The sequence below is a fragment of the Megalops cyprinoides genome, chromosome 2 (genome assembly GCF_013368585.1).
Source record: "Megalops cyprinoides isolate fMegCyp1 chromosome 2, fMegCyp1.pri, whole genome shotgun sequence".
In the NCBI taxonomy this organism is placed as follows: domain Eukaryota; kingdom Metazoa; phylum Chordata; class Actinopteri; order Elopiformes; family Megalopidae; genus Megalops; species Megalops cyprinoides.
The window spans coordinates 58,038,376-58,182,554 of record NC_050584.1 but is presented as its reverse complement, the minus strand read 5'-3'; the positions used below and the strand labels follow the sequence as shown (position 1 = coordinate 58,182,554).

The window sequence follows — 144,179 nt, the reverse complement described above, 5'->3', positions numbered from 1 at the left end:
TATCACATTGGCATTTACAGGTCCTAGAAGGATGGACAATTATTGTAATGCATCGTTAACGATAGAGGTTTCACCGGTGTCTAAAAGCAGTGTGACTGCAGCCTGAAGTGAGATTTTAGCATTGCCGCAATTAGAGGCCTTGGCAATTTCAGCGCGGGCTCAGCGGGAGGTAGCACGGTGTAGTCGGACATAGACACGGAATCCGGGCCTGTAGAGGAGGCTTGTGGGTTCTTTCAGCTCCTTACTGCTTAGCAAAACAAAGAGGAAAGAAAAAAAAAAAATCAGATTATACGTGGACGTGTTCCACTCAGATATCTGGCGGAGGTGGCGGCTGAATTTCAATAACCGATGACATTGCGCGCATTCGTAATGAGAGGGCGCGCGCACTCTCGGAGTTCTCTGCATTAACACGTTGAGACCAGATAACCTTCTACCTTTGGCTAATATATTAACTTCAGGATCCCACCCACCCACCCCCCCCGTTTGTGCTGGAGACAGACAGCCACATCAAAAAAGCTGCCAGACTCACACATCTGTGTGGAAAATGAATTGTCTCACCGAGCCCTCCGACTCAAGGATTCACTTGTAAAGAATGCGGTTTTTATTGGATGAACAGACTAATGTACCATGCAATGTAGTAGCAGTAGCATTTTATGCAACATTGAAAGAGCCAATTAATTTGCATAATTCAGCGAGTGGTTGCCATGACTTTAAGGTGGGCCAGGCAGCTCAGCAGCCGCGTCTGCCCCACGCATTCTGATAAATTAATCATTCCTGCCGCACAATTAATTACACTTATGACAAACTGAACCTTCTGCCCACCCACGGGTCCTGAAATTTTACAGCCGGGGTCTGATATTAATGCTTTCTAAAACCCGATGATTTACAGCGACGAGTACCTTAACAGGGGCGGACGCCTAAGGCTGAATAAAATTAATATTTTGTTTTCCATCTGGAGGCATCAGTTAAATTAATGAGGGAAGGAGGCCCACGGTAAGGCAGAACAGGGATCAATCTGCGCCTTTTAAATAGTGCTACTGTTTGCTCGAGGTAAGGCAGTGTCGCGCCTCTGAAGCTTGGCTGCTCTGCCAGGGATCGCTACTGTAAGCGAGTAATAACGTTTACATGCCTACACAATGTTGCGTTGTGGTGTACACCTCCACCCAGCTAATTACTGTTCAATTGCAATGCCAGCCTTTTTTTTTTTCCTTGTCTCCGACACTAAGTGAATCGCATTAGCAAGAGCGTCGTGCACTGGTAATAAATGCTGTCAGCTTTGCTGGCAGTGAGGAAATTTTGTTTCGCGAGGGGCGCGAATTGTTTTGAACATCTGGGCTTTACGAGCCTGGCATCAAATGGAATAAAAATTGAAGGCGCTCTGAAAAGGAGCCAATAACACAGGAAGAGGGGCCGGTTAATCAAGACGCCACACCCAGAGAATGACCTTTAATGGTCTACAGGCTGAAACGCACTGAGCACTCACGGAGACACAGACGAGAGACACACAGATGTAAGCTGGTGAGAATATTTCAGTTGCTCGTGATGCAAAAATTAGATTGGAGGAACAGCGCAGGAAAAGACCTAAACGTCACAGCGCTCCAGAGGAATGCAACCCAGCAGACAATTCTGACTTCTCTGGATCTGAGTAGCCAACAGAACATTGCCGGGAAAAGTGCAAAGGAGGATGGATTTTGTAAATATGTTGTCTAGGAAAACAAAGAAAACCAATCTGACAAATCGTACTAGTACTTTTCATTACATGCTCTTATTTGCCCCCTCTCCACAATGGATGCCCAAAATCATTTTTGGTCACTGACAAAAGTGCATTTTTTTTCATATTGCATTAGCAACATTGTTGTATTACACAGAATGCTTAAATAAGTAAATAGGTAAATATTTTTACATGTTTTCTAGACAGATCAGACTCTAGTCCTTTTGTGCTGCAAAAAAGCATCTCACTGCACATGCTCCATGTTTTCCACTCTGGGAGAAGAAGAAGAAGAAGAAGAAGAGAAATGGAGATGGTTGCATGCGAGCACCGGCTCTTTCATATTCATTTGTGGCTCTGGTGCATCCTAATGTTGCGTTTTAGTCACTCATTTACTGAGGCCTGGGAGAGAGACAGCACAGCCGGGCGGGGCAGCTGGGGCTGGGGTGGGGGTGTGTGATGAGGCCCTCCCGCGGCTCCATCACTGGCCAATCATGTGCCCCCCCCCCCCCCCCCCCCCCCAAGTCACCCACTATCTCTGCTGCCTCACAGGGCAGCCCAGAGAAGGTAGTCCTCGTCTCTTTGAAGTATCACTTCAATTACGGGCTTTGACCCCGGGGGTCAGCCCTTGATTATTTACACAAAGCCAGTGTAATTCTGCTGGAAAGCCTGGCTTTGGCCATGATTACAAAGCTCAAGCCAACTCTAGTGGAGTGAATTTCAGATGAGTCCTTCTATGATGTTGACCTGCGTTTGATAGGGTTAGACAGGGTTTGAAAAGATTTACTTATTTGTCTGCTTTCTTCCACCCGCGTGCACACAGACACACACACACACGCACTCTGCTTAAATAAAAGGATTACTTAAGCAGAATGCAATGGTGTGTTGGTGGTGTGTATGTGTGTGGGGGGTTGCTTTGACATGCTATGCCATAGAGATGGTATGTTACCATTATGTTCTCAAAAATATAATGATCAAAATCTGAAATGGTAGTTTATATGAACAAACTTTGACAAAATGGCGTGATTTGAAAATGGATATGGGCAGGCTTGAACTGTGTGTGTGTGTGTGTGTGTGAAAGGGAGGGAGCTTTCCACACAAGACAACCTCCTGACAGTACTGATAGATGTATTAAGTGATATGAGTGCTTGTATTAATCTCTAAACAGTGGTTTACCGTTCCAATATTGTTTACAGATATCATAAAAGCTTGTCTCTCTTTGTGTTCTTTCTACTTGGCTGGCTGGATATATTCACAGCACTTTAAAATTGATCTAGTCAAATGGCATTGAATAATAGATTGTGGCGTTGACCAGGAGATGTTTACTTACCCTTTTAAAGCAATTTTACATCTCAGCCCAGCTGGGGTTCCCCACTGCCTCTTTTTATTTTTTTATGAAGTGAAGTTGAAACAAAGCCGAGAATGGAAATCGGAGCTATTTAAAAAAATAAAACACTTCTCTCCTGTTTGTACATTCCGAGTCAGATCACCCACATCAACTCAAGCATGAGGCAAATGAAAAATATGACTGTTCATAATCTGAACGAGGCCTGCATACGGCAAGGCCATAAAAGTTGCAACTGCCAGCTCAGGTGGAAAAAATGTTGGAGTAAAAAATGTATTCAATAAATAGAAAAGCCAGCATGGGGCTGCAAAGTGTGCATGAGACACTGGTTTGGAGATTGGAGTAATGGAACGGGAGGTAGATGGAGCATGAGTGTACATTAAACAGCAGTGTTCGTCGTTTGTGGCGTAAAGCAGTCCTCTGGGAATATAACTCTTAACTATCTTCATATTCTTTCAATTTAAGGGAACTGCCTCTTCTGTCATCATTTTTATTTTGTTTAGATGAGGAGACGTGAATATTTTAATCGCGTGGAGGCACGGCGCCGTTCGCCCATTCCTCACATTTTTACGCTGGAAAATGTACTGTGGCAACAACGTCAGTTGCTGTGAGAAATTTGCAATCCTCCTGTTTTGCCATTAGAAGAAAACAGACATTATTTCATTAACCATTATTCATTTTATATATCCTAGTGTTATCAGGTTTTGGGTTATTCCAAAGTACAATGCTTTGAAATGGAAGAAAAATGAGCTGGTTTGAATGTTTAGATGCAAAGCTGTCTTGTGACAGTTACCTTAGCTAATGACTTTTGCTGAATCTTTTAGATGGCCTGTTTGACAATATGGGGTGTCACTGAGATAAAATACCATGTTTTGAGCTTGCAGCAGTGCAGCATAGTGGTAAGGAACAGGCTTATAACTGAAAGGTTGTTGGTTCGATTCTCCCCTAGGGCACTGCTACTGTACCCTTGGGCAAGGTATTCAACCCAGAATATCCAACAGAATGTTGGAGCCTTGATTTGTAAAATGACGAATGTGTTAGCTGGTTTTAAGTTAGAATGCCACTTTAGTGAAAATGCAAATTGTTGTGAAAAGTAATCAATGAAAATGAGTCTTTCCATGGACTGTTAAACATTGGTGGCAAAGCAGATTGCAAAATGGTTGAAGGTGAAGCCCCCCTACTGTCAAAAGAAGTTATGGTTACCTCACTGAAGTGTGCAATAATGGTGAATTATGGAAACTGATGCTTTTCATGGACTGAAATGTTCACAGTGAATAGTCAGCATTCACTAGTGACAATAGTGGCTGCTAATATCCAAATGACATTCAGAAAGCCCTTGTAAAATTAGAAATTACATTGTGTTTACTGGGCGAGATTATTAAACACCAAGGTGAAAGGTAACCATGAAATAGGTACCCTTGTAGCATACATGGCCCCAATTAAAATGGAGAGACTCAGAAATTAACATTAGTCAAATAATTATTTTGCATTTGAGTTAGTTAAGAACATTAGCTGTGCCATGGCATTGTAGACCACACAGCACACTGACATTCAAATGATTAATGTGAGTCATATGACTTTTCAATTCAATGCTCAATTGATAAAACTGCATAAAGACTTGCACATTTAAATTGGTTATTGTTCCATATTCAAAGAATTTAGTCAATGGCATCTCTTAATTAAATGCGAAAAAAAAAAAAAAAAACATTGTCACATGTCAAATTGTTTCATTTGAAACTTCAAGAATTCAACATTCAAGAATCAACCCTCTGCCATCTCAGATGGATGTAATTCTTACAAGCAGAGTTTATAATGAATAAACAAATGAAATGAAGTTGTTTTTCCTAGATATGCTTTAGTCAAAATAAATTTCTGAAAAGTACATAGGGTTTCACTCCCTGCGCCGAACATTTATGATCTAAGTACCCAAGCAATTTGACATAATCATCTGCAGTATTGCCATTTTGATAAATTTCCTTCTGGCTGCTGAAAAAAAAAATATTGGCGTTCGGTAAGATTTCCAAACCCAGTCGGTATACCATTATGAATGGAAAATTAGGATTCACCATGTCACCGTGTATCACCAGTTTATGCTCTTCGGAGAATAGGCACTACTCCAGTGATGTCATCCAAGTAACTTGGTGACCTGATATATCACAGGGTGGCTGAGAGCAGCTCCTGCCATCCCTGTACCCATCCCTATATCCCTGGTAGGGCAAAATTTGTTTGATCCATCACTGTTGGCCCCCAGTCATTGTCAGCTTATGAAATGGCAGGGATCAAACCCAGGCTGTAGAACTTATTTCCATAGGAACTGTGTAAGGAATATCCACAACTGGCGACAATGAAGCCTAATCCATTGATGTGAACCCACAGCCCTCTAGCACGTAAGAATGCACTCAAAACAAATGGTACCAGAGTAAGGTTTAAGCCTGGTTAAAAATAACCATGTCACACAATTGGATTGCCACACCTTTTTGGTATTAATGATATTCCTGTTGACATGAAGGGACACTTCACCAGAAGGACTCGTGACTGCATCACGAGCAAGCACCGCAATCTGCTTGGGTGATTCTGTCATAAGTGTAGTCATAGAGACCACAATCTTGATTTTAATTTCAGAGTGACTAGGGCTAATATCTGGATTTATGATCCACTGTCTCAAGTTGTGAAGAAGTCTCATTGAATCAAGTGAAAAGGCAATTTCATAATGGGCTTGAAAAGATTGAAAAGCCAGGCTCGCTTTTCTTCCAGCTCTCCTTTCACTTTATGCCTCTGAACATTCAGTGCTCTTGCAATTTGCCCTACATAGAAAAAAAATCCATTTCAAACATTGCGTTTAAATAAGGATCACCCACCTGCACTTGACTTCATTTTTACGGAACTAAATTGCATTTAATGTAATGGCATTACCTTTCTGCACCTCACATGAAAATTTAAATTGGAACAATATTAGACAGATGACCCCTAATATCTCTTTTATTTTCAAATTCATATATATATATATATATATATGAACCTGGGTGACCACAGGAGTGCTGCAGGTGGTAGGGGGGACTCTGTTATTAATTATTTTTAATAAACCATTATTAGCACTTCTTCATAGATAGTGTCTCTCCTTTTGTTAAGAATCCTTCCTTTCTTGTCCCTCTCTAAAGGGGACCTGATTTTCATGAGTATTCTTGAGTTTGATATTCAATCCATAACTAATCAACATTAAGACCATTAGTGATGCACTGTGAAGGAGAGCCTTTACCTGTCCCCCAAAACTGTATTGTCCCAATGTGATAATTATTGCAAAGTTAGATGTTTAAGCCATCTAAAACAGGCAGATGCTATTTTATCAATGTCATTCTAAACACAAGTGGCTGGTTCACGTACACAAACAGTGACAATTACACATTAAACAATTAAACCTTAACAAGCTACACCTGCCCTAATTAGATGCAGAGCAAATACAGGTATGTGGCTGCTGTTAAGAGCACACTTTTGAGAGTGGTTCAGTTTGTTGTTGTGATGATTTTGCTCTGGCTGGTTACCTTGTTTTATGTTTTTTTTTTTTTTAATTAATTATTTGGCTTTTTTTGGTAAGTTTGGTTTTTTTGAGAGGCATTGCCCAGCTTGTCCACACCCACATTTGCCATTCGCCCACTCAATGACCAATTGACTGGCTTCCTAAAATAATAGCAGTACGTTCATTTTACCAATAGATGAAAGACTATGCATTAATAAGGGTAGGCGCAGATTAGTAGTCTATGGCTCTGAATTACTCATGTGCTCCTCAACATTAACATTTTGATTAAAAAATATATGTTTTATAACGGGTCATTGTGCAAAACATGCTTTCTTCACACATACCGCACTGATGAGCCAGAACTTTGGAGACAAGGCATCAGATAGGATTTTTGGAATTTGAAGTGAAGACTGTTAGACTATTAGAAATTTACTGTAGAAATTACTGTAGGGAATATGTATATAGTTTATTGTGTATCCACAAAAAATCTTTAAGCACATAAAAGAGCCAAATTAGGAATTGCTATTCAGCATTCCTAAATTCTTTTGGGTAACTTCTGAAGACAATGTGAACTCTCAGTCCGTGTGTCCATTTAAGTCTGTATTTTAGCTAGCTGTACCTGCATTTGAACTCAACTACCTAAGCAAGTGATGCTGCTGATTTTGAAACCTGCTTGATAATGTTGCATCTTGACATTTGTGAACCTGCCATACAATGCAGCCCTCTAATCAAATGTAATGGAATATATACAGCCTTGTAGCCGCAGTTGTGTATATACTTATTGGTTGTACACTTGGAAATATAAGAAGTGGTATAGGAGGTACACATTGTCATTTGTTATAAACTCCTCTTATGTCAATTGTGCGAAGTGTGATGACATAAGATGTGAGAAGATGTCATAAGTTTTATGTGTGGTTGTCTTACATGCTTTATGGTGCAGTCGGGATGTGTCATTTAATCTGTGTTGTAACAAATATAAACAGCTATGTCACACATTATAAAGCTCTGTTGCAGCTGCTATGTAGTGTATATGTTTATGCAGTGAATATGAACGTTTTATGAATGCTCCATGTAGACAGAGGTAAAGTAAATTGTTACCCAGTTTTTGGTGAATCACATGTTTGATAGCTACAGCTTTGATTTCTATATTGGTCAGGTCATATCTTTAATAACACAACGATCTCTACTGCAATGCTTTTCAATCAGAGCTGACACATCTTTGGATTTTTATTCATTTCTGAGCGTATTCATTACCCCTTCCACCGCTGATTTTAGAGAGGAAATCGATTTGAATGTGCAAGTACTGTATCAGTCAAGGCGGAAAATACTATCTTTCTCTGTCAACCTCCCATTTACAGTGGAATAAAGGAACCTCCCTCCCCAGTGCTTTCCATCTTATTATTCCATGTAGAGATGGTTCAGTGGGAGATGAACTTTCTTTCACACTGTGTGTTTTGTGGAGGAAAAAATCTTACAATACTGTTATGATGGATGGTAATTTTTCCCAAGGAAGCACAGCAAAATGATTACATGTCTGGCAACTCCTTGGCTTAAATAATGCAGAGCATTTTACAGTTTTTAATGTTTTACAGGTAAATGATATAAACACTTTGAATGATCACTTGCATTTCATTTCTGACAATAGCTGGCTGCTCTGTATTTACTCTGTCTCACAACCCAAGCAAATATAAACTTGTCTTTATTTTTAATTTTATGCTGATCGGCTTTTGCCTGTTAGACATTACAGCATTGATCGAAATGAGAGTGAATATTGATGTAGTCAAACTGTAATGAACATCTTACTGTAATACTTGGTTGTTATTGTTGTTGTATGATTTGAGTAGAATTATGAACAGTAGAACCTTGTAAATCTGTCAAATCCTTTGTCCCCTCAATCTGCAATCTTATAATATCATTCCATTTGTCTCTTGGGAAAAAGCAATCACTGCAAAAGTTTACATGGCAAATATGACTCCATAGCCTCCTGAGTAAAACAGAATCATTTATGGCATTTGTGCACACATAATAACGGATTGTCGTTAAATACAGAGCTCATTACAATAGTGTACGACCAATGTTAACGCATACAATGCATATCCTTAAGCACGGGAAGCCATGGAGCAGAGACTTCCTTTAGGTTTCTGCAGCCAGCCTTTTGCACTTGGCTATTAAACACAATGAATATGTCCTTTGTTATTAACATCTGTTCATCAGGGATCGGGCCTCAGCTAATCACCCTTCACACCTTCTGTTTCTGCAGGGGAGGGGAGGCAATCAAGGGCATCATTTGGCAGCTGGCTGGGGCCACTAATGTGTTTCCCCTTCCTTTTTTTTCCCTTTCTACCTCTCTCCTCTGTTCTTCTCTCCTTTCACCTTTCTTTTCCCTCACTCTCTCTGGCTCCCTCATAAAGCCGGACTCCTTTTGAGACCTCGTCTCTTGCGGGTTTTGTTTGACTCGCACCGCGATAAACATTTTTGGATATGTCATGTTTTTATCCTTTTTTATGTCAGTCACTGTCCTCTGACACACTGTATGTATGTCTATGTCTTTTTGAAATGGAAACTGTATAGCATTTCCTCTATGCAAAGTTATTACTGTTTATATGCAAGTGAAAATTTTGACTCAACACATTCAGAGGTATATTTCTGTGTATTCAAATTATCCAATGGTCACAGTCAATTGACCAAATGAATGGAATCTCATGGACTATGGAAGAATATGCATAAGGATAAGTTCAGCATATTTTCAGTAATATTTCATGGATGCTGCGCACATCAACATGCAATTCTTTAGCTGGCATCACCGTTCCCTTCTGTATTAGGTGTAAACCTAAGGAATGTCCATGACTTTTTAAATCAGAGACAGTATCCATGCCCTGAGAAGATTTAGTGTCAGTATAAGATGACAAAAAGGAATTGGTTCAACGTAGAGGTAATCAAACCGCTGAGATTTTAACTGATTTGGTCAAACCAAATATGTATTCTAATATTCTAAATAATAAATTCTAATCATGTAATTGTTATTCATCTCTTTTGACTTGCATGTATGTTCTTGTGTGGGTGTGTGTGCACATACTTGTGAGTGTGTGCAAGTGTGTGTGTGGGTGTGCATGTGTATTAACTTGGGTAGATGCTTATGTGTGTGAGTGTGTGTGTGTGTGTGTGTGTGTGTGTGTGTGGGTGTATGTTTATGCACGTGTGTGTGTGTGCCTGCACTCTTTCCAGCCATATGATATGTATTTTCTCATCAGCTCATGCCAGCGACTGCAGCACTCGCTGGTCCAGAATTTATTCTTTGTCAGCTCCGAGTTCCCAAACACATTGCGTCTCCTTCTGTCACCCATAGGAAGAAGCTCCCCAGCATCTGCGTTCAGGATCTTTATGTCTAAATCAGCACTCTTCCTCCTGACAGGGGAAAAAAAGGAGAGGGGCCACTTTGAGTGAGTGCGGAGAGAGCAGGAGAGAGAGTGAAGCCTGTTCTTTCTCTATTGTGAAAGGCCATTTCAACACGTTGCCCTGTCATGTGTGGGGATGGAAGGGGAAATTTTTTTGAAAGTACGCCTGTCAAGCTCTTTGAAAAAGATACGCGCAGAGAAATGTCAGTTTACTCTCGGAGTGCTGTTTAAGACAATGTGTACCAGGGGGTTTTGACAGGGCTAATTACTGTCATTCGCATCAAAGTCTAAGCAATTCCTATCTGTTAGAATGACAGTTTTTTTTGGTGGGTTTTTTATTACATTTTTTTTGATAATGAGTTCTGCTGTCTCTTTGTCTCTGCATGCTGTTGGCTGGATTTTAATGGAAGGAAGAGGCACGTTGTTGACCCCAAATATAACCGCATGCAGACAACAAAAGCCCTTTGCCATATGGTGCATGGTCTGTACTGTGAGTACAGGGTTGGACTCTTGCCTGGTTGTTGGGGGGTAAGCGCTGATGATGTTCCTCTGCTTAGTACACTGACGAGGGGTGTGCAAAAAAGGACATGTGCCCGGGTCCATTTTGTGAAGGGTTTTTTTTTTTTTTAATTTTTTTTACAACTTTGCTTTGGATGGCTTTAATTGTGATGCTGCACCAGTGTCACACTTATGGATTCCACAGGAGCTGTGAAGGTGGAGGAAGTGCCTCCTCCTTCCAAATCAATTTTTTTCTCTCTTCTTTTGCACGTCTAATTGACCACGAGGCACGAGTGGGACATGGGGCCAGTGTAAAACAAGTGGGCCTACCACTGCAATTACCCCGCGCACCTCTGATGAAATATCTATCACACCCAGTAAAGCAAGCCCACCCCCGGCTGCGATCTTGATACTTCTAATTAAAGTGTTTTGCAGGATAGGAGGATCATTAATGAGGCATCGGGTCTTCAAGGTCATTTCCGCTTTCCCCTGTTTTTTTTTTTTTTTTTTGTTTGTTCCTTCTAATCGAAAAATGTTGACTCAGGCTGTCTCCATCTGTTTACCCAAGGGCAGCATGGCCACATACAGATTTGACTTTTCAATCCCAGATCTGCTTTTTCAAGCAATGTGAGAGAAGAATAGTGCAAAATGGCGAAATATGCTTTATGAAAGGTGTCACTGCATCACTGCAATTTTACTCAAAGTTCATCAAACATATACAACAGTTTTGTATTTGAAAGAAAATAACAATTACAACAATTCCTATACTAACTATATTCCTATACTAACTAACTATAATGTATCAATAAAGCCACACATATTTGGTGACAAAGATACTGTAACTGCATGTATGGTGTCCAGAAAAACAGAAGCCCTGGACAAAGCTCAAGGCAATGTGATAGGGGTCTAGGTGGTAATACATGCCTTCTCTGTTCTCTCCTTGCTCTTTGTGCATAGATTTGAGGAGGTGGTGGTCTGGGGATTCCTTGGGTCTGAAATGGCATCCCTCTCCATGCTGTTGCTCTGATGGATACCCTCTAAAAGATGGCCGAGATGCATTGCTGGAAGAAGGGCTGGCATAACGCCTGAATTGGGATGTAGGGAGAGGTACTGGTGTAACTCCTGTATTAGGATGTAGGAGGATGGACTGGTATAACTCCTGTATTAGGAGGCTGGGGGAGGAGCTTGTGTAACTCCTGTGTTGGGATGTAGAGAGAACGGCTGGTGTAACTCCTGATTTGGGATTTTGTGAAAAGGGTTGGTGTAACTTCTGTATTGGGAATTGGAAGGAGCTGCTGTTGAATTTGTTTTAGAATGTTGAAGGGAGAGCTTATGTGCTCCCCCTCTTAGAATATTGGGGTTAGAGCTGATACCGTTCCTCTGTTGGGATGTTGCCTTCACAGTGGGTGTGCTCCCTCTGTTAAGATATTGGCTGGACAGTGAATCTGCTCCCTTTGTTAGGACGTTCACAATAGTGTTTTGGGAGTTTTGATGTCTAGGCTGTCCTCTCGCATTTCTCTTTGACCCAGGCACAGGTCTCCTGGGTACACAGCATTTGGTCTGAAGCCCCCATGAAGCCAAGCTCCAGAAGTGAAACATACTTCCTTTCTGTTTACCAGACAAGTGATGCTGTTACCATCTTCCCTGAGTTAGGAGAAATGTTAGGCTGCTTTCCACTTTCACCCTACCATCTGAGACGTACACCAAGAACACATTAGAAGAGATCAAGTGCTTTCTTCATTTCAAATGATTTGATTTTCTTCTTGCATACACTGTAAGCAATCAGCCAAATATATCATATTGGCTGTAGCCTAACGTTTGAAATGTTAGTGTTCATACGAGACCAGGCAACTGTGCGTAATGTGTGTCTGCATATACTTCAGCTTTTGGGTATGCGTGATGGTTAATATTTATGAAACCTGTACTATCTCAGGATTTTTATTTTCAAAGACCATAGCAAAATAACCCTGCATTGTTCAGTTCCTCGGTGTGCCTGCTTCTGCTGGCAGAAGTAGCATTTTTCAGAAAGCAATCATATGTCTGATATTAGTGAACAATGCCAATTTTTGTCACAGCTCACAAAGTCCACATTTTACCTCCTCTTGCACAGACCATAAATTTTATTGTTTAAAAATCACGCTGCCTATCCTTAATTGACTTCATTTCTTTCCCATTGACCTAACTGCCCATGGTAACTGTCATATAGCCTTCTCCTTCCTCCCCAGCCCTACAGCATATGAATTCACTACCCATGGCCTGTAGAAGAATGCTTTTCATTTTCATTGTGCTCCGCACTTCCATTTCAATCTTAATGGACACTCCTGTGTAATAACTAGGAGCCTATTTTCATTGCGGCAGATATTTGTCTGCCAAAAATAAAGGACAATACATTCATATATGAATAGGGCATTTAGATCACCTCAGTGTCATTTTCTTTTTCATATTCAAGAAATAGCGTGTTGTGTATTTCTCTTTAAAAACCAGTACGACGCAAACAGATACCCTGACACACACACACACACACATACACACAAACAGATAGCTTGGGTGAAGCTCAGGCCAAGTGTCATAAAGTAAAAGCAGTGTTTGTTTGAGTGAAAATAAGATCGTGTTGTATATGACATAGAGGTGATGGTGTTTATCCTGGAGCTCTCACACCAGCCACGAGCCCTTGAGTCACTTTTCAAATACAGGGGGCATCACTGCCCCTATCCTCTCAGTATGTGAAACAGTGAGGGGTCAAACACATTGCCCACCAGCTCCATCCCAACGCCATTAAGGAGCTAAAGGTGCCATTAGACACCCGAAGTGTGGTGCAAGGCTCCGGGTGCGAGTCGTCCAGCGGGCCATCCTGCAGCGCGCACATGCCCAGCGCAGCCTCACTCAGCTAGAGTGTGGAGGCGCGGGGAGAGGAAGAAGACGGGTGACCACACGGCCGGCCCAACCTGCCCAAGCCGCAGGCCCCCTTTCAGACAGCAGGCCAGCTCTCCATCACCTCACATTATAATGACTGGGAGAGGAGTGCTGGCGAAGCTTGGAGCGTCACGCTCAGCCAGGTGTCGGTTGCACATTACCGCCACACACCGCCGGCTCCCGCGAGGCAATCCAGACGAGCACCAACAGCAACAGCAAAAACTGCTTACCCACGAGGCCGAGGGGATTCGCACTTCCTCAGAAATCACCGGGCAGGTGGATGAAAAGGATCTGTTTCAACGCGGTTTGCAAAGTGTCAGACGTGAAGGATGTCTCCACTTTGTCCCGCCCCCAGCAGAGGTATGGTGTGGCGGCATGGAAATACATGTAATGTGCCTTCTGCCTCTATTTCAAGATCCAACCAGCATTTAGGAAATGGTACAAAAGAGGTTTAGCATTTATATACAGGACACACCTACAGGACTCTCAAACCACAATTTTGGGTAAATAACAAAAAACAACAGTTATACATTTTTGATCATTAATTAAACAAAATAAATAATACAGTACAGGGTATAGGCATATAGTTCTTCAGCTTGGAGTCCAAAGAAGGTGTTGCACCTTGTCATTGGCAGAGGTTAATGATAGGTAATGGGTTTTTCATACCTTAGGATAGGATGGATTTGTTGATTGTGTAACTAATTTATAAAAATTCTCATTCTAAATGTTCATTTAGAACTTCAGTAATAATAATAATAATCATAGCAATAATAATAATAATAATAATAATAACCTGACAGTTCCATAAAAGCATTGGAGATTAATGTAATACAACAATGTCATTCTCATCATTGTGGGACCATCCCCTATCTCTGTATTACGTATTATGATAAAGTATTGTTTCAGTTATTTTTCTATTCTGCTTTGGGGTCTGTTGAATACATATCTTGAATTCTTTGGCTGACCTCTGACAATATGATTTGACCTGGAAATGCCAGGTGACTTACTGGCAGACACAGGCTATTTTTAATGAGTCTGTAGCAAACTCAATGGAAGTGAAGAAATTCATTCATCTAATATTCAGATGAAATAAGTCGTACCTGCTTTTGCATGGTATCCATTAGTAGTTAGCAAATGTTGCTGGTTTTATATACATATATCAGTTGAAGTTGAACTCTTTGACAGGCCCATTGAAAAGGACCTGGTCCCCACATGCAGGTCATGCTGTCCACGCCTCAGTGTCCTCTCGTTTTAACTTTTCGTTGGGGGTCAATCTCAAAAACCTGAACAAAGGGAAGTGTGACCCTCGTGGCTTTTGGTGCTGTGTTTTACGCATAGCCCCCCCACCCCACCCCACCCAGCCATCACCTCCACCCATAGCCCCCGCACAATCTGGAGAGGGTTGAGGGGGAAACAATGTATCTAAGTGAAGTCAGCTCAGCAGGTGGAGGATCAAACAGGTCCCAGAACGGGGGGGCACCTTGGGGGGTCGGACAGGGATCACAGGCTTGCAGCGGTGCTGCACTCACTTTGACCCGCAGTTAAAGCAGGCCTGTTCCACACCATTGCTCCTCCCCTGTAAAAACAACACCCCAGCAGCCCCCCATACCCCGACCGCAGCACCCCAGTCACACAAACACTGGCTTTATGAGTTCCCATTTCCAAAAAATAAATGCCCCGACATGTGAGGGAAGCGTGTCGGGGCACATGTGTGTGGGGGGTACGCCCGCAAGGGGTGACAAGGCCGGGTTGTGAGCGACCGGGCCACGCATACGGGTGGCTGCTCGTGTGTGTGCGTGAAGGTGCGCATTTTCTGTGTTTTAATGTTTAACTTTGCTAATGCAGCTGGTTTTGTTTCATTCAGTTTCAATTTCACAGTTTGTTATTCTGCCTCAAAATTCGTGGCACAGACAGTCTTCTAGCCCCGGTCAGAATTTCAAAGCGGTGGTGTACGTCAGAGCGGCAAGCCCCGCCCCTGTCCCTTTCTCGGTGATAAACGAGTCAAACTTGACCCGCCATTTGACCGAGACAGCGGATTGAAAAGGTCTTTTCAGACTGATGGCTGTTTCTTTGTGGAAGCATGTTAAGTGAAAGGCATTTGGTCACAGCGCTTAAGTATCAAAAGAGCATATGGAATGCAAGACATGCTCCCAATGTGCCAAGCAGATTTTCTAATACAAACACCACCACTCTGGCACTCCGTTCAGAGACTCCAACACACCTTGTGACCAGTTTGGTTGCGCACAACTGTGTTGCACTCTTACTGAAGCCAAGCTGTAAATGTATGAAATGAAGGCGCACAAATGCCTCTCAGTCCAGCCATTGTGAAGTTGTTGGTGAAACACCTCAACCTAATGAACAAGTTATCCATTTTGCTGAACTGTAGGATTCTGAAGGGTTTTCTGTAATCCTACAGAACACCATACGTCAGGGCTGTGAACGCTCCTTTTGGGGGAATGATTAGGAACATGATCTGTACATTGGATATAAGTGAACGGGAGATTTATGGTTGGAAGTGAGAGGGTTTCTCTGTGGGCGGTGCGGGTCAAGCAGAGTTCATTCAAAGTTCAACTAGAAGTACAAACCACACATCATGGAGATAAATGTTTGTGAAGTACCAAAAAAAGTAAAAGTATTTCTGACAAACATTTGCCTGTGCTTTTTTAGTTCTGTGTGAGTGAAAGTGATCGTGGGGCTTTGTAAGGCCCACTGGGATGAGGAGGGCTGACCTACTTGGGAAATGAAAAAATTCCCCTGTAGCTCTTATGATACTTTCGGATATTGCATGTTCACCACATTGGCCACCAACAGCAGATTACAGCAGGAAGCTGTTTTTATATAACAAAGAAGGGAATCTCATGACATGGAGCTGGCTTCAAAGTTTCATGGCTTGGTTTGTGTAGGCCTACTTATTTTCTTTTATTCAGAAACATTTGTCTTTCTTATTTTATTTAGTCTTATGTCTTATTCTAGATTTTAACTAAGCTCTGTGAGTGTACATGTGTACTGATTATGTGTGTGCACATCCATCTACTGTTGGTACGGTGGTATGTACATATAGTACCTTTTTGTTTCTGATCACGTAAATACATGCTCCTAATAGTGGCTATTATTTGCAGCTTTTTCTCATTGTCTCTGTCTTTCTGGGTATGTATTTCAGTGTGTCTGTTTATATGTTTTTACATGTGTTAGTGGAGAGTGCATGTCTGTGGTGTATGCGTATGTCTATGTTTGTTCTTAGATGCATATATGTGGGGGTGCATTTCTGTGATCTGTGTTTGGTGTGCGTGTTGAATGTGTGTGTGTGTGTTTATGGATATGGATATTTGTGGATGTGCACACGTGTGTGTTTTTGTGTTTGTGGATGTGCGTGTGTGTGTGTGTGTTTGTAGTGGTGTGTGTGTGTGTGTGTTTGTTCTTAGGTGCCTGTATATGTGTGTGTGTGTGTGTGTGTGTGACTGATGGGAGGCTTGTGCCTGATGACAAACACATCAGAGGAATCAGTGTCTGCCGCCGCCCGAGTTGTCCTGGGGTGATGTTTCTGATTATTCCTAATGATGTAATCAAGGCTCTCAGAGTGCCGCCTAAACCTGCACTGAGCTTACAGTCAGAAAGAGGCCCAGCAGACACCGGCAACAAAACAGGAACTGAAGGCCAAAGCGCCGTTTACCATTCCAAAGTAGTCTTACAATGGGCTTTTTCCTCGAAGACTTTAAACTAAACAAAAAAAAAAAAAGAAATCCAATAAAGAATATCCTGCTTTTCAAAGACACAGAGCAAACACTTTCATCAAAGCTGGCAGACAAAGAAAGATCACAAGGCACAGTGCTGGCCATGATTCTCTGTTTCATCATTTCCAGAAAGGCAAAAAAAGAAGAGGAAAAACAGAGAAACCGAGAAACAAAAAAGAGTGGCTGTGCATTCTGATGATGACACACAATCACTCCATATAAATTAAGCTGGTATTTTTGTGAAAATAGAAATAAAAGAGGGAGAAAAAAGGAGGAAAAATCTGAGCAAGGACATCTGTAGAAGTGCCTTTGATTGTAATTGACAAGAAGCCCATTTTGGGGTCGGGGGTTCGGGGGGGTTGATTGGGGGGCTGATTATACCGTGATTTGATTTGGTGATATGAACTTGAGTTTCTAATGGTGATTTCTCCAGAAGTTGGGGTTGGGGGGTGGTTGTCTATAGAAAGGCACCCGTGAATCCCTTCTGGCAGGTTTGGCCTTTAGCTAGCCGGTGATGATCTCTAGTTCTACAGAGCAGTTACTTTGAAGGGTGCGCAAAGAGCAACATATATGACAGTGAATACTGGGAGGCTCCGGGCCTAATCTTGCTGTGTCGGACTTGCCTCGTGTCCTCGACGGTCATTTATTCCTCATTCTCCCCTTGAAGCTTTGAGGTAGCTCAACTGATTAAAGTACACTTCTCGCGGATGTTGACCCGGAGGGCAGGGGAGCCTTCTGGAGAACACTATGTTACAGGGGGACCTGTTGTTCTAGCCCCTGTTCAGGTAGCTGTTTTCCTTCTTTTAACCACCAAGGATTGAATTATATTCACAATGTATGTGTTATATGTATTGTGAATAGACAAATATATAATTTTGCTCCCTCAAATTATTATTCTGTTCTGTTTTCCAAACAGCATGTGGTATATATAGGCCGCAGTGTAGCATACTGTTTAGGGATGGTAAGATTCACTGATTCGCATCGGTGCACCGGCATAAAAGTTCATGATGCGATTGCCCCGATTGAAAAAGTGTGCACCGGATACAATTTGGGATGAACTGGGGATGCATTGTTTCTAACATCTTTGCATCGGTAAAATCTGATTTATTGATATATGATTATTAGTAGAGGCCCTATGCCTTTATTATTTAGAAATGTGACCCATAATTTGTGACCAATAAATTTATATTTAGATTGATTCCTCCTCTCAAAACTGTTTCTCAAGCGCGCTCTCTCATCTCCACTGCTGTCAGTGGCCAAGTCTCGTGCGAGTTGGAGGCGTGTCCGGGTGAGTCACAGGTTATCATGGAAGAGGAGGAGCTGCAGTACTAGAGAAACAAACATGTGAAGTAAAAATGGCACTTTTTTAGTTAATTTATGATTTGCTGTCTGCTTAAGAAGAACCAAAGAAATAAAATCAATCTATCTGTACCATTGAATTGCATGGCATCATATTCTTTTGCATCGCATCGTATCGTGTTGAATGGGTCGTATCGCATTGTGTTGAATCAAATCGTGTCGAATCGCACCGCATGGCAATAGGGGTGAATCATATTGTATCGCATTAGTAGTTGCTTCATATGTATCTTTAATGTAATCGGATAGTTGGCAATGCATCGAGATGTGTATCACATCGGCCTGTGATGGAGATGCACATCCCCAATACTGGTTAAGTAGCAGAACTTGTAACCGAAAGGTTGCCAATTTGTTTCCCCACTGAGGCACTGCTGCTGTACCCTTGGGCAAGGTACTTAACCCACAATTGTCTCAGTAATTATCCAGCTATATAAATGGATAACGTTGTCAAAAACTGTAACTGATGTAAGTCACTCTGGATAAGAGCATCTGCTAAATGCCAATACTGTAATGCAATATATAAACAAGTATCACAAGACAAGCATTGCTTTGCTTATAACATTGTTTCATGAAACAAAAACCAGTGATAAAATTTCATTCAGTACACATCCTGTGCAAGCCATTTGTGTCAATGTAGTCTGTCCACTGATATGTTTTTGAGATTTTCCATGGTAATGGTAAATGTTATTAAGGTCACAGATTCCATTGAGTTTTGGTTGTGTAGCTTGGTGGTTGTGTACTCCTGTCTGTCAGCTTCATAGGTGCTGTGTCAGCATGTGTATGTGTCTCTGTGTGTTTATAAATCTTTGGTAGTGTAAATGCCAGCATGGGGTCTCCTGAGGCACATCAAAGATCCTGTTTTTTTGCAGAGATAAACCTGTGGAAAGAAAGAGAAGGAGTAGCTGGTCTGAGTGTGTGGTGAGAGTAAAGGCCCTGTGATAGTGCCAGACCTCTGCTTATGCCAGGTGTGCTACTTCTTCCCTGACAGGATGCAAAGCTCACCAAGCGTACAAGGAAAACCTCCAGGAACGGAGGGACGAGGCCGTCAATGGGCGTCTGTTCAATTTTTATCTCAAAGAAAAACACAGAAATAAATGTTAATGCTCCTTACAGAATAAACTTAATTTTTAATGAACTGTGCCTAGTTGGGGCAGCCATATTGCACAGCCCTACTGGAACATATTGGGAGGGAACATTATGTACACATCCACCGCACAGAAAATTAAAACTACGGCATCGCGCATGTTCGTTCCGTTTCATGAATCCAAGAAATGTAGCGGTACTTAATCGCAAGCATATGGCCATTTTAGGACAGTGTACGCGCCCGCGATCTAGCGGCAGAATAAGCAGTCCATAAAAACGTCAAGACCTTGTTAAATATTTATGTAGATGAACGAAATAAAAAATGAACGGTGTGAGCGCACGGTTTAATAATAACGCACCCAGAGCTAAATCGTTTAACATCGCTCTTTTTTTTTTGACTCCAGAAGATTCATCATGGTCGCAAGTTACCTGGAGAAGTGCCTTATTTGTAAGCAATATTACATGCGCAATTTTTAGGAGGAAAGGCAATCATCTCCTGGCATTGCGTGGACAACGAGGTGTACGTGCTCTGAAATCAGTCAGGAGGCAGGGATGATTAGGAGGCCGTTAATCAAGCCCTTCAGATTGCTATCATTAGGCCCTATCTGTTTCCTTCAGCTCACACTGACTGGCCAGAGGCTCATGAATATTTAAGCAGGTGAAATGTATCTAGATCAAGACTCAAGCATTTAGGGTCTGAAAAGCAGAATTAACACACCTCACTGCATTCTTTCTGTAGTAAGATCCCTTTTTTTCTTTGAACGCAGAATGAACAGAAGAACAAAGACTGAAAGGATTTCCAAAAAAGAACACTTGCATCAATGATGGAAACTGATTGAGAATGATAAGAACACATTCCCTATATATATATATATATATATATATACATATATATATATATATATATATATATATATATATATATGGAAAGGAAATATTATGTTAGTGAAAGCAATATTATTTCCATTTGGATACTCACAATGAAAGCAACAATTTATACAAAATTAAATACAAAGATAAAAAGATTGCATTTTATATACAATAATACTATATAATATGTATTTGTGCTCACAGAATGAAAAGCGTAACTCTGCCTACTCACATGCCACCAGCCTGACACTGTTCTACTCTTGCCAAGGGCCTTTGTTCACAGATTCACATTAGTCTGCTGTCCTTTTCGCTTACCTCAGCAGAATGAAAGCTTGAGACAAATGAGTGATGTGGAGCGAGAGAGTGAGTGAGTGCCGGGGCAGTTGGAGACTGACATGCACGCAGACGGTGACACCTGAATGTCACCCTGAGGGTCGAGGTCCTCAGATCCAGGGTGAACTGACACTCTTTTGATGGGGGGGGGGGGGGGGGGGGGTGCTTAACCTCAAACACTATGAATGTCAATCTCTGTAAGGGGTAATGTATAGTCCATAAAATGTTTAGTATTGCAGGTTATGCTGGATAAGCACATGTATCCAATGAATAGGAATAACACACAAATATAAATTTCAAAAAGTGTAATGTTCTTCCACTGACCTAACTGGCATCCCTGATTTCATGCCCAGTGTGGCCCAGTGTGGCCTTTCTGTGCCTATCATTGACCAATCAGGCCTGTTCCTCCATAGCATATGGAACATGACATGACAAAAGCTTGTATGCCTATTACATACCACACTATCATATTCCAGGACAAAGCAAACATATAGTTTCGATGAAAATATCTGCATTTCCATTTGCAATGAAAAATGACTTAATGGCATTCTGATGTTATTGATTTGCAAAGACAGTGAGAATTGTGCGGTGCTCTCCATGATAGGAACAGCATGTTAGATTGTCACCTAGGCGCTTTCCCTCTGGAAGAGTGAAAGATCAGCTTCAGGCCTGACCAGACTGCTGTTCTTGCACGCTCTCTAATGGCCACAGTCGGAACTGAAAGGCACCCAGTGCAGAAGATTTACATCACGCCCAACAACCAGAGAACACATGAAAATAAATGCTTGTTCGGCATTATATGTGTACACATCATTTGAAATAGCATACAGCTGTTATGTATATATGTGGTCATTTGAAGCCATTTGACCATAGATGGCATTCGACAGCAATAACTGTTTTTTTTGTCGAATGCATATTATTACGATTATTACTGTTATTATTGAGGAATGTATTTGAACAGACACGGAGGCTGTGTTCTGACCTGGTAATGCAGTATGCATGAGATTGTTCATACTGTGTACTGCATTGTTCTTTTCAATGTGTAAACCGAAGCAACACAGCGGCTCTCTGATCCCCCCAAACACATGGCTACAGAGAGAAAGAGGAGGGGAAGTCTCACTCAATGGCACAGATCCTGGCTGGATAATCAGCATGTAGCAGCCTGAAGCTGGACCACTGGTGGTCTCCCTGTGCCGATTTCCACAAGATTTCACTGTCCCCTTTTAACGCGTTCCTCCTGAATTTTACACACGCGCCCCTTACGCGTCTGCTCAGTGGCCCTCTTCTAATCAGCGCTAAAGAGCTACAGTGACGTCCCGTTTCGTTTGAAGTCACGTCCCCCTTGCACATGGGAACTCAGACGCTGACTGGAAACGTACAGCCTTTCTCTCTGAAGAGAGAAAGGCTGTACAAGTTCTAAATCTGGGTATTAAAAGGAGAGGAAGAACAGAAAAGTGTGCGCGGGGGTGTTTCTCTACAACCGGAGTTCAGCGTAAGACCGCGCTGCCCCTGCTCGCGGACACTGTAACGTCTGTATTTAGCGTCACGCGCCCCGCGCCCCTGGCTTTGATGTGCGGCGCTTCCCTCCTGCGTCTTTATGCTTGCTGAGCAGCTGAGGCCGCTCCTTTGGCTCTGGGCCTCATTTGGAGGCGCGGGGCGGCAGCTGTCCTCCTCCCTTTGAAGTCGACTCAGTGTCCCGGGCTGTTTTTGTCACAGAAACCGGCCCACAAGAAAAAAAAAAAAAAAAAAAAAAGAACAAGAAAAGAATACCGTATATCTGATTTACATTTGGTTTCCTAACAGGGGAAACGTCGTTTGAAATGCAAGAGAGAATATCAAGGAACGGCCGCATCTTGGCCCTTTTGTGACCACGAGGCCTCTGCCTGGTTGCCTGCGTGATCAAAGTTTTGATTTTACTACTGTATTTTTTATCACTGCGACATGAGTTAAATGAGGTCTGTTTTTGAGATGCTCATTTATAAGGTTCTCTTTCATCTGCATACCGCAGAACACACACACACAGACGCCAGCAAAAAAACTGATAATGTAATTATACTTTCTTTAAATGGAATTTACCAGACTTACCAGACTTATCAATACCTAAGTGTGTTGTTACGTTAGAAATATGAGACCTTTGATAAGCCTGCATGTGATGTTACTGCTCCAGTCATTTCAAAGACATAGCTGCCTCTATTGTACAGTAATGTGTTTTCTCTGTGATGTTTATGCATGTATACTTCCCTGCTATGCACATGTTTGCCAGAGATAGGAACAGACCTATATGTGTCTGAAATACTTCTCATGTAATGCCACCCCCATTCCCTTCCCCGGTGGACCTGCTTATAGAAAGTCCTCCAGCCCAGCAAGGTGAGACAGAAGCTGTTGAGTGTGTGACCTGTAAGGTGTGATGAGTGGAAGCCGGTCACACTGCAGTGAAGTCCGCTAATCTCTGCACTCCTCACCTCCTAGACTGATTCTCAGACCTGTGGACCTTGCAGAGAGAGGGGGATGATGGAGAGGGGTGACTTGTCTGAGTGCGTGCCTGTGGGCGGGTGTGAATCTATGTGCGGATGTGTGCAGATGTGAGGGTGTGAATATATGGGTGTGTGTGTGAAGACATGTGTGGCCTGTGTGTATGTGCATATGTGTGTGTGTGTGTGTGTGTGTGTGTGTGTGTGTGCATGCGTACGATAGAGAGTGCGTGTGTGGTCTGTATGTATATGGGTGTGTTTGTGTGTGTGTGTGTGTGTGTGTATGCATGTGTGTGTGTGTGTGCATGAAGACATGTGTGGCCTGTGTGCATGTGTGTATGTGCATATGTGTGCGCGCGCGCCCGTGTGTGTGTGTGTGTGTGTGTGTGCATGCATATGATAGAGAGAGAGTGCATGTGTGGTCTGTATGTATATGGGTGTGTTTGTGTGTGTGTGTGTGCACGTGTGAGTTCATGTGTGGTCTGTATGTATATGCATATATGTGTGTATGTTGTGCGTGCTTGGGGGTGGTGAGGTGGTGGATTAGTTTTGGACACAGGTCCAGTTCAGGCTGATATCAGGGTCTGACATGAAGCACCATGGCGCTAGCCACAGGGACGCGGCCAGCAGTGCCACCGAAGTGTGACAGACTAATGACAGAGAGGCAGGGGTAAAGCTTTGAGTAGCAGTTCATCTTTACTGTTAGCCTTAAACCCCTTGCGCAAGCAACCTATATATGTGGGGCCTAATGGTCTTTATCATAAATATCAACACTGCAAAGGTTATATTTAGATGTATATTTCTTTGTTGTCCCATTTAGTTACATAGCGGATGCCTTTGACTGATGTTGTTTTCCGATCCACGGAAGCACCTTGATGGAAGAGGCTTACTTGTAAATAACAAGCGGATTACGTGAGGGGTAATTTTGTGGCAAATGAAATATCTGTACTTGTGTAAAGGTTAGCTCGCGATAACGTATGTACAAGTCCTTTTGCGTTTACTCCTCTGTATTCTCCTTTTTTATTCAGGCTGATGAAAGGCTCCGGGCCGCCACAGGCGCTGCTGCAAAGGTGTGCGTTGCGGCTGTGCGCTGCTGACTTGACATTTCGAATGAAACCGGCAATCAATCTGCCGTGAAGCCACGTCTGCAGCCGGAGAGTGGTTTTCAACCGCTAAGCATCCGTGCGTGTCAGTTTCAAACACTGGGCTCTGAGCAGCATCTAAAGCATCCTGAAACAGAGGACAGCGCAGTTAATACGCCGGCTTCTCGTGAGGACATTAGACGTATTGATCAGTTGCTAATCAAACCTATTCAGCACTCCCGTGATGCCCGGTGGCATTACGTCATTCACATGTGCCACGTCCATAATGGCCTTGTTGAGTGACACCAATAAACACTCTTAAGACAGACCTCAGGAGCTATTGTAAATCTCCATCAGTGACCTTTCATTGTTGGAGGAGTTAATGGGTCATTAGGGACGACACTAATGAATGACCCTGACACGGCAGTGTGTGACCAGTGGCTTGGTGTCAGAGCCTCCGGAAGGAGGCAGAGATTAAGTCTGCCAGAATTAGGAGAGAATGATGAAGGCCCTTTTAACATATAGAAGAAAAAAAAATCATGCAATCGATATTCATAGAGGAAGGTGGCATTTTTTTTTTGTTTCAGTTTTTCTAGTGTGCTGCACTTTACTGTAGTGTATTGGAAAATTGTGTTTGTAATAGTTACTCTAAGAAGATTCTTCAGAATTTCATGCAATCATATGTATCAGAGCTGTGCTGAAGACTGAACACTTTGTGATTGATTGATTATATCTAAAAATATCTCTATCATTGGTATTGACTGTTCTATTACTGTTCTATATATAATGAATAGTCTGGTTGTACGCGCAAAAAGAGCATGTGCAGGATCGGGAACCAGGTGGTTTCTGTAATAATGAGGCTTCCTGTGTTTGATATGCACCAGATCATGAAATAGCACGTGCTTACCATGTGGGCCATGTAATTATAAGGACGTTGAATGATCACTGCCAGTGTCTCCAGTATTTCCTGAATATTTCTCCTCTGATGTGCTTTTGTACAAGGTCCTCTCCATGGGCACCAAGACAGCATGCTGTCTGTCTATCCATCTGTCCATTTAGCGACTGTCCATCTGTCCACCTCTCTGTCTTCTGTCTAATTGACTGTCTGTCTGACATTCTTCCTGTCTGCTTGTCTATACGTCTACCAGTCTGTCCATCTGCCAGTCAATCTATTTGACTGACTGTCTGTCATTCTTTCTGTCTGCATGTCCATCTGCCTATAATGTCATATTATTATTGACTGATTGTACATTCGTCTGGCTGACTATATTCCCATCCATTTGTCTGACTATACGTACATCCATCTGTTTGACCCTCTATTCGCCTGTCTGTCTGTCTGTCTGTCTGTCCGTCCGTGTGTCCGGCTGTCTGCTGGCCTGCAGAAAGAGTGAGACAGCTGATGAGGCCAGGTAATCCATGAGGCTGATGCATGATGCCTTCCGCAGCAGAGCACCAGCAGAGTGCGCTCACCGAGGCCCCGCTGAGCCCCAGAGCCGGGCCTGTCAAGCCGAGAGGCAGAGTGATGGAGAGCTCCCTCCACAGTGCACTGCACCCTGGGTCTTCACCTCAGCGGCCCCGCGTTCACTTTCACAATGGCCGTGCATTTGGGACTCCTGGTCACCTGAGCCTATAGATGCGGTGTGTGTGTGTGTGTGTGTGTGTGTGTGTGTGCTTGTTTGTGTGAGTGTGTGTGCTTAAGTGTGTGTGTTTATCATGCTTGCCTGCGTATTGGAATAACTCGCTTGCTATGCCCACTCTGTCTCCATCTATCCATGCTTCAGTTTGGAGCTTATGCTCCATCTCTTCTCTCGTTCTCTCTCTCCCTCTCTCTCTGGCTGTGCTAAAAGGTTAAGGGGAGGCGAGGAGAATTTTTTTTTTTGTTACCTTCAGGGTCAGGGAACTAGCTGAAAGCAGATTATGATATTTCCCATAGTCAATCAATTGTTGGTCTCAGGGGTTTCAGCTATTTCCATTACTGCTTGAAAACTCCAGTGCGGCCATTAGTTTTTTTTTTTTTTCCCCCCAAATCCTTTAACCTACTCAGCCAACAGCATCCAGAAGATTCTGTCCTGGGAAGACTGTTCCAGTGGAGCAGGGGCCTCCCTGCAGAACTGTCAGCTAATGTCCTATGGAACGTGAAATATAATACAAACCCAACTGCGATTGATAAAGACAGATATTATTTTTATTAATAATAATATTTATACAGTGGATATCACTGGAGAAAAAACTTTACAAAATCAAAGGATAATAACAGGCCAAAGGTGGAATCTGAGAGACTAATAATGACCATATACCAAAGCAGACTTTGTTGGCAGACTGGTTTGATTTGCAGACTAGTTTTGTCCAGATGCTGATGAAGGAGCAGTAACTGTATTGTGTTCATAATGGGCTCTGCTTATTCGAAGCCTCTGACACTGATTTCAGTTAGAGTCACAGGCAGGAAGTTAACAGCTCTGTTTGACCCTCCTCGATCAGCCTTTACGGTCAGAACGGAAAATAAAACAGGAGATGATAATTCTAACAAGAGCGGAACATTAAAAAACATTTCTCCGGGGGGAATGGAAATTGCAGGCTGGCCCAGTAAGCAGCAGCCTATGACAGGGAACAAATGTAAATTAGAGATGGAGTACTTGCTACTTGACAGATGTAATAGTCTAAGTGATTTGAAATTAGCCGCAACCCACAGGCTGCGAGAGGAGAACACGTTTCTCCTCCCCATCATAAACCTGTCCCCCGGGACTCATTAGGAAGAGAGGGAGAAACAACAACAACTTCCGTAATTGATACCGAGTTGGAAATATGACACTTGTTTAATGATTCTTAAACAAATCTTAAAAAAAAGAAGAAGAAGAAAAAAAATAAACAGATACCTGGCCAAAATGAATTAACTGAGAGACAACGTACAGTCATTTTGAAAATGAAATAATGGAACAGTATTAGAGGGCGCCGTGGTAAATATTTTATCGGCTGGATGTACCCCCGGAGACTACCGCGAATGACAGGATCATAAAGAATAGGTCAAACATTCGATTCGCTCCTGCATATTCAACAGTTCATTAACAATTAAGAGGAGCACGCCATCATTACTTCTGGAAAGAAAATTGTTTCTTCAGAAAGAGGAAATGTAATAAAAATGAACAATTTACAACTGAAGAACAAATGGTTTTGACATGACATTTAGTTCAGCGATCAGCCATCAGTTGCGTAGAACTGCATTTTGATTGCAGTACTCTATCAAACCGCTCCACACAGGAATATGGTAGTTTGTATAATGAGCCTGGTCTTGTATGAGAACCTGGTGCTCAAGACAATCAAATCTTGCAATGAGAACAGACATGCAGTAAAATCTGGTGTTCCTGCTAAGATAGCCAATACTGAGTACAGCTGACAGTCATCTTTTTACTCTCTCTAACAATAAGGACACTCAGAAACAGGTCTTGCATTTACAATGTTTTCATCATAAGGGGATGTGTTCGAATTTTTCTTATGTTCCAAATAGATCAGGTGTAATAGACATCTGTTTGTGTGTACAGAGGTATGTTTCAGTTGCACTGGGACATTAACATACTGCTAGTGCTCTCTACTCATCAACACCCTTGGCAAAGAGACTTGGTTGAAGCCATCCTGAAGATCTATGTATGATCTACGATCTATGTTGTTCAATGCTCTGGGAGCACTGGCAAACAACACGTGGTCCATTGTGAAAAAAAATATTCTTGGAAAATAAGTCAAATATAACTTCTGTGTCTGTGTCTCACTGCCTTCCCTGTCTAATTCAGACATAAATACTTTGGAGTGGGTGGGGGGCAAGGAGGTCTGCACTGCGTGATTCATTTAATTGTTAGATACACCATTACATTTGTATATTTTTTTAATAAATTATTAATGGTAGTGATTATTCATTATAATTGATTCAATGTGTATATATGTGTACTGTTAATAATAGTCATTATTATTATTTTTAATGATTAAGTACCTTGTTTAAGGGTCCAGTGGTAGCGCCCTGAGAGACTCAACTCTGCAACCTTTTGGGTTCAGTTTCAACCCTACTGCTGCACGGTAGTTAAAGTGTGTGGAACACAACGGCAGCCTGTGTAAGAGTGCTGTCTGGATAAAAGGAAGAGCTATAACAATAATAACAGTAGTGATAGTAAACCTGTAGCATATCCACTGATGATATACTGCATTAGTGTCATTTAGCAGATGCTCTTATCAAGAGCGACTTACATAGGTTACAGTTTTATCCGTTTTATCAGCTGGATGTTTACTGAGGCAATTTTGGGTTAAGTACCTTGCCCAAGGGTACAGTAGCAGTGCCCCAGCGGGGAACTGAACCAGCAACCCTTCGGTTACGAGCTCTGATCCCTACCACTATGCCACACTGTTGCTGATGTATTTGAATTCGAGGCCTCATCAGAGAGCAGGGCCTCGCCTCTCAGAGCTCCCAGGACTGTCTGCTTGAGGAGGTGGAGCCGTGCTTGCGGCGCCGGGCCCGCACCTGATTACTCTGCAGTTCTGGACAGTTCGCCGGGCAGCGGGAGCCCGAGCGTATGGACTGGGGGGAAAAATGACATCAGATGCCTCTCTGCCCAACAACAGGTGCTCTGGCATGGAACCCGGCCTGCTCCTCACTGCGTCAATGACATCAGATCAGACCTCCGTTTAATTACAAACTACTTACTCTCGTTCCTCAGCGCTAAGGCATGTTGGGTAGAGACTGTGTGCCGGCGCTGGGGTGAGGATCATCGCAGTCTCAGATCGTGACCGTACCAGGCCAAAGAGTAGCTGGCAATCCTTTCAGATTTTTCTCTCTCTGTGATTTTTTTCTGTTCTCACTTGGCAGCATAAGGTTTGAAGCGCACCCTTCTACACAGAGCCAAGAGAATGTTAAAATAACACCTCATAATGTTTGACGTAAGTATTCCTGATTGTTATGTAAGCCGTGGAACAGCAAACTTTTAAATTTTTAATCTGTCTTATTTTTGTAAAATAGATTAAGGTGAAAGAATATAGTTTTGTTGTGGGTCACAGGCTTCCTTCTGAATTTTCTGTCTCCTGCCAGTTGTTTCCAAGTATGTAGCCTTTAATATTTCAGGTCATTTTTTAGTGAAATTGCCAATCCTGTTTAAATCCTGTTTTGATATTTAGCCCCAACAGCAATGACGATATTTCAATATATATATAAGGAATGTTTCTCAGTATCCAATTGCACATTCCTTTTGAGACCCAATTTCATGGCATCAAAGATTCTGGAAATTAAATTAATCAGAGCAGCAACTGTGATGCGTGGTTTTACAGGAATTCAGCAGAAAGTATTATAAGATAAACTGCTGTTTAGAAAGGAAAAAAACATATTCTGAAATATTTGCATGGAACAATCATCTCTCACCTAACTCATTTTGTAATGATGTGAATGTTGTCTACAACCATTAAAATTATTGCTATACATTATGGAAATGGTTTTAAATCAATTTTGGTTTGAATGTAAAACACTACAGACATGCAACATGAAAAAACACTTTTTTGGATCACTTTAGAGTTTTCTTCAAGCAAAACACATTCCATATCAAGATATGGCTGAGTAAAAAGCTGTAGTCAAAAAAAAAAAAACTAAAACCATTTTCACATTAAGGTTTCACTGTAAATAAAACACAGGCATTTGGGAAATGGTCCAGTGAATTGGATAGGGTATTAAAAACATAAAGTCAGTAGAGAGCTAAGCTGAGGATAACTACTTCAGTAAATATCAGTCTATTTTTTACTGGTTCCAGACTTCATTAACTCTGCAGCTGCCCAGTCCAGCAGGTACAGTTTCACACCCGGTAGGGTTTCGCTCTTCATGGTGAGACTTGTGTGAAGCATATTATATTTCTGGACTTCCTTATCTATGTAAATTTTGTAATTCCATACATAGGAAGCATGACGCTTTTGGCTATAGACTTCATACCTGCCCCCCCCATGCCCACTGACACCTGAGAATGTAACACCTTCAACACACTTTCTGCAACGGTCGCATTGCTACAATATTAGAGGACTGTTCTGATTATGTTGCCAGCCTACTGTGAGGCTGCTGAGGCTCCAGGATTCCTCAAGCAGATTTCCCTGTGTTTTGTAATTCAGCTCTTTCTTCCGTTTCCAAAGCTGTGAGGTAAAACATCTCCAGACAGTCCGGCTGTTTGGTTCCGCCTGACTGTTGGGACTATGACTGTTGAGGCCGCTTAGATTGTCACGCTGCTTCAGAGGCAGTTTTCCCCAGGTGAGGCTGGCTGGCGCACCCACAAGCGGGTGGGGAATCTGCCGCTGTCCGTCTCCACGCTGCCGACTGCTTAATCCCCTCACACAGCCCAGCCTCGTGCAGACATGGCTCAGGGGCACAGAGAGGACATAATTATACAGTAATATCAGACGTCCTCGAAAGGACAAACACAAATCATTACAGTACAGCTCTTTCTATACGTTAGAAACCCCAGTAAGACCCAATGACTAAGCGTGAGGCTAAAAACACAGGGGGAGAAAAAAAAAAAACATACAGAGGTCACCTTTCCAAAGGTGCTGAAAACATAATACCTCCAATGTACAAATTAGTTTGACGGTTGGTTAACTGCCCAGTGCTTCTACCACAGCGTGAGCGGTCCTTCATTGTTGTTGTTGTTGTTTTGTTTGTTCTGTTAATCTTCGGAAGGTGGGTGGCTAGTGTTACAGTTTATTAACGAAACAGACGCTATTTTTATTGCGTGTCTGTGCATGTGAAGACGTGATCCGAAGAGAGGAAATGGAAGTAGCAGTTTCATTATTTTGTTAAAAAAAAAAAAAAACAGGGGGGAGCTCTGAGTGGAAACGTTGAACAGATTTAGGTGCAGCATTTGGATGACCATATGGAACTCGTACAGGCGGCTGGAGACCATGCAGCTCTGAAATCTGATCACTATCTCCCCAGTGACAGCTGGAGTCTTTACACCATCAGAAAATTTGGAGACTTCTAATTTGTCATAACCACCTCCTGTGGAAAAGAAATATGTTGTAGAATTAGGTAAGCGAGGTCGGAAAACACAGAGCCTAACAAAATAAAAAAAGCAAGCTGCTTTGTACTTTATAAAAGTTCTCGCCATGCTTTTTTTTCCTCATGGCCAGAAAAAAATACAGCTTATAAGACAAATTAAAATTTATATGTGGAGATATTTCCAATTGTTCAGCTGAACAGTGGAGTGAAATATTCTTCAGAGTGGTGTGTGACTGTTGGAGACAATGCATCACAATAATGATTTTATCTTATACACACAGATACGCACACACACACACACACACACACACACACACCTGCACAAATTCAATGTTGTGTGTGAAAATGCCCCCCAAAAAATGGAGCGTCCTCTGTAGAATGCAGCAGCCAAATGAGGGACATCAATTCCTGTTGTCTGAGGCCCATGCTGCTACTGCCAGCTGGAGTATTTAAACTGAGGAGGTCTTGGCCCGATAACCATTTTACCATCATACAGCTGAGCATGTCCTGTGTGAATCCAGAACCTGTCTATCAAGCCTGAGCACTCTATAAACATCCCTTAGAGTGTTTGTAGATACTTGCCTGTGAGTAAATAGCAAATTAATATTTCATGGAACTGTTTTTATTCTTACTTTGTCTTCCTGTTACATCTTGTAACGCCCCCATTTGTCTGAAAAGGCCGTGTACCTTAGGCTTCTCAACCAGAAAATGTCTCCTCTCTCGACATCTCTTGTCGTCAAAGTGATTTCTGCCTGACGGCACAATTCCTTTGTCATTGTTTAAAACCAGTGTTTCAAAACAGAGTGCACCTTCTTTTTGTCTGACGTAATTGTTTTGCCCCGGTACCATTTTGCTTCATTCGTCGTGTATTTCTTTGTTGATGTGTTTCTGTGTATATGTGCAAATCACAAAGAGTTATACAGTAATTATGAGATATATAGTCTATATAATCCTGTCTAAACAATTATTCTCATTATTATTAGCAGCAGTGGTATTTTTTGTCATTTACAAATATTACTGATAATAACACTAAAATACTCAATACATGCTCTCTTTTCTTGAAAGTATATGCATTTCAGTCATAGAGACCAGTATTTAAACCATTTTTATATAACGTAAAAAATACTATGTTATGCACTTAAGAGCAAAAAGAGCCAAGTTAGTAGCAGCGTTTCTGGAGGGAGATGGCTAAAGCGTTTTGTTGTTGTGTAGTAATGCCTTCTAATGCTGATGGCGGAATCTCCACAGGCAGTCTGGTAATTCTCAGGTGGGCTCTCCCAAGGTATTTGCTGAATTAAGTGGGTATGGCTTTGAGGTTTTTAAAGTGCGCCGTAGCCAGGAGATTGCCGCTGTACCGTGACATTGCTCTGTTGTAAGTGTTCTTCGGCGGTGCATATTTTCCTTTGACAAAGCAGAAAGATGCCATCAAAACCAATGGGCCCCGATGTTCGCGGCAAAGCACGGCTGAGCTCCACAACCGCTGACAAGAATGAAGCTGGTACCACTTGGGACAAGAGGAGGCCGCAAAATGCATAACTAGGCACCAGGGATGACTTTAAAAAGCAATAGTCTGGAGACAAAAGGGTATCACAGGAGGGAGACGCTATCATCGCCAGCCATGTTTGGTTTTCTACAAAGTCAAAGGGTTTTTTTGTTTGCGCATGTTTTTTCTTGGCAACAAGAATTTTTTTTAAGCTCGTAACTATCTGAGCCATACACATTGAACAATTTAAGGAAATTACATTTACATCTGCAGGAACGCCTGCATGTGAAAAAAAATTGCCCTTTATCTTGAATGTGGGAGAACACCTATTGTAGAAAGCTGTTATTTGGATTTTATTTTAAAGCTATTTAAATTGAGTGTACCAAATGAACCAACTCCACTTAGTAGGACGAACTATGTTGTCCCGTAAAACGTATTACTCGAGACAAGTGCTGCAATGGGCTCGTTTTTATTTACTTCATATTTTTTTCTTTTGAAATAATCCTGTCAAAGCAGGTCCAGCAGTCCAGGAGCCCATCACCCTGGTTTGTGGATAAATAATACAAAAAAAAAAGTTTCGTGTTTGCAGAGCGCAACAAGGAGAGGGGAAAGGGAATGAAAGAAAGGTCTGAAAATGTCTTTGAAATCCTGGGCAGCACACACAGACCCCGGCTTCACTGTAACTTCCATATGCAGCTTAGACCCGGAGTATGGATTTAATCCGCTCTCTGATAAAGGTCAAAGCTCCTAAGAGCTTTATTTCTCAGCTCCACATCAAAGTGTAAATCCGCTGATTGCCCGGGCTGAATAGGGAGACAACAAGGCTCCATTTGTAGGCGGTTTCTATGGCTCAGTGTGTATAAAACCCTGCGTGGACGGGCCATAATGCCCAGGTTTTCTATTAGGGCCCCCGGATCAATGCGCTGCCTGACCTTTGCATTGTGCTGGCGGCTCCGCCCGTGATGTCATGCAATCTATCTGGAGCTCCACTTAAAGGGGCGAGAGAAAGGGAGCCTCAGTCCCACACCGTCCTCCCACTGAGAGACAGAAAAGACAGCATTAAAGCATCATCTACAAATGTATCCACCTGAGGAAGATTTCCCCCTGTCATTTCCTGAGATTAGGGCCTGATTCCTATCATATTATACAGAGCAACAGAGAGACAGACAGATAGATTGATCTATCTATATGCGATATTTGTCTGTGTGTGGCTGTATATCAGACATGTACTCAAGAATAGATGATGTTACACATTAGAGATATGCCCTTTTTGACTTAGCGAATTATACTGAAGACATACCCGGTTAAATAGGTGGAACCTGAACTCTAAATGACAAGGCATTCTAATAACTTTTATTCTCATTCTGCTTCCAATTAACAGCTTAAACATCCAAACAAAACCTGTGATGACTGTTGCGGTATCTGCTGTAATGGCCCAGTGTTTTGAAAACAGTATTCAATCTTGAACCAACATGTGAAGTAATTATCTCTATCACAGCATTGTGAGCTGTTTATTTCTGCAGTTAAATTTTGCAAAAACCTAAGAGCAGATGAAAAAAAGAGAGAAAAAGGAGAAAGTGGAAAAAAAGGAGAAAAGATTCCCATTGTAATTCAGAAATAAAAGGTCTCCTTTGTAGTGAGGCGAGAGGAAGCCAGCTGGTAGGCTCTTCTTTCTATAGAAAGGGAGAGACTTTGACAGAGTTGGAGAGTTGCATTTGAATAGAAATCTAAAGAGGGAGGCGTGAACCATTTGTTTTTCCATGTTTGTGTTTGCTGTCAACATGCCTGTCTGTGTTATGTGGCTGCCCCTTCACCGCACAAAGTGACTGGCCCTCAGACATAATGGGGGGAAGTGACAGGGAGAGCGGTCTAAAGAGCACGCGGGAGTCATCTTTGTGGGCGGCTTTGTCATGGCGACAGATGTTATAATTGCCAACTGATGGATAGGTTGTCAAAGAGGTCATTAGGGCTCAGAGGCCTCGCGACGCCAAAAAGCCTGCCAACGGCAGAGAAGGGGTTAAATAATGACTGGGGGGGGGGGATAGAACGCGTCAGTCCGTGGATGGATGGGGACGCGGGTCAAATAACAACCTATTCATTGGATACGGACTGATTTCGAAATGAGGAAGGGGTGGGACGGGTAGGGGGGGTGGGTATTGTAACATCAATCGGTGCGTGTTTGTGAGGCGGTCCCATTTTGACAGGGGTGTGGCTGCTGTGGGGGGGGGGGGGGGGTTGGGGGGGTGCAGTAGTAGCATTTGACAGAGGCGTGCAGGGGCCACTTGCTTGTGGTTTCACAAACATTAGCTTGTGCAGGTACGCACTCTAATGCACAACACCAGCACGTGCGCAATAAAGAAAAAAATGACATCAAATCCAAGTTGACATTGTTGGTGATAGCTGGAGTGTATTACCATGATGGAGGTGTCTCCAGGGAAGGGCCAAAGGGGACAGTAACTAAACTATAATATTTCAGGTGTGTTATTAGTGTCATAACTAAACTACACAATGGCATGGGGGGAGTGTCTCTGTGTTGTTTGCTAAAAAATAATTAATCTGAAGGATGCGCTGGTGGTACATTACAGTTATTTCTGTTCACATACAAGTTCCTCTAATAGCTGTGAGACAAAGATGTGAGAGATATTGCTCACTGATGTGCTTTAGCAGTGGAAAAAATAGGGCCATGAGCCTGCGTTTGCTGGTATCAAGGGTATCTCACTGTACATCTCCAAACAATAAGGGGTATTTTTGTCTGTGATCCCATGTCATTGTTACCACACATGTAAATACAGATTCAATGCCAGAAGGGCTCCTTTTTTTAGTCATGGCCTATCCAAGGAGGTCTATTCTCTGGTGGCAAGTCAGAGGTAATTTAGGTCTGTGTCACAGTTATATAAAGTGTCACTCTACACCAAAGTGAATTGTCAGTTTGTTTGTACAAGCCCCGAGATTACGTAAGGCCTCCCCAAATGGTCCCTGGGGGTTAATTAGGACAGATGATCCACTCTCCAAACAAAGGGAACTGGTGGCTACAGCAGCCAAGGGAACCACATAATTAACAGTTATAAAGTACTTTCGTTTGTTAATTTAATTAGTTCGTCCTTTTGGTGGTTATCTTGAATTGAAGAGGGACATTATATAACACCGTTACATTGATTTCATCTTCTTTTTCATGATAATGGGACACTTCTCGCATAATTCACATTTAAAGATGTAACTTTAAATAGGTTTTTTAATCTTACTTTTTAATCACTTTCAGCTGAAAAATTATTTCATACATAGACTGTACAGCATACTTCTTCTCTTTTATTACATATAGAGAAAAAAGATGTAAAAATATGAAGCTATTGGATGAAAAAAAAAATCTTCCAAATGTCTGAGCATACCCCTTATTCTCTCTATAATGGTGCACACTTTTGATCCCATTGATCTAAAGCCCCAACATGGGCCACAGTGAAAACAAAGGAACAGAAGTTCGGGTCTAAATCACTATCAATTATTGTGCTCTGATCAGAAGGAGAGCTTTTGAAGTTTAGTCAAACTGCTTCCTTTTCTCCGTCCCTTTGTCACTGCCAGGAGTCCCACCTCCGTGCTCAAATTCCTCTCTCCGCTTTCGCCGGTGAAATGATTAAAATGCAGCGATCTTATTTTACAGCTCCACTTGAAGTATCGAGAATAACGAGTGCATGAAATTCTATGTGATATGTCTTAAAAAATGACTTTGCTTTAATCTGTGACACCTCTGAACATCGGCGTGTGCTTTTCTGGATGCTTTGATAATCAGCCGCTCACACTTTCATTTCCAAACCCACTCTGGAGGTGCTGTACCAAGACAACAGACAGACGTCCCCCAGGGCCTCAGTCTGTCAGGAGTTTTGATACATTTTAGCTCACACCCAAGAAGGAAATAGAGTGCTTAAACGTAGTCTATGTGGAATATCTGATCTCCTCTGAATGCATAAAATAACAGCAGCATACACTGTTGCTCTATTTTTAACCAGTTCATTACACAACTATCAATACAGCACAATAGATATTGCAGTATATGCAGCATATAGACAGCCCACTGCTGACACCAATAAATATGTGTACCATGCAGACATAATTCAAGAGTGGCTGTCTCACTGTAGTGTGAATGTAGAGTTTGTTTTCCTGCAAGGACACTCTTTCTGCTTCCATTCAGAATTCTTTTGAATGATTCTGAAGATCATTGGACTGTGATTATTATCTTTATGTTGGAATCAGACTGAATAAGCGGTGCATTTATTACTCTGTTTCCACTCTACTCTGTGTTGGCCCTTACCCTCAACATTCTAACGAAGGCATTGTCTGTAAGACAGAAAAAAAAGTAACCAAAATTTAAAATGAAAAAGTAAAGTGAGTAACTACATGAGACATAATTTACAGTTACCAGATGGCTGATTATTAATTTCTGTAAGAAGCGCTATTCCTAATTGCCAAGCAATCAGTTTTCCTATGAATGGGTTAATTAGAGGAACGGGCTTAAATCAGGAGAACACCTGTTACTCCAATATTGTATATCTGGACGCCTCACAAACCACACTTTTCTGTGGATTGAATGTGTGATTGAGTGCACCTGCGAGTGAACACTTCACACTTCTTTTATTCCTCATTGGGTGAAATCAAAGAAGTCCACAAACACACTTGCAGGCGTGCTTGCAAGCATGTGCACCATAGAGTGCAGAAATAAGACCCCAAAATTACATTTCTCATATTAAGACAAAATAGGCCCTAAATGTCACTAAACTTGATTCAATATGTTGTGTGTGAAAGAAGATAATACCTGATTAAATTTTCTGGTGTCCTACTGGGTTGATTGGTTAGATAGATTGAACTTGGGTTGTAGTCTCTTATAGCCCAATGCCTTTGTGTAAATTAATTTTAATGCCATTCACAACATAAGTGAGCAAACAACCCTAACAATTGGTCTGTAAAGTATTGCAGATATTCCTTATTATGGTTCATGGACCTTTATCATGGGAAAATAAAATAAGTAGTCATGCACTACTTTGGGGTGGCACAATATATTATGTAGACAAACTTCTAATATACCTGGGTATACAGTACTGTACAATAACTTGGAATAAACTACTATTTGGTCATGGCTAATATATATGCCTCTGAGTTGTAGGTAAGTTCGTACACCTCATATCTCTCAACAGAACAACACCTGCTCCCTCCCCCCCATGTGCGGAATCTTTGGTGAAGATATGTGCCCGAGTGATACTTGTCTGAAATTAAAAGCCCTTGAAGGCCCTGCAGTGTTAAAAAAAGACAGTGCATGGCACACAGATTCAGCAAAAATAAAATGAAATTAAACACAGATAAGATGAATCCAATCGGGGAGCGGGGGGGGAGGGGGTTGAAAGGCTTTTGTTTTTGTTACGCTGGCAGACCTGCAAGGCGGAGATTGCCCTGGAGCTGGGCGGGGGACTGTGGGAGAGTGGGGCTCCGTGTGGGGAGTGCAGCCCAGGCAGGTGTGGGGAGGCCTGTGGTTGGAGGGCTTAAATTAGCAGCGAGATGACAACCCCCATTAGGAGGGATTAGGGGAGCGAGGGCCCTGCTGGCAGGGAGAAACACACTGGCAGGGCATCCGTCACGCAGGGGGGCTCAAGGCGACATGGCACAAGTCATTCGGCCCGCCATACCTCCGTGTGCTACCGTTAGCACGTCTTCAGCACACACTACAAATGCATACTTTTGGAGTTTTTTTTTTTGTGCCTGTACATGGGGCCCTTTTTTCCCCATAAATCATAATTAAAAATCCAACACCTACAGTTGAGATCACTCAAAAAGAAGAGCTTTGATTCTTTTTTTTTTGGGGGTGGGGGAGGGGGCAGTAAGGCTTTCTATGAGGATAAGAATTTTTTTTTTTTTAATCTGCGTCCCTGCTCTGCGTGGCAGTCATTGCCGGAGCACACCATGGAGAAGTTGTCCGTAATCGCCCTCCTTTGAGCTAATTTAAAAAGACAGCGCCCAGGTCTGGAAGTGCAATAACTGAGAGGCCCAATCACTGTGGAAGTCCTCGCAGAGCGTCTCTCTGTCTGCAGGATTGTGCAAACGTCAGAGCGCCGCGAGGAGAATGAATGGCTTACTGGCTGCTGGCAGCAGCGGGGCTTTGTCCGAGCAACATTCCCAAGTTCTGGAGGCGAGGGAAATAAAGAGTCCCTACATGTTTAACAACAGGGTCCACAATCCGATTAAAAAATCTCCTTGTTTTATGATTTACATACATTTACATCCTAATAACCCATGTGATAAAACAGCGGTAGGTGAGTCCCGGTGCCGTGGAGCTATGAGTTACAGTTTACGTGAGGTAGGAACGCTCTGTTCTCCTGCCCAAAAAAAGTCAGCGTAATTGGAAAGATGTCCCACGCAAAGTATATTGTGAGTGCCGGGCGCTCAGTCTTGCTTCTCTGGATCGGCCGTGTTTGGCCACGCGACCGTCGTAAATGTGTCATCTCTCCCATGGAAGCTTACAAACAGGAACTTTATAACTCTGCCACCTGCTGAACGGGAGCTTGAGATCAGTGCGGGACGAGGGGGTAATATCTCCTCTGAAATAGACTGATGACAGCCCCCAGATAGTCACAAGAATAGCACAACATGTTCGGCTGAGCCGGGGCCAGAGAACAAAGACCATCTCCTTTCCAAGAAAACTCAGCCATCCAGACCAGTCACCGCAGTTCTAAAAATGGATTTCATGACATGAGCCAATATGTAATCTGTATGAAATAAAAATATTGTCCAGGTGTCAATGTGCTGCTTTAAAATGCCAATTAATAACATCAATACACGTATCAAGAAATCAATCTAATTAATAAATAAACAACTACAACAATAATAATAATAATAATACTAGAAAAGGTGTACTGTTTGTGGGTGTTGGAGGCTCTCGATGATTATGCAGTGATTATTAAGTGAGGGCTAGAACAGTTCGGGCGCAGCAAGGGTGATTGTAACAGCTTCAAATGAAAAGAGTGACGGGGGAGACAGGCGGCGTTGGATGGCACCGTTTGGTATTTCACGAAAAAGCTCCAGAGAGGCGGCCGCCTCGAGCGATCGGCGGTGGTTGAAAACGGCGGAGAGGGGAGGGTCCCCCCCCCCCTCAGCAGCCCGGGCCCTTTTCTCTCTCCCCCGCGCGCGCGGCTCCCTCGCCGCAACAGGAAATCAAACAATTATCAGGAGGGGAGACGCGGGGTCCTGCTTTGCCCTCTGGCGCTGGTAAACATGGCAATTGTGTTTGGAAACGTCGCCGTTGCCGTGTCGCACGCGCGCGGGGCTTCTGGCGGCTGGATTCCTTTCCGTTACATCTCCCCGGCCCTGGGCTCTGCGAACGGCCGCTGCCACCACCGCGGCGGCGTCCCGTGGAAAGAGGCAGGCGGAAACGAGCAAACAGAACCCGCACGCCGGGGTTTCCTGGCAGAGCTCGGTGCCTCAAAATCCCCCCCTCCACCCAAAAAAAAACACCCAAAGTGAAAACCTCTGTTTTAGCTTTAATGTTGGACAGGACAGCCCAGGACAGCCCCTGCCTACCTCCAAGAACTCATCCAGCCCTACACACCAGCCCGACCCCTACGCTCAGCAGCAACTGGACGCCTTGCTCCCTGCATGGTCAAGGCAGGAGGTGCCCGTTCTGCCAGACATCGGCGTTTCGCCTACATCGCTCCCCAGTGGTGGAACGAACTCCCGGTCTCGCTACGGACAGCTCCTTCACCCCAGTCCTTCAGACGGGGCCTGAAGACGCACCTCTTCAGACTCTACCTGGACTGACCCAGCACACCATTGCTGCCCCCCCCCCCCCCCCCCCCCCCCCCCGCCCATCAGTGCTGTAAATTGCTGTGCTTTTTAAAAATTGCTGTGCTTTTTAAATTGTGCTTTTAAATTGTCTCTTGTTGCCGCCTTAACCCTGACGCTCATTGTGCCGTTTTGAAGTTGTTGAAGTTTGCCGTTCGAAAGTATATCGTACTAGTTGCCCTTTAGGCTGTAATTGTAAAAATCTGATAGTACTGCGTCCTCAAACAGACCTTGCTCTCAGCTGAGAACTGTCTCATTGTGGAACTGTACACATCCTGTCCCCGTACTGTCGCTGTACCTACTGTATGCACTTTTGTAAGTCGCTTTGGATAAAAGCGTCTGCTAAATAAATAAATGTAAATGTAAATGTAAATGTTGGAAATGTTTGTGCTTGGCAAACCTTTGTTGGTGCGTGGTTTTGGCCCTCTTTTCTTCTCAGTTAAGCAAGATGTTCCAGCATGTTTCTCAACTTTGTTGAGGTGCAAACATGCAAACAAATGCAATCAGTTTAACTGTACTGAGGAACTACTGTACAGTTATGATTTATGACATTTGATGGATTATACTGCACAGTTTATGTGCATAGAATACAAATATTGTAATAGGCTCTTATTACTATCACCAAAAGCAAATTATTTATATCACTTTTCAAATTTTAAACATTGGTTTGCCAAAATATTTCCTGTTAGTATCTGAAGATAGACTTTGCCATTTGATTTAAGGGCATGCTTCAAAGCAGCTCACTCTCCACAGCTCCAAGGCCTTAAATGCACTAAGAAAAGACCAAACAAACAACAACTTATTCACTTTTGCGGAGACATGTTTAAGGTTCCCCATATGGGCTTTGGGCTACATCGAATGCCTCTAATGCCTAACGCTTACATGAGTTTCTCAATGTCCTCTTGAAGCAGAATAGCGCTTTCTAAGTGGAATTCGTAACTATGGGGTCCCATCACAGCGAGGAGTTCAGTGTACATAAAAGAACAGTGTGGTTTGGGACATCGCATTCGGGACCGGGGCATCCCAGTTCAGTGTCTTAATGGAGGGAGAAAAACACACTTACATTAATATAAAACAAAACCACACCAGCTGGGAGGAAACTTTAGAGACAGTCTTGCTGCAGTTGCAGTGTTACAGAACTACTGTTCTTTCTTACAGCGTGCGCAAACGCTCTGCCATTTACCACGCTTTTCTTTCTATTTTTTTATCTTGAAAATAAGATGGTTTATTTTCATTTTTATTGTCATATTTAGCTTTACATTAACTGACCAGTCACTGCCATTCATTTTGCAATTTTTTTAAAATGATTATTTATGGAAATGCTTAGTAAAGAATTATGAATTTTCTGATGATGACCATTTCTCTTCTGTACTGGTTTGTATTTGACTGTCAGCAGAATTATTGTTGTAAAATGGCTTTCATTCAGTTTGAGTCATTGTTGGCATTTTATATACAATACAATGAAATATTAAAATACTATACAACTGTGTGCTTTATATGTTTTTTTTTTCATAATAATAGAGTACACAAACAATCTTTGGTCACTGGCAAAAGTAGGAAACTTCTTAACTTAAATTATTGTTGTAACATTTGACTCATAAACATTTGCTTTTCCTTTTTTGATGGATATAGTGGAACAATAAGGGGATAAAAATGTAAAGTAAGTAATTTAGGATTGTGTCTCTTACAAATAGTCAAATATTGGAGGAATTTTTTAAAAAATATTTGACAAAGGTGACTTTGTGAAGATGATATGATTGCTCACACTCTGAAACTAGAAGTAATAACTAATCATTAATATAAACACACCATTTATTTAATATATATTTATTTCTTAGAGCTGTGTATGACAATTATTTTTTACATTGACAAATAAGTACGTGAACCAAAAAATCCAATAACCTCAATGAAATCACTGATGCAAACCATTCAACTGACAGATTTATTACCAAAATGACAATTCCAAATTTATGAACATATGTAATTTAATATCCAGTCAGTGAAATAACAATACCACTGTTCAGATGTCGTGGATATTAGTGATCCACCTTTTCTCTTCCTGCAAAAGTTCAAGTAGTAGGCAGTTTTGAAGGCTAGTTTTGTAGACAGCTGAGAAATTTCTTTTCCTGCCTTTCAAAAAATTTTAATCATAGTCCTGACATATTGTGATACTTAAAAAAAAATAATAAGGTCGGGACCATTGACTCATTACAGCTACAAATAATTTTGGCCTCATAATTTAAATGAGGTTTTTCATTTTAACATTTGTATAATCATATTGTCTAATGTTGTCAGGGCATGCAAAATTCTAAAATGTATGTTATTAATGCCTACTGTTTATGCTTATCAAGGGTCAAGGAGATGAGCTGAAAAAAAATGTTTAACATGTAGACTTATTTATTTTTCCTCTCTTTTAATTCAATTATTAACTAGAAATTTAATGCATTAAATTCCTTTATGTAACAGCATGCAAGATTCTGAAATTAGATTTTCAAAATGAAAACACCACTGTATATGACAAGTGAAATTAACTATGCAACTTTGAGCAATTACACTAATCCAATGTAAACCAGGCTAAAAATCGTTTAAGTCTTATTTTGTGCAATAACAGATTGTCAGGCCTGCTCAAATGAAAGGTATTTACACAGCGTGCATTAGGGCCAAAAGATATGAGGAATATATATCCAATATACCCAGACTGAGTTGGGAGATTATCGAATTAGACATCATAGGAGGTCTATCTGGGTGGGTGTTTTTATATCTTACATTTTCCATCTAGTTTATATCACTTTCTTTTTTCCTGTCTTCTTAAGAATGATTGACTACTCAGAAGGAAATGTCCTTAAATGTCCCCCGGATCCAGTAGGCAATATTCTTGCATGTGAGGTTTGGTCATACAATTCCACTTTAGGCCTGGGAAGCTGTGCAGTACATATATGCTTTAACAGGATAGTAGAGGGTCGATTTATTCTTTGACAATATTCAAAGTTTATCGAATAGTTGATGTCAGGGTTCTCTGTTCCTATAAAATGGTCTGATTTGGCATCCTTATGGATTCCTTGTGATGAAATACAGTCCGTAGAGAAAGGCCTGCTCCTGGAAATGAGCGTCCGATACGAGTCATTTAATCTGTGGGAAACATGGTTTCAGTGCAGAATTGCCAGAAATCCACCCCATACTGAATTTTACTACATTAAGTGCATTTGCAGAATATGAGAATAACACAAGGCCACATAAATCTAACACACAAAAATCAGGCTGTATGAAAATGAGAATAATTTCAGCCGTTGTCTCCCGGAGCCCTGACATAGAATGAGACCTTCAACAATGACTTTGTATGGAGTCTATGTCCAATACACATGGCTGTACTCCTTCTCCTGCCTGGTGTGTGTGTGTGTGTGTGTGTTTGTGTGTGTATTTGTGTGCATGTTCGCACATGTGTGTATATGTTCATGTGTGTGTGTGTGTGTGTACGTGTGTGTGTGTGTGTGTGTGTGTGTACGTGTGTGTGTGTGTGTGTGTTTGTGTATTTTTGTACATATGCTTGCTCCCGTGCATACCTGTGTGTATATGTGTGTCTGTGTGTGCTTGTTCACGTGCATGAGTGTATGTGCGTATTTGTTTGCGCATTTGCATCTACGTCTATAATGCAGCACCTCTTGAGATAAACGTTCCTCTGTCCCCTGGTGGCCGGTGCTGGCTAGAGACACAGAACCACCCTCAAAGCTGGACCCAAAGCTGGCCCAAGAGAAAGACACAGGGCTTGCTGTACAGCTCTGCTCCTGCAACCCACAGCACATTGCAGGGCCGTGATGTGGAGCGCGCGATTGCCGTGATTGATGTTCTGTGTTCTACTGCCCTCCAATGGCGGCAGGTTTAACACAAAGCTCCACATGGCCCTCGCCTGTGGTGACTGGCTGACACAAAGCACTTGGGCGCGAGACTGTCCAATCCGGGCGAAATATTCTGGCTGATTTCCAGGGCCTCAGTTTTCAGTTTTCAGTCTTCGGTTGACTGTTTTGTGATAAACATCGCTATCAACTCTGCTCAACTGCAGAAGAGAGAAGAAAAAAATATGCCAACAAATTTTATTATTTTAGTGTTTTTTTTTTTTTCTTATAGATCACGAGTCACAAGTAACTATGGTTCTAGTTATCATGTATGGGATTCAGATAAATGGGTTTATTAAACGACCAAATACTGGGTATGGACAGATTTCCAGGCTGAAACAGTGGCACATGCTCAAGGCAGTGCGCTTTAAAGCCCAGATGCCGTTATCACAAAGGCAGGGCAGGGCAGCCTTTGATGGCTGTGAGTGATTGATTTCAAGCTTGACTAGCTCTGATAGAGTCACCTCAGGAGGTGCCCGGCAATGAGATGTCTGCGGCAGAAGTTTGGAAAGGCGATGAAGACGGACAGAGAAATCACTGGACACCCGGCAGCTTCACTCCCTTGCTCTGTATTCACAGACTCGCTCAGGACTGCAGATATTCTAAAGCCGGGCTGTCATATCTGCCTGTGACACGTCTCCTTAGTAATATTTAGTAAGATGCCTAAAAACATAAAACAAGGCATGATTGTTTTTTTTTTCTTTTTGCAAATGTATGTTGCATCTCTTCCCTTTTCCAGCATTTTAATTTTTCATAATAATCCTAGAGCATACAGTAATAGTACTACAACTACTACTTCTTCTTATTATTATTATTATGCACACCTACGAAGAGGTAAAAAAAAAAAAGTTTCACTCTGGATGTAAAACACCATCATGAAGTTGAACATATGGTCATTCCAAAGCATGATTCACGATGCTTCCCGGTGGTGACGTTACAGTGCCCTGTGGTCAGCTTGCAAATTTTTCTCTGCAGCTGAACTTTCAGTGACTCTACCTCGCACAGGGTTCAAGAGGGCAATGCGCACTCGAAGATGCGTCTGCTGTGAGATCATTACTAGAGCTGTCGACGTGTCCTTGCAGAATTCTGCAACCGATTAAACGTTTAAAGCAAACCTCCTGATTTTCAGTCACTTGCCACGGGACTGGCATGGGCGCTCAAATGTCATTACAGAGGTTAAATTCCCTTTACCGTCGTCTCGTAACGTGACAAGGAGGGAAGACTTATCGTCGTACTAATCAGAAGTGTGCAGGTCTTCAAAATCCAATTATGTTTGCATTTCTAATCACACAGTATAATTGCGAAAAATAAATAAATCAAGTGCGGCTTCACAATAGCGATGGAATTACCATCGTAATGCAGCCGTATTAATCACCGGGATGACATGAAACTCCGGGCAAGTACAGTTCAGCTAGCTCCTTCATTTGAATAATTAACGTCTTAAAAAAACGCTTCAGAGTTTCTTTCCTCCTCCACTCCGCCTTTTAATCGCCACTTTATTTATGCACTGAAGTTGGAGCCATGCATAATTTATCAGATAGGTTTACACGCATTTATGAAATTGTCTCAAATCAAATTACAACCGTACATTTATTCAGGATTAAAATTTAATGCGTCTTGTGATGTCGGAGATTGTTTCTGAAATTGATGCCGTTAATTGTGCGGTGGCGGAGTGCAGCTCAGTTCATTACGCCGCCGCGAAGCATACGCCACGCAGCGAGTCCTAGAGCACAAAATAAAAACGCTCGCAATAATGAACGTGGAACTGTGGCTGTACAAATGATTGCCTTTGATAACAGAGCGTCTCCTGTATTAAAATAAACTGGTCTTTGAAAAAGAAAAAAAAGGAAAACGTTCCAACTACTGAATATTAAAACAAGGCATAGAGTGCAGTACTGCAGTATAGCCACCAGGATGGGTGGGGCCCAGCAACTTCCCTCATCTGCCTCCTCACCCCAACCAGAAAGCAGTGACCACTCCCAAATTTCATGCCCAAAGAAAGCTTTGAGAGGGTCCCATAAAGAGGAAGAGTGTAGCACTAGCAATACAAAGCTTCTGGACACCAGGTTACACCGTGCTGAGTGTAGCACTAACATTAGAGGGCATCTGGGCAGTAGGTTACACAGCACAGAGTGCAGCATTAGCAATAGAAAGTGTCTGGACACTAGGTTACACAGCACAGGATGTAGCACTAGCAGCAAAAGGCATATGGGTGGTAGGTTACACAGCGCAGAGTGTAACAGCAGTGTAGCAGCAGTGTAGAGGGCAACGGAGCAGCAGGTGACTTAGTGGGGAGGGCAATGTAACAGCACTGTAGAGTTGAGAGTAGAGCAGTAGATCACATTCATTCACAGACATGCGTAGCTGTAGCAGTAGAGTTGATTCAGGCAGGCTATCAACAGCAGAGTGGTATTGGCAATAACAGTACTGTGGAAGGGAGAGGGGCGGTAGATTAGTTAGAGTGTGTGGTACAAGAGTACTATAGAAGGGAAGAACGCATTAGCTACGGTGTGTTGTATAACAGTTGTGTAGAAGTAAGAGAGACAGTAGGTTAGTTAGTGGAGAGTTCTTTAACAGGAGTGTGGAAAGGAAAAGGGCAGTGCATTAGTTTGAGTGTATATCAGCAGAAGGGGCAGTAGATTTGTTAGCATGGAGTTACATAACAGTAGTGTAGAAGGGGAAGGAGAAATAGATTCCAGTGTGTAGTGTAGTGTAGTGTAGTAGTGTAAAAGGGAGATTGAGAGTTGATTGGCTAGTATAGAGTAGAATAACTGTAGGGAAGAATGGGTAAGGGCAGTACATTTGTTTGAGTGTGTAGTATAACAGTAATATAGAAAATAAATTGGCACTAGAGTTGTTAGCATAGAGTAATTTAGCAGTAGTGTAGAAGCGTGATTGAAAAAATAGATTGGTTCCAGTGTGTAGTGTAATAGTAGTGTAAAAGGGAGAAAGACAGTTTATTAGCTAGGAGAGAGTGCTGTAACTGTAGTGTAAAAGGGAGAAAGGCGGTACATTAGTTGGAGTGTGTAATATATCAATAGCATAGAAAAGAAAGGTGCAGTAGATTTGTTAGCAGAGAGTTGCATAAGAGTTGTGTAGAAGGGTGAGGAGCAATAGATTAGTTCCAGTGTGTAGTGTAATTGTAGAGTAGAAGGGAGGGAGATAGTTGATTGGCTAGTAGAAAGCAGTGTAATTGTAGTGTAGAAGGAAAAAGGGCAGTACATTTGTTTGAGTGTGCAGTATATCAGTAGGTTAGAAGAGGGACACAGCACAGAGTAGTCTGACAGTACTGTGCGAGTGAGAGAGGCAGTAGATTAGTTTTGAGGGAGTAGTGTAACAGTAGTGTACAAGGGAAATAGGCAGTAGATTAATTCAGAAAGAGGGGTTTGACAGTAATATAGAAGGGAGAGAGGCAGTAGATTAGTTGGGTATGGGGGGCGGAGGGGCTAGGAGTGGGGAGTCGGGCATGTGGCCCCCGACGTTGCCCAGACGGCCGAGGGTCAAAGCAAATAAAGAGAAGCACCCCCTGCCTAGGAGTTCATCCTGTCTGCTCCCCGCGGTTGCACCATCCTGAAGGGCTCTCCTTCTTTTTCGGCCTCTGTCGCCGCTGTTGAGACACGAGGTCAAGGCTCTGTGCTTTCTTCTCCTCTGTTTTACCTTAAACCATCGGTCAACAATACACCCCCATTCATCCAGGGCACCCAGTGTGGCTTCTCATTTGGGTTCAGACGGTAAAGCCCCCCCCCCCCTTTCCAACACACACTCACACACACACACACACACACACACACACACACACACACACAAATACACACATCACAGATGGCTTGAAAAACAGGCTAGTAATGAGATCCAGAGACATGTTTTTAATACAAGGGTGAAGAAATCTATTTAAAATGGAGCACGAAGATACTCAAGTTCTGGCACATGTTTGGTAGGTACCTAATGTTTTATTGGCCATGTGCATTCCGGTATTTACTTCAGTAAGAAAATAACTTAAAAATAGTGGCTTCCCTCCATCTGATCATGGTTTAAACACATGGATCAGAGCAACTGCACCATAAGTAAGGGAAGTTCCAGAAAGAAAGACACATCTGGAACATTTTGGACAACTGACTGACACTAAAACTTGTTAATTAAAAAATTAAAAAAGCTTTTTTTGAGGTTAGTGCCATCCAGATGTCATACTGGCAAAATTCTTTGTTCACTGTGAACACCCCCCACACCCCAACCGCACATTTTTTACAGCCAATGTCAGGTCCATGTTTCCGATGTAAAGCAAGACCCACTGAGTTAAATTGATCAGCTAATACCTCAGTGTGTACGCCTCAGACTAAAAGCATGCCGAAGACACAGAGACTTCAGCCTGCCGTCTTCTCTCTGCCCTCATGCTGGTAGAATTCCCAGCTCTCCCTGCAGGTAGCTAGCCATAGCAGGCCCTTGCAACATGTGTTTTCTTCCCTTGGCTAGGTCAGCGTGGGGTCGTTCGCTTATTCACGGTGATATAGCGCTGCGCTCAGAGCTGGATGCTTGTCATAAGCGTGTTCTAAGCTTCTCCTCTTAACACATAAGGAATTCCAGCCATCCGTTACACATACAGAACACCTCAATGCCCCCAAGCGTTTCTCATTTGAACCAGTTTCTAACTCAGCCGTTAACATGCCTCATTTGAGCATTTTTTTTTATTTAATTATTTATTTTGTTTAAGGAGATCTTTTGAACTGCCAGCTATGGATATTCACTCTGATCTGACAGAAAACTCACAGGAAAAACAGAAATAAGAGGCTCATGGCAGTTTTACGGTTTTGAAAACAAGAGGAAAATTACCTCTGAGTGACATTTTACACGTGGGTTTATTGCTGAAATTACGATGAATGGTTGCTACCTTCCATCCCAAAATGGAACAGAGGGTACACAACAGACATGAAAGATATGTTTAAATACTGCTGTGATGTTTGATAGATTAGTAGTGGCAAAAGTAGCAATAGTAGTAGTAGTATTTCACTCTCTGCTGTGAGAGCTAAAGTATTGCTCAATATATTCTCAAAATTCATTTAACATTCATTAAACATTGACAACATTTTTCCTGATAATATGCTCGTAGCAATATTGCAAAAGTGTGAAATGACAGTTTGTCTGAATAGTACCCATCAATTTTTCCCATCTTAGAGGCAAAGTACTTCTCTGTGTTCAGTTCATAGATCTCCTTCCCTCATGTACTCAGCTGGGTCTCTGGTTTTACTGAAAGCCCTAAACCACAAAAAAGCTGCCATTCTCCCAATCAGTCATCTGGCTGGTTGGGCCATAGACATAGACTCAATACTATTACATGAAAGGCAATCTGAGCCCTATCAGATAATGGACAAAAGATAATGAATAACTCAACAAGCATTAAAGAGTGGTTAATACAAACACAATGTTTGCTTGTTTTAAAAAAACAGAAGGTCATCACTTATTATACACTGCTATTCTTATTCATTGCATATCATACTGTAGCTGTGATCACAGCATTGCTCACACAATAATGAGACACTCGTGCGGGTACCTTTATCCACAAGCTTTAATTCCATTAGTCCAAAATGTGGACTGAAGAAATATAATGCAATTATGGAACAATATGCTAATAACATACAAAAGGCATACAGAAGTCTAGTACAACATCTAATGATAGACATTGTAATACCTCTTGTGCCTCATCACATTAGCTACAGAGAATGAAATAAGGGCTCTCTCTTGCTGGTCATTTTCTTTGAAGAAGCAAGCAATGGCCGGATTAGAGCTTGAAATAAAGTCCTCTCGTTCATCAGATAACCTGCGCTACAAAAAAAAAGGGAGAGAGAGAGAGAGAGAGAGTGAGAGAGAGAGAGAGAGAGAGAGATAATGCATCTTTTCACTGCCTTCTCCATGATTATGCTAACAAGCAACTTGCTGGGAAGGGATTAGAGCTGCCAGCCAATCAGAGACAATGCAGCCTTGCGTCGCCGGGCAGCGGCAAGGGTGAAGAGATATAAGCCCCGTAGATGAGGAATCATGAGACCTGCCCTCTGGGGGGCCCCGGCGAACGCACCACGGCGAGAGACGGACCCCGGGGACACAAGAGCATAGATAATGCTTAGTCACCATTATGAGCTCCACAACGACATTGTGCAGCACCTCTGATTCTCCGGCCCTTAAAGAGCCGTGGATTCAAAGCCTTCCCGTGACAGGTTCTACTTAATGTTTGTCAGCCGTCGCGGCGGCCATGACGCCGCGCTGAGTAAAATTCTCGGCGGGGGGGTCCTGACGGCCTGCCAGCAGGGCGCAAAGCACCTGCAGGAGCTGAAAAGGAGAAGACGAAGGATTAAAGAGCCGAACCGCATCTCCTGAATAAAAAAAAAAAAAGACACCAGACTCCAATTTCTCCTTATTACAACAGGAGGAAAAAGAGCTACATTCTAATGGCTCGCTGCAATAACAACTGTAAAATAATTATTAAAAAAAAAAAAAAAAAACGGTAACAAAAGCGCTCCCTCGTCCTCTTGCACCTCGTCCCTCTCAGCCCCCCATTGTTGTCGGTCATTGATACAGTGTCCTGTTCGGGAGATTCGCCAGACAAAAGAGGCATTTGGACATCTTTCGGGGGACGGTGTGAAATGTGAGATAATGGGGCCTCTTTAGTGGAGATGCCTGGTGAATTTAGACAGCAGAAAAGGACCAGTAGCACTCACGGGCATGGCGCCACACTGTGAAAAGTGTATTTATCAACTTAATAGCAGGTGTCTGATTGAACACGGCGCTGAACTCATAATCTCACGGACTTTGATTAGAGCAAGACACCTCCCGCGGCACAAAACCCCCATCCCTGTGCTCGTTGTGGAGAATTCGGATTTGCGTGGAAAAGGAACCTGAAACGGGGGCTTGGTTGGCTGTTGTTTTTCGCCGTTATGAGCGTGGTGTTACAGAGTGTGGCGTAGCAAAGTGTGGCGGAATGCGGGGTTGTCTCTCCTCGTTTCGTCGCGGATTAATCTGCTTGACTGGCGACAGCGCGAAACACAAAGTCCCCCGAAACGGAGGGGAAGGGGCGTGCGAGTGTTGAGAGAGTTTCCTGAGTGTCTCTTGCTAGCAATCTCAGGTGGGTGGAGAGGGGGAAAGGAGCTATTAAGTTAATAAAGCAGGAAGGCCCTTCGGGTGGCGCGCCGCCGCACCACTGAGTAAATGAGATCCAATTAAACACCGGAGCTGGGGCCGACAGCTCCCGCAGCCGCTCCCGCGCCCGGGGCATCCCTCTGTCACGCCGAGGGCCTGCAGGCCTGTGGACCTGGTTAACGCTGAGAGCACCGGCAGATCAGGGCCTCGGCCGCGACAGTCACAGCGGCTCGGTGCAGCTGTTCACCGCGCTGTCCCCAGTCGAGCGGGCAAACAACACACGGACCTGCAGGAAGGGAGCAAAAACGCTTCACAGGGCCGCAGCTCTTTCAGATTCAGAGTTCACATCCCAGTGACACGTGGGGCTTTTGAGAGGGGGATCACCGCTCTGGGGGGGGGGGTCACTCTACAGTGTGAGCGAATGAACGCTTCCCTTCTTCGCTTTTGTGAGATCTCAAAACGCTTCACGGAGGGGGGGAGGAGATGGCATCTCCACCCACGCTGACACCCAGCTTCCACCTGGGTGATGTATGGCAGCCATTATGCACGAGAGCTCTCGCCATACATCAGCTGCAGTCGGAGAGGCGAGGGCTAATCTAGCCAATTAAGATATAGGATTATTTCGGTGGCCGGGTTCAAGGAGATAGACTGAGCTTGAATGTGTCCATGATGTTGGGGTGCCCACCCCTGGTTTGCTATGGGCTCCATGGATCTCTATTGACTACAGGGATGCATGCTCATCCAACAGCAAGCAAGCATTCAGTGGGCTTCCCTTTATAATATCCAGTATGTCTCAGAGGGGTCGTAAGCAAAGCAAACTCCGAAGAAAGCCCGTAATTGAAAATCCGAGGACCATCTGAACGTGTCTGTAAAGCACATAGGGACCCAACTGCCATAACCATAGACACTGAAGCAAAGATTGCTGAATTATTTCTCCCATTAGCTTGACTGTGTTATTGATTACTCCCTCCCTCCAGTGAATGACACACCATTACCTCTCCTAGTTGCAGTATACAAGCCTCGTCAGTGTTGCCTCATGCATAATAAATACCTGACATTCTATGACTGTTACCTGCAGCATGTAACCAGTCAAACTGTAAAGAGTGTTTATTTGTGCCCCTGCCATTTTAAATGTTAGATATTAAAAATTAATGGGAATGATTAAGATACTTTAAAGCCCGCAAATGGTATATTTAAATATTAAGTCACGAGTAATTATGCAGAAAGAAATATTCATCCCCGTAGTTAGGGCAATTATAACAATTTCCATCAAGGGAATTCTCAGCTTGATTTTTGTTCTGAGCAATAGTGATTAACATTATGGTTATTAATTGGAGTCATTTTCCAGGACTTGGGGTATTTTTTTCTTCTCCTAGAAGGAGATGCATAGCTTGGGAAGGTCTGTGAAGAATCATTATTGATTGTCTGGCCTTTTTTTCCCTCTGTGTTTAAGAGGTGATTCATTCCTTCATGGACACAATGGGGGACCTCACAGCTAGAGACGAAGTTCCAGCGGGTTGACATCTCCTAGACCTGTTCAAAATTAAGCTGTTAAAAAAGAGGGTGAGGTCAGTCAGGCCCCAAAAGGATTATGGGTCAACTTCTGATACTATTGGTTTAATGACATGAATATGTTGATTGGCCACCATTCTGTTACTTGATCCATGTTGTGTGAAGCTAAGAGAGACGTGTCCTGTAAATCCATTGTAAAACACAGACTGTTTCTACTGTTAAATGTATGGTTGTGTTACAATACATGCATATACATGTAAGAAAGAACATCTTGCATAGCATTATTAGTGTGTATTGTATATATACTCTCAATCAACTTTTTACTGTAGGGGAAAAACCACCTATTATAATATAGTTCATCATGTTGTATGCATAATACAAGAAAAGCTATTCTATGTACACGTTATTGCTGTCCTAACTTGGGTCCTGGTCAAATTTGAGTCCTGCCTATTTTTCTTTCATTGTAGTTTTACAGTAAAGGATGTTACGATTTCATACATGCTACATCACAACAGGAGTTCCAACCAAAGATTCCTGACAAAGCTAACTATATCTAGATAAACTGGATTTGGCTGCTGGTATAAAAATCCAACTTACCACTTCCTTTCTGTGTCTGCCCAACTCCATATCTATTTTTTCCTGTTTGTGATGTTCAAAAAGGGGGTCAACAACCTCATCCTGATGGGCAGATGTGATCCCCAGAACTCCAAAGCCAAAGATTAATACCCCTACACCCGCATCCAACAGTCAACCTCTACACTCTCCAAACAGAAGCATTTGCTTGTCTGAGTCACTGTTTTAAGAGGAAGGACTGCTGGTAAACAGCGAATGTGAATTCAACACTCTGCCTCAAGCCTAAGGAGAAACTCATGGGGTAAGCAGTGAATCGTCTGCAAGTGAGTAGTGAATGACTGCCACATTGTGAGAAGGAATAACCGTATCACTGTATAAGGTAGAGGCAGCAAAAGCAGCTATGTTATCAAACGTATGTGAAACAAACTGAGAAACTCTTCCAGAGAAAGTAGACTGTTGTAATGTTGTCATGTGTACAGTTCCCACAAGCAATGCATATTTTTTTTTGTAGACAGGGGTTTAACAGGCAAGTTTGTCCGTGACAGAGAGCAGAGTAACTATGTACCAACAGTCCAGTCCGGGCCTTCATGTACTGTACACAACCACACATACTTGAAAAAACCAACACTCTCACCAGTCACCACTGTATTTATGGCATGAAAGTAATATGGTGTACACATTCTGTATGGCATGGGGGGTTTTCAGGAAAGCCCTAACCTGTTTTAAAATCCACAGGAGTATATAGGAATGAACTCAGCAGTTGTCCTTTCATAGCTTGTTATGACAGGGGGGGACACGGGGTCAGGTTGCCGGGATGATGATGTATGGACGGAGCTTTGAAATAAGTAAGTTCTCTTTTTCTGAACGTCGCATATTGACCTTGGCATTTCTGACAATGACATCCATCATCTGTTCGCAATCCTTCCAGCAGGCACAGTGAGTCCACGGTAGGGCCAGATAAACTGGATTAAGGAATAACAAAAATAGATGGATATCTACTGTCAAATGAGAGATGGATATGCCTCTTTTTTTCCCTCACACGTTTGCTTGTTCTCCCCTTCTTTGACGTGGAGGGGTCATATTTCAGAGCCCAACAGAAATGTCTGAGCGTTCTTTGATTATTATGTGCTTCGATCAATATCAGTTCATTATGAAGGGAACATATGTAATGCATTATTGAAAGCCTGTCTGGGAAATGAATTATTTTAAACACAGTTTAAATGTAAAACTACTGAGTCAACACACATTGTGAAATATTTACAAATTAGTATCCTAATTGTTTTTTTTTGTTTTTTTTTTGCTTTGTTAATGATAATGTATTTATCGTGCTCAGGAAGCTCATTTAGAGCTGATTGCAATGCACTGTCTGTACATTTTTCAAAGATGTGATGGTAATGCTTAATTTTTATGATGCTTAATTTTCACAAGCACTTTGGGCAGGCAGACACATGTAAACACTTTTACATATTCATATCAGTGATGCACACAGTCCAGTAAATGCAAGTAAAAACAGCACACTTGCCAACATATAGTACAGCAAAAACAGCTCAGAATGACGTCTGCCAGAAACAGTCTGGCACTGTATTAAAAGAACATTTTTAAATAAAGCAAAAATAATGAACCAGGGGAAACTATTGGACATAGACTTACAAAAACCGTCTTGGTGGGTGCCTCTAATCACCAACAGTTTTTATTTTGGGTTTAATTTTCTTACACATGGGAAGTACAATTTTATGTAATTTCAGTCCCTTTAACCTCTGATTAAAATAATGACCGTTTGTTGAATTTGCGATAACATTTGAAAGGAGCATCTGCAGCATACTATAGAAGCTGCTGTGAGTATCCTTACAAACAGCTGGCCCAGCTGGGACCCTGCTGACTCTGACCTCTGCCTCCACAGCCCTGCAAACTCTATTAGAAACATGATAAAACCCAAAGAAAAGGAGAGCATTGTCCTCACTTATATAACCTCCCTGCATACCGCTGGACAGTTCCTCAGGAGGGTTCAGGTTAAGTGCCTTCCTCGTGGGTACGGCAGCAGTATCCCGGTTGGGATCTGACCCCGCGACCCTCCGGTTGCAAGCCCAGCTCCCTAACCACTGTGTCCCTTGACTTAGAGAGGGACTACTGGGAATACACTGCTGCTCAGCTCGTAAAGCCGACTACTGGCAAAGTAAACGCCCCAGCCATTGTGACAGACGACTCCACTCCAGAGTAGGGAACTGGGACGCCCCAGTCCCAAACACAGATCACAAAGCCACAGAGACCCTGCACACAGTAGCACGAGGCTCTTCTGTGCCACAAGCATCCTGTTAGCAAATCCGCTGTTGCTCTTATTTATGTCACAATTATGTCATCTCAAATGTACAATGCGCTTCATTTGTTTTTAAGTCACAAAAAAGTGTCACAATCCAGGCTTGGGATATTAACTGCTATAAATCAGTATTCAATTTACAATGACCTTAATATTCCATGAATAGAGCCCAAAGCGTCTTTGCAGGTTTCCGTATTTTCATCTATATTTAATTTCAAATATTCACGTAATAGTACCTTTCATAAGTTGCCTAAAAATATCAAAATTCAGAGAAAAAATTAAAATGATGTAAATTCAGATTAAATGCTCATTGTCTGTGTCTAAAAAATCTAATCCCATTCATGAAAGCCATTTCTATTATCAGAGCCCACTCTATTAAATATTTCATGTAAATGTTTTCTGTTGGCTGGTATTTGCTGTGATTCATAATTATTCATTCATGATTTTGCTGTTAAACTATTAATTATTAACACAATAATATACAACTGAATATACAATAATATACAATTTAATCAAATGGGAGCTACTTTCCACCCTTTGATTGAATTGTTCAATATTAGACAGCGATATTGGAATTATGCATTTAATTACAGAAATATGCTTGTATCAGTTCTTAGTGAACTTTTTTATGCTTGAACTGCTCATTTGATAATTATAAAATATTGTTCTTATTTGCATGATTGTATTTATTTACAAGTTACTATAAAAATTGATGCATGCAGGACAGTATAAAAATGTTACATTGATATATATTTGAATTTGCATTTTCAGTATATCAATATGTTGTACATATAAATGCACAATTCTTTTTGCATCAACATTTATAATTTTTTAGAGAAGAAATACATATCTGTTGAAATATTCATGTGCGTGTGTAGTAGAAATGTTCAAATACTTTATAGTTAAACAAAAATTTTGTTTTATATCACATAGCCTTTATTAGCAGCACTTAATATTACCCACTTTTCTTACAGCTTTCAGTAATTATTCCTTGAAATACAGACATAACAACATTGACCAGGTTCAAAATAATGTTTCCTTTGGAATATAGTTTTTGAACCACAAAGGTTATTCAAAAATGTTGCAAAAATTTTAACTCCAATCAAAATTATAACTGTAATATAATTTAATGAATAAATGATGTAAACACGCTGTTGTGTGTTTTACATTTGGAACAAATTCAGATAGTTACATCTGCATATGCGTAAATTCTCTCAACTTTTTTTTTATGTTCCCTGTTTAATAAAGCAAATAATTTAAAGTTATGTTGTGCCTGAGGTGACACAATCTTCGTGTACAGCTTTGTAAATGTGTGCTCCTATAAAGTTTTTTTCAGTTCTGTAATGTTGTCAACAACCAACAGGGAAACACAATATAATCTAAATTAATAAGAATATAACGCTTTAGTTTATTAGTCTCCCAACATGGTCCTGTTTTTCGATAATGAAGTTTTATGACTTGGACATGGGATACAGGTTCCATGGGGATAGATTGCAGTGTGAGGTGTGCACCAGATGTTCTGATTTCTTCCTGCTCATAACCGCACAAGCACCACGGAATATTCTTACATTTTACCTCACACGCTCCCAATAAAGAGCACCACAGAGGGCCAATGACATGGCAACGGCTGCATGTTGTGTGTGGAGTTTGACTGTTTGCAGGGTCGTCTCTGGCAATTTTTGGCCAGAAAGCCTTGGTCGCATTCTAAAAAAAAAAAAAAACGAAGCACTCATTTTGTAACACTGGCGAAAGCACTTGCATTGAGAAGCACAAACTAAAATGGAGAGGGTACGTTGACCCCCCCCCCCCCCCCCTCGCCCCCCCCGCCTGCCCCCCTTTTTTTCCTTTTCATGGTTGAACCATTCTAAAACTTGGACTCGCAGCACCCTCTACCAACATGTTTGTGAACTGCACCCCCCAAAACACCCTTTAATTGTCCACCAGCCAGCCTGCCCCGCTGCTTCAGAAATTTTAAGAGAAACCATGAAAGGGGACGTGTTTAAAGGTTTCATCAACTGTGACCGGCCCCTGTCTGCAGTAAGCAATGTTACACAGGGCACGGTTACGGCATCCTCAAAGAGCTGCCTGAGGGACAGCGCATTGGGGAGGAGATGCAGGTCTCAGAACTTTCCCACCTTTCCCTGCCGCCACGGCCGCTAAGCCTCCGCGGGAGGCAGCCAGGCGGCTTTGAAAAATAACACCTCTGTTATTGCAAGTGGCAGGGACGAAGCGTGCTTTGCAGATGGCCCCCGAGGTCTCCTCACCCCTGGCCGAAACGCAGATGGAGAGACAAGGGTCTTTGAACAGGGGGTGCGGGCAGCTCTCTCATCCTGCGCCCTCTCTCTCTCTCTCTCTCGGAAAGAGAGCAAGCTTCTCTGGCCGTTCGGAGGTCAAGCCCGCGAAGCCACGTCTGCAGAGAGCTTCGTCTGCTTCCATGAGAGGTCAAACGTATTTCTTACAAAACAGCAAAAATGACCACTGCTTGTTATTTCAGAAAGTGTGTGTCTATATTCCAGAAACACACAAAGGCATACACACACACACACACATACACACACACACACACACACGCACACACGCCCACACACACACACACACATGCCCACTCAAAGTCGATAATTGGTCACCACACAGTTACACCTAAACCATAGTTCATTGAAGAGTGAAGTCACTTACAATTTCTCCCTCATGTATCCTGCTTTCTTTGCGGCACTGTAAGTAACAGCTATAACCACCATTATTACAGAAGCAATGCTGGAATAGTTACTATAGCAGTTATTACTTCAGAAATAAATGCGTGAAATACTGGCTCCTGGAAATGTAACACAGACCATAAAGAAACAGGATGTATGTTTCATGAACTATGAAATATGCCCAATAAAATATTATTATTCATTCCACACAGTGTTATTATATCAATGTTGGATTTGCACTTCAACTTTCTACTATTAGTATTAGCTGAAGCTGTAAAATAAATTACAGCGGGGATCACTATTAAGCCATATTAAGAGCGGGCCCCCTCCATGAAGCTTACACATGCAGGGTCCAATAATGGATATGAATGGAAATGCAGGAAGCAGACCAGGACCCTGGTTAGCCCACATCGGAGAGAATAAATCACCGCCGACCCGACCACGGTGACAGAGCTTTTTTGCTCCATCTGGAGAAAGAAACGCCGTGCGCTGAACTTCTAACCCGCGCCCCGAAATCATTTTTAGCCGAAAGCTGACAGCCTGCGTGGCGACGTTTGACAGAGCCTGTCTTGATGTCCTGTGACACTTTTCCTGCGCAACAGCAGGCTCACTCCTGTGACTCAGACCTCTGCGGAGGTGATCTGATGTTTTTTCCTCCTCTCTCTCTGGCAGGCGGAGAGGAGGAGACCGCTGGCATTTCTCCACTCTCGTCCCATCTATTTCTTCTTTTTAATTGGGTTCCTTCTGTTGGCTTTTGTTTAGTAAAATTAGCCCCAATTTATTTCCCCAGGGGGAAACGAGCTCTGGACAAGTCCTGTTAACCATAAGTTCATCACACAACTTCATCAGAGGAAAATTCAGTTGTAGGTGAAATTAGATCATATTATAACATCAGGGAAGTGCGTATAATGATCTTTCCCTACCATGTCTTAAGGTTCTTGTTTTCTATGTGCAGGGTAATGTTCTAAAAATGATATTTACTGATTCTTTTGGTGTCAAATAGTGTTTGGCTTATGTTTGGAAATAGCTTGAGTTTTTAAGCATTACCTGTATTCTGTTTATAGCCAGCTCTGTTTTGTGGCTATAATTTGGCTCCAACTCATTATTATATAAAGGTCTTATTTATAAAGGTTTTTATTTATGTGTCATACGGTAATTAGAGGGAAGAACACCATGGAGGAAACTCCAGAATTCAACTTATATGGACGGCGATGATATTCTATGGGCTGGAGAAAAATAAGGATTGTGTAAAGTGACAAATACAAGACAAATCTTGAAATTCAGATGGATTTTCAGGAAGACCATCTACTATTGTACAGTAATGAAGACATAGGAACAATTGTACACATCTCAGACGTTTGGATGTCCTTGTGTTTAATTCTTTTTTATTTTAGATCTTGTGGAATAATAAAAGTCATCAAGAGAAGTATACGCAACTGCTATTTTTTTTTTTTTTTTTTTTTTTGCCTGCCATATCAGTGGTAGAAACAAATCAAATTACTTGAGCAAAGGATTGCATTATATATTTTTATATATATATATAGTTTAACATGCAGCTGCTCTAGTTCTTGTCATCATCAATTTGTAAAAATATCCAAATAATAAAAAAAAATCTCACATCAAATTTAGGCTCTTTTCAAAAAAAAGATTCCAAGACGAGTAAAATTTCTTGCATTTCATGGTGTGTCAAGCCATATGGCCACATACATATTCCTCATTTCATACGTTTCCTCTGACATCAATAATACCTTCATATCCAGTCGAGCCTGGATCGCTTCCAAAACAATTATAAAGTTGCCGTGGAAACTGGCGCTGGGTGCCAGTGTGTGGCATGCTGTCTACCTTCAGATAACCGGACTGAAAGTCATACCAAATAAAACACAGGATTGAACTGGAGGCACACATACTAATATCTGTTTGGTAAAACGGCTGGTGTTAAATCCCATTCAAATTAAAATCATTGGGGAGTTTTTTAGCCTTGTACATTTCCCCCATATATATAACTAATGGAAAAACATATATATATATAATATACTATATATTTTTTTCCATTTGTCATGCTATACTGTCCATTTTATTTAAAACAGTAATACCAAAGAAAGTAAGAGGGAGAGAATGTAAACCCATAACAGCATTACAGTATATGTGAAGGTAAAATGCTATCCGTCAGGGGCACTGGCGTAATGTATTGTAACCTTATACCGAGATAATGAACAGGAAGATGAAAATGCAGTAATGGAAGCATTTTTACATTCATCTTTTGGGTACTCATTATGTGGTGCGCGTGACAGCCTCGTTAGGGCTGGACTCCAGATTACCCAAATTAATGCAGAGCAGCACCTCTTTCATATATACACATGTACAGCTTACACATACACACACACGCACACACACACACACACACACACACACGCACACACACATCCAAAAACAGAGAGCTTGTGTGAGCTGTGCGCACACATACTTATAGATGCACATACAGCTCAAAGAAAGGCACGTGTGTCCATACACATGCATACACAATTACAGTGCATAAAATTACAAAAATCCATGTGTTACACGTACACATACACGCACACTCACACACAAAGCTGTTTTTGAATTGCCGTGGTAAAAAAAAAAAAACTCCCAGGGAATATTCATTGTACTGATTGCACATCTATCTCTACCCCAAAAAGAGCTGAACATCACAGCATGGTCAGGAGTGGTTGCTGGGGCCCACCTGGTCAGATTTTCAGTGTTCTCAGACTATCAGTCTATGTCTGTCTGGAAAGGTGATGTCTGGGAGAGGCCTTATTCTGACTCTGTTGTATAACTGTATTTGATATTGATGAGGGTAGAAAGGGGGAACAGACTATGAGGCTTTGACTGTGTGAGGGGGTAGCATTCCCTTTTCTCCTTAGGGTTATCACAATGGTCTGAGGGGTCTCTCTTGCCTTATTTTTCCATTGGCACAATAAATACGATGTGACCTGATGAAAAATAAAACTGGTGATTCACGGGGATATGATATGACGTGGTAAAGTGTAGCTAAAACAGTAAAAAAGGGCTCAATGTTGGATCAAAGGTGTTGTATCATTAGAATAACGACTGCACCCAAAAAAGATAAAGACATCATTGAAAATTTCCAAATCATCAGAAACTGACCAATGTCTAGCAAATTACAACCTTCAATTTCCCTCACAATGTTATGTTAAGCACTAACAAATACATGCATCCACCTTGAAGTTAAAATATTTTTTTCTTAACTGAAATTGCAGTGCAAGTGAAAGAGCAGCAAAGGCTTACTCACGCAAATGTTTTCCCTTTTTTCAGTGACTTATATCTGCACGCAAAATGTTTCCATAGCATGATAAATAATTCCCTTGAAAGGCAAAGCATTGTCAAATCTATTTTAAATTATGCATAGGTAGCCTGAATAATGTTATTAGTCATTTATTAATTAAACATGCCTCCTTAGCTGCGCTCCCATCTGAAGTGTCAGCTCATCTGGGGTAGAATCTTCATTTGTTCTCATTAGAGTATTCCAGAGAAATCAATAATTGCATTCTTGGGAATAATTTATTATTCAAAATAGCCCTAATAAGCCCGCTGCTGTCATTTTCAGCAATTGGTATGAGTGAAGATATTTTTTCCCCATTTTACTACTATTCAGTGTGTGTGTGTGTGTGTGTGTGTGTGTGTGTAAGACTACATGAGTGTGTGGCTGTTTGTTCTCAATTCTTTTTTTTTTTCAACAATCAATGTAGATGCATTATCAAACTGCATTTTTATCCTTGATTGTTTATTGTGTCATGTGTGGTTGCCTGTGGTTTGAACTTTTCATGTAATGCTGCATCCAGTCTACCCTTGTGCATATTGTTTGCACCCACCTTACTCCCAGTCAACAGTGGGGGGCACTGGGTTTCTGTTGTTCACGGACTCACTGTTGATGGGCAACGAGATACATTTACCTCTGAACCAGTAGGATAACCCTTACCGTGGTGTAACATTTGGCAATAATGTGCAGTCTATGGTGTGTTTTTTTTTTTCTTCCATAAAGTCAAACAGATGTTGTTATGACCAAATTTATGTGGAACTATGACGACAATCCATGCTCATAAACGTAACCTATGTACATTTGTTATGGTGAAATTCCTCATATATAGACATTTTCTACAGTCATATTTGTTTTAAGTTGCGCTTTGATGGTAAACTTCCAGACAGCTCTATAGGCAGTGGTTGTAAATAGTATGGGGGTCATTTTATTTATCCGTCTCAGTGGCCAATGGTTAGACGCTTTGCATTGGATGTTGAGCTTTCAGGCATGCAACTTTCACGAGGCAGTTGGCGCCAAACATTTACAATTCACACAAAGTTCCTTTAAATGTCTGTGTTCCTTTCAACCAACCTATTATTCACACTGAAGTTGAGAATTTATAGCACATTAACGGGATTTAAAATGAGTCCTATTCCACTCTATGAATTGTTCTCAGTTGATAACAGTGATATTAACAATGTCTTTTAACAATAGGCTGACTGACATTGAAAAATGTTTTGAATGAAAAGAAAAAGTGTTTCAGAGCAATGAGGGAGGCCTAACTGCTTTTCTTCTGCAGGTGGGAGTTATACATTTGATAAAATAGCATGTGTATGCATAGAAAATAAAATCCTTTTATCTATGCTATTACTGTTGAAGATGGAAGCAGATTTCAGTAGCTTTGCTCTTTAACACCACATATGCAAGAAAACCTGTACTAACACCAATAATAGTACTAATACTATTTGTAATATTTTGAAATAATGAGATAAATCTCTGCCGTTCAAAAGGAAAAAAATACAGCAGGTTTTAGACTTTATCAGACTTCGGGTTAATTCAACATGTTCTGCAATGAAGTAGGGACAAATTATAAAATATTTCATTTGATTTTAATAACACTTGAATAACACTTTGTTTTTTCTGTTTTTTTTTTTTTTTTGCTTTGTTTTTACAATTCAGACTTTAAGAAGCAAAAACAGTGTTGCTTGTGAACATAACAAACAAACATAACATTTTCAGTGCTAAAATCTTTCATAGAAATAGTCAGATTATTTCCTAATTACTGCATTTAGTCTAATGGCACGATCATCAATGTACAGTAGTGTACATACACTTAGTTCATGCTCTGTTGCTATTTACAGTGTTTCTTGCAAAACCACTACCCTCCTGCAGAAGAGTTTCTAATGGAACAGACCTGAAAACACTTTCAGTTTCAATGTGAAATGTATGACCTTATGCATCAATTTATTTATTTTTCCTAATAACACAGCAATGTTTTGCTGACAGCCTGATCCCTAAAAAAAGAGCACTGAAAGTCAAAATTAATTATCTGAAAGTGACATAAAACAAAAAGGTCAATGGTCAATCCCAAAACAAATGATCAATCCCAAACAGTGTGCAAAGCTGGTAGGCACTTACACCAAAAGATTTAAGGCTGTTATTGCAGCAAAAGTTGGCGCTATCAAATGTGTGGGAGTTGAATACTTATGCAAACAGAATATATCAGTTTTTTATTTTTTCTGAAAAATATTTTCTAATATAAAACCAGTGTCACTTTAAAATAATTGACTTGGTGTTTCAGTATTTGAAATAAAATATCCCACAGAATGAAATTTCAATGTATCATTTCTAGTTCAGTAAAATGTTAGAATTTGTTAAGGGACAAAGAAAAAGCTAGAATGAAACCGACAGTGTGAGCAATAAATACTGAGTACTGAGTGTGCACTAAATACTGTCGTTATGATGTGTATGGAAGTACACTTAGGTGTAACAAAAATACAGTCTATATATTCTGTATTTTAAGATACATGATGAAATGATAAAGGCATTCCTAGTGCATCGGTGCCAGGTCTCTTCAGCTTGTGTTGCTTTCCTCCTTTTAAGCTCGGGCTTTTTCTCCTAAATGAAGAAGGTAGGGCGCCTTGTATGCAAGTATGTGTGTGTTCCTTTGCAAGTAAAAGGTGACTTTAAAATAACTACCGCAATGAAGGCAATACATCATCCTGTGTCAGAAAACGAAATAATAAAAATCAGAAAACAGAGCTTCTTAATACTGTCCATGAGTGGCCATAGTCTATGACACATCCCAGTTTTCTTGAAACCCAGGATGTTTTCATTTGAGACACAGTTATGCAATGCTTCAGTTGTATTTGCAGTTAATTGGCCATCTGCTGTACACAGTTGTGTTTAACTCTGGGTGGGTGGGTTAGCAGCCATGTAAAAATGGCCACTGTGGCTGTATTGATGTGGTAACCATAGTTCTGGCAACTGAACTAACCTAAGGTTTGGATTACATTTTAAGGGCCTGAGGCTGACTCCAAAATGAGGGTTGGCAACATTAAGAATCACATGAGCAGGAGCAAGGTCTGTGGCTTTTTTTAACAGGTGTACAGTAGGGCTTTATGTTTTGGCTTGACCTGACATAGTTTAAGCCCAGACTTGGTACTTTCCCACTTCTTGAAGTGGTAAGATTGTAACTTATTTCAGCCAGTGCAGGATATTTCTCAGGTGTACTAACTGAGAAGGTCTGCAACTCCCTTGTTTAAGTTTTACCTTGTTTAACTAACTCATTTCTGAAATACCATCAAGATGCCAAGAAACTGGAAAGATTTTTGATGTCAGCTGGAGAAAAAATAACATTCAGTGGAGACTCAGTGGAGTGCAGGGAAACAGATTATGATGATAAATTATGATTGTTAATTTATAAAGTAAACATAAATTAAGTTAATCAGGTTTACAATAACCTGTTTAATAGGTTTCACAGTATACATAATCTGCTAATAGCGATTGCTCTAATTGGAGTATGGGGAAGAGGACAAACTGATGCCAGACACACTTTTCAGCACCCTCTCTTCACCCTTACAACTTTAGTTTCAAACAGACATTAAGGATTTAGTTCAGTGAAACTAAATCCTGGCTACAATAAATCAACAGTATCGTTTTCATTGACTAACAGCCCTAACATGGGACAAAGATTTGCAGGTGTTCAACTGTTGATGTTGTGGATCTTGTAAAAATCTTGCAACTAAATTTGTTTGCACTCATGACCATGCATACAACAATCAAGGTAAATGTTAAGGTATTAATTACAACAGAAAAATGCCAAGATAGCCTCAAAGTACCAGTGGCCAATGGAATCCTGTTGACTCTACGGTGCTAGTTTAATTATTCCTTTGCAGGTGTCATTATGCCTTTCAAGAACCAGAAAAGACAAGCAACTCCAGCTGTCTTTAAAGAGATGAGCAGACCAGTAAAGCCAAAAATCTTCTTCTCCACCTACACCTGTTCTGCTGGTTAGTAGCGAATCATTCAGTGCCCACTTTGCAAATGTGAACATGGCAATAGATTACCGCACTTTGAACATCGGTAGATATTTGGCTCATAGAATAATATATGTGGGTGAAAAAATGGCTTGCATTTCATACCATCTTGGAGGGAAAAAAAAACAACTTCAACAAGACCATAAAAGTTTGATGCCGCCCATGATTTCAGGCTAATTTTGGGGCTTTCGGGCCATTCTCCTCATTAATCAACTGGTGAGATTCATTGGTTGTATGATGTAATGGGACCAAGTGCATAGGTGGAAAATTTTTAACACAGAATTGTGTGTGTTGAAGTGTTTTAAAAAATAATGTCAACTACCAGCAGTCTTAAAAATAACCAAGCTGCATGACTGATGAGGGCTTGCTTTCGTTGGGTGGTAAGATTGTGCAACTGAACTGGATATTTTGTCTGGCATTGTGCTGTTGACCTATGCGATTAGTCTGACAACAGTGTTCTGTGGTGAAGTGTGTATGCTGAAAAGATACAAGTTGTAATTCATTGCCTATAACTGTGTACATAAACTGTGAACCTTTTAACTGCCAATATTATTTCTGTCCTGCGTACGTTAGCACCAGAACAACAAAAGCCTTTCTCCTCCTGTTAAGAATATTGTGTTTTTGTGTTACATTGTGTACCATGTGTGTCTTTCCCTGAGACTGCTCTAGCTGAATTCAATATTGATGTTCCAAATGAAGATTTGGAATGAGAATGTTCAGACGATTCCTATGCAATTGACTAAGCCAAAATAAACCAGTTATATGCCCTAATATATAACCCCTCTGACCTCTTCCTTCCCACATCATCTGTTCATGGCATCCCTCCTCCACCCTCAGCCTCATGGCTGACTACTTTGCACTACAGTACAAGAGCAGCACCCTATCAGGAAATGCAACATCAACCTTTCAATTAGCCTGGCAACCCTTACAAAATGATGTAATGATGTAAAATGATGTAATTACTAGACCTACTCCTTGCCACAATGTCAGTCTGCTGCATAACAAGATCATAAGGAATCGTTAGTTATGCTTCTCACCATCATATTTTGCCAACAGCTACAACTATTCATTGTAGCCAGTCAAATGACCTCCAGCCCCTTGAGAACAGAAAAGAGATGGATATGATTTTGGTTGCATGCATCAACGTAGCTAACTACCTATCTTACTAAGCTCACAAACAAAAATTGGTTATAATAATGTAGACATATAGCCTCAACTGGCAGCAAAAAACATCTCTCAAATGTATTTTTTATCATATTCAGTGTAACCACCAAGCATAACCTTGTCTGTGTCAATTTGTAACAGTTATCAAAGGTAAAACATGGGCTTTAACATCGTGATCCTGGTAATATTCCAAGCCAGCTACAAAATGTAATCTCTGTGTTAACAACGGCTCCAACCTATCTTATTTTATGTTCACAGAAATTGCTCATCAGCTAGCTCACTAAAGCACTACCAAGCTAGCCAACATGTGGCCTGCAATGATCGTGACGGCTATCAATTCTATATCCAGTCAATCAGTTTAACTAGTTAGCTAAATAATGTGCTTGCTATCTCGCTAACTAGCAGGCTACGTAGATTGCTAGATACGAAGCAAATTATGGCAAGCCCTCTTAACATTTAATCACACTTTAGCGAACAAATGATGTCAGAAGTGGGATGGGTTGCCGTGAGGCCATCAGAGGCATGCCCAGTGTGTGAGCTGTACGAGGGACCCCCAGGTTCGGTTGACCCCGGTGTGTGAGGGACCCCAGAGATAGGTGAAGCACCAGTGAGTGGGGCACCCTGGGATGGGAGAAATACGGCGGGGGATGCGTGAGGGATGCCTTGGTGCGTGAAGCACATTTGCGCGCTTCCCGAAGGGGAGGGCAATGTGACGGAGTGCCATCACTATGGTTGAGTATGCGCTCTGAGTGCTATACTAACGAGCCTGGCTCTTTGGCGTTGCGGTCAAAGTCGCATGGTTGGCACCCTGTAGACCTGGGTTTGAGGCCGGGTGGGGTAACTGCTCTTGCCCTTTGCTACACACACATTGGCACAAGTGAACAGTTCAATACTGCCGTAGTTAAGTTCTTACTAGTGATATTTGTTCACTAATAAGAATTCAGTTTAATTCATAAAAGTCAAATGTTCTTCACATGTTTTACTAGTTACAATTTGCTCACACTAGTGAGTTATTTCGTTACTAGTGGCTTTGTTACTAGCGGTTTTGTTACTAGCTAGGCCCTTTCGATAGACATCTCATTTATTAACTAGATAGTTATTATTAAGTAATGATGGAGTATATTAGTTACTGATCTCAAATAATATCAAATAAAATCTTCTTTTTTCCAGGAAATATATAGGTGTATAAGGTACTGTAGTGTGCTAGTAAGAATGAAAATTGAGATTGCTAGCCAACTAGCAAGCAAATAAGGTTGAGAATGGATCATGGGCTAGCAACCTTTTCTCAAATTTCAACTCCTTAACTCGTTAGAAACATTGATAATGTCAAAAAAGGCATCCCTGATCTTACCTGATATGTAAAAATTAGCTATGACGGTGTTGTGAATAAACACAACACCCAAATAAATGATACCACTGTAAAAGTGGTTTCAACATACAAAATTGACAAGTTACTGACGTATACAAAAAAATGTCTTCATTATAATTCAATAGATGCACTAGTATCTTTCATGAAAGGTCTTTCATTAAAATTATTTCAATCAAAACGAAGCCAAGCTACACAAAACAATGTGGGCTGCATTATCTCACGCAAACCTATAGACTATCTACAACAAAGAAAGAAAGAAGGAAAATGTACATGTTAAATATTTCCCCCTGAGCAGTGTCATTGTTCACAAATAGTGAATTTTACACCTAAATCTGAAAAATTAATAATAAAATAAATTGTAAGGATATCTAACTTTTATTATTTCTTTTCTGAAACTCTTAATTCCCCAAACCCACATCTGAAAATTTTTAGCCATTTTTTAAAGTTCCTAGTTACAAATTTTCCTTAGTGGCCTAACCTAGATAATATTTTAGGTGTTTTTAGTGATCTCTTAGTGAAATCCTCGATTTTTGAACCTCTATGGAGAAAAAACAAAAAACTAGCCCTGTGGTACACAGACTATACGTCCACAATTAAACAAGCCTGTCATAAAAAGGAAAGAGCAGTCACATTATTTGTTGACTCAAATGAAGAAAATAAAATCAATCCTATATTCATTTTTAACATGTTTCCTAATTTTTACCCATTTTTCCATGTTTCCCTTTTAGCTCTATGTTTTCTGGGCTTTGGATTCCATTACATTACCTTACATTAATTTAGCAGACGCTCCTGTTCAGAGTGACTTCCAGCACAAGAGGATATAAGTGTATCCATTCAAGTTAAATAAGAAACAGTGTCAGAGCAAGCTACCAACACTCCCAGACTAATGAGTGTGAGCTAAACACCATTGAAGGACTACCACAAGTTAACTTGTGCTAACCTAAAACTACACAGCCTAGAATTTCTTCTGGAGTATGCAGTGTTTAGCATTTTGAGCCAATTTAATAGTAAAAATGTGAGTATAGTGGTAAGGAGCACAGCACGCAACCCTAAGGTTGCTGGTTTTATCCCCCGCTGAGGCACTGCTGCTGTACCCTTGGGCAAGGTTCTTAACCCAGAATTGTCTCAGTAAACATTCAGCTGTATAATGTAAATTGCTCTGGATAAGAGCATCTGCTAAATGACAATTATGTAATTTCAAATAAAATTTGATTCATGAATGCCCCAGGAATGTTCCCGCACAACATAGTATTGCATCTTTCCAACTGTGATTGGCTGTTCTCTATGTACTGGATGTTGTTATCGATTAAATAACATATTGTAAAATTAAACTTCTAAAGGTCAAAAAGCTATAATTAACTAAACTTATGGTAGTGACAGTAAATGGGTTTCCTAAGTAATCTTAAAAGCTTTTCTTTAACATTGAAACCAATAGTAAGCAGCAGTTGGTTTTGAAAAAAAAAAAAAAAACTTTTAGAGAGACGTGATATTAAGCCAAATTACATTATTTGTGTCAATTTGTACTTTTCTCCCGTTTCCATATCCACTGAATCTCTAATCCTGAATCTTCACTCATAGAAGGTTCTGGTTCTTGTACTCAACTCATCAGAACATCCTCTACCATTGTTCTCTGTGTGACATTTCCTCTCTTGACCTGCCGGCCATTTTGCCCTAAATGCTGTCATACAACTCAGCCCACAGTACATTTTGTACTAAGTGGGTGGAAGTGCACTAGCTCCCTTTTTGCACCCAAGTAGGTCCTTATTGTTTGATTATTTTGCTCAGTGCAGTTAAAGATTTCAGATGTGTCCTTTTGGCTCAAAATGTCACTCATACCCCTCTGCTTCTCAAACTTCGACAAAGACCTTTGCAGGCAAATGGTCATTGACCTCCATAAGCTGAGAGATGACTTAAAAAATCATTTAAGGGTACTGGTATAGTGGCAGCCCCAGCATGAGGACAGTGTGTCTTACCACCTTGGGAAATGAGTCATTTTTGGTAGGTGGCAGTACATTGGGGGAAGAACATTTGTTGAGTGATATACAGCTACAGTGTTGAGTTATGTAAAATAATAGAGAAAGTTTGGGCGCCATTAGTCCGGAATACAGTTTCATTACAGTGTGTGAGGTACTGTTGACTTTAACAATGAGAGCTAAATGAAAATAAATTGTGGAGTATGAATAATTGGAGAATGAGTAATTTGCACTAGTAGGTGTCTTGAGGTGTTTTCACGATTAAAGTGTTTTTGTTAAGATATCAAATCTTGAGTGGCAGACCTATTGTTGCAAATACGTTAGCTTGCTTTGCTTAACTGTACATATCCCTTTTGTATGAAAGATGTTTTGTGATGACTGTTACCATATTCTGTCATCAAAAAATTATTTGATGTATCTAAACATTGTTTGATCGTTAATGAGTATAAACATAGCGCCGACTGATGGTGTGTTAAGGCTCCTTCGGATGTTGGTTATGCTTCAGTACGTCATTCTGCGCATATGCCACTACTCTTTATTTTATATGAATGGATTTTCCTATTCGCAATACCCAACTACACCAGGCCATATCAATGAATCCAGCAGAATCTGTGAAACTGTACGACGTATAAAGCCACAGTTAGATTATCCACGACAGACCTCTACAACGGTGTTTGTCTAATATCCCGCCTCACAATACTCTGGGCCAATAAAAATGTGCATATATAAATATACGGGCGTGAAAGCCAATTACAACATAGCATCGAGTAGATTCTTTGTTCCTATTTTAGGATTGGTCCGTTCATTTTATGGGTAGGGACAAAATGACGCCTTCCAATGATAGCACGGGTAAGGAAAGGTTTACGGTATCTAGTACTTAATGCTGTATACATCTCTCGAGGTCTGCTCAAATTACATACTGCTGAATTTTGGGGGATAAAATCTGGTGAGTCTTGGTCAGAATTTGTTGTTTTAACAACATTTTACTAATTCATGTCTATGAAGTGTTGCGTATCATACATTTTTTTTTATTAGGAATTGCACCACCAGCTCAGGCTATGCCGTTCCCGGAATACGCCCCCTCAAGATGGGAGCGACCTGCATTGAGATAGCATATAAGAAATAAAACATTTTTTTCCACGTTGTTAGTAGTGTGCGACCTTTCATTATATTTACATGAACGACATTGTGCATTTCCTTTATGAATAATGGGTGAATAGGAAGGATATGGTGTGGCATTCGTATTAAATGGCTTAATGCATGTGGGCCAGTGAGCTGGTAATTGGATTCCCATTGGTTGTTTACGAACAGTATAACAGTACTGAATGTTGCGACGTAACGGGAGGCTCACAGTTCATGGAAACATCGCACTTTCCTGATTTATTTACTGAACAATTCATTACAAATTCAGCCTTAATGGTAGTGACAGTTTCGCTGTTACAACTTTGCGTGGTGACTAATCATTTAGTATCTGATGCGCACGCAGCATGGTGCCTACTGGGCATCTTGATTATACCTAATTTGAGATTGACTAAACAAAAAAATCGTGCTTAATAAATATTGGGCTTGTTTCGCCCCAAAATAAAGCGACCTATGACCGTAAGCAACCCCAAGCCAACAGTTAAAAATAAAAAACCGTTGCGGCTGAATCGCCAACATTTTATTTTTTGTTCATAGGTTCGTGAACCTATACAATAATATCAAACACACACACACACACACACACACACACACACACACACACACACACATCCATAACCGTTGTACATTACTTTACAAACGGTAACGCGAGAAGGCAATTCTCAAATGTAACAATAAGCATCTAAAAGTGCCTGTTATTGCAAGAAACACAAGATGGTGCTAGATCTCACTTTACCGCCAATACCGCACAGCACGTACTATAGATAGGTTTATAAAAAGTCCTTGTTTTTACTAATCATTTAAAATGGTTTAACAGGAAGTAAAATTTATTCTGATTGTGCTGTAAATATTATTATCAATATTAATTAATTAATTAATTGTATTCAGTTAGAAGCATTATGAATAGTTCCAACGCAACAGAAGCATAGATCAAATCCATTAACGGTTTCACTTACATTTATTGGTAATGTTGTTTCTATCGGTCATAAACATAGAAATTCTGGCACGTATGAATTTATGAATGAGAAGATTTTAAGATATCATGTCAAGGTAATGACCATCAGTGGATTCCAGTTAGTCAGTCAGGTAAATTTTATTTAATCTTGTTTCATCGCTACTGAAAGTTACAAAGTCAAGTAAAAGTTATTAGGTATGAATCAGAACAGTCTAAATTCTCCCCAGGCTGCAGTACAGTAACTGATTTGTATTGTTGTAGAATTGTTACTATTGATCATAGATCCCAATTTTGTTTTGTTTGTATTTCTATTTCATTTTGAAATTTACAGATAAAGATTTCTTCTTTATAGTCCCCTTATCTATATGAGCAATCAATATTGGGTTGCAGTTTTATTTTTACTTTAATAATATTCTCATTTGTCTTCCAAGCATGTCTAACACCCCACTCCTTCCTTATGTACTGCCCTTCCTCCAGTGTCTACACATGAATATGTACATGGTGCCCAACCCCCCCATGCCAGGGTGTCCTCCAGGCCTGGAGTACCTGACACAGGTGAGCTTCCATGTATGCAGGTAGGCATTTACAATTCAGGCTCTAAAAGCGTTGTAAGGGCCATTGACCTGCTACGCCATTTGCGTGGGTCCACCAAACACTAAGTTCTCTGGAACTGATGGGAAATTTAAATTGGTTCTCACTTGATGATTTTACATTACATTATTGTCATTTAGCAGGCACTCTTAACCAGAACAGCTTGCATAGGTTACAGATTTACAGCTGAATATTAACTGAGGCAATTGTAGGTTAAGTACCTTGCCCAAGGGCACAACAGTAGTGGCCCAGCAGGGAATTGTACCAGAAACCTTTTGTTTGTGAACGTGCTTCTTACCATGATACCACACTGCTGCTTCCAGAATTGGTATGAAACTACAATGATAATTTTAGAAAACAGCTAGATGTCCGTAAACTGTTGTACAAAAAATGTTTCCTGGAGGCCATTGCGGTATTTAAATATTCAAAACTAACTCATAACAAATTTCATAAGCGTTATGATATATCTGATTGGATGTATGTATTTTTCTCTCTTTCCTCCTCCACAGGTTGATCAGTTGCTTATAAAACAGAAGGTAGAACTTATAGAAGGTATGTCCTTAAGGGAAATGGTAATTTTGAAATAAGGGTGTCTTGAGATATGTGGGTGTCTGTGTGACAGGTGACATGTTATAGACATGTTGCATAACAAAGTATTTTTTGACATATTGGAATGTGGTTAATGTTGTTTCTCAGTTAGCTCTGCTGCCTTTTTATACTGGTGAAGGTTTGCAGATTCCACTGAAGCTGTATTACTCTGCGATTCTGCCCAGTACGTCCTCACATCATCCAGTCAGCATCTCATTACGTTACCTTATTGTCACAGAGCAGATGCTGTTATCCATCTATTTAACAGTTTTATCCATATTATACAGCTGGATATTTACTGAGGCAATTGCAGGTTACGTGCTTTGCCCAAGGGTACAACAGCAGTGTCCCAGCAGGGAATCGAACCAGAAACCTTTTGGTTACGAGCCCTGCTTCTTACCACTGTGCCACACCGCTGCCCTGCTACACTGTCACGCGCCAGCTGACCTACAGTACAATACCATGAGTGATTTCCTCTGTCTGTGTTCTACTCTGCTTGCAGCTCTTGTCGGGTTTGAAAGCAACAACAAGTACGAGGTGCGGAACTCGATGGGCCAGAACGTGTTCTACGCGGTGGAGGAGAACGACTGCCTGACCAGGCAATGCTGCGGTCCCCTGCGCTCCTTCACCATCAGGGTCGTGGACAACTTCGGGCAGGAAGTGATCACAGTGACCCGGCCGCTGAAATGCATGTCCTGCTGCTTCCCCTGCTGTCTGCAGGAGGTGAGCTGGCACAGTCTCCCTGCCCAGTCACTAGTTGTCACTGTTCTTGAAGCGCACCCAGGACCGCTGTCCGAAAAATGATCAATACGTAAACTTTATATTATCATTTCAGCATTACAGTACATGTTTCAGGACTTTTGAGATTTTGAATTAGAAGAGGGATGCATCTGAACACTTGCACATGGTGCCTTTCAAATCTGGCTACATGAAGTATGCATCAAAGTAGTTTTTCCTGATAAGCCTTCCATGCTTTCCATTGAATCAGTCAATAGGTAAAATGACTAAAACATTGATTAGACCCTACTGCTCATAGTGCAGGCAGTGTCAGTTGTTGAAAAACAGGGAAAAAATGTCTGCTTGCAGAGTGCATTGATTTTGAAGTCTGCCATGACAGCATATTTAACTTAGCATCTTGATTTTTGTCAGTGTACGTTCAAACCTGAGGATTAATACTAAGCATTTCAGTTTTATTTAAGAAAATTTTGTCTTCTATCGCCAAGGAACAAGATAGGTATAAACTCGTCGGGTGGTGTTCTCTGTAAAGTCACAAGGGGAATGACTTCAGGTCACAAAAGCCATATGTCATTTTAAAAGTGTAAACATAAGTGGGAGGCTGCTGTTCTTAGGTTCCGTATTGGGTTCAAATGAATATATACTAGTTAGTGGGGCTGCAATATGGCAATAAGTTTATCATCACTGGTTGTAGATAGAAATTACTGCAAGTTATCTGAGAAAAATATATTGAGAACTCAAACAAAATTAGTTTAATGTGTTAGTTTGGATGTACAGGCACACATCATGCAGATGTGACCTTCAAGGTGAAAACCATCTAGTAAGTGCTTGATAAGTGCAAACTTACAGTTTCCCTGATTTTATGAATAATTCCACCCAGAGAACAACCCTAGGTCCTGAGAGGAGCAGTTTACTTAAAGTGAAGTAAAGTTTTCTCTTTCTCCATTCCTCTTCCCCTCAGCTGGAGGTCCAGGCTCCGCCGGGGAACACGGTGGGGTACGTCATCCAGCAGTGGCATCCCTGCCTGCCCAAGTTCATCGTGGAGAACGAGAACAGGGAGCCGGTTCTGAAGCTGCAGGGACCCCTCTGCGGCTGGAACTGTCTGCCAGACGTCGACTTTGAGGTACCCTTGTCAGAACACGAGAGTTAATGAAGTTTGCTGAACACAGAGAGAGCGGGAACCCATACGCATTCAGGCCCCAGACTCCCATTAGGACTCCTCATCCCTCTCCGAAGGGAGGAAATGTGTCTCTAATCAGAGTGAAACGTGTGGATAAACACGCCCTCCGGGGGCTGCCGTGCTCTTGTGCGGAACAGCGCGGCCATTGTTTCATGCTCCGATTGTTTTTATTGTAGCTTCCAATGAACGCAATTAGAGGCTGAGTTTAAAACGGCACACTTCCTGCCTGGGGACCCGGCTAAAGCACGACATTCTTACAATGTTGATGCAGCATTAGCTAAATATCATGTGCGAAAGTTATTAACTCTTTATATACTTTGACGTCCTGATAATGACCAGAACACAACTGCCTCTGTCAGGGAAAACAGACTGTTCCAGCATTAGGTGTATATTATGTTATCAGTCTATGTATAGGGTTTTTACTGACTTTGTCTATAGCTACTTTCACACCAAAAAGTAGCTGTTACGTACAAGAATAATTATATTATTAATAATGGTACTTCTTATGGTGTACTGTATGTAAGAATCCCTTCAAAGATAATCTTGACACCCTGTCATATTTACAGTAGATGCAGGTATTTGAAATGCTGACACTATGAGTGATACATTATGGGAAGCCACATGTGACTGGTGGTGTCCTTGAAGTCAACCCAATGAAGTGTTAGGCTGTCTGATTCTAGCCTCTAATGGAATCATGTTGTTGACAGATCCTGACCATGGACGAGGTCAACAAGATCGGAAAGATCAGTAAGCAGTGGACCGGCCTTCTCCGGGAGGCTTTCACTGATACCGACAACTTCGGAATCCAGTTCCCCATGGACCTGGACGTCAGAATGAAAGCAGTGATGATAGGCGCCTGCTTCCTTATCGTAAGTATAATAATAATGTTTGAGAGGAGGTGAAAAGGGGTGGCACTGTAGTATAGTGGTAAGAAGCAGGGTTTGTAACTGAAAGGTTGCTGGTTTGATTCCCTGCTGGAGCCTTGCCATTGGACAAGGTACTCGCAATTGCCTCAGTAAATATCCAGATGTATGAATGGATAACATGTAGAAAAAACTGTAATATATGCAAGTCACTCTGGATAAGAGCGTCTGATAAATGAAAACATTGTAATGTAATGTAATGAAAAGGGTTCTATGCATTCTCTCAGCGAGCAGCCTGTTCACTGTCCACCTTTAATGAATGATCAACCAGTCAGCTTCAGCCGCATGCCAGCAACCTACATTTAATCGTTCCTGTTACCCCAGACACGTCAGTTTGCAATTTCAGCACTTTATGAAAGTTCTGAAGTATCAAAAGCTTGGAATATTTGTGCTGTGATAATGTCACAGTACAAACAGAATTGCAGTAGCAGTCATACAGAATGAAGACAAGCTAGAACAGTGCAGCAAAAACATTTTTTGAAAAAAGGTTATGCTGTGAATCTGAAAGTGTGAAACATTTCAAGGTAAAACACACCCGATTCCCCATCATATCGCTCATTGTGTCAAAACGCATTAGTATGTGAGCACTGGATCCATCTTGCTTTGTGTTAGGGGTATGGACTTGAAGTCTTCTGATGTTTTCCCTCAGGATTTCATGTTCTTTGAAAGTAACAACTAGGACCTGAGAGGATCTCTGGCACCTTGGCATGTGGGGATGATCAAGGAGGAAGAAGCCACGGCACGTTACACCTGTGTTTTTGTGTTTTGGACATACATTGGTTTGTATGGAGGACTTTGTTCTGAATATCACAGGAGAATAGGGATGAAGATTAGAGGTCAGAATTACTGTAGCTTTCTGTGTGGAGTATATATCACTGATCAAGTGTGCACTGTGAATCGGACTGAAAGTAAAGGGAAACCTTCCTTCATAATCTCGATGAAATGCCCATTGATGTCAGGCTACTTTGTACCCTGAGATGCATGAGTGGTTCAAGTAAATTATCCCTAAATGTAAACATGCAAATGAGACTGAGAATGATCTGCAACTGGTTACTACCCTCTGCAAACAAAAAAAAATCAGTTAGGAAATCAAAATCTGATCAGAATGAAAACCAGAATCATTCTGTGCGTCGGAGACAACAGAGGTCACGTCCTGCTTTATATCAAAAGAAGCCAACTAAATACATGATGCCTCTTATAATTCAAAATCTTTCATCTCCTATGCACACATCACAAAAAGTCTGCTCATGATCGTAACTTCGTAACCGTGGGCTAAGTGTGATCTAGTGTCATCGTGTATCTGTATGTTATAAGTGTTTAGTTAATTTCAGCTTTTACAGCCTCCTACAACAAAGGATTTTTTCGTTAATGATCTGTGTGTAGAAGTTGTTGTGGCGCATTTGTTATGTACTGTTACACAACCAGGAGTAATTATTGTTTATTTATGTTTATTTATTGTTTATTTATGTTAATTTATTTCAGAGATCACTGACACCTTTATACAATTTTGGATTATCTCATTAATATTCTTATCGTGTTTTGCCAGATATCTAAGTGCACTAGTAGAACTAGGTTTTTATTATTAACATTGCTTTTTATTTTTCATCTCAAGTTTTCAACTACTGAGCAAAGGCCATAATGAGAACAATTTATGTTAGTGCCATCTTTCTTCCACCAGGTGGCAGCAGTTGTCCATATTCAGATTTTTGGTGACATAAAATTGCAGCCGTACTGGCAGAGTGAATACTCATTTTACGCTTTCAGGTACATTCAGCCTGAGTCACTTTGACTCACTCAGACTAGCTTCCACATCTGTAAGACAGGTTTACACAGTTGACAGGTTGTTGTTGTATACCAAATATGTTTTAGCTTGCACTGGATTTTATTCTTGTATAGAGTTTATTGTGTATTTTGCTGTTTTTGTAATTTTCTGTTTTATAAATACCACACATGGGTAACAAATAGTTGCACTGTAAAACATTGGCATATTGACTTCATGCACTAGAAAGCTCTTGATAATAATTAGAAATGAAAGACAAGAATTTAGCAGAATTTCTGACAGGCATGTGTGTGTGTGTGTGTGTGTGTGTGTGTGTGTGTGTGTGTGTGTGTGAGTGATTGAATCATATTCTGTATGATTTACAAACTGATCAGTCACAACAGTTAATGCACCTTTAAAAGGACTGTGATATAAGTAACTCACAAAAAAAGCACCGATGCTAGATTAAGCCTGAAGTTGAAAACCTCACAACGGACCTTCCATTCTTTTTCAGTTCAGGACATTTCCTTTTGGGTAAAGAAGGGATGAGTCAGCTGTCCTTTAGCTCTACTCTTAGCCTTTAAAGGTTCAGTGCTCACATCTCATAGCAAAGCCAATAAGGTTATTAAAATGCCTCGGCAATGACAACGCTTTCAACCATATGATGTAAAACAGTTGAGTGGTGAAACAAACATTCCATGTGTAAGCAGGTCAACGAGATGGATATGATCTTTTCAGATGTCTGCTGAGCATGTCATGGAAACATGTGCGTAATAAAGTGATGCCGACTAAAAAAGCAATGGGGGGGAGGGGGTTTGTCTTTATTTGTTGTTGTGCTTTTGCATTCCCAGGCTTAGTTCTGTGTCTGATTCCAGAGCCGTTAGGCTTCCTGGATTTTCCTTGCTGATCCCATTAACCAAAGGACATTATTCATTTAATCGGCAAAACAAAATGCCTACTGTATGTTCTGGATCACAGTGCAACACGGAAAGCCAGAGAAGGAGAACAGAAGCGTTCTGACTGCTCTCACTGAAACGTGCCAGCCTTTCATACTGGAGGCTGTGCTTCACTGTTCTCAGCCAGCTCTCAATGTAAATATTTGTTATTTCTTCCTGGTGAGAGGGGGAAAACTGGAGAGAGCAGCCTCAGCGAGAGCCAGCGTCGCCAGCGGCCGCGTTTGGTTGTTCCGCGCGCGCGAGAATTCCGGCACAGCTGCGGGGCCAGATGAGTTCAGCTGCCAGGGGCTCTCGCCCTGGTTGTCCTGGCCACACAAAAAAGGGAGTTTTTAGCCGTACGGTCTTCGCCTCTCTGGTGACCTTTTTTCATTGCGCTCGACAGGAGAGGCCACATTGTCACAACGTACAGGGGAGACTGTCTGCGTGACTCAAACTTGGCCGGCTGCTGCTGACAGCGGAAAGGGCTGTGACTCCTCTAAGCTCCCTCACTTTAATTTAGTGTTCTTGCCCAGGGCGCTAGCAGACATAACACCAGCCCGATGGCCCGGTGCCGTACGTCCACGTCTGCCGCATTGTGCGTTATGATGCATTTCCTCACACTTTCCTAAAGGGTTTGTGAGCAGATGTCCTGCGGTCCAGGAAGCGCAATGATGTCATTGTTTTCTCTTGTCTGTAAAGAGGCTGAGTTTCCAGTAAACTGGAATTTGTCCACAGGTCACACACACAAAAAAGGAATCACACCTAGAAGGAGAAGCACACAAGTGTAGAACTGCTTCGTAATTTCACACACACGTGTGTGTTTAAATGTACTGTATATCACATCAGCTGCTTTATCTATGCCAATACATCATTGTAGGTCAGAGACAGAAAAAAGCCATACTGCGGGAACATCTACTAATAGTTGTCAGAATTGAAAGTTTGATGAAAGAGACATGTTCTTCCCAGATGGTCCGTTGGGTTTGAATGTAGTCCAGGCTTGTGATTCATATTAGTGTTTTTTTTGCATGTTCTGGTAAAGACTTCAATTCGTAAATTAAATACATTAATTCTAGGTTAATTCACTCCACTGGGTACCTGAATATCTGTGCTTTCCCATTCCTAAAATTATTGTGGTTCATAGGTTTTTTTTTTTTAATCTGTTTTGTATTTGCCACTATGATCCAAAGTCAGGGTTACAGTCAGAAACATATAAAATGACAACATAATAGCTCCAATCTGACTCTTAAAAGTGTGTTTGTAAACTAAGCACTTAACTCAATCAGTCTCGTCGTTCACCGCACATTGTGCTGAGCAAATGCGTGTTTCAGTTTGCCTGTGGGCAGCATACCTCTGGATAAAGCTTCTGGATATTCTGGATTAGTTTTACTCGCATTACCATACTTATTTTCCCTAGGGCAGAATTCTGTGACCTTTTTTCTGTTACTAAGGAGCAGGATCCGTACATACTGTAGGATTCTTCGATGGACACAAATCCTGCCCTACATCAGTGCACTAACCAGGCGTTAATGTTAAGGTTAACCTTTAGGCCCCAGCAGGTGACTTAATTCATTTCTTTATAAGTGGAAGTAACTGAAAGGTTAAGTCATGAGTGATAATGACCTTTAATGGAGGCTGTCTAAGGCCCTGTTCACACCTGGCAACAACATGCGTCTTAGGTGATCCGATCACAAGTGGACAGCTCTAAGTACGTCACTTCACACCTGGCATTAGAACATGCGTCTCGAGTGACCACTTGTGATCGGATCTCAAATTCCCACTCTGTATGCAAATAAACACATACATCATTTCCCGTGCCTAGTCTGCCGGAAATTAAAAAAGAAGAAGAAATCAAAACAATACAGACTGGGTCTATTCCTTGGCATGTTCCAGGCAAACCAAATCTCCCAAGATGTTTGACACACTATAATATATATGGGCTTTTCGAAATTTTCAGATGCAGGGACTCAAATTCTGTTTACCTTTGGAAAAAGCAGAAATGCTAGATTAAAATCTTTTCAGCTTAACCGTATTTGGCTGGCACCTTGCCAGTATAGGTGATTTAAATAGGCTAAGCAAGTTATTTAGTTTCCAAACGTTCTTACGTCATTCACTGCAATGAAAATGTTTCATTGTGTACTTCAGTATCAACGGTTGCTAGCTAGCTAGGTAGCATGCTAGTATTGTGAGCTTGTTTATCAAATACTTTTCTAAGTTTAAAGGAAGTGCACTTAATATGGAATAATGTATTAGAAGAAAGAATCGAAAGTAGTGAAACGAACATCCTGTTCAGCATTACTGCATTGCAAAAAGCAGACTATTATTTCCAGCTGTGTATCTAGTATGTCTGTGAATCAGCGAATGTCTGTCTTTGAAACTTGCTGTTTAAATTGCCTTAACACTGAAAGCACTGAAGTGCCTGGGTCACTTAATGAGTGTCCTTTTCAGTGTCTTACACAGAGGACGTCAGTTGAGTAGGCGGTCCTTTAATGTGGCCCAGGACACATTCCCGTACACACTGCTAAAAGAATGTGGCCATATGCGGCCCAGACCACCTCCGAATGTGGTCTGAGTGACCAGATCTCAGTGCATCCTCAATGCGTCTTGGGTGCATTCACACCTGTACTTAGAGCTGTCCACTTGTGATCGGATCACCCAAGACGCATGTTAGCGTGTACTCACACTCGGCTATCAGTACCGTGCCCGAGCACGTTTGACCCCCAAAGTTCAGTTTGTTTGACTAGTGTGATCACTCCGTACCGTGCTCGGGCCCACTTGAAGAGGTGGGCTCGGGCACAGTTCAGTTGGACTCTGGCACGGTATGCATCAGTGTGATCGCTAACCGTGCCCGAGCACGGAACTCGAACATGACATTAATGATGCAACTGTCCCATTTAACAAATATATCCGTTATAGCAACAGTTAGCTGGATATCTGTTAGTTACACGCCCAGACATAATAAATCCTTTAAACCATAATTTGATTAGCTAGCTGACTCCCTTAAATATAACAAGCTGGCTACCTCCAAAATGATCTTTGATTGGTTAATTCTGTAGATCTGTACCGAAAAATAACTGTGGATCCCCACATTAGCTTGATTACCAGCAAGCGAAATAAAACTAACCATACTTTACATGGCGATGTAAGCATTGCTGTTGTCAGGGGCTGAGTCGGAGTATCACAAATGAAGCAGCCAATAATGACTAAAATGTCAGCTGCCTCTGTGAAAATCTTGTTATAGGTGCAGCACGATTAACTGAAAATCGCTGCGTTGCATAATTGATAAATCTATAAAGCATGTAAGAGGGCCGTCTGTCACCACACCCAAAACGACTCCAAATAAGCCACAAAGTAAGCACAATCATGAACTCCATTGTGCTGTGCGAGAACGCGTTTCTTCAACACAAAAAGTCACGTTGTGATGACCTAAGTAAAGAGGCTCGGGTCCGGAACATTAAGCACAATGTGAGCGGAGGCCAGCAGGGGAGTGGGGAGGGGGGACAATCGTGCTCGGGCACGGTACAAGGCATCCGGGCCTAGTGTGAGTACGCCCTTAATGCCAGATGTGAACAGGGCCTAAAGATGTGAAAGGGTTAATGTCTCCACTTCAGGCTGGATAGGCCATTACATCATTGTTTGTCTCCTACACTCTGGCTGTGGCTCCTTACTGTCAAGTCAAGGGGGGCATTCTTGGGGTGGTGAGATGACAAATATTTGTCATTGTCAGTAATGGCTCCTTGTATTGCCATTGCCATGAAATGGCCACTGTCCCTGTCTTGTTATACCTGTCTTTTTTCCACCCACGTCCTGTCAGAGAGACAGATATTACACACTTTGAGTGATAGCGTCTGGCAAAACGGACCTTTTTCCTTGTAAGAACGTGTGCGCTGGACATCTGCGAATGCTCCGCAATCACTCCCTCGTCATTAAGATCCGTATAGGACACAGCTGAACTCCGATTTACTCCTTTTAATCTCAATTCCCACTGCTTGGAGAGAGCAGATGTTGAGGGAAACCAGCGCTGTGGAGGGGCCAGCATTTTTGAGATGAGAACACACTGATCTGCGCGAAGCCTACAAGCTTTCAAGAGCGTGTGATCTACACATCTGCAAAACCAATGGACGAAATCCATCCAGATTTTATGTTGCCATAGACTTCGCGAGAATGTTAGTTTTTATTGTTTTTGTTGTTGTTTTTTTCATGCTCTCAGACATGGGGTATTCAATTAAAACACAGAAGTGTGCTAGACCCCTGGTTGTTATGTGCAGATAAAACACAAATGGTGTATAAAATCGCCATCTGAAATAACCACATAAGCCTTTGTGCTCATGGGCCCATGTAATGCACTGTTGTTTATATTACTCCAGCTTTGCATGCTGGGAAATTCACAGTCTGTGTACTTTACAGTGACTGATGAGTTCAGTAAAGTATACACTCCAGCTGGAAGCAGGGGAAAGAGAATGGCTCTATGACACCCAAGAGTTCAGCTGCTGAAATTCGTAGAGCAATCTTCCTGGTGACCAAGTGAACTGACAGCCACAAAAATTCCACATGGATCAGAATGATTATGAACTGCACTGGGCAATCAGACAGTTAAATGAGTGAGTGCAAGAAAAAAAACTTTACAAACCATGCAGCTCGATGTAGGACGTTAATTTATTGGTCCCTCGAATACAACATGCCCCATCTGGAAATTCCTGTATCTGTGTATGTGTGGAGTCCACCCTGGACAAAGACCTTAAAAAAATCTGTGCAAATGTGGTTAGAGAAAACACAGTTATATAACAGTGGGCATGAAGCAGAGAGACCGGGTACAGCTGGCCTCTGAAGAGTACAGTGTAGCCTGCTGTATGAGACTTTTAAGTACAAGGATCGAGAAAGATTCTTGAGACAGTAACTAAAAAGGACTGTTTCATTTATTTATTTTTATATATTTATTTATTTCCATTTTTTCTCCCATTTACATCTGGGTTTTTCTTTGACCGTAGGCCCCAGTCTTACAAAGCATGTAATTGACTATTATTATCCTGCTTATAATGCACATTCCACAGAGGGATAGGAAACGTGCTGTTTAAAATGTTAAAGTGAGTAAAAATAGACAGCTTTACAGGCCTCTGATGTCAGTCAGGCCTCCCTAATGATGACATTGGGTATTATGCTAATGAAAGACCGTTCATGAATTTTACTCCTGTGTAATTTGAGCAAGGCCAGAGGAGCCTCCCAGACTCAAACTGTCCAGTAAAATTCAGCCATCAGCTAGTAAAGTCGTTTCAGCCCTGTGACTGTCACAGCGGGTGCATCTTCACATACAAAAAGCGGGATTTTATTTAAAGCTCTGGACAGAAATTGGCTTCCTTTTGTTTTTCTTTTCCTGCTGCTTTTTTTTTCCTTTTTAAAAATGAGCTTTATTTTATCCAAAACCTTGCACTATGCCACTCAGAATTGAATGTGTTGAAGAGGGAACTGGGGTTTTCTTAATGAAATGTTTTAAGCCTCAAAAACATTTCCCACCCAGGCACTGAGATCTGAAACAAATGTGTTGTGGACAGATGTTGAAGGTAAATCTCGGAATCTGTCATGTAGAGTCTGTAATGTGGCCTGCCAATTGTTCCTGGTTTTGGCTTTACAGCACCCCTCCTTCACCCCTTATCAACCGAAAAGCCTCCACGCTGGGTCCTTAGCCAGCCACATGAGCAACGCCTGCAGCTAGCAGTCAGCAGAGACGAAAAGATGAATTGTCATAAAAACAATCTTAAAGGCTAAAATGGAGCGTACTCCATCGATTCCAGTCAGCAATTAAACTGTACTGGCATGATTAAAGGACCTATTTGAAATAAATACAAAAACAAGAAAAAAAACCTATTTTAGGAAGCCATGTGGCAATTATGGTGAAGTCTCAATCAGGGTTAGGGAAACTTAAAATCCCGGAAGGGTGAGTCACCATTGTAATTGAGAAACCGAACGAGGCGCCACATCAGACGAGTGCCTATTTTAGAGCCAAGGTGTGCCCTTACTCCGGGACACCTCGTATTGTCATTTGCAACGTGAGGGCTCGGTGGCCGCCGTAATGGCTATTCCTGACTCGGTTAACTGGGGGAATACCGAGGTGACGCCAGTCTCCGGGAGGCCCCCGCTGCTTTTTATTCTAATCTCCTGAGATGCTCAGTCTATCTGTGGGATATCAGTTGAGTTCCATTTCCTCCTTGATGGCATGCGGTAAAGACTAAAATTAATGGAAATTGTAAATGAATAATGGAGAATGTGGTTAACTGTCATTTCAGAGCTGGGGTGGGCATGCCTCCCTGAAATACTGTAACTCTCCGGAGGATCCTGGGGGATTCTGGGAGTCTGTCTGCATGTATTTCTGAATGCAGTTTTAAGAAAAGAAAATGATATAAACAGGAATATGAAATAAAAGGTGATGAGTATAATGCCAGTCTCTTTTTTCAAATATGTGTGTCCAATTTCTTAAATAAATATATGTGGAAAGAATAACAGGAATACTCAAAATGTAGTCGTCAACTCAATCGGAAACTATGTTACTCATAAAGGAGCAGCAATGTTTTAGTATTTAGTATTTTTATATTTAATAAGTTGTCCAATGTTCTGAGACAAAATCAAATGATAAGATCTTCCCTGAAAACATTCACTGTCATCACCAGTTCTTCTAATAGATTTTTTCCATTCCCCCACCACAAGCAGTGGAGTTTTGGTGTTATTGACCCCTACCTGACCTCTGACCCTTACCAATTCACCCTCACCCTGTGAGTATAAGAATCTGGAAATCTGTGTGTGTGCTGTTATATGCAGTATTATGGTGAGTTTTAACAAAGAAACTAATGTGCATTCATAAACAGTAAAATTGTGCAATTTACCATGCCAATTATAGAGTTTAGAATGTAAAAGTGTGTACAATATCTTTCCCTTTCCTCCAAAAAGAAGGAAATGATTCAGGAAATTTCAGAACGAATTTCAAAGGGAACAAAATGTATATTATTCCTATTATTTACAAAATCAGTGGCATTTTATTTTCAGCAATGTGGAGTTCTTAAATGTTCCACAGACAATAACATCTCACCTGAAAAAATATTGCCATCACCAGTCCTCCTGCTGGAATTTTATCTATTACCCTCTGTGCTGTAGTTACTGACCCCTGCCTGACCTCAAACCCTTATCTGTTTTTCATCTTCCTATAAGGAGAAAAGGCGCTTTCATTCTTTTTAACAATAAAAACAGCCATATAAATTCCTTCTTCTTAATCGTCATAGAAATATTTCATACTTCTGGCATTTTGGTTTAATTGAATGGAATAATAGTTAAAAATTACAGTAAAAGCACTAATTTTCCTAATAGAAACAATTATATGTTTCTACAGTTTACAGCTGACTTGCAAGCTGTGCCCTCCTTGTCAAAATTAACTCTTGTATTGAATGTAAATATAATCAACATAAGTAAGCATAAGCAGCTTATTATGTACACCTGTTGCAGGCTCAAATAAATACATACAGTACCAGTCAAAAGTCTGGGCACAGCTACTCAGAAAGGTTTTTCTTCATTTTTACGATTTACTACAAAATAACAGAGGGAACCAATGCAGTGACCAAAAAGGTGTTAAACAAGTCAAAACTATCTTAAACTATTTAAAAACTATCCTATTTTTGGAAAGAAATTCATACACAGTCGTCATGTTCACTATTTATATTTGTCTAAGAAACAAATTTCAAGCATTTAAACATAAGTCTTTTGACAAAAATGTCTTTGAATGCATGTTTCCCATTATCTTAATCAGGTCCAAACTTTTGACTGGTCCTGTTCATAAATACATAAAAAGTACTGTTGGACCTAAATTCAACTACTTACCTAATCCAAATATAAAAACATTGCCTGACTGACTTATCTAAATCAGTCACAATTAGCCACCATGAAGATCTACCCAAAATTTTGTCTCCCTGACATCTTAAATTTTTGTGTTTGGATAGGGTTAGCCTTAATTACTAATTACTATTAGCTTGACCTTTTGCCAATATTACTGAGCATTAAAAACCTGTGCCGATGAAAGGCATCATATAGTGGCTAAATAACTAAGTTTACCTGTTCGCTGTTCATAATTTAATCACCATTCCACACCAGTATTTCAGATGCAAAGCCAAGAGATAATGGATGATGAACTGTACCTACTGATATTTCAAATATGCAACAGATCATGGAATCTGTGTATAATAAATTAAGTCAGTACATATTTGGAACACATCACTGGACACATCATTGCCAAGATTTTCGAATCTGGAGCTGGATAAAGTTGCAGCTGTTTTAATAATAATAATAATAAAACAACTAGAGGCTTGCATCATGAGTTACCAGGACAGTATTCATATTCATCATTTGGGAGACACAAACTCATCCACCCACTTGTCTACAGTATGTTCCTGTCCAATGCCTACAGCCTCAAGGGTGTGGTATTGAATGTTCAGGACCAAAGCAGTCTGGATCTTGTCTGTCCTTTCCAGATGTTATCTTTATCATTGCTCATAAATCTCCATTACCACAATGTATGGAGTTTCTGTTTCACACAGTAAAAGGACATATAAAACATGACCTCATGGAGTCTTGGTCTATACATTGAACCTCATGAGTATCTACAAGACTCTGTGTGAAAGTGCATTGAATACACTGTAATATTGCAGTAACAGGAACCCTCACAGGTTTGTGTCATACCTTGACCCCCCACATGCCACTGGGGGGAGGGGGGATCAATGTCTTAGCTGTATGCTTATCTAATTTTAGTCAGAAATGGGTAATATTTTCTTTCTAAGCATTTTTTTGTTTAATGTACACATACACACACACACACACACACACACACATGTACACAACTCCTTGATGTAAGGCCTTGGGATTGGAGCACAGAGAACACAGAAGCCACCATCATAACAGCTGGGGTCTCCAGTTTCATGTGTAAATATTGCTTTAATAGAATAAAAAAAACACAATTAAACAAGTACCATTTCAGTCACAAAACTGGTCTGTTAAAATGTTTATGTGAGCATTGTAATGAAAGGAATGTGGATTTGCCACCCACAGATGATGCATTTGACATGCATGCATGCATGCAAAAATGCATGCGAGTGAATTTTACCCATGTAGGTGTAATGACTTTCACGCAAGCTAAAACAGATGTCCTAGGCACATCATGTGCTGTAGCTATGAAACAGGGTGTGTTTATTTCCCGTTGTCTAATTCCCCCTTTGGCTCAGTTCTGGGCCAAACTGAGCTCCTTTCCTCATAGAACTAAGGTGAGATCAGGCCCCTACATCAGGCCTCTAAAGTTGCACAACACAACCTGTAAAATGCACACCATTATATGGTTGTACCATGACTCGTTAATCTTTTTTTAACTTCCTTAGTTATGTGCTGCGCTCCATGCCATGATGTCTGTGCCACATTGTGTGTGTGTGTGTGTGTGTGTGTGTGTGTGTGTGCGTGCGTGTGTGTGTGCGCGCCCAGCGTGCATGTGTGTGTGAGAAAGCAAGAAAGATGATAAGTAATGATGAATATGTTTCCATTCTCATTTTGGAACGAAACCAATTATTGTTTCAAGAATGAGATCAACACGAGATTATTAGTTTGACACCCCCCCCCTTTTGAACTTGGTTCAAATGTTCAAGATGAATGGCACTGTTGGTTGGTTAAAGTTTATGCCGAGCACATGCACACCATGGAAACGATTTTAGCACTCTGTGTTCCTTTCAGTTTCACGATGCAATTCTCTGAACCCTCTCCAGCAACACCCCCACACACCCCACAACCCCCCAACCCCCGCCTACCCAAGCCTGCAAACACCCAAGATTACATGGTTCAGCCTCTGGAATATACATTTATTCATTTGGCAGACACTTTTATCCAAAGCGACTTACATAGGTTACAGTTCTTTACAATGTTATCCATTTATACAGCTGGATATTTACTGAGGCAACTGTGGGTTAAGTACCTTGCCCAAGGGTATGGCAGCAGTGTCCCAGCGGGGATCGAACCGGCAACCTTTCGGTTACGAGTCCTGCTCCTTAACCACTATGCTACACTGCCGCCCCAAGTCAAACGCAGTGACGGGAAAAACTCCGAGACATGTTCATTGAAACTGTGTCTCTGTGTCTGGAGGAGATCAAGGATCCATAATCCCTGCCAGGGTTCCAAAGGCTAACCCACAATGAGTGGGAAGTGGGAGTTTCCTTTAGGGCTGTGGGATTCTGGTCCTGCAGCGATTACTGCAGTAGAAGGAAAACCACTATATGCTCTGCTCATGTACAGGTGTGACGTCACCTACAAGAGAATTACTACAAAGGGAACATCATAGCATTCATCAGATGTATCAGTAGACTAGAGTGATCTGACTGAGTCCTTACAGCTCTGATTAACCCAGAGGCTCAATGTAATGGGTACCAGCGCACCGCTTTCAACCATGCCTAAGGTACCTCTTCACCAAGGTGAAGGGCTGCACAGTATACAGCACCACTCTGTGCTCCACTGTGCAGGGTACCATTGCATAGCACATTCATCCGCATTTCCAACCACATGAGGGGGAATTTTAAAGCAAATATTAAATAAAAAATCTCTTTCTTATGGTGTTATGATAAGCTGCCACCATTTGAAGGGTTGAGAAACAGTTTGCTACATACGATTTCAAAAGCAATGCTTAGGATATGTCAAAGGGGAAGGTAGAACTTAAGTGATAGTCCAAGGCTTTGAGTTTTATGTATGAACAATAATAAAAAAGAAACATGCAACAGATGTCCAACTTATAGTTGACAAAAGAACACTGCAGTTAAATCGAGTAGCCAACAAAATGGCCTTTCTTAATTGAAGAATGTTGGAAATTCTCCAAACCATTTCTACATTTCCAACTAAATTAAACATTGTCCTTAACAGCATTTCCACTTCCTAACAGCATTGCATTTGTAACTGGTAGTTAACAAACCTATTCATGATATATATTCATATTCATAAGCCTTTCATTAGACCCAACTTAAATGCAAAACGTTTTAATTGTAACTCACTTAAATATAACACAGTAATATGCTAATTACCATACAAATATTTATTTCAGTAGTCATATTTTTATGTGTGCACGCCTTCTTTAATTTTAAGCGACCCACAGGGGTATCTCTCTATAGAAATTAACATACCTCTTAAAGGTTAACAGAAGTTCAATTCCTACACATTCTTAGGAGAAGCGTGTCCCCCGACAACAGGGAAAGTCGAAGCCATCTGTTCTAAATTGGGGGAAGGGGGTTGTAAACAAAACACCCTCCCCCACAATCCTACAAAGCACAGCATTAGTGCGAAAACACCTGTTTTTAGTGCTGGGGGTAGCCTACGTGTAATTAAGCACCGTTACAAGAAGCATACATTACAATACCGTATTGTATTACAATAGTCTAACATACAATCGTGTATATTGTTATAATGCTGTGCAGTCAACGATTTACCGTATCGCAAAGCTTTTAGTAAAGTAAGCTTTACTCATTGTTTCAATGGGCTTTAGAAGTTTCTAATCTGAAATGTAAATCGGAATGAATGGCAGCAAACAAACTGTTCACACATAGGCTGGAGTCCTCAGTTTCAGCGACGTTTGCAGAAGTCGAGGACGGAAGAGGGGAGGGGGGAGCAGTCCAACAGCTGTGATTATTCAGTCGCACGTTCGCACTTTGAAAACAGAGCTCAACCACCTCCGCCACGGTGACGGCAGACACCGTTATCTTTTTTTCCCCCCCACTACACCTCAGTGACAGTAGCAAGTGGAATATTATGCTACAGTTGCAATTAGGGAACCACGCCTTCTGCTCTCTCCGCTGTCTGAATTACAGTATTTATACCATCCCCTGGGCTACTTAGCCCTGCGGTTCACTCGTTCACGCTGGTGTTTGCTGGCTGAAGTTGGCAGAGGATTTTTTTTTCCCTCGATAAAATTATCGCGAGAGCCCCCGGACCCAGGGGTTGTATGGACCTACTGCGCCCCGGGTGTTACCGCTAATCTGTGTGGGAGTAACAGCGGCGCGGTTCTGTATTTCGGTCCTTAAACCAAGGGAGCGCACTCTCCTCTGAACATGGCAATGGAGTACCTCCCACGTTTTTATTTCTTATTTTTTTCATTCATACAGTTAATTCATTGTGTCCAGCCCATCGACAGGAGTCAAGAACCAATTCCAACAGGTAAGAATCAATTGCATGGTTGTTTTCCGTTCAGATCCCTCGCGGAGCCGTTTATTTATTAGTTTGTTGGAAGTTATTTTGGAACAACCAACATGGTGGTCATTTGACTCCAGTTGGGGGGTTAAGACTAAAAAAGAGAATAAAAAAACAGCAATTGAATAATTTGGTTTAAAGTAGGTTTTATTACAAAACACGATGCAAATCTTAATGTTATTAATTATAAAATGAAAAGTTTAACACACATTGCCCAGCACACAGCGTGTGCATTTTCTAATGATGTGGTCAATTTAAGGCTCAGTAGACGTGACCAGATAGTTTTGGTGAGGCGACAGCGCTGTCCTTCAGTGTTTAATCAGAGACGTGAGAAGTGTCATGCAGTTTTCTATTATGTGCTCATGGTGTTGTACAACGTTCTGCAGAGAAAGTACATTATTTTACTTGTTCTTATACTTTTTACCTGTTACGGATGATGATGAAATTTCACGATAATACAATGGGGCATTGAGCACTGCTTTTCATTTCCAAAAATAGTTTGTTCCGTGGGTTTCGTGTAATTTATTCCGCTTAACTGCGGTGCAAGCAGCACGCTAGTTATATCAAACAACTGTATTGTGACTGTTTCTTCAATATCACAATTAAATAGCACATGAAGAGGAACTGTTATTGGTCAGAAAAGAAAACACAGAAATTAGTAAAACAAGAAGTTTGTAAAGCGCATATAAATTGTTTTATGACGTTCTTAGGCTACATGGTTACAGCTTTAACGATATATTTTAATTTCAACTTTATATACTGTATCTCAGCCAATTAGTTCTCACTTGCATCCTTTCAACTGTACTGTAAACGACGCGTTAGGAAAATACGGATCTCTTTCAGGCTGCAGTTTGCACAAACAACTATAAATATGTGATACATCAATCAGATATATTAATAAAGTGAACGTCTTGAAATAATTATGTGTCATTATACGTAAGAGTATACCTATGTGTCGTTGGCCTTTGTAAGGTTTTCTGGAGATGTGCAAAATATATAGGCAACTGTATCCTGTATTACGATAGGGTTTGTCACAAGGGTTCCTTGTAAACTTGTCATAATTTCATCCGTGTAATTGTTCCATACACAACCTGTTCCTACAGGTAGCTGTATGCTCAGATGTTATATTAACTAAAAATTATGTGTTTGTCTGATGAAAATCTCCCAGAAGAGGGGTACAAGTCCCTCAGTAAATATGTGTCCCTAAATTCACAATAACTTTAAATCGTTTTAGTAAAACATAGCTTCTTAGAGTCATTGGGCACCTCGTAAAATACACTGCCAAAAGCGGTAAGTGGAACCGTATGTCTTGTAAAATGGAAAGCCTACTTTCCATGACTCCTGGCTTGTTTTTAGATAAGGAGCGTGTTTCTTTGGTGGCCATCCTGTGTGAAAATTGGTCATATATTTAGACATGACCCTCTCAGAAGTTCTTCAAAGTTGCTGTACACATTTCTGCTGTTGAGATAACTGGTGAAGCAAACAGCAGATTGTGTCTTGGCTCTGAGAGGCTATATGAAGTGAATCACATTTGCCTTTTTTGCTTACATTTCCCGCAATTAAACCTTTTAACATACAGTGTAGTTCAATTAAATAAATACATTATTGAAAATCATACATTAAAAAATTTCAAAAACCCTTTCTTGTAAGATGCAGTGCAGGGTCTATTGAATGAGTACAGAGACTAAAATGGAAGATGTTATATCACTTAACGAAATCTCAGATTTTTAAAAGAGAGAAATGTGAAATGTTGCCTCTATAGTTTGAGTGAACTATCAGGAAAGTCTGAGAAGGTCCAATCATCAAAATGTCCGCGTTCACATTGCTCAAAGTACTAAAGGTCTTGTGACATGGATTGTTACCAATTTTTCATAATTCTGTAAGATTTTTGCAAGGATTTTTGAGAATAAATTTGCTTTCTGTTGTATACAGGACAATACCAGACTCCATTCTTTGGCAAATATGGTTTTGGTCAGAAATGTTCTTCTACTCTTATGCTCTACACATATTTTAAAATTTTTACCAATTTTCCAAAATGCAGGAAATTACAATATGCACACATGGTTCTTCTGACAAAAAAATCCGTGTCTGACAATTTTCTGATTTCCCTGGGTAAGTAAATTGGGATTTTCACTGTCCCACAGATAGACGTCTGTGGTAACGAGTGTTGTCTTGTCAATACTTGGCACTCTGCTGAAGCATACTTGGTACTTTTTTTGGTATCCTCACATTGTGTTCTTGTAAACTTGCCAAAACATTTCAAAGTACTTTGTAGAAACCCACAGGGCTTTTCAACTGTTTGAAGTGTTGCATTATCTAGAAACACAAAATGTGAACTGCACTGATGCTTCATTAAGTGCTCACCAAAGCATGTGCTAGTTTCAATAAGATAAACTGATTCAGCTCATTGGGATTTTTTTGTCTGCTTCATCAACTGTAATTTAGATCAACTTGCCTGTATTCAATCAACATTTATCTTAAACTGTGACTCACAATCAAACACATGAAATGTTTTTATTTTTATTTATTTTGCATCAAAATAAGTAACCCATCTGTTAATCAAATCAAAAGGAAAAACTTGGACTGAATCCAAAACTAGGTGTTTGTATCAGCTGCTGATTCTATATTAGTCCCATGTCTCCATGAACGTCACACTCTGGACTCTACATGTTTCTGTAACATATGCAAATGTCCAAACAGGTATATTAATTGTTTGTCCACATTCTTACCTCAGCATTATGTGCATATGGGTTTGTGATGGCTGTCCCCAAAAAGAGGACACAGAGGGTGTGATAGCAAAGATATACGACACCCACCCACCATAAGATAGCAAAGTTATACAACACCCGCCCCTCCCCTTCACCAGAGGTTAGCAGTGCTGTAGCCTCTGTTACAGCTGGACCATAAGGCAGATGAATGGGTCTGTTGAGCTACTGCCTGTGGTAGCACTGAGTGACCTGCTATAAAGTTCCAAGTTTGCAAGGGGAAGGCTGTGCCCTAACTGCAAGCTGTAACCGCTTTAAGTTAAAAAAAAAAGTTCTAATTGCACCGGAACTCTGGTCCTGTTTATTTATGTTAATGATGTCAGTGTCCTTAGTGGCTGTTGCACTGAAATGACTCAGTCTGCACCGTGCCTGGAATGCCCTGAAAATTCTTCCTGTATGGTTGCATCATGGCCACTCTGTAATATGGTTTGTCTGGTGGTGTAGTTTTTATGCTTTTTTTTACTTTATTTACTTTGTTTTTTTTTTTTTTTCAAAAGGAGCTTGTTTCTGTACTGTTTTAGAATAAAAGTTAGCAGATGGAACTTGTTTGCCTGTGGATGCCTGTGGGCAACAGGGCAAGGAACCCGTGCCCTCGAACTTACACACACACACACACACACACACAAAAGCCCTGTGCCAGCTAGCACTCAACAAAGGCCAGGCCACTGTTCATAGCTTTGAAACTCATATACATTGAATTAAATTCTGTGAAGTGGATGTGAGTCTGACGATGAGCGAACATGTGTTTCGCATGTGATAACATGGCTGTTACAGCTTAGATATTATATGGCTGACAGTTCGTTTTGGCAGGCCTAACATGTAATTGGCCTTTTGGAGCGTTGTAAAATATCACCACTTCCCTGATTCAATCTCTTTTCTTCTCTAAACAAAGGCGTTGGTTTCAATTATGTATGTTGCTGTTGTGGCTTTTTCTGTCAACCTTCAAATGATTGCAAAATGCTTGTGGATTTGCCAGTTGTTCGCGTGTTGTGGGAGCCAAAAATGGGGAACCCGAGCAGCTGAAATGGTAAACTGCAACACTGCGGTGTTTTCAGTTCATTGTACTTAGGGCGTAAGACAAGATAAGAGTCCGTAAGACTCAGTCTTCTAATTTGTTCACATCAATGTACAGATTTCAAAGTACATTTGTGCCTGTTCTTTTATGGAATAAATCCAGCAGTACCCTCTAGAAAGAAACGGTGCTGGATTGTGTTTCCACAGAGTTTGACCCTTCAGTCACCATGTACTGCAAGAGACCCCCATTTGCTCCTCAAGGGTATGGTAGCATGTTTCCTAACTGGATAAACAGACCTTCCCCCCCCCAACCCCCCACCCCCATCGACAAGCTGTGACATGCCGTATAGGCGACAGTGCCGTAGATTAAAAAGATGTCAGGTAAGCAAAGAAAGTGAAATGGGCATGGTCCATGCTTAAAACAGTGCAGACGAACCTATGTTTCACATTTCAAGCTGCATCATGTCTGTTACCGTCTCAACTGTCCCGTTTGTAAGTTCTTCTAAAATGCCTTCCTTAATTACATTACCCCCGAACATTACCTCCAATTTGTGTTGTAATTCCCCCAAGTTTTTCTAAGCAGTAATAGCCTACAAGACCTGTGAAGACATATTATTCATGTACTGTAGATGAGGTGTAAGATGACTTTTTCTCCTGAGGTAGGGGCAAGGCATAAACAAGGTGTCTGTTCTCTGAGGTACATAGATGTCACAAATGAAGGTTCATCGCCTTGTTTGTTTAGCGTAAGCAAAATGTAAGGACAATGCAATACTGAGGGAGGCAGAGGATTTCCTTTCTCTCAGCTGAATTAGCCTGGGAGTACTTAGCAGCCTCATGCTCAGTGTCATTAATCACAACCTCTTAAACTCTTTGAGAAAACGGTCTGGGTGGTCCTCTGTAAATGTTTGGTGCTCAGTCTTTTTACTGAATACGTTGACCACGGTGGTGATGTTGATGATTATGATGAAAGGAAAACAGGTTTCGTGTGCAATTTCAGAGTCACTAAAAGTCTCTTGATTCCAGCACCACAATATGTAGAAACTAATTTCATTACAAATAGAACTGTTATAAGATGTGACTTGTGTGTTAGCATTTGTGTGTTAAACCAGGAAGAGAAAGGTCATGAAGCAACAAAAATACACATAAATTCATAAAATCTAAATGTTAAATTCAACTGAAATATTACTAATTTCTGTGCTTTTGATTTTTTTTTCTTCCTTGTTTTCAAGCTTTGATGTCTTGGAGAATTGCTCATATTATTCTCTATTATTCTATAAACACACAACAGTGGTCAAGAAATCAGTTTGAGTGGATGTGTTGTGAGAACGTCAGCTTGCATGTCATAGGATATCACATTCGTACGTAAGTCTTGCCACTGTTGAGAAATTCACTCCAACTCGTCACAGAGAAACATAGTTTCCATTGTTCTGTGAGGTTCTGTGTAGACATAGTTCAGTGATTGGGTTATGATATTATATCGCTACTAGCATGTTTTCATGCAAGTGTTTTGGTGTTGTTACAGGGGATGTCAAACTGTCAAATTTCTGCATTGTATCTCATATGGATAATTGGATTTGTTTAAATATATAGGCATCTGCCATATTTGACAGAATTTATTGCAAACATTAGATGAAAATTATAAAAATATACCCACTTCTTGATGAGGGTTGTGTTTTTAGATTTGATAAGGGGGAAAAAAATCTGATAGTAAAACTAGTTCAAGTAAAGAATGTCCATGAAAAAGGAATAAAGTAGTTGTGGTCTCGGCCCAAATCCAACTTGGGGAGGGAGCCTATAGTATGTGGCCAGTTTTGATGTACCCTTTTAAGATTCTTGGAGCCTCCATTCATGCACCATTTGGCAAGAATGCTGTCATAAAGAATGCACCCATGCAAGATCTGAGCCACCAAGTCGAAACCAATTTGCCTGTTTCAGAAGCCGTTTCCTGGTACAGTTAATCAGGGTGCTATGGCAGCAAAGGCCTTCATCTGGATGCAGGAAGTCATCAGATATTGCTGTTATTAGGCCTTTTCCTGATACAGGAAGTCGTCAGATACTGCTATTATTAGCAGAAAGTGGTCCCACATAGACTCTTGATTCTTTTTTTTTTTCTTTTCAGTCGTGGTATTGTTTCCTTTCTGTCATTGAAAACGAAATGGAACAGAATAGTTTGCTCTGCCTGCTTATTTCAGACAGCAAGCAGGAACTCATAATAGCCCAGGCAGATACAGATGATGTCATCCACCGTTCCGAGGCTGGGCCCTTTAATGGCACCGTATGAGCAGTGTAATTCAAAGCACAGCAGTTTGCGGATGTTCTACAGCGTTTCTGGATGACCGTACTCGTGTGTTTTACCCATCATGGAAGTTTTTTACAACCACAAGAAAAGAGGTTCTATTTTAGTTGCGGACAGTTGAAATAACGTCTGTCTAAACTGTCTCCAAGTGGAGGTTCCCCCGGATAGCGCACTACCCAAGGCTTGTATTAGGTCATTGGAGCTGAGTGCTAACACATGGGGTAGTCACACAGGTAGAGACTAGGTTATTTGTTAGGTGAAAAGGAATGTCTGCCTGTCTACTTTCCTGGCTCCCAGGTATCATTACAGTCGCTGTGCTCCAGAGCTTTTTGCGGTTCCATTAAAATTCTTTGATTTAATGCTGCAAGGTTTGGTGAATGTAATGGTAGGGTGGGTAGCCGGAGCAGTCTGGGGTGAGTGTGTGTGCACGTGTGTGTGCGTGTGTGTCTGTGTGTGTGTGTGTGTGTGTGTGGTGTGTGGTGTGTGGTGTGTGTGTGGGGGGGGGGGGCTGGTTTCCTGTAAGTGTGATTCTGTAAGTGTGAAGAGAACCCTGGGCTCACAGCTCTCAGACAGTGCACAGCTGGGGCAGTCAGGAACACGGTGGGCCAGTGACAGGAGCTGTCGTGATTTATATGCAGAACTTTAGATAGTCTTTATTGACAGTGGTCATTCTTTTCAAACAGCGTAAAGCCCCTTTCAGACATGCACTGCAACCCTGAACTTATCTAGACATTACCCGGAGGAGCTGTATGTGAGAATGCAAATGTCCAAATCAGTTGGACCGAACATTAAACAGACTTTACCCTGCCAGCTCCCTAGTTCAAAGTCCGTGTAATGTCCCATTGACTCCATGTGTGAATAGAGCAGGTCTTTGTCCAGAGAATTCACAGCAAGTGCGTGGGCGTTTTGATGATGTATCTATCATGCGACTGGCATGAAACCGGAAGAGTACAAACATCTGCTTCATATTCTTTTCTGCTTGTCTGTATATTGCTTTCCACTATTTTACTGATATTGCGGATACGTCCAAATGCATGTTATTTTGAGTCCAACGATCTTTAGAGAGATAGTTAGCTATAGCTATACTGCCAAAACCTATGATGATTAATAACGTTGGTTAGTAGTGTATTATCTCATTAGCAGCTAGCTAACCTGTAGCTAAGTAATACTGATAGGTATAGTGAGATAGGTGCATAAGAGAATTTATAAAAGAATTTATATACATATTCTGTTAATACAAGAATATGTATATAAATTATTTATATACATATGAATATGTATATAATGCAGTATGAACATGTAATTTATTAATTACACGTATATAATGCAGTATGAACATGTAATTTAGTAATTACATGTATATTCAGCAGCATGAACATGTAATTTATTAATTACATGTTCATACTGCTAATTACGAACATGTAATTAATAAACAAAATATAAGGCACATATTCATAAACATAGTTAAGATTAATTTATGTTTCCTGAAAATAGAAATGTTTAGTGTGAATATAAACATATGGCCCAGAATGGGCAATCTGAAGTACAGGGATATTCCTCTAACTTACTTTTACTGCTGTGTTTTTCCCCATTTTGAATATTGAGATGGTATTTCCTGGCAACATGACTGCAGTAACCTCTGGTATATGACTTTATACAGCTAACCAGACAGCAGTTATTATAAAAATGGTTTGTAGGGCACAGGATAATTTTATGGGTCATTTAGAGGGAAAAGAGACTTTTGCAAGGGTAAACATGGTGAAAATTAATCACCACTGATCAAAAATGACCCTGTCATTTGAAACATTGATGCTTCGATGAGTTTTATCTCTTTGAAAATTTGTTGCAGTCGAAATAACTACTTTTAACTTGGCGATTGTAATCGTGACCCACATTACAACATTTAAAGGAACTCTCTCATAATTTTCTTCAGCCAGCCAAGAGGACCTCACTATTCTTACTGCCAAACTGTATGTATTTGTTCCCTTTCCAGTGTTCCACTTGAGAAGAAGTAAGGCATGCTGACATTCACCTGTGCTATCACAGAGAAAACAGATGGAAAGCATGTGGAACACCACAGATGTTTTGGAACAGACAAATTGTTTTTGGCGACATACTTTTTTATGATGCTAGTGTTGCCAGAAGAACAAATTATGTCAGTTGGCTGAAACATGGAAGCACACTTGGTATAACAGGAGGAAATATTAATGGGTGTTTCAGTGAGTGTAGGGAAAAAAAGCCACAGATAACTTTAGGTTTTGATGAAATTGATATATACTTACTATGAGAAGCTGATTTTATTCTCCAGGTAAATCCTCCAGTAGTGTGAACACAGCCTTGGTTCATGGTTTAAGTTTACCTGCCCTGCATTTTACAGAAAATCATTTGTTTCCTAAGTCTTTCATGAGGCAGCAAAGCCTACATTCTTCTGGGACAGTCAGCTGCTTAGAGGAAGGTGGCACATGCCTTTTTGTTTTGACCAATCACTCATCAAACTAACACTTCTCCTTGTCTCTCACCAATTTCCTTTCTCTCTTTTTCAAAATGCTCCGAGCAACATTTCATAACGATTATAATAATGTTCTGTTTGGAGAGCATTTAGGCTCATAAAAGGTAACTTTGCTTCAAAAACATCTTGGTTTTAATAGGGATTCTTTTTTTTTCCTTTCCCCTGATTGTATTTCATAACAGGATAAAGGCTGAAACTGTCTGTGAATTTCATGAGCACAGGCTAATCCCCTAAGGCTCGAGGACTGCCTGTAATCTGCAGAACCCATTGTCTGAGAAAGGGCTCATTGTGGAGAAGTTCTCCGTGTTCGCACTTACAGACTAAATGAAGTAAGGCAAATAAAGCAAATGGGAAAAAAGGGGCAGGTAGGGTTTGTCTGTTTTTGGAATACCAAGGAAACGCTGAGATGGACAGTAACAACTGATTTATTCGTAGTCCAGGCTGCTTTACTGGGAGCGCTGAATTCCTTTCGAGTGTTGCCACTCACCTTTCCTTCATGAATATATTGCATTTTAGAGTGAAACCTGTGAGAAAGGGTTGCATTTTACCTGGAGCCAGCATCAATCTTTACCATTGTGCAAGAGCCTCGAATGTGGAGGGGCCCAGGTAACAGGCAAAACATGCTTAGTTTCAAAGATGAAAAATTGCCTGTAGAACGTGCCAGGATCCGCAGCCAGCAGCTTGCCGAAGGAGGGATGACGATGTGGCAGTCACCAGCGCCGACTGTGACCACACCACAGCGGTCCTGTGCTGGAGCTCTGCAGCAGGGCAGATGCAATGCCTCAAAATTAGAATCATACCAGGGGGGAGAACACAAAAAAGAGAAATGAATCATATTTCCTTTAGCAAATTTCCCGTCGTTCTGTGGCCTTTCTCGTTAAAGAGCGGGGGAAAATATGACACTGCGGTTGACAGAACTGCAGTGCGGGCTTGCGACGGCTGTGAGGACGGCGGTACGTCCATCTCACACGACAAGGGAGTCTCTACTTGGAGACTCTGCTCCCTGCCCGTTCTCGTGCCCTCCAGCCACCATTCACGCCCCCGTCCCAGTGGCCGAGGTTGCTGGTGCCCTGCTGCTTTAGAAAGCGTTCCCAGCTGCGGCTCATCTGAGACTGGCGTCTGTTTGGCTCAGGAGGCTGGAAACCCAGGCAACCGGGCCACCCTGAGGAATTTCACCAAAATCTGTGAATCACACTCTTGTGATCGGGGGAAAAATGAAAGTGCCTCTTCGCAATGGTAATAAAGGTGGCATTGTGGGCCATGGTGACCGAGGCAGGGGCCTGTAAATCCGTCACCAGCAGCTTGTTGGTTGACGCTATTGTGCGCGGTCTGCCACAATAGTTAACAGTAGCGACATGCATTTGAGTCATGAAGAAACTCTTTAAAGCAGGCAAATTTATGACATGCTTCTGACCTCGTTCATGCCCTCCGAGGGGGATTCTGGTCACCCAGTGCACCAGCAGACGATTACGTAACAGGGCTGGAATGTTTCAGTTAGGGGCGACATGAGATTGTTTCAGTGGGTAGAGGGTATCAGGTTACCCCTTTACAGCGATATAGGGACATCACAGCGCCTTTCCAGCCATGAAGGGAAGACCACTCCTGGTTCTCTTTACAAAAGCAGCATTGTGGAGTTTTTTTCTCAACAATTCAAAATAATTGTTCATTGGTTCACTTCGTCTTTTTTTCCATTACTTTTTTATTAGATGCTTTAAAATTTCCAGTCTGTACTGGAAGTACTATGCTGGGTGAGAAGTCATTTTGTAATTATATTGCAGACATCTAAACCCGGTAGTCTCAGCAAAGAAGGGAAGAGAGAGGGTGGTTCCCGTGTTCTCTAGACATGTGCTGTAGCCATGCATATTTGTGCAGGTGTTTTAAAGGAAGAAAGAGCTTTACACGGGCAGTGGGCATGGTCTGTTTTCTTAATCCAAACAAATGGTAAGAAGCAACAGTAGACGAAACATGTGGAGAAAATACATCAGTTGATCACTGACCTGAGCGTAAACTTTGCCTCTGAGATAAAGTTCATAAAAGGAAGGAGGCATGTAAGACTTATCCTCTTACAGTAGTAGCAGATGTTCCAGCGCACTGATTGCAAACGAGCTATCCAGATTGTGGGCGGGCCCGCCCCCACTCCCTCTCTGTCTCTTCCAGGGAAGAAACTGGACCAGGGCTAAAGAAGGGACACACCTGATCGTAGCAGACATTCCATCACACACAGCTGAGTGTGTGTGTGTGTGTGTGTGTGTGTGTGTGTGTGTGTGCGTGGGGATCTCCTGAACACCGCTCCGCATTGCTGCCTGTGTGTGTGTGTGTGTGTGTGTGTGTGTGTGTGTGTGTGTGTGTGCGTGTGTGTGCGCCTGGTGGTTCTTGTCCAGCACACTGCTGCCTGGAGCAAAGCCTGGAGATTATGTGCGGACAGGGATCCATTTTCACTCTATTATAGAATGGCACACGGTGAAATAAAGCAGAAGGGATAACTAGAACAGACAGGGTGAGAGCATGACAAAGCAATGCAGACTGGACAGGAAACGGTTGGGTGGGGTGGGGAGGGTTTGGGGGTGTTATGATGGTTTCACCACGACCTGCGTGTGTGGGTGTGTGCGTGACTGTGAGGGGTAATATTCACTGATCTCCACCCCTAGAAAGTATATTCCTACCTCTCTTACATGGGGAAAAAAGGTCTCTGTCAGAATCAGTGCCACTCTTTGTTTCTTTGGAATGCACGCAAGCGTCGTCTGACGCTACACGTTTGGGTTCAGAGCCCCCACCAGCAGTGTTATGGTTTGTGGAGAAGTCTGAAGGGGTGAAAAGAGACCAAATCCCCAGTCATAGTAAATGGAGCGCGCACTCCACAGTGCGTCTTGTGCACATCTGCCACGGTAACCTGAACCGACAAAGTCAATGAAGTGAGGAAGGAAAAAGCCTCAGACACATGTTACAGCAAGACACATTTTTTGCAGTGCTAATAGTGTAAATGCAAGGAATAGGCCCACTCCCTAACCTGGATACCTAGCCTCTGATTTATTAGGTATTTGTTTGCAGGTGTTGGTTATAGAGGCGCAATTTAAATTTGGCATACTGACAGACAGCTGAAATCATCATAATCGTTTAAGTATTTTATCTGGCAAAGTATGTTCTAATGAGTTGGCAGAAATGAGATTTGCAGCTAACTACAGATGCTTTTTTTGTAACAAGTCTTGCTTGTTACATATTTTCCTAATTTGTGTGAGGTGAGATTGAATAAAACAATAGTCAACACTCAATTAGAACTTGAAATTGAACATGCCGAAGGCACGAAGCATGAAAAATACTGCTTAGTTGCTAAAAATATTATGCTAATCAAGTAGGTCAAACGATGAAAATGATTTAGTAAGAAAGCATTCACTAAAACTAAACAATCAGTTTTTAATTCTTGTTTCTTGAGGGAATAGGCAATACTAGGGAAAAGCTTGTGAAGTTTACATTTTTTATGGGTTACTTACAATGAATGAAACTGTGCTGATTTGGCAGTTGTGGGTTGGAGCACAATTAAATGCTTTCTTTGCTGAATTGCTCAAGAATGGTGTCAGCGGGTCACTGAAAAGAAGCTTTGTCACAATATTTTGAGGAAACAGATGAAACCATACTAGAATGCATGCTAACACACCACAAGAACTCATATTTTTGTAAATTTTTTTACCCATTTATATTGGATCACACTACGAATGCTCAAAATGCACATCCCTACTAAGTGGCATTCCACCTGCTTAGCTGAAAAACTGATCACAACAGTTGCTGTGTTTTCACCCTATATACCACTTAGTAATAGTAATTCTGGTGGATCTGTGTTATTTAAAATTTGTATAACTGTTCCCTTAGAGGCAGTCTAACAGGAAAGGCATACACACACAAACACACACAGACGCACACACACAAACATACACACACTCACAGGCATATTTTCTATGGTCAGCCTAAGGGCGGAACGATAAACTGCAAAGATAATAATTCTGTATTACTTATGATAAATTCAACTCCAGCTGCCAAAAAAAGTTTTCTTAAGATTTCAAAGGGACTATTCCGCAACCCCTAAGATGATTGATGACCAGTCCTCAGCCTCACCCCCCTAGGAATCAGATTTGTTTTCACTTGCGCCCACTGCACATTTAGTTGGTCTGTCTCAGCACAGCCCAGTGCAGAGCGGAAATGTAGTGGTCGCCTAAGAAACTGGAGAACCGATTTCAGAAAAAAAGATTGGTCGTCTTTAAAGAGGAGCTCACTGAAAAAAAAAAAAAAAACGTGATACTATACGTTGATTCTTACCGGCAATGGATCACTTCTCAATGTGCTTCGGTACAAAGCCATACAGACGTTTAGGTGTCAGAGTCAAAAAGCAATTCTTTTCTTGGAATGGGTTTAACAGCCTTGCTTCTCCAACCTGTGTCAGCACATTGAAAATATGATTAGAAGGAACTGTGATCTATTTGCAATTTTACGGAAATAAGTATACTTATATAAGTATACTGCACATGGATTTTTTAAAGTAATTTTTAGTAACATATTCAAAAAGATTGGTTGAATGAGTTATACTTTCAAATTCAATTTATTAATGCAGCTGTATGGTTCTCATTTTATTTGGGTTAATAGCAGACTAAAGTGCAGTGGGAAGGGTCAAAGTTCGGAAATATCATGGGTCACATGACCACCATGAAAAAAAGAAATAATCAGGCAGAAAGGAAACATATGGTTTACTTCAAAAAACACACAAGTATGTGCCTAGCAGAGTGCAATTATGAGTTCATACTAAGTTCATCATCTTGTGTACAAAAAGGTACTTAAAAAGTAAAATAGTTAAATAGAGTTAAATAAAGATGCTTATAGGAAATGTTATCCTTAGGGGTTTTAAGCAGTTGTTTTGTTATCTTATTTTAATATGTTGTAATGATTCCAAATGAGATGAAGTGTTGTTTAAACCAATAACAAGAAAATGCAGTTATTGGTTTAAAAAAAAACTTTACCCAAACAAAAGAACCATTTTTCAATATAGAATTCCCCCAATTATTAAAACTGGAAAATAGTAGCTCTGTTACTCAAAAATATTAATGTGTGTTGTGTGAATCATTCCTTTGAAATATTATGCTGAATTTTTTCTTTTTTTCTCTCTTCTTTTCCTCCAGAAAAATTGCTTGTCCTCACTGTTGCCACGCGAGAGACCGATGGCTTTCTCCGCTTCATGCAGTCTGCAAATTACTTCAATTACACTGTGAAGGTACAGCCGTAGCGCACTGCAGCTAACAAATGTAATATATTTGTAACATTTTCTCACTTTGAAAGCGGTGTTGTGAAAACAGTACTGGTTTACAGGGCACTTTCCTTGTTGAGGTTGGGGAGAAATTTCACTACCAGGCCATGCTACTGTGCTGTGAAGCCCTGCCAAATGCCAATGAAGCATTCAGTCACTTGCAGTGTTATCTGTTATTTAAACGGAGAGATGAAAGTGTTATCACACTCGCTCTATACCTGGGCCAGGTGTACAGCTCTCTGTGCTGCACACTGAATGTTCTGTCTGTGTGTCTAATGAAGATAATAGTGTTCTCCATGGACCTTTCGTTATGAAAATATTTGAAAAGTCATGGTCTAACACAGAACAAGCGCACATAGATTGCACAGAAACACAGACAGATCAGAAACTTCTTGTTACCTACCTGAACATTGTAGATCACGAAGTACTGATGACAGAAGCAGCAGAGGGGGTAAACATCTGGTCATAAGAGATAAGAATACCCTGCGTCGGCTGAAAATTGTTGATGAAATGGCAGCAGGGTGTCATGAGTTGTTGAACTCTGTCTTTGTGGCAGGTGCTTGGCATGGGAGAGGAATGGAAGGGTGGGGACGTTGGGAGGTCAATCGGTGGAGGACAGAAGGTGCGACTACTAAAGGAAGCCATGGAGAGCTTGGCTGACCAAGAGGATCTCGTAGTCTTGTCTGTGGACAGGTAGGCTGTTTTGTGGGTCATATACTGTGAAATATTCACTGGAATCTAGTTAGTCTATGTATGTCTGTGTGCTGAGATTGTTGTAATCTGTCAGTATTACTTATGGTTATGGTTTCCTTCCAAAAACATTGAACTACTTCAACTCCTATAATTCTGAAGCTTACTTTCTGTACAATTCTGCAACTAAAAGGGTTGTCATGTAGAGACTGCCCTTGTAAATCCACAATTCTTCGTTGAGTATTGCAGTTATAACTATAATCTTTTAGTCATAGTCCATAACCATCAGTAAAGTTGCTTAAATGCCTTTAAATATGCTCTTTTTTCCTCTGAATACTCATATTCCCAAGTGTCCTAACTGAGGTTAATTTCCTAACTCCTGTATATTAAGACTCTAGGGTCAGAGAAAGGGGAAGTCTCTCTGTTCCTCAGTATTAAAGCCAGGTGCTCTGAAAATAAATCTCATCCAATTTCTGAACATGCTTAAGATTTAGTTACCTGAAAATTACACATTATAATTGCCCATTACCTGGCAGTAAAATCTGCAAACAGTTTTCTTTTCTTACTTCATAAAAACATACATTTTCTTTTCAAAATGACGATAGTGACTTTGACATGGTTACATAAGAATGATCCATATGTTTTTGTTTTTTTTAACGGCTTTTCTAGATTGAAGTGAAGATTCGAATTGCTATAATTGCAAAATGCCCTCTCCAAAGTCAGTGCAGCGTAATGAACTTGAATTAAACACTTATTTTACAGATTTGCAAGACTGGCAGCCACAGATTCGTTTAAAAGAGCTGGCTCCACCCTAGTGTTAGTGTTTCGGTCGATTTAGTTAATCGGAAGTAATAACCAGTTGCTCACTAAAAACAGCTATTCTGGTAAAATAACAGGATGTCCATTGGTGATGAAAGTGGGTGACACTTCCCTCGGTGGAGCTGCTCTGTGAAGCAGAAACAAACGTTAATTACCATAATGAACTTGCGCTGTAGAATACACAGTGTTTTTCTGAGTGCAGAGTATCTGCTTTAAGTAGTGGCTTTGCTTACTAATGGAGTAATTGAGTAACAGCGCAACACCTCCCAAAATTCATAAAGCCATCTAAGAATGGTCCTTGTCATGGACATTTTTTTAAAAGTAATCATAAAAACGCCTTTAAATGGAAAATTACATAGTCAGGAGGGCACATTATGAGTTGCCCAAGCTATTATAAAGCTTCTGTGAGTTTTCTGAGTGTCTCATAATAATACGCCTTTTGTGGAATTACTTAATAGGGGGCTTGTGTTTAGTCAAGGGTCTACTTACAATCCAATGGTGGAACCTGAAAAAAAGGGTTCTCTTTCTTTGCCAGCAAAGTGACTGAAGCAATATTTCCTACACATTTTTGTGCATGTTAATATAGATCACCTGAAACTGTTTGTTTTATTACTTGACCTAAATGTTGACTTGATTAGCAGAAATGTGCTTGCTAGTTAACTCTCTAATCTCATTTCTCAGTTAAATGAGTATTGGTAAATTAGGCTCCGTCTCATATTGGAGTTTTTAATAAGGCCTTTAACATTCACCGCCAGCGAGGCCGTAAATTGTGACGGGCAGTTATTGATGTGCGAATATACAGGCATGTGAAAACCAGATGTGTGCGAAGCACAGGTTCTGCCATGATCTTTCTCCTGTAATATTGCCTTCATGTACAGGGGTATTAATAGGGCTTGTAATATATCTCTAAAACACCTGCACACCTCCCAGTTGCTTATCAAAGACAGACATATCTTGGGCAGAAATGCCTCCGGGTTTTTTCCCTGGATAGTTTCAGAACTGACAGTATCAGTTGTGTAAATATGAATCCGAGGTGAGGACTGTATTCTTTACAGCATATCTTCCTAGGAGTGATTCATCAATGTTCGTTCCAAGAAAACGCAAATACCTGACTTTAAGAGTGCAAGGAATGTGTCTTGAGCTCCCTTTTGTGTGTCTAAAGACCCATATCTACCTAAGGCAGAATTGTGAGTAGCACTGTAGAGAAGCTAGTTGGAGCTTCTGATGAAAGCATGTTTTTCAGTTCAAACAAAACATTTTCTGTGAATTTTGATGTGCGTTTTTTTTTTAATCTCAGCTATGATGTTATATTTGCCGGAGGCCCAGAAGAAATCCTGAAGAAGTTCCAGCAGGCCAATCATAAAGTCCTGTTTTCTGCCGAAGGGCTCGTATGGCCGGATAAGCGACTGGCTGACAAGTATCCCACAATCCGCAGTGGCAAGCGCTTCCTCAACTCAGGAGGTGGGTCCTGAGCACTGTTGTACCGCCAGGGGGTGGGGGTGGGGGGGTGGGGGGGTTGGTGGGTAAGCTCTGAGATTCAGCTTATTTATTTTACCCGTGTGATTCCTCCCCTGGGAGTGCACATGTGACCTTCTTTCCCTGTAAACTCTTAAATCTCAGCTTCGGCAGAAAAGGGGGTCCGCAGGAGTGCTGCTTCCTGTGTATTCTCACTGCTCATGTCGCGTCTCCCTGCCCTGGGACGCGCACTCCATCACGCCTCCCCTGCAGTCGACAGTGAAGCCAGATGTCCTGACCCTGAGTCAGAGCTCAGAGCCTGGGTATTCCTCAGGGGAGGGGGGGGGGGGGGGTGCGACCCAAAGAAAGGTCCTAGTTCACCGCAAGGTCAAGGCTGAGGCACAGTACAGAGGGTTATATTTTCACATTTTGCAGCTGTATATGGACTGTCCACTAGTGGGTTCTTGAATGTCCTCCCAGTTGACTCGTGTGCTTCGCCCTATTCTTTTTTACTGTATCATGAATACGCAGAAATTGGGGAAAAAGGTGCTGCAAGGCCAGTTACTCAAGCATAGCCAATCACATAAGGTTGTAGAAAACAATACAGGTAAGCTATATCTATTTAATGTGGGATTTTTGGTTGTTTTCCCCCAAAAGGTTCACAGTGTGGCATTTCCTTCCAAATACTGGTCTATGAATGTCTTGGGATAAAGTGAATGGTCCATTCATTTATGGTCTGTCAATTCACTTTAGCCAGACACATTTCTCCCCCCTATTTTCGTGGAAGGGGACAATTACATCTGAACCTCTGCATTCATCAAGCTGTGTCTCTGGTGTTTCAAATCATATGGTTATTATCTTGCGTGCTATTTTGAACAGCTGAATTGCTGCTTTTACTCCGGTGGTCAGTCTGGTTCTTTCAGTGGGCCTCGGTACTGCTGGGCCCTGAGTCTGTCAGGCCTAGGAGAAATCTGTGTCATTAACATGACATGTTTATTTGCCTTAGCCTTCCCATTCAATGCTTTGCTGAAAAGAGTCTTAATTGAAGGTTTGATGTGTCCCCACGGCTACAGTCCAAAGCACCCAGGCAGAATGTTATGTTTCTTTTGGACTTGGGCTGATATGTCACAGAGAGGACACTTGACCAGTGTTTTGTTCTGGAGGGTATGACCTCAGAGAGCTCGCCATACAGGCACAGATGTGATTGGCCAAGAGGGTTAACGTGGAAATGGCAATTTTGTAAAACAAATACATAAATGCATAAATAAATATATAAAAATTCCCAAAGATTGAAACCACATGACAGAGTCTTTACAGATCTGAGCGGTGAAATGTCTTTTTCTTCTGAATCTGGGCACTTGGAGAAAAAAAAAAACAAGTTTATGGGAGATTAATACAGATTGAAAAAAACACTTGTAATAATATATGGGTGCATTATTGGGAAGAGAAGAAAAAACATTTAATCTTGATAAAACTGCAATTGGATCATTAAGAATGTGTTTCCATTATCATAATAGGGTGTTTTATTAGGGGAAGTGTGATTCCACATCACAGTTGGGGAGTGAATCACCACCCCTCTCCCCTCTGTTTTTTCCTTAAGTTTTTCCCAGATGAAATCAGAGGCTGGAGCTCAGTGAGAGATGATTACAAAACCAGCACGGGTGGTGGGGCTTCTCCTGGGCTGCAGACGTTTTAACAAGACACATAATCAGTGCCAGACTTTCTATATCATCATCTATAGTCTGTCAACAGTTTAATATGGTTCAGCATCAGAATGCTAATCAGAAAAGCTGCATGTTTCCAGCCTTTAATTTAGTTGTACCACTGTGATTAATGTAGTTGGAAGACGTATAAGACCGCAAAGTCTGGAAAGAAGGACCCAGTTGATTTATGATTACGGATGAATTCACTTGATCCTTATAATGTCACACCCATAAAGCCCACACGTGGATAAGTCAAGGAGAATCTTTAAACTCTTGTTTGGCTCTTTGTCCTGATTCTTTCCCTGCTGGATGGAAAAAAATCTGCCATTGACTGGCGGCTTTGTGCAATGTTACTGGTGAGGCCAAAGATCTGAGTGTCAGCATGCTCCAGTCAGTTTTGTTTGTTAAAGACAACTCTGTGTGCTTTGTAATTGTTTTAAAACTCAGAATTGCGCTCATATTCTTTTGCTTAGTCTGTATTTTTAGGAGAGTGTCAGGAAATGACTCTTTGCTGATACTCTCAGGATATGTAAATCTGTTCTTCCTTTCAGAATACATTTGAATATTTCTGAATGACTATACTTTCTTTCAAAACTACACCCGAAATAAAGCGTTAGCATTTTGTGGTAGTGTACCTCAACCTGACTGATGCTCTCAGGACCTCAGAAAAGTTTTTTAAACTGGTTTCCCACATCAAGGTGTACCCGCCTTCTTCGGCCTTGTGCAAAGTCTGCTCCAGCCATGTTTAATGGAGGCTCTGTGTAGAACCAAACTATTTGCCTTTCTATTCCAATGCATTTTTCCCCCCATTCCATTTCATCTAGGTAATATTTGTCCTTCAGCTTGTGTTTACAATGTCTGAGTCCTCTTTAATGACTGCACCAAAAACTGATCCAAGACCAGTTGGCATAGCGGAACCCTACAATTTTCTGCTGCGGTCAATATCACTGAGGAATAAGGAAAAAGGACAGGGATCGCCATGGAAACGAACAAAACCCAGCACATGACTTCCAGCTCGTAGGTCTGGCCCCTTCCTGAACAGAGCGAGACTTTCAGGCCTGCCAGCCCCCATCATCTCCCTCTGAGCTGTGGTTTCTTGGTCAGAAAGCCTTCCCACCCAGTGCTTGTTTTTCTGCGCTCTCTGCCAGAAGTCACACTTTGTGCTCGGTGTTTGGGCGGGTGCCAGGGCAGGGCAGGGACCAAAGTGTTCCCCTGGAGACACAGTTGACATCATAAAACTGTCACATCCGTGCCCCTCAGTCACGGTAACTATATTCACTCACTTTCAAAATATGAGTGAAACAGACTGTACGCGGCCTACTTCCACAGAACAAGGGACACCTTGACTGCAGCCATGAGCTCAGTGGCATAATAATGGCTGTTGTCTGCGAATGCCTTTGAATCATCGTTTTGTGTCACGTTTCCGTTCAGTTGGCTATTCATGCTAACATGGTCTGATTTGCCTCGCAGGAATTATCGGCTACGCCCCCTACGTGAACAAGATCGTGCAGCAGTGGGACCTTCACGAGAATGATGACGATCAGCTGTTTTACACCAAAATCTACCTGGATCCACTGCAGAGAGTGAGTGCTTGATGCTTAGGGATAACAGAGGTTACAATTCACCCAGTTCAATAGGACTTGTAACACACCCACGCATCCTTATAAAAAACACTTAAGAACACATCACACTTCCAGTAAGCAAACAAACAAGATACAAATATAGTGCATGGTCACTTGTGGATGGCGAGCACATTTTTCAGCTGTTTTTTTTTTTTTTTCTTTTTCTTGAATGCATTTTTAGGAGCAGCTGAACATGACCCTGGATCACAAGTGCACAATCTTCCAGAACTTGAATGGAGCGATCGGTGAGTGAAATTCTTAAAAGGCAGACCTTTAAAGCATCACAAATCAAGTCTGATGGAGCCTTGAGGGGCACACGTTTTAGCTGAAGCCCCCTCAGCACCCACGCGGGACGTGCCTGTTTTCACCTTTTTTCCCCCCTTTCAGACGAGGTTCTGCTGAAATTCGGGACGGAGCGGGTCCGAGTGAGGAATACGGTGTACGACACTCTGCCCGTGGTCATCCATGGCAATGGAAACACCAAAGTGAGTCATGGATCTCTCGTCAGGGTATTAATGCGCAGGGACAAAGCCTTTCCGGTCTGCACGCACCATCAATCATGGCCGAGCTCCACTTTCAAACATGTCCCAAACATCTAAGCATATGGAAGGACTGCATAGCCCCCTTCTGTTAACATTAACAAATATCTGCATGGCCGTGAGGGAGGACTGAATTGTATAGAGTGTGTGTGTGTGTGTGTGTGTGTGTGTGTGTGTGTGTGTGTGGGAGGAGGAAGCGGGTTGTGGTTTTTGTGGAATCCAGACGGCAATTTATTGGAGGAGGATCGTCTGGCCAAATAACAGCAGCGTTGCCTCACTTTCTCTGCTTCTCGCATTCGGGTCAGAACAAGATAATCAACAGGTCCATTCTTGGCATCCACAGAGGATTGAATAAATCCATCACAGGGTTGAGTCATCCTCCCACAAACCCCCCTCAAACCCTGTCCTGTTCTTCTTCATGACTATTCATTGACAGGAGCAGCGGTTTCCTGGAAATTCCACACCGGGCTGTTGGGCTGTAAAAGTTTGAGAACGTGCAGCTGAGCATGGAGGAAACCTTCAGTTTACTCCAGCTGTTTTTCGACCTCAGCGCGGTGTTTTATCAGCGCGTAAACTTGGATTTATTGTATACTAATGTAGCCCACGTGCGCTAAGGCTGCCAGCGAAACAAATGTCAGCAAGTTATTGTGGAGAGAATAATATGGTAAGGATCCTGTGATCCCAGACTTTGAGAGAACAGTGGTGCTCTCCAGGAATGTCACCCAAAACCAGGCTCCGGCACACCCGAGACAGACATAATGCTTCCACTGACCGGCGTGAGGCCCCAAAATATAATCCCAGTAAACTGATAACAGATCAACAGGCTCACCCAAAACTGAATTCAGATTTCATCGCATCTGGATGTCATCCGTCCAGTGGTTTGAGATGTCAGAATCGTTGAAGGGATTTCCTCTTTATGACTCTTGCTTCCAGCAAATTAGAAGCAGGACTGTCGAGGCCTGCAGGATCTCGCTGCTGGCGCTTCCCAGCCAAGAGCATTGTCGTGCACAGTATTAGCTGACGGCGCTGCTGTTCGTCCAGGGCACAAAATCAAAAAACAGTAGTGAAGCGATCTTGTATGCATTTGGAGAGGGTCTGTTAAAGAGACTCCTCTGAATGAGAATTGCTGCCAGCGTCACTGTTCAGGCTCCTGTTTGGAGAACTTTCCTACCAGTCTGCACTGTAGCAGATAGAAAACCAGCTGAAATCCACATGGAGCTCCAGCAATTGGCCAGAATTGGAGCGTTTATCTAGGCATAATTACTTTTTCAATGACCCTTGCCAGTTATATTTCTTTTTTCTTTCCTAATTTGTCAGCTGGAAGGTTACATCTAGGATTGCTATATATGGGTTTATTTTGAGTGGAAGCAGACTCTTAATGGGCTCATATTGAAAAACATTTGGTGAACTTAATACGATGTTTCTTTCACAGATGTACTTGAACTTCTTGGGCAACTACATCCCTAACGCTTGGAACTATGAGCGTGGCTGTGGCGTGTGTGATCAGGACACAGTGGATTTATCCCAGCTCAAAGTGAGTCACCATGTGTTTGAAATGGCTTCTGTTTTATTTTCTTTTGTTTTATTTGTGGGATATGACTGGTTTTTCTGTGCAATATATATGTTTTTTTAACTGTCCTCTCTTAATAGGACACTTGGCATTACCAATGCCCAAGTCCAAACAAATGCCCATGCTTAGATGAGCAACTGTTGCTGAGTCTGTGAGACTGCTGTCGTCCCCGCTGTTGATCGTTGACCTAAGCCATCGCTCCAGCTTTGTGTACGCTGTATCCAACAATAACAAGTGAACTCCAGGGCATTTGCTCAGACCCTCATTAAAAGCACATAAGTCCTCCGAGAACCGTGGAGGGAGAGGAAGCACTATAGGGCTGTGGTGCAGGAAATGGCTTTTGGTTTTGTAGAAAGTTTCACTTAAGGGGGTGTCACCGGTGACCAGCCTGCTTTTTAGTGGGCTCCTCAGTGTAGGATTTATCCCAATGGTGAGTTACAGCGGTTGCCCTGAAAATTTGTCGCGGAGTGTAGCCAAGAATGGTGACTGATAGACGTTTCTCGCATATTAGTCTGTGTGCCGAGTTCTGCCACCAGACCGTGTACACTGGGAAAACGAGATGACCATATGGGTCGTGTGTTGGAACAGTAAACACAAGTCGGGCGAGGCACAGAGAAACCCTAACGAGACATGCTGACAGCTGAAAGGAGCAGATCCCCTCGCATTTTTTTCTCTCAGATTTTAAGAGGGTGTTTACCTGTGCCTGAGACCTGTGCTGTGCGGATTTGCCCAGGTTGCATGATTTACGGCTCGAGTGGCGGAGGAGGCCTGATGACACCGTTCGCAGTCTCTCGATCGAAATGCCGTGTGTGTGTGATAAGTGGCAGTTTTAAGAGGCGGGCTCGTGGAGAACACAGGGCCTTCTGTTGTCCCTTTCTGCCAGTGAGAGGGTACAGCCAGGTCAGCGCAAGCCATTGCTGAATGCAGTCTGTGGTCTGGCCGTCTTCAGGGAGAGAGAGAGAGAGAGAGAGAGAGACACAAAACTCTGGCTGGCGGAGATGTAGCTCCGTAGGCCCACAGGGCCAGACGGTCTGCCGGCGGCGTCCTCCCCGACGCCGCCTTCCCCGTCAGCAACAATTTAACGTCCTCAGACTTGATCCTGAACTGTCCTGCTGTCCCCGGAAGGCAGAGCAGTTGCAGGACTCTCAAATTAGGCTGTTCCGCCGTGGACCTTATCATTGTTGCCCTGCTCCACATGCTGGGTAGTGGTGCAATGGAAAAGTGTGTGTAAGTGAGCCATGTGGACTTCGTGGGAAATGCTCCCTGCAGCCGCATCAGAGGAGGAGACAGTCATCTTGGCACCGCAGGCTACGTCTTTCCAATTTTGTTTTTTTTTGTTAATATTTAACCATGAAACCTCTTAGGAGAGTTTTTATGTTCCTGGGAATGTTCTGTGTGTAGTTCTATGCAAACAGAATCTGTTCAGTGCTATCATATAACAGCCAATGTTTTAGCCTTCATTTTAAATGACCTCATGTGGCCTCATCTGGCCACAATCAAGCATTGTCAACAGTGCTGTTGGACAAATGTGTAATTTTTTTCCCCAACATATCAGTCGACATACTAATATCTGGACGGTTCTCACTATAACACTTTTGCGATCATCGTTAATAAACTCCCACTAAAAGCAATACTGTATGTTGCGCATGCTGACATTGTTTGACTGACCTTTGTTTTGTTTACCACAGGAATATCCAAGCGTTACAGTTGGCGTATTTATCGAACAGCCGACTCCTTTCCTGCCAGAGTTTTTCCAGCGACTTCTGAACCTGGACTACCCGAAAGATAAACTGACGGTTTTTATCCATAACAATGTGAGTGCGTCGAGCATAGTTGACACTCCGCAAAGCCTGGCCACAGATGCTTCCTGTAACTCATCACTTGACTGTGTCTAATCTCGCCTGTCTAGGAAGTTTACCACGAAAAGCACATCCAAAAGTTTTGGGAGGAGAATAAGAATGTCTTCAAGAACTTTAAGGTTGTGGGCCCCGAGGAGGAGTTGAGCCAAGGGGAGGCCAGGAACATGGGAATGTATGCCTCTCGCACATATAATTTTGCAGGGACTTTGTTCTCAGGGATATGATTTAATGAACATTCAAACATTCAAATAGCCAGCCTTAATTACTATGTGCATATAAAGACTCATGCAGTTGAAATGAATATATTTTTTTCCCAAATTGGTTCTCATTTATGCCTTGATGTGGCGAACATCTGTCGTCATGGTGATCTGACGAAAGATTGTTGTCATTATTTACTCCGGCTCCCTATCACAGGGGAGTGTCGTTTCAGTCTGTGGCAGCCCTGTATAATCTGGTACCTTCGATCGAGTCTCTCATCAGGTGCCTTTCATTTTGACTCTGGCGCCTTAAGCTGGGTAATTGGGAAGTGAATAATTTCCTTGAACTGCAGTGAGAACATGTCTCACCTGTGCTTGAACATGATTCTTCATCCACAGCACACCACTCTGAGGAACAGGGGCATTCAAATCAGTGTCAGGCAGCCTTCCAGGGTTCCTGGATTCCTAAGGTTATGTGCCTAAATGGCACTGAGAGTTGTTCCCTGAAGTATCACTTTTCTACATTGTTTTATTTGGAGAACACACAGACACACACATATACACCTACATACACACAGACACACACATTTGCCCATAATTGCCCATTTTTTGAAACAACAAATATCTGGAATTATATTACGTTAGGTCATGTCCATGGATAACCTTTGTAAGTTGGCACAGTATCGAAGTGCATACCAAGGTGATGGCTCATGTCTGATTTAAAAATGGAAAATGCATATAGCAAGTAGCTGTTGAATGTTGTATATCAACATAATATACGTGATTTTATTGCATTGGAAGATTTTATGTTTTTGCAGAATCTTTTGTTGATCGAAGCAGTGGTTGATAACTCTACCCATTCTGTCCATTGAAACTGCCGAGTGAAAAAAGACACAGATGTTGTTTGGCATGATCTTAATCAGTGTTGCTCGTGGGTCTTCCTCAGGGATTTCTGTCGCCAGGATGCCGGATGTGACTACTACCTCAGCATTGATGCGGACGTAGTGCTGACCAACAGGCAGACGATCAAACTCCTCATCGAGCAGAACAGGTACTGTGTGCCTTTGCAGGCCCTGTAGAAGGGCTCCTGGGAAGCTTCCGCAGTATCCGCAGTGTCTGCGGAGCCTGGCCGGTGTTCCTTAAGCGCCGAAGCCACAAGAACATTACAGTCGAGTGAACGAAAATCCCTGCAGTTTAAAAATAAGCGCCGGTGGCTTCCTGTTTGCTTCCTCGACATATGGGAGCAGTGTGAGACTGTAGGGCCTGAGTCTCGAATGCCACACTGCATTATACGAAAAACAAACTCATCCTTTTTTTCCAAGTTTTAAAGCGCTGTAAACCATATGTCTCTGCGGTAGTTGCGCAGTTCGTGTCACACACTTCAGCATCTTAAGGCTCCAGCCTCCTGGAAGAATTCCTTGGCGATATTTAAAGAAACCATGGGAATTCTCTCAACCCACAAGTTGCGGTGGAAAGCGATGTCAATGCCTTAACCTTACATTTTTGCATTTTATTGTGTTGCGTCCATTTCTTCCTGCAATGCAGACGAAGACTATAATTTCCCATAATGCCTTTTCAATAGCATGTTTCGCTCACGACAGCTTCGTTCTTCAAACGCTTTAGTGGTTTGGAACTATAGTGGTGGAGGTATGGTGGTGAAGGCAATAATTGCATCACCCACCTCTTCACACGTCAAGATGTGTACTGTATGCACGCCGGTTGAACTGGCCACTGCATTGCCTCCAGCCACACCAAGGCTCGTAAATTTTCAAAAGTGGTTTCAGGTCCGAAGCCCAGGCCTACCCAGTTCACCGCTGTCAGTAACTTGGACCTCTTGAATTATTGCACAGCATGCAGATTTGAGGAATTAAGGACTCTTAAAATGGAAGGAGTTCCAATGGAACAAAAACCTAAATTCCATGTTTAATCAATATTTGTCATTAAATTCAGTGAAAGCCAAATGTTTGATGTGCAAATATCAAGGGAAATTAACATTTGAAGTAGTCAAATAGATATACAGTAACAATAGATATTGTTTGGGTCAGATTGATCCTCGTCTACGATCAGTAAAAACTCATGTAAGAGCATACGCACTCTGAAACAAATGAAGATGGAGCTGTTTGCTCATCTGTGCACTAGATCCAAGTGGATCTTCCCAGCATGTGATTATACTCAAGCTTCCCTCTGGAGGGCCATAATCCTGCAGGTTTCTCAATTCTGTTTACATTAATGATGCTCGCAAAGCTAGCGAAAGCAGTTCAAAATGTTTAGTCAGGATGACAAGGTGAAATGGGGATGTGAATGTGCTTGCATGGAATAAAAACCTGGATGCTGGATGCTGTCTTTCTCCACTGCCGTGCTTTGGCGGTAAGTGTCAGTGCAGATGCTGTGACGGAGACTTCATAGTGTCCGCAGTGTTCCTAGTTACAGTAGCACATTTGATTGGTTACTGGGGTTTCTGAGAGAGTTCCTGGTATGCCAAGTCCATCACGCCTCACTGCACAGTATGTGCTAGCACATACTGTACTCATTCCATCTGACTGCAGAGAAGATGAGCATCTTTGGTGGTTGGCCGCCAGTGTCAGTGATTTTAATGACATTTGACGGATTCTCCTCTCTTTCCCTTTTTTTCCCCTCCATCAGGAAAATAATTGCTCCGCTCGTCAGTCGCCATGGTAAACTGTGGTCGAATTTCTGGGGAGCCCTGAGCTTGGACGGTTATTACGCACGCTCCGAGGACTACATTGACATCGTTCAGGGGAAGCGTGTGTAAGTCATGCGGTCTTAGCCGTGCGCGTCAGCACGGGCTTCTAACTGCTGTCAAATAACGAGCGCTACTCAGCGTGCCAGCTCTCATCACTGCAGACCTGCTGACAGCAAAGCTTTCTGTACGAGTTCCAGACTGTGTGCAGACACAGTCTCCTGGTTATTGTAATATTCAATTAGTCCAAAGAGAAAAAGAGCAATTGACCTGTTTCATAAGAATTTTATTTGCATGAATGCAGATGAATAAAAATAGGCAAGAGAGTGGATAATGGGGGAGATTAAACCGTCAGATCTCAGCGCGGACAAAGAAAGTGAATGTGGAGCATGTGTTTCCTGCTTCAGATGCACTGCCAAGGATTCCCACCACTGCACTCACTGCCTCTACAGAGGAGGACTGGATCAGGTCCTCTGTCACGGATGGCATGTGAAATATAATGAGAAGGAGGCCTTGCTTCCAACAATATGAATTATGTGGGCATCAAAACTATCCATTTCTTATGTTGTGTGTGTGTTTTTTTTTTTTCTTTTTTACCAGTGGTGTGTGGAATATTCCATATATGGCCCATATATACCTAATAAAGGGTGAGACTTTGAGAAAAGAACTGAAGGAAAGGAACTATTTTATTCTGGAGAGACTGGATCCGGATATGGCTTTGTGCAGAAGTGCCAGGGAGCTGGTAAGACCATTCAATGGCAGTGTCTGTTTCATAATAACAAAGGCCAGCCCACGCTGGCTATTTTGCATAGAAATCACATTTCCTGCAAAATTCTAAAAAGAAACTTATTCCAGTTGCTGGTGTAAAATGACTCTGCAATTGTCAATAACGTGTTTACACATATTAGTAGTTATGCAAAAGACTGTCAACGTTAACGTATTCTTTTTAAAGTAACAAAATTATGGAGGCAGTGGTTTCAGTATCCTCTTCTATGATGCATCTGTAAATGAATATCACAGAATGTGTATGTCAATGCAATGTTTCTTAATGCAAAAAAAAAAACAAAACAACAAAAAAAACCCTGCAGCTCAACTGAGACCAAAGAGAGAAACTGGCAAGTATACCCAGTATAAATGTGCTGTCTGTCTTCAAGGCATGACTTCTCTCTATTTATGGTAGCCTCTGTGGTGCGTTAAAAGGTTTGCTGCTCCAGTTGTATCCCATCCTCCTCCACCTTCCTCATGTCTACTCTGTCATGTGATTGTGTTTAGCCAATGAGTACATCTGGCTGGCTGCTCATAATTTATTTCTGTCCCTCTTTGCCTTTGACATCCCTGTGCAGCTGTGCTCTCTGCTGTCCATGTCACACAACCTAACCTAAAGGGTCTGGCTATCATTGTCCCCCTGGGCTCTGTGCACAAGTTGGTTTTGCCTCTGTTTCCCAGCATGCACCATTCCTGGGACCATAATTCCAAAATGTTGGCTTCAAAGGGAATCTTGCCCTTTTTATATTCTTTTTTTTCCCCCTCCCTCTGCGGGCGCATCCTCTTTCCTTCCTAGGTGTATTGAATGTGAAATATCCATATCTACCTATCTCTCTTCACAAAGTAATGTTACACAACTTACATGGTGCTTTTCCTTCGTTTTAGACAATACAAAGAGAAAAAGACTCCCCTTCTCCGGAAACATTCCATATGCTCAGGCCCCCAAAGGTTTAGTCCTGTTTTAATTACTCTACATCTTCTCATTTCACCACTGAAATACAGCAGTGATGCCCAGGATCACTTCTCCTCTGCACCAATTTCCAAAGATTTAAAAAATGCCTGGTCTTACTGAATCATGGTACTAAATGACTCACCAATCATTCTTTTGGCTGTATTCAGCTGAAATCCTTGTTATTTCCTCTTGGTGTCAATGAACATTTTTCTTTACTATTTAATTAAATGTATTTGTGAAGCATAACATGAAAAAGTGATGATCAGCTGAATGATTCATAATATTTCACATGCCAACACAATATTTTTATAAATTTGTTGTTTGTGTTTGTAATACTGTTTTTTTTCTAAGGAGTATAATACATTTTTTAAATTATTTTCTGAATCAGCTCTGAAAGTCGATCTAATAACAAATTCATATTAATCTGTTTTAAACAGATAATTGTCAAAGTTCAGTAGTGTAAAAATCTTCAATTTGCATGCGTTCTTACCATATTCTACTATTAACCTTTCTCAGTTGATTCGCGATAATGGAAAGCCAAATACATAACTGATTATAACCACCAGAGGAAAAACATTGTTGTAAAAGGCATTTTACTGTCAAAATGTGTGGACATGCTTAGCTATGTCACACATTCAGATGTTTACAGGAAGCATCTCCATTTCTCTTTGTTGCCATAGTCCTTTGGAAATATGGTGATGAGTGTGATGAGTTCAGATTTGTTGATTAAGAGGTAGAGAGGAAGCACCCGATTACCTGAGATTTTTTTTTTTCATTAAAGTCAATGGTTCCCTCATGCAGAGAGGCGGAAGGTCACTAGAGGTCAAACAGAATCGCAGCAGTTTGGCGCTGCCAAGTTCCCCTGCAATAACCACAATGCTTAATTCAAGAGCAGAGCCCCCAAGCACACGTGTAACAAGCTTATCCCCCAATGCCTCAACCATTCTCAGCCTAGGCTGCAAATATGTATTTATCCTGTCAATCCTGTAAATGAATCTGCCCAGTCATCTTCCCAAAAAGGAGAGATGTAGTTTTTTTTTGTTCTTTCCAAACTTTAAATTGTTATCCGTGAGAAAATGAGTTGCCGCTGAGTACGCTCTCACTTTGGTGAAATGATCAGAAGGATGTATGCTAGAGGCTGTAAATGTGGGGCCAACGCACATCCAAGATGGAATGCCTAGGCTGAAAATGAGTCTTTCCCCTACATCCATGCCCTTCCCGGCTTCAACGTAGATCATGCACAGACCAGAGGGAATCAGATTCCTGGACTCGCTCTGTCCTGATCTTACCAGCACCTCCGTGTGTCCCTGCCCCCCCGCCCCATTCCCCCCCCCCCCCCCCCCTTCCCACCCCTGAAAAATCTGTATGCTCCATAAATAATCTCAGATTATTTATCTTTTTTTGTCTACTGTCCTTTCAGGCTTGGTTCTGTAAACAGGGACTTTGTTCACAGGCCACCTAAATGATTTGATTATTTTTATTTATTTAGTTATTTTTGACAAATTTATTCACATTTTTATTGAAAATAATTTAGATTACCTATCCATTTTTTTTCCAGAAAGATAGGCCAAATATGTTTGAGCTGTAATGGCATGATGATGTGATTTTTTGCTTATCTGCACATTATTTCACAATGTTAACCATTTTAATCCCAGTCATGCAGCTTGTGTTCTGTCGTTCTGTGGACTCTAACGTGATTTTCTTTGTCTGCTGTAGGGTGTTTTCATGTACATCACAAACCGTCATGAGTTTGGAAGGTTACTTTCAACTGCTAACTACAATACATCACATTATAACAATGACTTGTGGCAAATATTTGAAAATCCTGTGGTAAGTCCATTTTTATGAATCTTACTTTCGTTCCCTTTTGACTTCTCAGACAACACCCCAAAGCCCCTTTTTCAAATTCAGACAGACAGTTTGTAAACATTTGTACGCCATATACTTTGTTTTATTTGCAAAGTAATGCTAAGAATAAGTTGATCCATTGCTGTGCATGGATTGTATAGTATGGTAGGAAGAGACTCTGCTCTGTTGTTTCAGGTATTGAAATGAGGCCTACTTTGGCTGGCTCTGTTTGATATACTGGCCAGGGAAATGTATTTTTGCCACTAATCCCCTGACTCATTTCAGGACTGGAAGGAGAAGTACATCCATCCCAACTATACACGAATCTTCACTGAGAATCTCACAGAAGAGGTAAGTGGAACAGTGAAGTGTCACAGAAACCCATGTGTGGCGCTATCTAATGCCTTTCAGATAGGGTAGCAGTTTGTAGGCTTTTAGATATTGGGTTTGACAACAGTAGTTTTTTCTAGGCCTTGATATGAAGCTTGAATTTCTTTTATTGAATGTGGAACTATTTTAAATTTGAAGTTTAACTGATGACCTTCACTTTTTAAAGGTAACCAAGAGATTTTTTGTCAAATTAGGCAAAACAACAACCTAAGGATTGCCTGACTGTCTAAACATAGCAGTGTTTCAGAAAAGGGTCATCTGCCATCAAATACATTGACAGGAAGAGAAAATTGCTTGACATAAAAAAATCCACAGTTCCACAAATAAAACATTTCCCAGACAAGTTACTGAAGAGGGCTGGAAAATTCATCACATGCATGGCGAATTGCAATTAATGGTGAGAGTGCTTAGCATAATTGTTTTGCAATGTGCAGTTTAAGTGTTATGACCTCTTTAAATTGATTAGGTCATAAATTGCAGATGACTTTTTCCCCTGCCTCAACACCAGATCAATTTTGCTTCCAAGTAAATTTACCTGATGTTGTTGCATGGCAAATTTGAATAATGTCAGTATAGTAGACTCCCTTTTATAGTATACTCTCTGAAGAATAATTGCTGACTGGATTCAAACACATTTTTTCTTTTCTTACAAAGAACAATACGTGGCCAGTTTGACTAGACTTGACACTTAATTTTGGGATAATCAAGCTTTTTAAAACATTTTCTTTGATGTTTTATTCAAAATCTGGGGTTAGGAGTTGGTTCAGCACCATTAATCACACAGTGACACATGTTTTCAGAAAATGAATTTACCGTATATCTGGAAACACATTAATTAATTTTTTTTTTTTGAAAAAAGAGATTATTCCCAGCCTACAGGAATTGTAATACATTTAATACAATGTGTACTGTCAGCCAAGTGGGTGGGTATGTCATGACATTCACAGATGGTCATGACATTCACACATTTTTTTTTTTAATTTGTTGTTTTTTTTTTTTTTTTTTTTAATTTTGTGTGACAATATTATGAAGCAGAATGAACTGACACTGACATTTGTTATAGAAAGTTAATCCCCAAGCGCTCTTCTTTAATGAAATCATGTTAGATAAGGATTCAGATTAATGAGGACCTTGGAAGAGGATATGATATTCACTTGAATTCAATAAAATCTCAGTTAAATTTACGATTGTCTTTCAACATTTTATGTTTACATAAAATGGAGGGAGATAATCATAGTGATAGGACAGAACCATTTATAAGATGAATGCACTCATAAAAATGGAAAGAAAAAACATATGTAGTTTTAAGTTCAAATGGTCGTCAATATCACTGATAAAATCAAATAATTTAATGCATCCCCATCTCTTTGTTATAGTTTCAATATTCTGATGTATGGTTGTACTGTATAATTACACATTAATTTTTAGTAAAAAAAAAAAAAAGATATATTTATTCATATTCATAGTTTTTTGCTCAGGGCTCACTTGCTCTTGAGAGGATGACAGCCCACAAAAAAACCTTACATTAATTAGGAAAACCATTAGTTGTGTGGAAAAAAAAGCAATGGGAGTGATATACTTACTGTTCTGTGTAACTGTACTGTTTTGATGTTTTTAGCCCTGTCCGGATGTCTTCTGGTTCCCTGTGTTTTCTGAGAAAGCCTGTGATGAGATCGTGGAAGAGATGGAAAACTATGGCGTGTGGTCTGGCGGAAGACATCAGGTCTGTTACGCAGCAGCAATCCGAGCAGATGCACAGATCACTTACAGCACAATTAGGCATCATCAAGCCATTCTCTCTTTCTATGAAGCGGGCTGTTTGTGTGTTTGGTTACTGTGGTGATGCTTACTCTTCTCTAAGTGCTACGTGCGAGCACTGATGAGCAATTTTACTCACCAGAGTAACCAGAGTGCTCAGCCCTTTGCCTTTCTTGGTGGACATTGTACAGGGTAGACTGTGCTTAAAAAAACACACACACACACACACACACACACACATCCAGTAGGGCGCCTCCATCGCCGTGGAAACAGGAGTCATGTCGCCTTGCCTCGCTTATTCCATTCCATTTATCTCCATTACGCTGTGGTGGCTGCAGGACAAACGCATCTCGGGCGGTTACGAAAATGTTCCGACGGACGACATCCACATGTCCCAAATAGACTACGAGAAGGAATGGCTGCACTTCATCCGGGAATTCATTTCGCCAGTGACGCTGAAGGTCTTCTCTGGGTACTACACAAAGGTAACCACCGCTGCGGTGAAAGTACCCAAGGGACCGCCGGCCGTCTCGACCAGTTTGATCAATGGGGCGGTGTCATGCAAGGCCAAAGCTATAAAAAGTAAAATCACATCTGTCTGCCTTCTGAAGGACTGAGTGCGTTCTGCCTCTTTGTGAAACTCATCCTGTTCATCACTGACATATTGCCTCCATTTTTGTGGTTTATTTGATTCCACAGATGATTCTTCTTTGGAGTGGGATTGTTTAAAAGCAGTGTTTCTTAGTGTTTATAAATTACCCCAGTAATAAGTCTGAGAAAACACCTATTTCCCCTCTATGAAATTCATCTTTAGTTAATCCTGTTGTTAAATACTGTTGATATAAGGTAAGAGATGCACTGGCATATGTGATCATTTCTGTCATGGTTTGAGGCCTATCGGGGTTGACGGAAGAATAGCTGAAGATCAGTGTCTTTAGTTACTTTACTGTGACTTTTTCCAATTCAGGGCTATGCCTTGCTGAACTTTGTGGTCAAGTACAGTCCAGATCGTCAGGCATCTCTGAGGCCACACCATGATACCTCCACATTCACCATCAACATTGCACTCAACAACAAAGGGACAGACTTTCAGGTGAGTCTTTGCAAATGTGGTTTTTATATTAGCAACATCGTTTATGTGTAGCCATCATATTTTTTTTTCCCCAACCACATATTCAGTATTAGGATAATACCAAAATCTTTTGACTGTGGCACAGTGAAAAACACAGCATGAAGTTCAGAAAGTATATGCACGTCAATTGCTAATCCCGGTGCTTGGCAAAATTATGTAATGTAGTAAAAATAGTACCCACGTGCTGGTGTGATACTCCCAGAAAGTGATTTATTACTGAGTAAAAGTGGAAACCTCTCGGGTTGACCACAGCTTGAAGGTCCATTGTCTTTTTGCCTTTTAAGTCACTTTCTGGGAGTAAACAACATAAAAAACAATAACAAACACTCTCTGGCAGTTTTTTAAATTCTGGTAATTTCATACCAATGTGGGGGTACAGTTTTTTGTGATGTAAAAATGTAAAATGTAAAAAAAAAAAATGTAAAAAAAAACTGAGCGAATGTCCACCTGTATAGAGTTTTGCATTTGGACAGTGAACTGGACTGCTCATATTTGTCGGCAGCAGTGTAGTGTAGTGGGAAGGAGCAGGGCTTGTAACTGAAAGGTTGCTGGTTGAATTCCCCGGTGGGGCACTGCTGCTGTACACTTGGGCAAGGTACTTGCCCCTGAATTACCTCAGTAAATATCCAGCTCTATAAGTGGATAATGTAAAATTTACAATTTACAATTTGGGATTTCGCAGACGCTTTTAAACCAAAGTGACTTACAATTAGCGCATCAATCAGGTTTACCTGACTTCCTCATAGGCAAAATATCACAGTAGGAATGCAAATTAATTATTTACAGTACCATGCTCCTGTAAAAGTTGTAGCATGTAAGTCACTCTGGATAAGAGCATCTGCTAAAGGACAGTAATGTAATGTAATGTGTCTCCGTGGATCACGTTGTCCAGGGAGGAGGCTGCCGATTCCACCGGTACAACTGCTCTATTGAGTCCCCGAGGAAAGGGTGGAGCTTCATGCACCCTGGCAGACTGACCCACCTGCACGAAGGCCTGCCCACTACCAAAGGAACCCGCTACATTGCAGTGTCCTTCATCGACCCCTGAGCTGTGCCATTGAATCTAGTGTTTTCTCTGGTTTTTGTCAGTGCCTGTTTTATTCGTTTTGTTTGCTTGTTTGTTGGTTTGGTTTTTTTTTTTTTGCTGCGTTTTACTGTTTTACTTGGACACAGACAAGACCACAAAGGAACTGTGGGAAAAATCAAATAAATTCTGATACTGTACTTTTACCCTTACTACCGTAAAACCTAGTGCCCAAAGGGAAAATGACTGGATGATTCTGTTTACTGCAGTTAGGAGTTCAGGAGTTCATGGACATCGTCATTCACAGTGCTCACCGTGTTCATACTTCATGTTCTGATCCATCATATTCGGTCAAATTACCATTGCTCTCCCATCTGGCATCGCTGATCAGCCTCTCTGCTGTTGAACATTCCTCAACAGTTTCTGTTTGTTGAAGTCTTATTAGCGTTTGTTCATTGTTGGAGTTTTTTTTTTCATGTTTGTCTGACATTTGCTCACCTCTATTAAAATGCTGTCATCAGAAATTGATTTTAAAGATTATTTTATGCGTCAACAATCACTTTTACGTTGACTGATTATATATCCGTGAAGAGAGAATATTATATTTTTGTAACTTTGCACAGCAGGTTAAAAAGACAGCAGAATTTTCATCTAAATTCTGGTTGAATTAAGTTTGAAAGATGTCAACGTTTTTACTTGAAGTGTTTTTCCATGAAAAAAAAAGTCATGTAGGCTGTAATTTCTGAACCGATAACATTTTGAAAATCTGTTTCTGATTAGTTGTTTACTGTTTCTTTTTTTCTTTTTTAATGAGTGAATTTTAGACCTCAACCAAGTCAAATGCTTAACTTATTGTGAAATTGATGGAAACAATAAAAGATATTTTTAAAGTGGGATTGAGTTTTTTTTTTTTCCCTGTAGAACATTCTGTAACAGTGGGAACAAAGGGTGTTTTCACCAGATGTGGTCAGCAGCAGAACATCGTTGCCTTTTTAATCTCCAGAGATGTGTCACAGGGCTGATAAAAATTATGTGAAATTGAAAACTTCACTCTGCTCCTGTCGCTGAATAATTTGCATTTTTTGCAAACAACAATTGAAAAATTTAGTATTAGTTGTATTTAGACTTTGCCTGGCGAGTGACATTTTTGTTTTTCTTTTTTTAACGTTTTCAACTGATTGGAATGATAATTAAAATGGGCTTTATCCTCACAGGCCATATTTGTGTAGATTCTGTGTCATGTTGACCACACACTCAAAAGGGTGGTTTGAATTTTTGTTGAATCTTTTGTGAAAATACCAAACCTGGGCCCATTCCAGCAGTGCCAGTGGTCTACATGCCTTACTCCACTCTATCTACGCCACCTGTTAGCTCAGCACAGATTAGCAAATTTTATCGTTTTGTGCTACAAATTATAGGTTCTAGTTTGGGATTCTAAGGTGACGATTAGTTCAAATGAAATGCAACATCAGCTCGAGCGAGGAAACCAAGGGTTTAATGTTGAGGAACTGGCGACGCTAATGTTTGAATCACCCTAGCCGCATGAGAAAACACATGGCCCGATGATGTGTTCAACCGCACCATGTGCCTCTGCTTAGCTCACTTCTTTGTTTGCGCATCCCCTGCAGGATATCCCTCATCACTGTGAATACAGAAAATTGAGGAACGCCGTGTGTGCACACATGTCACAACTCTAGACTTCAAAATCAGCCAGCAAATGCATTTTCTATGCCCTTCCCTGTTTTGTAACGTATGCATAAATGCTAATGTCAGTCTTTGCTGTTGGGAGACGTAAGCATCCCCGTTTCTTTTTAAGGTTACGACAGCCACACCTTCCTCTGCTTTCCTGCTTTGGGCAAAGTCAAATATCACATCAGAGAGTGAACTGAAAGGTCAAGGTCAGTAGGTCAGTAGGACAGTAGGTCAAGCTCTACATGCACATATTGTGCATTTGAAAATGGAGCTGAATCCTCGACTGTGCTCAGGTCTTGCCGAATCCAGGCTAGTGTAAATGCCCTGTGTCTGTGTTTTTTCTGGATGTGTGCTGGTTTCAATACCAATACCAGTTGGGCAGATGAGAACGATCAACTGCAGCTGATGTCCAGTGGGGAAGTGATGTCGCCGTGTGCTGATTCCCGTAACTAAGTGACACAGCATGACTGCTGGCATTCCTGGCTTTACAGCACCAGTCCTCCACACAAACCCCGGGTGATATCTGAGGCACAAGGAAAGAACAGGCATGCTTGAGTGCATTTAAAAATAATACTATTCCTCTAAAAAGTGGTTGCAGTGCCATTAAATAGGAGTTATATCATGCAATCCACTACAAAGCTGATGCTATAAATAGGCAAAAACTCACTGTCTGCTAACAGAATGTTTTACTTATATCCCAGTATGAAGTATTTGAATGATAGGGAAGCAATATACATAACATGCCCAACATGCATATACAAACAGTGCATCCAGTACATCTCACAGTTTGTTCAGAACTTGACCACGCATGCCGCTACAAAATCCATTACAGATAAGGACAGGTGGGGAAGTTAGTGTTGATGTATGTGCTATCTTCTGTGCAGTGAAGTTTGCCTTTGGGCTTTACTGTAAGTACTGTAAACACACACACACACACACACACACTCACTTGTGTGCACGCACGTACACACACACACGCACACACACACACACACACACACACACACTGACCATTTGGACAGCCTGGTGTTCTCTATGCCAAAGAAGTAACAAGATAATAGTGTTGAATGTTTAGCTACTGCAGTGCTGATGCTTTGAGGGAAATTTAAAATGAGATCCCCATCAATCACATTTGCTGTCATGTGACCTTATAAAACACCAATGATGCACCAAATTGCAGGGACTACACTTTCTTCATTGTTTTGGCAAACAGAGATGTTTTGGGTTTTTACAAAAGCACTGTTAATATGTCAATGAAATGCAGAATTATTATCGTCATAATTAAAAGCATGATTATTAGTATTATTATTAAAACCCGGGAGACAGCTATTGGAGCCCTTTCTGTAAGTACAGTTTGAGAGGACAGATCTCAGACTGGGTGCTTGTTGTTTCCTGTGGGCTGGATGTTTAAACTCTCCAAGGTATGCAGGAGGGAGATGTAGGTCAGCACTCCGTGAAAAGCTCCCGGAGGGGTGAAAGAGCTCTTTGTAACTGGTTCCCCACCCCCCCACCCCAAACCTTCCCTGAGCAGAGTTGATGAAAGGTGACATTGATCCAGCCTTACACTCAGGAAACGCACACCGATAATAAGCTAACAGGTTTGCTGACCAATCGTCAAAAGGGGAAATAAAGATTTCAGTCTACTTTATCGTCGAATAAGTTAGGAGAGAGTAAAGCAGACTGCATATACAAAGGTTAGCTCACCATTCTGTCGCAGTTTATCACCATTACATTATTGTTATTTAGCAGACACTCTTATCCAGAGTGACTTAGATAGGTTACATTTTTTTTTTTTTCAATGGTATGCATTTATACAGCCAGATATATACTGAAGCAGTTGTGGGTCAAGTACCTTGCCAAAGGCTGCAACAGCAATGCCACAACAGGGAATCGAACCAGCAAGCTTTCAGTTACGAGCCTTGTTCCTTAGCACTATGCTACACTGCCACCCAGGCAGTGAAGCAAAATTTAAACTGATATTGTCTTTTTACATCACTCATAGTTTGGGAGATTTTTTCCCTGGAGTGTTGTCTGTGTTTAATCCAGTGTTTATATCACGATGTGATTAGATTAGGCTGTAGCTTTTCAGGAAATGCAGTCGAGGCCAGTCAGTTAGCTGTCAGGCAAACATCCATTCACAGTGCATCATGGGTTCCGATCACACCCTTTCGTGGAAAGTAATCGGCAGCTAAAGTGGGCAGACGCAACATTTAAAACCTACAGGACTGCCTCACTGCGGGGTGGAACAGACCTGAAACATTATACGATGGTTAGCGTAATCTAAGTTTCCCCCTAAGTGCAGGGTGCCTGGTAACAGATAGTCATTACGCGCAGTGTGGCATGTAGTTGAGTCCCAACCGCACGTTGTACTCGACAGCGAGAGTGTTCGCAGCCCGGAGTAAATGGTACGCGGGGGCCGGAGGTGGAGACGGGCCCCGAGACGGGCACAGTCCTGTTATTCCCAGTCATGGGTGGTGCCGGCCTATTTACTGTGAGACCGGTGCCAGCCTGCCGGGTTATCTGACACAGGGGTGAGGGGACGTGTCGTCTGATAGCTTCAGTGGTTTGGTCTGGTTTGGTCTGGTACTTGCAGCGGACTCGGCACACATTTGGGGCCAGAGACGATGGCAGGCAGTCATCTCTGCTGAGTTGAGCCTGTCTGCCAAAGCAAATGGAAGAAGAGAGAATATCCCACACTCACACTAACAATAAAGCAGACTGTGTATACTCTCTGATAATGATGTTTTTACATGATGTATACTTTAACTCATGTTCATTGTGCACTGCTCATATAAACCTCATTCTTTCCATCCTTATTCCATTCATTACTGTTGTTTGTTGTATCACTACTGTTGTTTGGTATTTGTTTTTGTCACAAGCACTATGAAAGACACTGGAACCCGAGTCAAATTCCTTGTATGTGTAGGAGCTGTGTAGGAGCCGGTATGGTGTTGTATATGCTTAAATGCTTTGAGCATACAGTATCACTGCAGCCTTTTCAAGTGAGTCAAGACATGACCTCCATGGCTATTTTCTTAACATTGCATCAACGCTGCCTTCGGCTTTTGTTCACCGTTGAAACTATTTGATGACCGCATTATTTCACACTGGCTTTCCCAGTGGATCTGATAACTCTTATAGCCTGAAATGCTGGAGTTCGTCTCCAACCGAAAACGGAACAATGGAGATAAAACAGGCCTTTTTAAAGGGAGCGTTCCAACTCCAACTGTCGAAACGTAACACTCGAGCCCTGTTGCCTGATTGCCAGGATCGCGGATGTAAATATTCGCCTGATTAGAAGTTTCGCAAAGCTTTTATAAAAGTTTTTCACCACAGTTTGACAGATGGTGAGAGACTCCAAGGTCTGGGCAAGTGAGTGAGTCAGCCCTTTACAGCCAGTGGAAAAGTACTGGAGGCACTGAGAGATGCTGTGAGAGGCATAGAGAGAGAGAGAGAGAGAGAGGGAGGGAGAGAAAAAGGGAGCCGGCTCCCGGAGAGGCTTGTAATGTCTGCAGGCTCATCTGCGCTGAGACACGGGTGTGATGTCAGATGATCAGAAATAAGTGTGAGACATTCTGTTCAAATATGCGTCCGAAAACCGAGGAACGCTTGGAACTTTTTTCCCAAACCCATGCTCCATTTCTGACAGAAAGTCTTCTCTCTCTTCAAGTCCTCAGCGTTTAATTAGCATCTTATTTATGTCATTTAATTGCACTTTCTTAAAACTGCAGCAGCATGGGTAGGCCTAGGGCACTGACCACAGCAAGTTGTCATCTTGGTCTTTGCTGTAGCGAAGGGCTGATTTTTTAACTTGATAGTGACAATTTCGGGATCAGCCAATGGCATGTAATTAGTGTGCTCCGCAGTTATGTTTATGGAATCTTTGTCCTGCTTCTTGGGAGCCCTCATTCCCTGAATTACAGAGATGCCACTGTTGAGAGGTCCTGCCCTGTCTTTCTCTGCCCTGCCAGTCAAACCCAGGTAAAAATATGGCAACGGAGACCTTCAGTTTAAAATGAGATAACCTCATGTTTTCTAAAGATGCTTCTTATTGTTCTACTGAATTGTTTGAATATTTCTTGAGCAAGGACAATGAAAAAGAGAGAAAGGATGCATTATGCTCGGCTACAGTCTACTGTGTATGGTGTAATGTAAAAGGAAGAAGATAATTTTTAGAGGAAATCTGTTTCAGCTGTGCAGCCGGAGGAGACAGCTGTAGGGTGCAGCACTTCGCTGCTTTTTCTTCTTACCATTATTAATGTCCCACAAGAAAAAACAGACTTTTAACAATGTAAGATCCAGATTTCCCTCATATTCCCAATTCAATAATGTTTTCTCTTTTCCTCAATAGGTTCTGAACAGAAAACAAAATAAAATACAACAGGGGTATTACTCTCCAGATGACACTCCTACTCCTGTGTTTCTTGTCTTATGGGACATTTTTAAGGGTCTCTCTAACTCATGTGGAACCGGTTCCTAATTAGCCTCCTGGGGCAGGCAGCACCCAATAAAGCTTATTTATTTACTTTGTGTCCTTGGGAGGACCACTGCAGGCTACAAATCTCCAGGGATCTATACAGAAGAAGGCCTCTTTGTCTGTAACTTTGTTCATTTTAATCGCAATAGAACAGCTCCCAAATTCACATTTCTCAGAGGACAGGGGGAGAAAATAGACAATACTCCATTTCGTCATGGAAAGTGACGGGGAGGGCCACAGGGGCCCCTCCCTCGTTCATGACCATTTTTCAGGTAAGAAGCAAATCCCGCAGAGCAAACTGCAATTACGGCTGATTGCATGCTTGCGGAGGGATCAGCACGTTTATTTTCTTGCTGCGAGACTGTTTACTATCTCACTCCAATCTCTGAGCAAGTGCCATTTAACCAAATTACACAGCAACGCTCTGTAAAAACAATCAGAGACCTAAGTTTGTAGACATTTATTGATTTATGGGGGGGAAAATAGGAGGCTATTTGAAGCGTCGGTGGCACAGTTTTGGGCACTAGCTGGAAAATGAAGTAAGGCAGTGTCTCGGGCTGCATTTTACTGCCCTCTCCCTCTCCTGCCGTAGTTTATTGAGTCTGGGTTCTGACAGAAACAGGCCGCGCCGCAGGAAAAGGGGCGAGTGGGGGCTTTACGATGTTGACGTTGGTTTGGACACCGGACCGAGCTGTTTGCAGGGTTGCAGTGGTATGCGTTTGTCGACGAGAGAAACCATGAGGCTCCGGGGCCTGTGTGATGGCAGAGCCAGCGTGAGGCCCAGTAGCGGAGGCACCAGGAGAGCTGAAAGGAATGCTGGGATAGATTTCCCTCCACGATTGCAAGTCAAACAGCAACTTTAAAAGTTTAACACTGAGCTCGGGGGTCGGACGTGAGCCATGTTCTCAAAGAACAAAGGGAGCCCTTGCAGAGGAAGAAATTACAAACACACTTCTAACTGTTATAATGACTGGACAATTCAAAGGAACCCTTAGATTTCAGCTGTGATTACAGAATCTAAACAATCACAGATGGGCAAGTAATTGCATGAGGTCTGCATGATAACTCCTTTTTCCACCAACGATAAATAATCGTTGGGAGGGAGGAAGGGAGAAAATAACTCATACAAGAACAGTTGTCAGTTTGTAATGATTGTCCTTGTCTCTATGCAAAAACCATAAACCAGAGAAAGATTCTCAATGCATGTTTTAAATTGTATTGTTTGGTGTTTTATATGCAATAAATGAACCCACTAAGCATGTACTGTAAGTATCTCATAACACGGTTGTAATGTTGCAGCCATGCGAGTCACAATTTTGAAGTCATGCATCATCTGGTAGCTTGCAAAAGACAACATTATGGGAAATTCAGCTGGATGAAATCATGTTTGTTATCCATTTATATCTTTAATTGCTCAAATATAGCAACTGCTTAGGACACGCTGGATAATAGCATACAAATATTTATGCACAATGCTACAAATGTTGTCGGATCAATAAACCAAGCAGAATGTGTGAATGTTTATCACAGATGAAGACATCAATTACCATCAGCAGAATTGGGGGAAATCAAACAGACAAAAATCAACAACAGCACGCAGAAAAATAAATATTTTGTTTGGGTTTGGTTTCCTGCCGTCTCGTCAACGTCCCTTTTATTTGGACTCGCCGTCCAAGCCACTTTCATCTAGAACAATTTGTGTGCATTGCTGGTACAATATTATCGTCTGCTGTGCTGTGTGTTGATTTAGTGTGGTCACCGGCCACCCAGGCGCTGCCTAATTTTACTGATATCTGTATGTGAGAAAAAGGGATTTTCACACAGAGATAAACCCTTCATTCAAGCTTCGGAGAAGGTTTGTTGTCATTGTTCATACAGTTATCATGACACAACAATTAACACAACGATAAGGAAGTATAGAACTTCAAATCGATTGCATGAGACAGTTTTCAGCAGTAGCTGCATGTAATGTGATATAGGCACGGCAGTGCAACATAGTTCTTAAGGAATCAGGCTAACTGGTAATCAAAAGGTTGCAGGCCCCATTGCCCCAGGTACTGCGCCGCCTCCCTTCCCAAGGCACCTGACCTAAATTGCTTCTGTAAGAGTCCAGTCATTCGAATGTATATCCAGCTGTATAAATGGAATATATGTGATACTCAGGTTTCCAGAATAAGTCAATAGCTAAATTAACCCCATGGAGACTATTCGGTTCACCATACCAAGAACACACAAAGTAAACAGGCTGTAAAATTCAGATTTATAACTTATTTTTGGTGATACTGTAGAGCCACTCTACAGCAGGTGTTTTTTTTTTTGGTTAAGCTATCTCAGTTTTGCCATTAACATATCTTACAGATTGTTATGCTTTTGTTCCCACAATTTATATCGCACTGCATCAGGCTGTTGCCTGATATTGCTTCAGTTCTTCATGGCAAAAAAAAGAAAAATTGGTTCGTAGCTGAAAAAATTGAGCAATTAGACAAAAAAGTACAAATACATCTGTCAAGGAAATGTTTTTCATATTCAGGGTGTGTATTTCTGAAACTTCTCATATACGGGGTGGGATTAAATATATGGTCCTAAGATTGTTTTTAATAACATATTTATATTATAATGAGTATCTCCCATAATAGAACCATACAGCTGAATTAACACAAATGGTCCATTCTAATGAACTAATAAAGTAGAAAAAGTGACAACACAGATTTCCAACCACTTCACAGGGTGCCAGCTGACGACGTTGCAGGCGGTTTGTAAAAAGAGGGCTATCAGACACCCCACACCCCCTACACCCAGCAACCCTAAAAAAAGCCTCAGCTAAATCTAGCTTGCCCATCAATGCCGTGCCCTAAAATAGAAAGAGGGAGTGGGACAGTCATTTGTGTGCTGTTGACTGAGAGTGGAAAAAAAACATGTGGACGGGAATACAATGCCGTGTCTCTGCACTGCTGTCTGTGCCACGGGAATATTCCCTTCACCCGAAGCCACCCTGTCCCGGCTGGCACGAGACGCCCTCTTGGAGTGCGTGCCCTCCCTCAAAATGAGATAATTGCACGCTTACGGTAGCGTGGCTCTTGTCGGATTTGTACTTAGCACTTCCCCACGTCCCATCGCATGCACCGAGGGGACCTCCGCTTCCTGAGAGTCAGTGTATATTTGGAGGCCCGGTCGTGTGAACCTGGTGCCCTGCTCGGCCCCCAAGGGCAGGCGAGCGGCGTCCAGCTCTCCGGGGACCGCAAGGCCCGAGGACAAAGCCAGGACGCATCCTCTCGCGGTTCCCGCCCAGATCCCCACACACCCTGGCTGCAGATTAAACGGCCAGCCACGACGGAGCACTTTTCCGAGCCCTCGTTTGCGTGTCTAAACAAAATATCAGCTCTGCGGATTTGGGTCCAGTCTGAGGCTCTGTTCTGCGGCGCTGCTCGTTTCTTTTGGCCAGCCTTCTACCGCCTCTTTTGTTTCTCTCTTTTTTTCTCCCCCTCCTGTCTCTTTTCACATTCAAAACTAAATTTACAATCTGGATAATGAGCGAATAGCCCTCATTCCCTGAAAAATATGATTTTTCCATATTTTTCCTTCCTCTTTTGTCCATGCTGTCCAGCGCTTGATATTTTTAACTCGGCCGTTACAGAGCGAGCTGAGGACAGACACAGTGGGGACGTCCACGGCTTCCTTTTTTTTTTTCCAGACGTTCCAGGAAAGCGACCGCATTAAAATTAACATAAAACAAAACGGCCTCAGTCTGACTAGCGTGAGACTAAATAAAGAGGAGATTCTGCTGCGAACAGAATCCCAGACTTGTGTCGGAGGGCTCGTGCAGACGTTGCATCCTGAGCACATTTTTTACCGTCAGGGATGTTCGACACACGTCTGCGTTACCTGTTGAGAGGAACAAAACACAGCCAAGCCCTGTCGACGAGGCTGAGGCATAATACCTTTTCTTAAGAGAAGCACGGGACGCGGCTCCGCACTGAGTGCCCCTGTGGGAGCCTTTGTCTGACCGGCCACTGGCTGAGATTTGCCTACTCCCAGATGTGAGCCTGCTTTCCCTATAAGGAGTTGACTCTCTGGGCATTCCTGGCAGGCTCTTTGTCTTCTGTTTTATCAGAAAGCAAACTTTTCACATTCCATGAAGTCATTACTCTGCTCCGGAGGAATTTCCTCTCAAACACAGCACTCTCCACACAGTCTAATGAATCAAAATCCCGTTTTTACAGCAAAGGGGATTGTTTCTTACCGACATATTACTATGTATTATAAACATTATTATAAACACTTTTGTCTACATTTACCACAGCAATTTCTGTTATAGGTATCTGGAAATTGTGTCATTTTAATGGGTATAGACATAACCATTTTGACATTGTTATTAGTGGTAGCTAACGGATCTCATATAAAAGCCTCTGACCATTTTGGATGGCTGCAGGTTTTTCAAGCAAAGCAACAGTTACTGTATTAATAAACAGAGCTTATGCACATAATGCATCACATCCATTATTCATTGTCCATTGTACTGTACCACACCAACTTTGAGCAAGCTCCATTGAGCCAAATTACACAGAACTGCCTCACTGCACATTTAAAATCAAAACTTGCTAGCTGCCGCTAACAGTAGAGACATAAAATATATTTTGATATCTGAGATAGAGATAGCCATCCACTTAACTGTGACAGGCTGAAGTACTTGGCTGACAGGCTAAAAGACATTTTATAAATAAAAAGCTAGTTTGATAACAGATTAAAACACCTCTTGAGGAAATCAGCACAGCTTGTTCTTTTGCAAGGTGCACGCTTCTCTGCTTCCTAGCTAAGTCAACCTCTTTTGCGCTAGACTTCACATTATAAACAGCATTTATCTTGCAGCAAACAAGCCAGTATTTATTGGACAATGGTAGTTAATAGAAATGTCAATTGAGACAATTCATTGTTAATTGTTAGAACTTCACACTATCACAAAACATTATAGATACAGTGGCTTAATGCTAGCAAGGAGCACTGTGTTTTTTACAGCTACCTCAAGTAAGCTGACCCCCCAGGCAAGTACATTTTTGAAAGTGGACTGGGAAAATTCCTTCTGATCCGTCAGTAATGTGCTAATCTCTTGTACTTAATCAAATAACTCTCTTGTGAATGGCATAGACTCCTTTTTGAACTTGCTCCTCCTTTGTGATTGGTTCAGGATATGTCGCTGAAATACTTGGTGGAAGGCCATCGGTGTGATTTGAAACATCCTGTACATTTCAAAGGGTTAAACGAGAGAAACTATATTACTGTATCCATCCTATGGCAGGGTAAAATTAGCAAAGAGAGGGTCAGAGGTAGGTTTCTGTATACACTAAGCAGAGCTCAGCTGTCAAACAGTGGTCATTCTCATGACCCGAACACACACACAAACACACACAAAATAAAAGGGCGCTAAACTACAAAGCACAGAAAACCCTGAACCTCCTGAGAACCAGGGCAACTTGGAACAGGCTCAAAACCGCAGTCTGGTTCACAAGGTCAAATGCCTGTGCTGACACAAATACACACGCGCGCGCACGCACACATACAGATACACATACACCTACACACATACAAACACACACACACACGCACATACACACACACACACACACACACACACACAAATGTACACACACTATAAGCATAATGTGCCAAGATGAGGAGGAAACCATTCATTGTCTACTGTATCTACTGTACCACAGGCAAGAGCTCAGCTGAGGAATTATAAAGAGGGAAAAGGTCCAAATGACAGAGATGGTTGACATGAATGTGGAACGGCAACATGAGAGAGCTTAGCTGTCCATCACCTGGTCCTGCCATTCATCCATGGGGAACTTCTCCCGTTCCAGACCCCACTCGTTGTATGCTCACCTGTTGACAGGATAGAGGGATAAAATAACATGGCCGATTTTTTTTTTTTTTGGATAGAAGTTTTATGGGTCTCAAGCAAGGCCCAGTAGCAGAGCTGTATCTGGCAGGCCATCGGTAAACACATCACACTCTCCTAGATCGGCATCGCCGACAGTCGACATCTTTTGCAGATCCTAACCAGCGTAGCTGCGCCATACTCCACAGCTGGAAGCCTTAAAATATCGCCGAGATGAAAAATAGAGGGATCGCCGTTTTACAGCTTTCTTTTAACTGTCCTTTTATATACGCCTTGGGTTTCTCGAGTAAACTGCGAAAGGGCAGCCAGATGCAAACCGCGCTGACACTACACGCTTCGCCCAGCACGTTTTGCGAGGGCCTGTTTGGACACAGGGAATAAAAAAGGGTGTGTGAACAAAACACTGCGTGTAAAGTTTTTTTTTTTTGTAAACACAGTCAGTTTGAGTTAGCCTTACATTTTTTTCCCCAACTCATGCGTGTTTTCCTTCGTTTCAGCTTGATATAAAAGGTAAATGTTTTGCATTTAGCAGAAAAAAGTAACACCTGCTGAAATTTGTGATTCATGTTTAAGGCTAAAGTGCAAAGTCAGTGGAATGAATTTTGCAATAAAATATTTATGTTACATCCATTGCTCACCGCTCAATAAGTTAGAAAATGTCAAGACTGACACTTCACTGGCTGTTCACTCTGCAGAAAGAGGGACAAGTGAGACCTGCACCGGAGGCTGCTGCTTAGACATGGCATTTGGAGTGTGTAAAAAAATCTATAAAAAGCCTTCCTGAGCATACCCGATTCAATAGCTAAGTAAATGGTATTTAATAGACCTGAAACCAAGCCTGCGTAATTGCATGTCGCATGTGAAAATGCCCGCAATTATATGATGCAGAATCAGGTGCTATAAAAAAGGGCTCCATTATATGCTTCGCATGGCTGCATGTGGAGAGGAGTACAGTGCTCACAGTGTTGTAGCGTGAGACTGGAGGCTAGCAATACGTCAATTACACAAATGCACTGCGGATCAGCTGTGAAGCCCTGGCACAGACGTGCAGTCTGATGCCTGGGCGGAATGACAAAAGCAGAGCGTTGAAACACAATACCAGCCACGGCGAGGGGGAGATAATAGCAATGTAGATTAGAATGGGAAAAAGAGAGGGAATCTGAACTGAACTTTTTTTTTTTTTGTTCCTGCGGGATCCCAGACATGCTCCTCTCTTGACTCACTGGACATAAGATCCCTGCTGATGTGATGTTGCCTGGCAGCTGTTTAAGTATGTCTTACTTATTGGGAGCAGACACTTATCTGGAAACTCAGAGCCACCCCCCAGGACTTCTACATACACTTCCAGCTAAGTCTGGCCGGGTGTCTACAGTCTGACTTCACACAATTGCAGCAACTACCCACAAATGTAGTACCTCCAGCTGATTTGATACCTGCCAAAACCAGCCTATGGCAAATGTAGTAGCTTACCTACAAAATATCTATCTGACTTAAAAAATAGACAACATTCCCGACATAGGGATTGGTGAAGCATGAAATACTAGCCTTTTTCTGCACAGCCTTTTCATTTGCGAATGTGTGCATGTTCCCAAGAAGGAACTACTCTGTTTAAATTTGCCATCTCAGTCTCTTGAAATCTCCTTGTTTGACCTTGTATGCTGCTGGCCATAGCTAACAAGCTGAAATATAATAATAACCTTACTAAAACTGCAGCCCTTGCCATAAATGGAGCAACTCTCCACACAAAGTATTAAATCTCAAGGTTTATTGAATTCAGTCATATTGAATAAGACGGTATCAGAATCTTCAGAGTTACCACTACATGAGGAGTTTGTTACACAGCAAGGCGTGGTTATAAAGTCACAAGTATGACTATTCTGGTAGTTTTCCAGGAAATACTCCATGGAATAGTCTGCATTATCAAATAGAATGTAATATTGATAAACTGATGGATATGGATGCACATTAAACCTGTATGGTGGAAGGACATGAATATGTATATAAAATGAAAAACAGAAATCCAAAGGGTTGATGAGGGTAAACATTTATCAGACTTTTACTTCTACTTTTAATCTCACATTTAAAATGTTCCAGAAACGGGAGAAACAAATTATATGCACACAGAGTAGAGTGGGATTTCACTGAAAATCTTGTTATGATCAGTATCCAAATGCATTTTCGGTACCGACTTAACGTTTTTATCTCACATTTAAAGTGCACCAGAAACAGCAGAAAGAAATTAGATGCACATAGATTACAATGGGATTTCACTGGAAGGCTTGTCTTGGTAGATATCCAAAAGTATTCCCAGTACAAAATTTGAAAAGATTGATTAAGGATTCTTAGAACTCTTCTATACACAGCTGCACTGTGGATATAGTTCTCATGCTGTGACTAATTAATAATCTAGAATTGGCAGTAATTCAGAATTCAGTTTCATGTAGATTGGCAACAATTCAAAACAATTTTAAATATTTGAGATATTGGTTTTAGTTGAAGAACTTTTAGAGTACTTTACAGTAGTCGTTAAAAATTTGTAGAAAATACTAATAGGTTTATTGAATGCTATTTGTTTTATTTTTTTTTATTCACAATGTCTTCATTCTGTATTATTCTAAGATAAACTATTTACATATACGATACATTCTTACATCATTGACAAATATTTTAACAATTATCCCTTTTAAAAATGTGGTTATACTCTTAGGTGAGATGCAGTATGTTGCTTGCAATGGTATCCAGACACATATCAGAATTGTTATTTTGCATTTCATTCTGAAAGATTTGTTGAGGGAATATTTTGTATTTTTTGCTATAATATTAATTTCCTGTGCATGCTGCCCCTCCCTGTTCAGAGCTGAATAAGTACCAATGAGTGCACTTGTTAAGAAAATGAATAAAAACACATCTGGAAGTACTCAGGCTTTTTTTTCATCTTAACAAGGAGAGTGCAACAAGTAAACCAAGGACACAAGTAACCTTTCTGGGTTTTATGGTGAGGCTCCTTCCAAGAACTGAAGTAGTGTTTGGCACTGTGTGACTCAGCATTGGGGTACAGGTGTGCTCTGGTAAACCTTTGACTCTGTAAACTTCTCTGCCAGATTCTCTCCGCATCTCATCGCACCGGCAGCTCCCTCACCACCAACTGTCCTCCCTTCTCTGCACGGCCAAGCTGGAAAATGTCAGGAGGCCTTTTGCTGTAGGAGCGAATTCTGCCAGCTAATGCCATGAGAACTGTGTGAGGTAGCACAGCATGATATATTTCTCTCTCTCTTACAGTGCTTGCCAAAGTTGAAGAGTTTTACATGTATTGCAGTATTCATCATAGGCGTGTCATTTTCTCAAAGCAAGCTTGATTTATGAGCCTAATGTCTACAACAGTCTTCTAATAATTTTTGACACATACCTGAGATGGGTTAGGAAACCATTTTTGATATAAATATTGTAATGGTACACAGAATTTGCAAGACTTAATTACATTGAACAACTAATTCCCCAAACAATGACAAGAACCAGCAAAATATACACATTTAATAATGCAACCTAAAAGCTCACAATATTGCTATGGTGCCAAACCTAGAGGATTCTGAATGACATTTACAGTGTGAATGCCATGTGATGTGGGTTGACGGGGGAAAAAAAAGTACAACACCAGTAGTTCTCTCTTTTGAATTCATGATTCCATTCGCCCCCTTGTGGCTGACAAGAGATTGTTGAAAAGGATGTTTAGTAAAATGCACTGAATATATTTCATTTCATTGAGTTGCGTATTCATGCAACATTCAAAAGGAACTGGATGGAATAATCATGGGCATTGTTTATCCAACAAAAGGGTCACTTAGAGACAAACAATCTGTTTATGCCATTCAAAATAAAATGAGTTTGGTCTACCCTTGTCTAAAAAGAAAAAAGAAGCCTTTTATTGTATGGGTGCTGGCTAAGACTTGAAATATGACCCATGAAATATACTTTACTCATGTTGCTTCGGTGAAGTGTTGAAATGAGGTGGTCATTGTTGAAAAGCTTCAGCTCACTAACAAGTGACTTTAAATATGTAATTAAATATGAAAATCTCTCAGATTTCTGGAAAGTAGGGAAACCTCAGCTGGAAGATCTACATGAGGACTACTCTGCTAGTGGCCCTAGAGCCGGAATCTGCCTGCCATGGTCTCCCTTTTGGCCATTTGATCATTCAGGAACAGAAAAAAAAATACTAATGATTAATAAGCATTAACAATGTTGAATGCATCCAGCTTCAGTATATGTTTACTCTATGTCCATGACACTGATGGCATGAGTCAATATCATATTCTTTTTTAAAGCTTTTTACAATGTGCTGTTTTGTGCTGTTTACTGGCACTGATTGTGCATCTGAAATCTTAATATTCTCATTATTGCCCTTTCCTGAACTTACTGCACATTAGGAATGAAAGAAATACACAAGGTACTGATTAAGCTTTTTCTGAATGTGTTAAAGAGTAGCAACACCTCATTATCTGTCTCCCGAGAAAAAGTTGTTGATGAGTCCAGATCTGCTAGCTGTGCTCCTCTTTCAATAAAAAGTGCTGTTTCTCCTTCCGCCACTTGTGGGCAACAGTGAACTATACATAGATAATGGGGGAAACACAGACATTTAATACCCACTGAAACAACTGTGTTGTTCTAATTGCAGCAACGCCTGTTGGTGGAGTTAGAATTCTGGAGGTATTCATTAACCATGAAGTAGGTCATCATTAACAAACATCATTTAATAAAAATGGCAATTCATTAGTTGGAGACCCTGCTCCTTCCTCAGCAGGGTGTAAAAAACTCTGCAGCGTCTTCAAAGCAGGTCTAAGTGGAAAGATAGACAATATCCCCCTCACCTTTTCAAATGCCCTTCCCCAGGAATTAAAGAAGCCCTCTGAGTGCAGAGTACTGAGTTTGCTTCATGAGAGCAAAGTAAGACAGTAAGAAGTGCCGGTGAAACAGGATGCTGAATTTCTTTCTGAAGTTTGTGGCTTCAAAAAAGGAGCTGTGCAGTCCTGCTAATCATAGCTTTGTAATAGTCTTTGGGTCTTTAAGTACCCAATCTTCCAAAATACAATTTATGCCCAGCGCTGACATGGCGAAGTTCTGTTTTCCTATTATTCACATGGCAATCTCATTACTGTTGAAAAAGCTAATAATTGTTCTCAATTTTCTGAGCAGCGTAAGAACTGCAGTTCCACACATCTGGGTGAAAGATTATTCTGATTCCAGGGAAGGTAATGCAGCATCTGATATTATATGTGCTTCATTAATTGCAAACAGCCTGTCTGCAGTCAAGTTAATGAATTCCTGGAATAGAGATACAAGGAACATCGAAAACAAGCAGACAGTAGTCTATAAATCACTGACAGTGGGATCATCTGAATTATTCAGTGAAAGAGGAAGCATATTGAGACAAGAGTGGGAGAGGAGCAGCAATAATGATATGTGAGCCTCACCTCACTTTGATTCCCACTTGTCGCAGAGAAATGGGTGCAGGCAGGGCTACCACACAAGGCGCTTATTTCTTTTGGCCATATGTAATGAAATGGGCTGACTCTGTAGTGCAGGGCAATTAGTTTGAGAGATGTCAGTTTTACCATTAACCTAAAC

General features: G+C 41.5%; 2 protein-coding genes across 4 annotated transcripts; both read left to right on the top strand.

Annotated features, from left to right (window-relative positions):
* Positions 1–71,424: 71,424 nt before the first annotated feature.
* On the top strand, positions 71,425–78,753 carry si:ch73-206p6.1 (phospholipid scramblase 1). 2 transcript variants are annotated; one of them, XM_036521631.1, is made up of 7 exons: positions 71,425–71,500; positions 73,127–73,204; positions 73,750–73,792; positions 74,331–74,551; positions 75,525–75,686; positions 76,451–76,612; positions 77,316–78,753. In XM_036521631.1, exons 2-7 carry the CDS (start codon positions 73,136–73,138, stop codon positions 77,343–77,345), a joined length of 687 nt encoding a protein of 228 aa, XP_036377524.1. In that variant the 5' UTR covers positions 71,425–71,500; positions 73,127–73,135; the 3' UTR covers positions 77,346–78,753. The 2 variants fall into 2 exon arrangements, with proteins under 2 accessions (XP_036377524.1, XP_036377525.1); XM_036521632.1 differs by lacking the exon at positions 71,425–71,500 and having other exon boundaries at positions 73,154–73,224.
* A 12,296-nt stretch (positions 78,754–91,049) lies between these two features.
* On the top strand, positions 91,050–127,074 carry plod2 (procollagen-lysine, 2-oxoglutarate 5-dioxygenase 2). Of its 2 annotated transcripts, XM_036520959.1 has the most exons (20): positions 91,050–91,564; positions 105,344–105,435; positions 106,025–106,161; positions 108,275–108,438; positions 111,606–111,718; positions 111,939–112,002; positions 112,145–112,242; positions 113,729–113,830; positions 115,555–115,680; positions 115,776–115,897; positions 116,869–116,973; positions 118,566–118,691; positions 119,224–119,365; positions 120,274–120,336; positions 122,057–122,170; positions 122,474–122,539; positions 124,197–124,301; positions 124,675–124,821; positions 125,304–125,429; positions 126,361–127,074. In XM_036520959.1, exons 1-20 carry the CDS (start codon positions 91,459–91,461, stop codon positions 126,514–126,516), a joined length of 2,274 nt encoding a protein of 757 aa, XP_036376852.1. In that variant the 5' UTR covers positions 91,050–91,458; the 3' UTR covers positions 126,517–127,074. The 2 variants fall into 2 exon arrangements, with proteins under 2 accessions (XP_036376852.1, XP_036376853.1); XM_036520960.1 differs by lacking the exon at positions 120,274–120,336.
* Positions 127,075–144,179: the final 17,105 nt, after the last annotated feature.

Coding starts and splice junctions, on each gene's coding strand:
- si:ch73-206p6.1 (XM_036521631.1), top strand. CDS start 73,136: ATGAATATGTACATGGTGCCCAACCCCCCCATGCCAGGGTGTCCTCCA. Junction 74,552..75,524: donor TCCCCTGCTGTCTGCAGGAG/GTGAGCTGGCAC, acceptor TCTTCCCCTCAG/CTGGAGGTCCAGGCTCCGCC. Junction 76,613..77,315: donor TAGGCGCCTGCTTCCTTATC/GTAAGTATAATA, acceptor GTTTTCCCTCAG/GATTTCATGTTCTTTGAAAG.
- plod2 (XM_036520959.1), top strand. CDS start 91,459: ATGGCAATGGAGTACCTCCCACGTTTTTATTTCTTATTTTTTTCATTC. Junction 112,003..112,144: donor GAACTTGAATGGAGCGATCG/GTGAGTGAAATT, acceptor CCCCCCTTTCAG/ACGAGGTTCTGCTGAAATTC. Junction 115,681..115,775: donor CGGTTTTTATCCATAACAAT/GTGAGTGCGTCG, acceptor TCGCCTGTCTAG/GAAGTTTACCACGAAAAGCA.